The 144179-nt window shown below is 38.2% G+C and overlaps 9 protein-coding genes and 2 long non-coding RNA genes across 18 annotated transcripts; 5 read left to right on the top strand and 6 right to left on the bottom strand.

The window, feature by feature from the left end:
- The first annotated feature begins 33828 nt into the window (after positions 1–33828).
- On the top strand, positions 33829–40397 carry LOC147506080 (multiple organellar RNA editing factor 2, chloroplastic-like). Of its 3 annotated transcripts, XM_086558387.1 has the most exons (5): positions 33829–34278; positions 34995–35092; positions 35174–35239; positions 36814–36861; positions 40015–40397. In XM_086558387.1, exons 1-5 carry the CDS (start codon positions 33845–33847, stop codon positions 40161–40163), a joined length of 795 nt encoding a protein of 264 aa, XP_086414513.1. In that variant the 5' UTR covers positions 33829–33844; the 3' UTR covers positions 40164–40397. The 3 variants fall into 3 exon arrangements, with proteins under 3 accessions (XP_086414513.1, XP_086414515.1, XP_086414514.1); XM_086558389.1 differs by lacking the exons at positions 36814–36861; positions 40015–40397 and adding an exon at positions 39544–39833 and having other exon boundaries at positions 33831–34278; XM_086558388.1 differs by lacking the exon at positions 36814–36861 and having other exon boundaries at positions 33834–34278.
- Positions 40398–40512: 115 nt separating this feature from the next.
- On the top strand, positions 40513–43360 carry LOC147506079 (multiple organellar RNA editing factor 2, chloroplastic-like). Its single transcript, XM_086558390.1, has 4 exons — positions 40513–41027; positions 41502–41599; positions 41667–41732; positions 42999–43360. The coding sequence occupies exons 1-4, from the start codon at positions 40621–40623 to the stop codon at positions 43142–43144; spliced, it is 717 nt and encodes a 238-aa protein (XP_086414516.1). The 5' UTR covers positions 40513–40620; the 3' UTR covers positions 43145–43360.
- Positions 43361–48366: 5006 nt separating this feature from the next.
- LOC147506078 (uncharacterized) lies at positions 48367–49648 on the bottom strand. Its single transcript, XR_015220733.1, has 3 exons — positions 49401–49648; positions 49042–49221; positions 48367–48958 (listed from the first exon to the last, which is right to left on the bottom strand). It is a non-coding gene; the product is annotated as an uncharacterized LOC147506078 (long non-coding RNA).
- A 1626-nt stretch (positions 49649–51274) lies between these two features.
- On the bottom strand, positions 51275–53934 carry LOC147506077 (F-box/LRR-repeat protein At4g14103-like). Its single transcript, XM_086604209.1, has 5 exons — positions 52974–53934; positions 52542–52727; positions 52024–52248; positions 51789–51923; positions 51275–51637 (listed from the first exon to the last, which is right to left on the bottom strand). The coding sequence occupies exons 1-5, from the start codon at positions 53832–53834 to the stop codon at positions 51545–51547; spliced, it is 1500 nt and encodes a 499-aa protein (XP_086460335.1). The 5' UTR covers positions 53835–53934; the 3' UTR covers positions 51275–51544.
- Positions 53935–54391: 457 nt separating this feature from the next.
- Positions 54392–59576, bottom strand: LOC147506076 (F-box/LRR-repeat protein At3g26922-like). 4 transcript variants are annotated; one of them, XM_086558383.1, is made up of 5 exons: positions 58426–59576; positions 58011–58202; positions 56137–56361; positions 55089–55181; positions 54392–54925 (listed from the first exon to the last, which is right to left on the bottom strand). In XM_086558383.1, exons 1-5 carry the CDS (start codon positions 59338–59340, stop codon positions 54830–54832), a joined length of 1521 nt encoding a protein of 506 aa, XP_086414509.1. In that variant the 5' UTR covers positions 59341–59576; the 3' UTR covers positions 54392–54829. The 4 variants fall into 4 exon arrangements, with proteins under 4 accessions (XP_086414509.1, XP_086414510.1, XP_086414511.1 ...); XM_086558384.1 differs by having other exon boundaries at positions 55095–55181; XM_086558385.1 differs by lacking the exon at positions 56137–56361.
- Positions 59577–59722: 146 nt separating this feature from the next.
- Positions 59723–66996, bottom strand: LOC147506075 (exocyst complex component EXO84B-like). The gene is made up of 8 exons (XM_086558382.1): positions 66927–66996; positions 66202–66561; positions 66030–66127; positions 64451–65492; positions 63108–63602; positions 62384–62572; positions 61165–61301; positions 59723–60804 (listed from the first exon to the last, which is right to left on the bottom strand). Exons 2-8 carry the CDS (start codon positions 66334–66336, stop codon positions 60258–60260), a joined length of 2643 nt encoding a protein of 880 aa, XP_086414508.1. The 5' UTR covers positions 66337–66561; positions 66927–66996; the 3' UTR covers positions 59723–60257.
- Positions 66997–93258: 26262 nt separating this feature from the next.
- Positions 93259–94200, top strand: LOC147506074 (uncharacterized). The gene has a single exon (XM_086605692.1). The coding sequence runs from the start codon at positions 93259–93261 to the stop codon at positions 94198–94200; it is 942 nt and encodes a 313-aa protein (XP_086461818.1).
- Positions 94201–96234: 2034 nt separating this feature from the next.
- Positions 96235–96678, top strand: LOC147506073 (uncharacterized). Its single transcript, XM_086605691.1, has one exon. It carries the CDS (start codon positions 96235–96237, stop codon positions 96676–96678), a length of 444 nt encoding a protein of 147 aa, XP_086461817.1.
- A 15727-nt stretch (positions 96679–112405) lies between these two features.
- On the top strand, positions 112406–116384 carry LOC147506072 (alpha-terpineol synthase, chloroplastic-like). Its single transcript, XM_086558381.1, has 7 exons — positions 112406–112698; positions 113006–113267; positions 113850–114222; positions 114305–114523; positions 114610–114748; positions 114873–115121; positions 115200–116384. The coding sequence occupies exons 1-7, from the start codon at positions 112480–112482 to the stop codon at positions 115542–115544; spliced, it is 1806 nt and encodes a 601-aa protein (XP_086414507.1). The 5' UTR covers positions 112406–112479; the 3' UTR covers positions 115545–116384.
- A 175-nt stretch (positions 116385–116559) lies between these two features.
- On the bottom strand, positions 116560–117800 carry LOC147506071 (peptidyl-prolyl cis-trans isomerase FKBP12-like). Its single transcript, XM_086604208.1, has 3 exons — positions 117642–117800; positions 117486–117565; positions 116560–117151 (listed from the first exon to the last, which is right to left on the bottom strand). Exons 1-3 carry the CDS (start codon positions 117729–117731, stop codon positions 116758–116760), a joined length of 564 nt encoding a protein of 187 aa, XP_086460334.1. The 5' UTR covers positions 117732–117800; the 3' UTR covers positions 116560–116757.
- Positions 117801–139376: 21576 nt separating this feature from the next.
- On the bottom strand, positions 139377–143561 carry LOC147506070 (uncharacterized). 3 transcript variants are annotated; one of them, XR_015220731.1, is made up of 5 exons: positions 143223–143561; positions 143006–143142; positions 142309–142917; positions 140190–140272; positions 139377–140114 (listed from the first exon to the last, which is right to left on the bottom strand). It is a non-coding gene; the product is annotated as an uncharacterized LOC147506070 (long non-coding RNA). The 3 variants fall into 3 exon arrangements; XR_015220732.1 differs by lacking the exons at positions 139377–140114; positions 140190–140272 and having other exon boundaries at positions 141479–142618; positions 142782–142917; XR_015220730.1 differs by lacking the exons at positions 139377–140114; positions 140190–140272 and having other exon boundaries at positions 141481–142917.
- Between the last annotated feature and the right edge of the window lie 618 nt (positions 143562–144179).

Below are 144179 nucleotides of genomic sequence, written 5' to 3'. Positions count from 1 at the left end.
AGCTTTCAACACGTGTCACACAACTGGTTTTGTTTGAATAAGTTTGGAAAATGTGCGGGAACTGTTGGATCTGATCCATTGGCCCAAATCGCAGCGATTTGTGGGCGAGGTTATTATTGTGTTTTGTGGAGAAAGCAAAATGTTTTGACTTTTTCGAGGTTTGTGCAGCTGAAGTGTTTAGGTTCTGGCGTGCTTTCATTTCTTCACTCTATCAACACAAAAGAATTAAAAAAAAAAAGCAGAGAGAAAAGAAAACCAAAATCTTTCCGACTTTTCATCTTTAGGTGCGTCTCTTTCAATCTAAAAAATTTGATCTTTTGTTTTCTTTTTGCTTTTGTCATATCGATTACTAGTGACAGTTTGAGTGGAGAAGTTGAGTTGGATCAGTGGAGAGAGAGAACTATGAGTGATGAAGATGGTGGTGTTAGGGCTCGTAGTGGAGGTGAAGCGTCATCGTCTTCCTCATTGGAAACGATGGTTAAGGAGGTGGTACCTAGGTCGGTAGATTGTACTGCTGCTTTGAGGGAGGAGTTTGGTTGGGTGGACTCCAATCTGACTATATACGACCTGAGTGGAGAGAGTAATGTGTTTGGATTGGATTACGTTCCTCGGGATAGGGCTATTGTGGTTTGTTATGGTCAATTGAAGGCTAAAATGAGGTTGCCGTTCTCTCGTCTTACTGTGGAGGTTTTGAACTTTTGTGGAAAGGCTCCTTGTCAGTTTGTGGGGAATAGTTTGAGGTTTTTTCATGTGTTGGATTTGTTGAATGAGAGGGGTTACAACATCTATTTCTCAGATGTGCTTGAGCATTTTCCTGTGAAGAGGTTGTCTGCTATGAATTTTAGCTTGCAGGTGGTGAAGGGGAAATCCGCTGTGATTGTGGGCTTGAGTAAAGAAGATTAGGAGCGTAGGCCTTTACTGGTTGTAGGTAATTACAGTTCTTCTGACTGGGAGTTGGATAATCGTACTATAAAGTTGGATGGTAAGTCGTTATGTTATAGGTCATAGTGTATGTATGGTAGTTGATATTTTGAACGTTCTGACCACTTTATTTTGTTTTTGCAAAGGTTTCTATTTGTGGGCGTACGAGTACCGGGGCTATAGAAAAGTTTGCTTGTTTGAGTTGGGAGGAGAAACGATCTGTCTTGGGAGAGGTTGCGCATTACTTCAAGAAGTGTGAAGGTGAGAAAATCAACCGGAAGAAAGTTGAGCAGAAGAAAAGGGCCCAAAAGTTAGTCTTTGACATCTCTGATTCTAGCTCGGATACTGAGATGGAAAGAAAAGATCAAAGGAGGGTGCTTGTTTCTGGAGTGAGAATGGTTGGAGGAGGCTCTGGTAGCCATCCTTTGTCTAGACGACCTGAGGGGGGTGAAGGTGATAGGGCGGGTCGTGGAGGTAAGAGTGTTGGGGGAGGTGGTGATGCTCCCACTCCTTTTCGTAGGCCTCAGCTGAAAAGGCGAGCTGAGGTCGGTGAGTCTGAGGGGGCGAAGAGGACCTGAACTGAGTCTGAGGAATGACCTGTTGTAGTGGAAGGTCATTCTTCATTAGGTCGAGCTCCTTTGAAAAGGATGAACTTGAAGGAGCTGACGGTGGATGTGGGGGTGACTGATGCTAGGGGCAAGAAGAAGGCTAGTGAGACTGAGTCAACTGCCCAAAAGTGTAAGAGGTCTGGGAATGCGGTCCTAGGTGACAAGGCTGGTGATTCTGACGTTCTGGATAGAATGGTCACCTACTACAACCACGTGAGTGGGTTGTCACGGCTAGCAAAGAATAGGGACTGTAGTTTCAAGTCTTTACAGGTTGCGAATGGGCTCCTGGAGAGTATTACCCTGGATGGAGATAGGCATCAGCTGGAGACTGGGAAGGACTTGGAGGCAAACCTAAAAGACATGGATCGCTCGCTGTGCTTTATAAGTGTCCTTCCGATCTGAGTTTTTGTTTTATGCTTTGTGATGTTGACTCCTGACTTACTTTGATGGTTTGTCAGGTTCTGGCTATGTACAGGAAGCTGAAAGAGATGGAAACTATCTTCGACCTGTACAAGAAGGAGTTGGAGGTTGCCAAGGAGGCTTATGACAAGCTGTTGGCTGTGCAAGAGGTTAAACGGGCAGAGGTGGTGGGACTGAGGGCTCAGGTCGGGGATTTGGCTAGGAAGGTGGCCTTGTTGCAGCCGTCTCTTGATGCTTCAAGGGTGGAGGTAAAGCATTGGGTTGTTGAGAGCAAACAATTGCAGGCTGTTATTGAGCGAGCTCAGAATGAATATAACGACCTAGTCGATCTGGTAGAGAGTGGGAATGTCTACGTTCTGGTGGATTATTATATGGAACTAGAACATAAGTACAAAACCCTCAAAAGGTCTGTTGAAAGTGGGGTTGCATCAGTAACTATAGAAAATGTTGTTGTAGATGCTAGTAAACGATCTGATCTACCAACTATCCTAGGTGTTGCTCCAGCTGCTCAGCCCACTGAAGATGCTGCCACTGAAGTGCTGAATGCAAGCGGTGATCTGATTAGTAGCTCTGTTGGTGAAGAGGGCTACCAATTGGACCCCTTGAATGTGGAGAATCTGCCCCGTGTCAACTAGTTGTGCTCTTCTTGTAATTTTGCTTGATGATGGATGAAGTTTTTAAACTATATTTTATTTTGTTGTTGATACTGATAACTTCTATTTTTGATGGGGATGCTGAGGTCGTTTTCCCATGATAAGTTGGGGACCTCTAGTATCTAACCGAAATTGTATTAAGTAAAAATATTTAAATTACTTACTTGTGTTGAAATGAGATTGTCTGTGAATTTTGTATGAATGTGATTGTTTCTCCTGTTTTTTGTTTTGTTATTTGACGCCATGTGCTGCATAGTAGTAGACTCGACGATCTGTCGTACTTTGGTAGGTCGTAAGTGTTTGTGTACGATCTGATAGATGCACATAGTTAGCACCTAGGTTTCTTCGTGTCCTTAGGTGTGTGTATTGATTGAGTGGTTCCTTTTGGGGGAACTTCTTATTGATTTTTTTTACTGATAATTAGCCTTTGAGTGGTAATTATAGTTGAGCCAAACTTAACCATTTCAAAGGCCTTAAGTTGACTTGTGGTCCTTTTAGAGGTACCTTAGATTGTATTTGACTAATAATTAGCCTTTGTGTGGAAATTACAGTTGCATCGTTCTTAACCTTGGCATTGGTGTTAAGTTGATTTGCGGTTCTTTTGGGGGACTGTGGATTGAATTTGATTGATAATTAACCATTCCATGGTAATTATAATTGAGTCGTGTTTAACCCTGGCGTTGGTGCTAAGTCGATTGCTTTGATATCCCAGATTGGGCAGCGAGTGCAAGATGCGTGGTACTCATGTAATGCAAGGATAACATTTATACGCGAAATGCTGATGAAATTTTATTCATATTGATTGATACATCTGGAGAAAAAAAATTATTGGTAAAAGCGCTTGAGTAGAGCTATATTCCAAGGTCGGGGAAGCACATCACCGAGTTGAGTTTTGATCCAGTAAGCTCCATTTCCAACGACATCAACTTTGTGAACTATGTATGGGCCTTCCCAAGTTAGGTCAAGCTTGGCTGGTGCTAAGGTCTTTTTGAGGACTAGGTCGCCAGCTTGGAAAGATCTTGGGATGACCTTCTTGTTGTAAGATCGTTGGATGGTTTGGTGATACCGAGCTAAGGATATTGCAGCAATTTCCCTTCGCTCCTCTAGGAGGTTGACTTCTTTGGCTAAGATGTTGTCATTTTCTCCTGATTCGACGATGTCAGAACGTGTGGTTGTGATTGTAAATTTTGATGGTATGACTGTTTCTGTTCCGAAGCAAAGTGTGAAAGGAGACTCGTTGGTACTGGCTCGGGCTGTTGTTCTATATGCCCATAAGATGTTCTCAAGTTGTTCTGGCCATTGGCTTTTCTCGCTCTCTAACTTTTTTTGGATATTTTCTTTGATAGATTTATTTGTGACCTCTGCTTGGCCATTGCTTTGTGCGTATCTAGGTATAGAAAATGATTAAGTGATGCGCCACTTTTGTAAGAATGCTTTGACTTGTGTGCCAACAAATTGGGTTCTGTTGTCCATGATGAGGGTGTGGGGTAGAACAAATCTTGTGATGATATTGGTCCATATGAAGTTGATGACGTTGATTTCCTTGACTTGAACAAGTGGGATTGCCTCCACCCATTTGGTAAAGTAATCTGTGGCTACAAGAACGTATTTGAGTCCTGTTTTCTTTTGTGGGATAAATGGTCTCATTATGTCTAGCCCCCACATATAAAAAGGTCATGGGCTGGCTATGTTGATAAACTCCCGTGCTGGACTTAGGTGGTTGTGACCAAATATTTGACATTGGTGGCATTTGAGAACATATTTCTTTGCCTCAATGTGCATGCCTGACCAATAATACCCTTGGGCAATTACTTTATGAGTTAGAGATCTTACTCCTGCATGGTTGCCACATTCGCCTTTGTGAATTTCGTCGAAGATAAGTTGGCCTTCACGTGGAGTTATACACCTTAGGTGGGGTCCTCTTATGGATTTACGGAACAATCGTCCGTTGATCATGGTGTATATGGGAGCTTGAAATTGTATGACACAAGCATTCCTTGCCTCTGCTGGGAGCTCGCCATGTAAGATAAATTTCATAAATGAGCATATCTAAGATTAAGTGATCTCTTCTTTGGATGAGGGTTGGAAGTCTGTGAGGATGTTGACCCTTTCTTATTGGTATGCGGGCCTCTCTAGGATGTCAATGTAAATTGTGCTGGGACATGCATATTAGTTTTTTAGGCTAAGAAAGCCAGACTGTCTGCATGTCTATTATCCTCTCGGGGAATGTGTTCCAAGGAGAATGTTATGAACGAGCTGATGATATCATTGACGACCTGAGCGTACTTGGCTAAGTTTGCTCCATTTGTCACATACTCTTTAGTGATCTGTTTGACGATTAGTTGTGAGTCACTTTAAGCTTTAAGCTTTCGGACTTGTAGTTGTTGTGCCATGCAGAGGCCCTGTGACTAACGCTTCATATTCAACTTCGTTGTTGGATGTTGCAAAATCAATTTTGATTGACTTTTGTAGCTAGGTTCCTGCTTGTGAAGTTAACACAACCCCCAGTCCACTACCACTGTTGTTGCAAGCTCCATCTACGTAGAGGTGTCATGTGTCTAGGGTGGTTGGTTGATGGAGTGAAGTAATGGGCTCCGGTTCCGAGTTTATATCTTCGACAGGGAAGTTAACAAGGAAGTTGGCAATGACCTGACCTTTGCGAGACGTTCTGGGAAAAAATTTGATGTGATGTTCTCCGAGTTCTTCAGCCCATTTGGCCATACAGGCTGTTTTGTTGTTAGAACTCAAGATCTGCTTGATGGCTACATCTGTTATGACCTTGATGCTGTGAGCCTGGAACTATGGTCGAAACTTGCGAGCAGAGTATAACAAAGATAATATTATTTTCTCAATTAGAGAGTAATGCTTTTCTGAATCTGCTAATGTCTTGCTGGTGAAATAGATTGGTTTTTCGATTCCTTCACTTTCGCGAAAGAGGACCGAGCTGATGGCAAAATCAGTAGTCGCAAAGTAAATCCCCAGTGTTTCTCCTTCATTTGGTTTAGACAGGACGGGCGGAGTTGATAGGTAAGCCTTCAGGTCGTTGAAAGCTTTGTGGCATTCGTCTGTCCATGTGAATATTGCACCCTTCTTTAGTATTTGTAAGAACGGTCTGCATTTGTCAGATGCACGTGAGATGAATCTGTTGAGGGCTGAAACCATGCCAGATAGCTTGTGAATTTGTTGTTTGGAAGTTGGCTCTAGCATTTCAAGGAGAGCTTGTATTTGTTCCGGGTTTGCTTCAATACGTCTTGTTGAAACGAGATATCCTAAGAATTTTCCTGAGGCTACCCCAAATACACACTTTGCTGGGTTGAGCTTCATCTTGTTTTGGCACAATCTTTCAAAGGTTTCTTGTAGGTGAGAAATGTGATCGCCTGCCTTTGTGCTTTTGACTACCATGTCGTCTATGTAGACTTCCATAGTGTCACCCAGCAAGTCTTTGAATATTTTTGTAACAAGTCTCTGGTAGGTCACACCAGCGTTCTTCAAGCAAAAGGGTAGGACATTGTAGCAAAACGTTCCTTGTTCGGTTATGAAGGATGTTTTTTCCTGGTCTTCTTCTGCAAGTGGTATCTGATTGTATCCACTATATGTGTCACACCCCGAATTTCGACAGAATTCGGAAAAAACATTATTTGTTCCCCGACTCTTCGATCTCCGAGGTGTGACGCACTCTCCACTTCCAAAAGCCCATAAACAGTTTAAAATATGCGGATAATTAAAACCAATAAAAATTTTAACTTAAACAAAGTCCTCTTCATTATAAAACAATTTACAAATGAAAGATGCAAATAATATTATCTCATTTTGAAAATCTATATCACCTCGAGGAAAACAAAACACAAGGATCGATGCAATGCTAACGAAACCACAAGCAAAGAACCAATCTTCTTCATCACTAAACTGTCAAGACTTATCAACTATGTTCATTTAATGAACACGCCCGATAAAGCAAACATGCAAATCGGGTCAAGATTATAAACAATCTTTGGTGTGAGTAGCCCTAAAACAACATATACTTATACAAATATAAACACCATCCATAAGGCGGTTAGTTCCTCTACCGAAGCGCTTAACTTTAACTTTCAACGACAAATACAACATCCTAAAGAATAATAATTAAAGGCAGGTAGTTCCTCCATCGAGGCCTTTAACTTCCCACTAACCACACAACAAACTATACACATGATAAATAAGGCATGTAGTTCCTCCATCGAGGCGCCTTAGGTTCAACTAAACAAATAACCAACCAAATATATTATATACGTACCTCATTTCATGCTCAATCACAGAGTGGGTCGTCTCTGCCCAAGTAATTAGTTTGACCCACCCTTCTGCAAAACCATATATAATCATCTATCTACAGATACATCATTAACAAATATATTAATTAAGGTTTTCTTTGCGTGTCCCTAAAATCACGCCAGATCTATGTCTTACCTAGTTTCCTGGCTACCCAATAATCGCAAACCCAGCGCGCGAACATGTACATCCACATGCCTCCCTTACATAATGAGCCACTCCGCGGCGAATCCACCACGAAAGCGGGATGCCGCGACACCGTAAAATCCTCACACGGAAGCCAAATCTATGTAGTTTAATTGCCGCCACTATTCGCATAAAATATTATGCATCATCGCTCTATTTTGCGAACGGAATAATCAATTAACTATTCGCCACGCCCGGGGAGGTCGCCGAAGGCCATTCAAATTTTAAGCGAAACGCGGAAGAAGGGCCGAAGGCCATTCAGCTTAACTGAAACGCCAGAAGGGCAAATCACATGAGTTGTGGTAGTCAGGTTCTAGGATTTTCGTTACGTAATTTATTCAGGTGTCATACATCTATGACTCATAAACATTTCTACTATATCACGTGCTGGTCAATTACCTTATTGCACTAAGCCACAATCTCTAGAAATATCTCAATATATCTCATAACCATATTTCATACTTTCACGCGCTAATATCTTATCAGACTACACCACACCCAGGCTGGCAAATATTCACCAATGCTATATTAGCATCTCACATATAAAATAATGGAGTGTATATACATTTCTCCAAGATATTGCATTAATATAAATATCCCAACATATGATATCATGTCATAATGCTTCAACGTATCACATACATTTTTTATATAGCGATTAGAATATAATGTCTCCTAACATCTCAATATCATCACGTGTCAAAAAAAATACACAACATCAAGGTCAAATCTTTTTAGATAATGACCACCAAATATATACTAGCTTTCCACAAGATTTTATTACTATATGTGTCCATATAATATACACATAAAACGTAGTACAATTAAACAGTCCATAGTCCAAGCCCAATATATATATATGCTTTACACACTACTCACGTCAAATCTAAATTAGATAATGACACACAAAGTTATACAATATGGACAATATTTTATTACTATATATATCCATATAAACAAACATATGAAAAACTGGAAAAGTCAACATTTCACAGTCAAAGTCAACGGTCAAAGTCAACAGCCAACGGTCAAAGGTCAACACCTCGTGGTCAAGGTCAAACTCAACATGTCCTAGTCAAAGTCAACATGTCCTAGTCAAAGTCAAACTGTCCTGGTCAAAGTCAAAGTCAACATGTCATGGTCAAAGTCAAACTGTCCTGGTCAAAGTCAACATGTCATGGTCAAAATCAAACTGTCCTAGTCAAAGTCAAAGTCAACATGTCATGGTCAAAGTCAAACTGTCATGGTCAAAGTCAACATGTCATGGTCAAAGGTCAAAGTCAACCGTCAAAGTCAAATTGGCGTTTCCGTGTTTGACAGGTTCAGAGTCATAGCCATGGTTCATATGGCAAGGTGCAGAAATTATGACCACGGTCTGGTTTGGACCTAATCGCCAAGCCCAAACCTTAGAACCCGAAAGTCTAAAAGTCCACTTATTTATTTTACCTGACCCAATTGGATCTATTTTAAGTCCTATGGACTGGCCCAAGCAATATTAGAAACGGGCCCAAAAACAGTTAAGGGGTTCGGTCTAAAAATACAAATGAAACGGGCCATAGACTAATATTAGAACTGGTCCCAAAACTTAAGTTAAACTGGTCCAAAAATACAAAGGATTAATCCGGCCCAAAACAACTTAAAAGGAAATGGGCCCAACACACTTAAAATGAAATGGCCCCAAAGACTTAAAAGAAAAATGGCCCATCCCAACTAAAATAGAATCCGGCCCAACATACAAATAACATTTTGGCCCAACCAAATAGGCCCAAGCCCAAGAGAAAGATCAGGTCGTCTTCCCCCTTCTCTCACCATTTCGCAGCCAAGGTCCGGCCACCGCTACCACCCACCGGCACTCCAACCTAACCCAAAACGGTTCGGTTTTGAACCCCCATAAAAACCCCATCTTCCCATACCCACAAAAATCGATTTCCCTCACCTCCAAAACTCGACCCCAGGCCAGCCATTGTTTTTCCCACGACTTTCCCGACCCACTCTCCAACCAACAAGCCAACATTCATCCCTAACTCCTCCGACATCAACCCACAACCCATCAAACCGACAAATTCCAACTAATCAAAACTACCAAAAGTTCAAACCACCACAGTATGATAGGGGACGCCATTAACGCCTCCTTTAAAGCTTCACTGCCCCGACATCACGCAAACATCAGCCCAACAACCTAACATTCATCCCCTTACTACCACCCCTCTTCAATCAACAACAAAACAACAAAAAAAAACAATTAAAATAAACTTTTATCGTTTTACTCGTCGCCATTAACAACTTTGTTTCGAAGCTTCCCGGTACCATCTCCAGCGCTCACACCCTCTACACTAGCTACCCCATCACCAACCACACTTTAATCAATCTACTTCAACGACACAGTATAACCAACAATATACCGGACAATTGTTTGTTTGGGCTCGCACCGACGTTAACGAGCCCAATCAAATCTTCAACAGTTCAATGTCGATTCCGAGTTCTAACCACTAACGACAGTTTAACAAAATTTAACAACGACAATTTACTGTTTAACAAGGACAGGACAAAAATTAATAACCGAATAATTAACATGTTTCGTGAAATTGAAAACTAATCTACTCACCTTAATGAACAGCTCGACAAAATCCTCATAGTCCGAGCCGTCGCGCTCCACCCTCCAGAAATCCAGCTTTCATGCTCTGCCTCCATTTTTAATATATTCTATTCTCCAGGAACCCTATTTTCTAGAAAAATGTGTTTATATACTTGGGTCCGAAACCCAAGCCCAACACAGACTCGGGCCCAAAACCAGGCCCACATGTCTCGAGTCCAATCCGACGAATTTTGAAAATAATTAATTAAATTAATTAATAAATAATTAAATATGTCTTTTAAAAATACGGGCGTTACAATATGCGTCTATAAATGATAAAAGTTCATGACCGCAAGTTTGATCTACCAGTATGTCAATCCTGGATAAGGGGGAAGCTATCCTTTGGGCAATGCTTGTTGACGTTGGTGAAGTCTATGCAGAGTCGTACCTGGCCATTTTTCTTAGGAACGGCTACAATGTTAGCTAACTAGGTCGGGTACTCGACCTCTCTGATGAATCCAACATTTTTGAGCTTTTCTATCTCTTCATTGATGGTTTTTTGAAATTTGGTGCTAGTTTCTTAGGTCGTTGTTTGATTGGCTTTATAGTTGGATCTACATTTAATTTATGGCAAACGACCTGAAGGTCGATTCCTGGCATATCGATATACGACTAAGCAAAAACATCTTTATTGAGAGATAGAAAATTGACAAGTTGCTCCTAGAGCTTGCGGTCTAAATCAACCCCTACATAAACAAATTTGGGGTCATCATTTGTGCCAAAATTGACTTTCTCTCCAGGTTCGATTTGTGCTTGTTTTTCCTTAAGTTTGTCTGTTGCTGATGCTGGAGGGCTGGAAGTTTGAGAATCTTGCAGCTTTGGGATGTCTTTCGTCTGGACAACCTGAGTTTTGGCCTTGGTTGTTTCACTTACTTGATTGCATCGATGGGCTTCTAGTTGGTTGCTTTTGAGCTCCATGATGCCTCGGGGTCTGAGGAACCGCAGGACTTGGTGTTAGGTTGATGAAACTGCTTGGATCTTGTGAATCCACCTGCGTCCTAAGATGGCAGTGTATGATGACCTGGCATTAATCACACTGAAACGTGTTGAGGTATTGACCATGTCCTCTTTTTCTCTAATGGAGACTGGTAAGATGAAGTCTCCAATGGCATCTGTGCGGTCTCCATTGAACTTGTAGAGTGGTGCATTTGACTCTATCATCGCCGAGTCTGGCAAGCGTATATCCTTGTATGTTTGGTAGAAGAGGATGTCGCAGGAGCTGCCTGGATCGATTAGGACCCTCTTGAATGTCCATCCGTTGATTTTGACGTGCACTACCAGAGCATCATTATGAGGTAGGCACACCTTGTCGAGATCTTCCTCGGTGAATGATATCGAGGTCGTAGATTGAGCGCTGGCAGGAATGATCACTTCGGCTTTGTGGGATAGGTGGTAGATTTCTTGTAGTGCTCCTATGCGCCTACACTTTTAACGACTGGAGGTCTCGTTGCTAGAGGTGTCTATAATTATATGGATTATTTTTTTCTCATCGTGGTCAGAGGAGTGTTGTCTTCTGTTGTGCCTCAACCGACCTGGAGATTTAGATCATCGAGTTGTTCTGCTTCTGCTCCTTTGATAAATGTAAAAACTTAGTTTTACTCCTGCTTAACTAATTAAACTTAAACAGAAGTAAAGCTATGTAATTTACTCTAAACTATCAAAGTTATCTACTCTCTTGAATCATGCAATAAATGGAGTAGAGAATTCGTTCCACTCCTAGTCCTTTAAACGTAAGTTTCCGCTAGTTTAATCGATACTAACAAAACAGAATGAGAGTAATGAATTGAATTACACTAATATGGCAATTGGACTTAAATAAGATGTTTAACTTATACTATGATAATAGACTATTGAAATGTGAATATGGAGAAGGGATTAGGGAGATTTGAATCCACTTAATGTATTCCTAATATGTTAGTGTAGATTATTGCAGTCCTAATCAAATAAGATTAAGTGTTGATCCCTAATTACTCATGGCAATCTCTGCCAACTAATAATTAGCATGTGAGGAAGTCCAACTCATTCTCATGGCGAATCAACTGTCCTTCTAGAAAAAAACTCTTAACAAGCAATAATTCTAACGAACATATCAAGTCTTCATCAAGCTTCATCAAACCCCTCTAATGGAGGTTTAGCTAGATGTTATTAGACTATCATAAACAGATATATAAGGAGACATAATGAAGAACAATAATGTACTTTTATTAATCTAATGAATACTGAAGAACAATAATTAACTAAGGTTTAAACTAATAACTAAGTCTAAATTCTAATTATCCATCTCTAATTAATTATATCTATCTAAGTCTAAGTATATCAAGAGTTATGCCTTCATCCTCTTTATATAAGAGATGCTAGGTCTACATTTTCGTGCATGGGCTTCGGAGCCATGTTTTGGGCCCTTAAATCAAGCCCAAAACCTAACTACATAAGTCCAAAAAGGGTTTCTCTATTAGAAATTACTACAACAATATTTTCGTCCACTTATGCTCTTCTGATTGGGTCGAGGCCTAGCTCTTTAGAAAGCTCTTTCCGAGCCGGTCGTTTTGACATATAATAGGCCCAATTCCGAGGTCTGGGTCCAACGATACTGCCTACAGAAGTTCTGTTGACTTTTCTGCTCTATTTTTGCCCGCATTGACTTTGACTTTTCAGCTTTTACCAGGCTTTAAAAAGGTTTTTTCTCCTTGAATCTTGGCCTTTAATCATAGAACTTTTTAGCAACCAACCTTTGCTCCTTTATCTCATAAAAGTGACATGTTTCTTCACATATTTGACTCCAATGCCTGAAATACATAAACACACATAAACAGTACTAACTCATATTTATTATACACATAATTGGTTTGAATGTAATGATATTAAGGGGTTAAAACTACAGTTTTAGGCTCTTATCATCCTTCTGTGAGCAGGTCGCTCATGACTACGGCTCCTGCTTTTGTTGCGGTTGGCATTCAGTTTATGCCTGAGATCGGTTTCTGGCAAGAACTCTTTCAGTTTTCCCTCTTCGACTAAGTATTGGAGATAGTGCTTGAGGTTCCAACATTCATCGGTGTCATGGTGGTGGAGTTTGTGGAAGTGGTAGTATGGATATAACACCCCGTGTTTTATTTCGTTTATTTTTCTAATAATAATAATAATGGATAATAGAAAAAAAATAAAAATAGGATAAGTGTTAGTGGAAATAGGAGACGTGGGTTTATGGGATAAACCTTCTTCCCTATTTCGGGGGTTTTGTTTTTTAATAAAGAAGAGAACAGAATAGAGTTTTCTCCACGAGAGTTTCGGGGGAAAAACACAAATGAGAGTTTACACGTAAAAACGGGATCTTCTTTGAAGGAAGGAAAGGAAGGTTTTTCTGGTAGGCCGGTTGATAATCGAGGCGTTGCGGTGAGTAGCTATTTTTGCTATTTCACCAATTTATTGTTTTCGCGGTACCGGCCGATTATCGTTAAAAAGTTTTTGCTCATATTTTCGTTTATTATTCTCGTTATTAGCATTCGTCCGGCCGTTGTTAACTTTGGTTAAACAGATTTTGGAAACTCTGTTGGGATTCGAGGAGATCGACATTGAAATGTCGAAGGTTCGAGAAACAGAATGCGCAAGCCCCACAAAGAAGATGTCGGCTTGGGTTTTCGTTTAAACTCGTTTGGTTGTGGTTTTGGAAACTCGAACTTAAGTTTATTCAAGCTCGGCGGGTCAATGGCGCCGCCTGACCAAAGGAACGGAATCGCCTTGTTCATATTTGTTTACGCTTATGTTTTTTTTGTGATGTTAAACCGCTGTATGTTGTTATGGGATTGATTGATGGAGGTTGGGATATCGATTTGGGCTTGTTGGTTTACTCCGGTTGTTGAAGCTTCAAGCGCTCATCAATGGCTACGACCGAAATCGCCCGATAGATTATGTGAAACTTTGGTTAATTTGGTTTTATTGATGCTAGAATGATGATTGATGTTTGGGGAGTAAAGGTTTGATGGTTGGGTCGATGTATATGGAGAAGGGGACGATTGAAGCTTTTCTGACCATTAATGGTCGTAGATCGCGATTTTCAAAGTAAAGAGAAAAATCGCGAAATTGTGTTGGTATGGTGTTGAGGGTTTCAAGGAACCCAACCGTTGGCTCAAATTGGGTGGCGAAAGTGATGGCCGATGGTGGTCGTGGTGGTGGAGGTGCCGTGAGGGAGGAAGGAGATGAATGATCAAGCGTTTTGTTTGTAGTTGGGCTTGGGCGAACTTCGATTATGGGCTTTAGTTTAGATTTTCAAATTTGGTTTTTTGTATTAGACTTTGGGCTTTAGGCTGTGGGCTTTTGGGGTTAGATAAGTTTGGATTTGGTTGGATCTGTTGACTGGACTTGGCAGGAGTTGACTTTGACTAGAGTTGACTTTGACCGAGTTGACTTTTGACTATGGTTGACTTTGACAAGTTAACTCAATTTTGACCTTTTAACTCGGATTATGATTTGGGTTATTGGGATAGGTGCTTGACTTTAGGTTAAGACATATATATATATACGTGTGTATGTGTATTAACTACTATGTGTTTTTACAGTATTTTATGATATGCAACGCTATGACACTTAGACATCAATCTAATTAATAACGCGTAAACCAAAAATACATTTATCAAGATACTCATTCGTTCTTTGAAATAATATATGCTATAAGGTTCAATAAGGCGTAAGCCAATTTACCACCTCTTTTAGAACTCTCTACGCCACAAGTTTTAGAATTGAGTTTTATGACTGTTGATGTCATATATTAGGTGGGCATTTATTGAATGTGCCATAAATGGCCCGTTAGCGTTATATAGGGGTATTCATTGAATGTGTCATGAATGACCCGGGTATTCATTGAATGTGCCATGAATGATCAGATTCTTTGGACTGCCCTAGAGAGGAACTAAGGTATTCGCCTTGCGGGTTAGTGGTATTAATTTGATTTTGTTAGGTGATTTGGGTTTTCTTTTGAATACCTAATATAATATCTACATATGATATATAGAAGTTCTAACTTTCTTTTGCAGGAGGGTAGGACTTAATAACATTTTTGTGCAGGGACGCGGTCCTACCCTTATACAGCAGTGGATATCGGTACGTTTTAATTCCGGTATTTAGATATTAAAACGAGGTATTAGAATGAGTTAAGATAATATAAGTTTTGCTTGGGAAGAAACTATGTCGGTTGAAATGACAGAACTACCTGTCTTCCAAGCTGAGAATGATTAAGTTATGGGAAAATATAACGTGATTGTTTGGATAATTAAAGTATGATAATGTTTTTATGTGGTTAGTCTACTCATACCAGAAATTCCATTTTGTCAACCCATGTTTGCTTTGTTTTGGTAACGTGGGTGTGTTCTTGGGAACATAGGTGGAAGGAAGTGGAACTGCGGCGTTTGATTTGGAGTTGACCTGGAGCAGTCCGTTAGTTTTGTTAGGTCTGTTTCTTTTGGAAGTATGTAATAACATAGTTTTCTTTTCATATGACATGAAAATACGATGTTGAGGACCTATTATTCTTAGAATGTTATATTGATGATTTTTTATGGAAGATAGATTTTTTTTATAAAGTAATAAAGAGAATTTTGGAGATTGAATTTGTGGTTAAGATTCTTTATGATGTGAGTTTTAGATTTTGACATGTGTTGTATCCACCCCGTCATAGCCTGGGTTTTTAGACAAGTGAACCAAGTGATGTTTGAGATATTTATATTTCAAATATTCATTTTTTTTAATTGTTTAGAAATTTGGGCTGTGACAATGGACGTCCTGATATGGCGATCACCTTGTTGATGTTTGGTTTGAAGTAAGGTGTTATATATATCTTCTTCAGGATATGGCTTGGCATATTGGAGAAGTTAGAGAATTCTCTCTTGGTGTACGATGGCTTATGGGAGTTGGTGCCCTTATTGTTGCTTGAGTACTGGTTGCTTTCTTTGGGTCCCCGTTTGTCATTGACTACGAGGACTTCTTTGCCTTTGCGCTGGGCCATCCATTCTTCGTACTTCATGTACTTGTCGACTCTGTAGTACAGGTCGTCTAGGGGTTCTAGCTTATTGCACATGAGAGACCCTGCTAGGTCGGAGTCGTCTAGGATGGCGTTGGTGAATGTAGAGGTTGCAAAACTATCCTTGAGGCCTGGTTCCATTGATAGGAGTTCCTTTTTAAAACGTCCTAGGAAAGCGCAGATAGTCTCGTCGTATGCTTGCTTAAGCTGGAACAGCGAGTCTAGGTCGGCTTGTTTCTTCTTGTTGTGGATGAACTCTGCTGCGAACGTCTCGGCCAGCTTGTCGAAGTTGTTGATTGAATCAGGAGTTAGCGTGTAGAACCAGTCTAAAGCTCCGTCCTTCAAGCTGGCTGGAAAGAGTTTGCACTTTAGGTAGTCATAGTCCAGAGCGCTGTAGAGCACTAGGATTTGGCTGAAGTGAGCTATGTGCTGGCCTAGACATGAGCTATCTTGCCGCAAATGGGAACTTTACCGGATAAAGTCGGGAGGTCGCTTGTCCCTGACTTCTGTGGTGAATGGTGACGCTTTGTATGACTGGAGCATCTTTTGTACTATCCGGATCGCATCTTTGGATTTTTAAACGACTTCTCCAACCGGGCTTAAGTCCTCCAGTCGTTGATTGGTGGTTGTAGTGAGGGCTGTGACTGCATTATTTTCAATTACGTCAGGAGCCAGGTTATTGGTGTTGGAGGTGGTTTGCTCGCACATAGCTTGGTTCTCTTGCTGGAGTGTGGTAAATGATTCGTGGAGAAACTTGACTTGATCTACTAGAGCTTGTAGTTGTGCTTCTATGGTAGTTTTCTAACCAACTTTGTGGGCTTGAGAAATGTGGTGTTTTTCTCAAGGGAACGAACCGGCAGACGACGCCAATGTAGAGGTGTGGATTTGTATCTACGACCTGATGGTGAGGTTGATAAGGAATGGCTTCACTCTTTCTTGGGGTTAAGAGTTGCCTACGTATCAAGTTTCTTCGGTCAACTTGAATCAAGCCTTACGTAGTTCATCTCTCTCTACTTATAGATGTTTGAGCTGACTTTCCTTATTTGCTCCAGGCCATTGTCAAGTGTAGATCCATATTTTATGCTATCTTGATGATTTGTCATTACTTCTGATGTTACAAAGTAAATGTCTTCTTGATTGGTGCGTTGACTAAGCTTCAGGATTGTGGTAGATCATTTGCTTCAATATATGGTTGTGTTTGATATTTGGGATGACTCGAACTGGTCGTTGTTATGTCCCCGGGTGGCATGGTAATGAAATGCGGAAGATAATGACTGGGGGGTGTGGACACGCAGTCAGAGTGATATGTTTGATAACGGAGGGTATTTATACCACCCTATAGTAAGATATATTTATGTAGAATTGTGATTAATAAAAGAAAACCAAGAAATAATTCAAAGGGAAAGTACACATAACATTTTATATTTTATTCCTTGAAAATTGAAAGATCATATAAATAAGGATCAAGACATATATATTTTCCTATTTTTTTTTAGTCTTAAATGTACCTATTTTTCTATAGATTGTGTGAATCAAAGATCATATGAGTCAAAACTTGGCTAGCCTAAATTATGACCGCCTTGTTTTTTATTAATAGCTTTCTCAACACTAAATTATGACAGTATTCTTGTTAGTAATTCGATACATGCATATCTTTTAGAAGCAATATCAAAATGGCCGGCCAAAAGAAAATACATGGTGATAATCTTGGCGACAAAAAAATACTGCCAAATATTGTTCATATATATACTAGTTAATGTATGTGCCTTTGGGACGGATTTCATAAAATTATTGTGATATTTTATTATAGAGAAATAATAATTTGCATTAACATCCTCAAAATAATTGTTATAGTTGTTTTTATTTGTATATGTTCTAGTAAAGTGTGGGATAGGATTATGTTTTAGTAAAATTTATAGGTGTATTAGACTACATATTATCTATGCCAAAAAATATTAAAAAAAAAAAAAAAAAAAAAAAAAAAAAAAAAAAAAAAAAAAAAACATTGATGTTAATATCGAAAAAAAAAAAGTTTAATATGTAGGGAAAAACATGGTGTTAATATGCTCAATATTAAGTCGATGTGCATCCAATTATAAAATTACACTTGTATTATTTGTAATGAAAAACATATTTTGAAATGTAGGAAAAGAATTTAAGGAATGGATGGTTGACAACATGCCTCTAAAATGCACTCTATGTTCTCAAGAAAATTTAGAGACGTTGTATTAGTTTGCCTTGGAATATTTTGGCATATATCTTTTATCATAAAAGAAAAAGTTTAATATGTTAGTATATAATTGTGACTCTGGCAATAGACACTATCTAATAAAATTTATTATGTACAATATAAACATTTTTGCCTACCTTACTATACAAATATTCAGCACCTTTAGAAAATGTAACAATTGAATATTTGAGAAAAAAAAAAAAATACATTCAACTGAGCATATTATATGTTTCATATTATTGTATAATTACAAAGGATATACTTATTGATTCTCTTTAAAAAAATAGTAATAAAATTTAAAAAAAAAATTTTTTTAATTTTAAAAATAAACTCAAACATCAAGTTGTCATTGTTGTGCAGAAATGTCAAGATGTGTGCATTGGGTCTTCTTCCATGAAAATCAGTCACACCTATGCAAGTGTTTATACAAAAAAGAACTACATATCAGAAACCAATAATAAAAGAGTACTACTTCGGTGTGCGAGATGTATCGTGCGCAGGAAGTGAGGGCCGTTGATCAGTACTTCTTGACACAATACACACGCACCCCCCTTGTGATGAGTGGCCGAGATGTGAGGGCATAGCCTACATCTCGCGCACAGTAGATTTAGCCATAATAAAATACTCTAAACCTCTAAATTATATAGAAAAGAAGATGTTTCCCTATAGCATACTCATAAGAAAAGTAAGAAGGTCATTTTGTTCCTTCCATTCCACATCACGCTATGATAACACAACAATAGACATAATACCAATGTCATGGAATACATGTTCGTTGTCTATATTTGACCCATCACCCTTACATACAATCATCTCCTTCTCATAACTTCAAATGGCTTAATGGTGGTTTTGGTATTAACCAAACTTGTTTCCAACTGAAATCTAGCAACGAAATGAAATTCGGATAAATAGAATTCTAGCACAAATGTGATAGTAGACATTTATACAACACAAATATTGGAATTAAATAGTACATTGATTGTTTTCAACTTTCTTTAACCACCCTAAATAGAGAAAGATTTAATTTCCCTAACAATGGTCACGACTTCAATCTCATATACATGAGAGAGGAAAAGTGTTGGTGCTAACCTAATTGTAGCTCCCCATTCTATACCACACAAAAAATCATATCCATACATATCAAACATAACAAATACACAGCAAGCAACACTTAGCTTGCTGGCCATACATAATTAAGGATGGAAGAAGCCTTTTCTAATATTGCATAACAAAATAAAAAGGCTAATGTTACCACAATGATAGGTGGCATCAAAGAGAACCCCACCTTAACCCAACTTCATAAATACTTAATCAAATGCACTGACAAATATATGGAGAAGCAAAACCTACGTGCATTAAATCCCCGTTTTATATATACACAACAAATCATATCCATGCATTCCTTACAATGAAATACACAACAATCTGTTGGGATAATTAAATCAATGACCTAATATTCCCTCAAAGGTTGTCAACCAATCTAGTCTACATAGCAGTGATATGGTCTTTAATTATTTGCATATCTATCACTACATTTGAGTAATATATGTAAAACTTTATTCTGGAACACTTGCTTTCATTGTTTCTAATTTGTGAACAAAGACAAACTTTAGTGACTTGTGAGCCTTGAGCAGAAAGATTAACCTAAAGCAACACAATTAATTAAAGTACACACTGACCTCAATTCCTTGAGTATTTGTATTTTCAAAAATATGCCCTCCGACACTTTGAGTACCTTGTTCTTCGAAGGGAGAACTCTATCAAATTGCAAACAACCTCATTATGTTACTAACTCAAACATTTTGACATACACTATTTGATCTCATTAGGTTGCTTTTAATTCATTAACTTGAATCTATACTCATATCAAGTAGTTAGCTCTAAAATGAACAATTTGAGATCTAACCCAAACCCACTTCATCCCACTTTAAAAAGTTCTAGGATGTCATACCAAATCTAAGTACTACAAACAACATGATTAAATGAAGCATAATGGAAAAAATATATATGGAACAAATACCTTGGCTTCCTCAGCCCTTTGTGCGTGAAGCAACGAACTCTCGCCACCTTTCCTGATGCAATTCTATGTTGTATGTTTTTCCATGCATGGTGACTATACATTCAAAACCAAAGCTTTAAAAATAGTAAACGCATCTATAAACAAACGATAGTCTAATACAACCCACTCCATTAATTTAATGAAATGGTAGAAAAGTATTTTAGAATGCAAAATCGCACCATTTAGAAAAGAACAATTAATAATCATATCTCTATTAGTAGAGTATACTATAATTAACATGGACATTTAAATTGAACCAACCTTTTTTCTACCATCAAATACCCTTAATAAAATATTTAAATCAATTATTCAATGCCTTTAAGAAGGACTACTTTGTCATTTCAAAATTTAATACCTTCTATACCCTTAAGATTACATAGTCACTTAAGGATGTATGTGTAAATTCAAGTTGGAAATCAAATATACGCCCTTATTCAATTGTTCGCGGCTTCCCTTCAGTAATTGCCCCAAATAAATACCTTTTATTCCAAAATTAAATTCAAGAAACCAACCGGCTATTTTCTTCTTCTCTTCTTTTTTTTCTCTCCCAAATCTCCATAATTTGCTCTCCCTCAAACTGAAATCCACAAAAAAAAAAAAAAAACCCGATTGTCTCTTCATCACGGGCTATACTTAACAAAAACAAATTCGGTTTCAAAAGTTAATTTCTCATCTTAATTGAGTATGATTGTCTTAAGCTTTTATTGTTACTAAAGTGCATAATAAATTAATCTCGCTATGCCGAGGATCGCCATTCTCAAGATTTCAAATTTCATAGCAGAGGAAACAAAAGATTTGTCAAATAAAGGTCGGATTGAAAGATGCCGAGGCTTTGGCATAATAATCGATGATCTTACCCTTTTTGTTTTGTTGTTAATATTTTTTCTTTCTTTCTTCGCCTCGATAGATTCTAAGCTTTGTGAAATTGTTGATGATTTGCAAAATGGACCTTGAAGCTAGGAGTTTGCAAAAAAAAATGTGAAGGTTATGCCACTAGCAAAGTTAAGGGAATATAAATCTGATCTAAACAATTTGAAAATTGAAGTTAAAAGGATGACATCAAATTAATTTCAATCAAAACGGACTGGCCGGGTAAGAAGATGGTATGTCTAGACCAACATCTCGGCCATCGATTATATTCTTATTGCTTCTATATTTGGGAATACTTACGCCCCTAGACAGGGAGGTCTATAAATACAAGTGTTAGCATTGATATTTTCCCAATATTATCCCCGGGTTTTATGAGAAGGTTGGCCTGCAGTTAGTCTTAATTTCAAAATCTTTTACTTATATTCATATCATATTTTGTGGCTTTTCGTTTCTGGTTCTTTGCTCTTCTCATCGCTGGTTTATTAAAAGCCGGGTATAAGCAATTGAATAATTGGAGTAGTATGTGCTTTTGTTAGCTTTGATGCATTTATTGTGATTCACTTCATGGAAGGCTTGGACAGAGAACTTTAGTTACCCCGATCTTGGGGAGCGTTTATCTTAGCATCTCTCTCACACCCAAAAATGAAAAAATGAATCGATTGCTAGAGATTGAGTTAACAAAGTGGGACACCTAGACTGGTTTTTTTTTTTACTACTAATGATATTGTAGATGTTTTCTACAAAGGTTGCAGCCCGTGAGAGGAGATTTGGTGGTGCCTCGCAGCAAAATTAAAGCAATCCAGTGAAAGAATCAAGGAGAGTAGGCCAACCATGTTGGACATCAGAGTAATCTTCTGCTTTCAGTCCTTCAAGATCTCGCCAAGACAACCAATCTCTTCTAAATACCCGTGAAGTTGTATGTATTTTCTTGCCACTTTGTTGTCCATGATCGTTGAAATTTCAGTCCCAGTTATGTGTTTTTCTTTTGGCAGAAATTGGTGGGTGTAGTGAGAAGTTCATTACTTGGAAGTCAGGCTTGAATTACAACAAGGAAGGTGAATTTGGCTTTGAATCTAATGGTAATTTGTTTTATAACTCAAAGTTGATTCATTTTTAGTCTCATTTATTGGAAATGTTATTCTATCTTGAAAAAGAAACTTATTCATAAAAAAAACGAGGCCTTATGTTCCTGGAGGTTCACATGTACGCTATTCGAATTCAAACTTTCACTAATTGTATGGTAGTTATAGCTAGCTAGGTTGCAATTTGATAATATTGTTTGGTTCCAGATAAATCATTTTGTTTACACATATTATAATTTGCGTCTAATCAAATTGCAAGTCCTCCAAGAGTTCACATATGCAAATTAGGAGGTGATAATTATTCGAATGTTATTAGTTACTACAGTTCACCATTGGTTCACATGGAAACTCAAAAACTTAGATCTTAACGTCTGTTTAAAAGCCGAAAGAACAAGACCCCTATAGTTAACATTGTCAAAATTACCTCCATCATCATCATTTAAACATTTGATATTTTCGAATTTCAGAATATTTCATATATCTAATTGCAATTTTACTCCAAATCCCTTATTACTGTAAACTTGAAATCTAATAATCTTCAATGATTGCAAAACAAGATAACTCTATAAAGGTGTTCATCATATTGGTTCTTTTATTCGAGGATTAATCCATCCATTTTTACGTTAATCGAACAAAGCGTGCTACTCGACTATTGAACTAAAATGCCCCTAAAACACATACAAATTGGTCAATGCACTATCTAAGATAATGAAGGAAACAACAACATAAGATTGAGATTTGGTATAAAAGCCAAGCTATCTCAACCTCTGAACTTCTATATGCAAGATGACAATCTTCGCTTAATGCTAAAATGCTAACTATGATCATCGTGATGCTAACTGCAGAACCTAAAGGATGAAGTGGGCTACTCCAAAGAGAGGAGTTTGGATGGCCTCTAATGCTCTATAAGAGGACGATCTTAAGAGAGTTAGAGCTGATGGTAATCTGAGTTCATTCCTAACTAATCTTTAGTTTGAAGTTTTCCATGCAGTTTCGGTGTTTAGTTGTAGGATTTTAAGTAACTCTAACAGTCTAAAATAGTTCAATAGGATTGATAGGTTTGTCGGTATATCTTAGATCAAATTTTAAAAGGATTATGACATGTAATCAGAATATACCTTGGAGTACTCATAAATTGGATGAACTTTAGTGACAGATTAGATGTGGACATGTTTTAATCCCTCTTTCTTCATATCTCTTTATATAAAACTAAATAAGATCTTCCTCAATCTAATTTTGTTTTTAAATTTGGTTCGTTGGCTTTTAAGTTTATTTCTTTTGGACTGCATGCGGTACCTCAATTTATAAATAATATTGTGAGTTGTAGGGATCTCTTCTCTTCGTAAATTGAGTCAAATGGACGGCAAAGATCCAACACAGAATCGCTAGGAAGGTTTGTTTCATTTTCGCAACTTCTGAATTTCATTACAAAGGAAATGCAAAGGAAATGACACATTTTTCTGTTTGCTTCAAAATGCAAAGGTCAAAGCGTGGGAAGTTTATACTTCGGGATAGAAGACACATATTTGGATAGATCTACAAAGGAATCTAAGAATGCTGCCCCCTACAACATCTTTCATGGCTTGGCCTTGATTGGGATTGGGATGAAGGTCGATTTTTAATCAAATTTTCCTAATTTATTGTTGAGTGTGGTAGATCATCAAATTTACCCCCGCTATACAGGTCCCGGTATTGGTGGAGATTATGGTCCATATCGACAGCTTTGGTCTCAACTCTTTATACAACCATTATGCCAAGAAGCTTTTGGATTCCGGTCATGTTTATTGTTGTTTTTGTTCATATGAGGTATTTCATCTTTCTATCTATTTCTATTTCTATCCCGCTTTTATCCCCAAATCTCTCAAGGCTTTCGATGACCTTTCAAATAATAGACTTATTCCATATGTATCTATATAAAGCGGTGATAGCCAATTTCTTTTCTTCCGTGATAAAGAAATATATATTCAATGATAGCTAAATTAGAGTGTTTGTGCCCTGATCAACATTGATCCCGAATCTTTGAAGCCCAAGTTACCAAGTAAGAAAGATCTAAAGCCTTATCCTTCCACATGCTATCTTGAATATAAAGGTCATAAGGGCCTTTGTCATGTCAATTTCCATTCAAGTGTTAGGCCAATGGCCAGCCTATGGTAAGGAAAGCTATACTTTAGTTTTTCTCTTCATTTGGTTTTTCATGTCATAAATTACACATTCGCCTCAACTGATTAAGGTTCGAGTGATGGAACCGTTTCTCTGCATGGGAGGTTGAAACCGGTCGATGTGTTAGAATTTGGAAAGTTGGTGAAGCTGTCCACTATGTTGCCTCGAACCCAATATTGGAGCTAAGAATCTTGGCAGCCTCTATGTGAGTCCGTTTGTCGTTTCTACTTTTAGCTTACTAACTGTGATTTGGTACTACTTGAGGAACATCACTCTTAGCTTATCTTAACTTTTTGGGGGCACGATGTGCTTATTCCGAACTTTGGACTTGGTAATGATGAAGAATAGGAACAGATTAAAACTTTTACATATTGAGGCTCCTCAACCACTTGATGAATCGGGTTGAGTGCATACCATGGCTTCAAGTTGAGAGAGGAAAGTTTACTAAATCCCCTATATTTCCCCTTTTTCGATGTAAGTACTTATTTTATTATTTAGCTTGGTTTCCTTTTCATGATATTGAGTTCATTTGTATGTTCTTAGAGAATCTCTCATCAAGGTCCCCGAACGCCTATTCTCCCATTTTATAAGCCTGTCGATTATGTAGAAGTTCTAGCTCAAATTCATGAAGAACTTGAGTCTTACCCTCACGAGAGGTCGAACCTTTACTTGCTACAGTTCCAAGTCTTTAGAGGGCTTGAAGAAGTCAAACTTCTGAGAGGAGTCTCCTTCTAGCTTGGCAGAAAGCAAGCACAATTCATGAGAAAATTGTTTTGGGGGTGGGTTAAAGCACGAGAAGCTAGGTGAGGAGCTAATATCTGAGTAGCTTGCTTCTTGTGGTAAATGTCAGGAGTTTGGGCCAATAGGCACCTGCCTCATAGCTTCCCACTGGTATGGATTTTAATTCCCCGAAATATATGGGATAAATGAGAAGCGAAAGTGTCTCGAATCGTCTTCTTTCAAATTGAAGATGAGAGAATAACCCGCGGACCCATGAGTAAGATTGTCGCCTGTCACCTGCATTTAATTCATTGCTTAATGGGGATTTTCTTGAATCACTTCAAGAAGACAGATATTTCCAAAATGGCATTTCTCCATCGGGTATGAGGGCAATCGTGGATTTTAGTGAATTTAGAGTCTAAATGAAATTTGTCCCGATCTTTTTGGAATTATTGATATTTTCCAATAAAATTTGTTAAAGGCTCAAAGATGCCTCGTACGGGACACTTTCATCTTTTGTTACTTCAAGAGAAGAAGTAGTGGACCTTATGGAATATGCTCTTGCAGAAAACTCCAATGCCGCTTCATGTCCGCAAGTGTTCCTTCATGATCTTCCCAATTGTTTGAGTGATGATGGTAGTTAGGATATTCGAGAGACGCTTAATAGACAACATAGAGCAATCATGGTTGGGTTTGCTTCATTCTCGCTTATACCGTTTGCTAAGTGAGGTTGCCATGGCCCGGAGATCCCTCGCTCGAGATATTGCTTACTTCTTGGAACAGCTTAGTTGAATCTTCACCGCTGGTAGGCGAGAGGCAGATTGTCTTTTCATCGGCTAGGATCGCCCAGCCTTCCGAGGAAACAAATACGACGGCTAAATGATTATTTGAGGCTGGCCGGTCGCCAGTGCCATGTTTATTCTGTTGCTAGCTTGGCTAGACTGGATTTCATCAAGGGATGGAAACAACGGTCTTGTGACAAACTTAGCTCGTGATTTCCTCCTTTAACCCTCTTGGATGGATGTATCGGGAGAGAGAGCACTATACCGTAGAAGAAGAAGTGTGATAATCTTGACAAGGCAACAGAATTGGATCCAACATTTAACTACCTGTACATGTATCGGGCCGCATGCCTAATGAGGAAGCAAAGTGTTGAAGTCGCTCCGCAGAAATAAACCGTGTTCTTGGTTTCAAGCTTGCATTGGAATGCTTGGAACTCCGGTTTTGTTTATATCCGCACTAGAGGACTACCGAGTTGCCTTATCGCGATGTTCGTGCAATTCTTACATTGTAAGTATAGGATGTTTGAAGGAGTGGCTGCTACCCAACTATGTACACTTATGCATGAATACCAAGTTGTATGTAGGCTATCATAGGGGAGACTTTGTTGGATAACAAGGTATTAAAATATTGGTTTCGAGCCAAAGGAACGAACAACCGCAGCTTGAATTGATCGAATATGGTCAAGTTTGGGTTGTAAAAGGGTGATTGTGGAGAGTCAATGTGGAAAATGCGTCTTTGAGAAACCAGTTGATATAGCCGTGGCAACGAAAAAGGATGAAAAACAAGAAATAGAGATCAGTGAAATGAGAACAAGACGGCGATTGACCGTAAGACATTGCCACGCGGTAGTAGTAGGAACCCAAAGTAGTGTACTTATAAAGTATTAGGAAATGTTTTCGCAAATCTTGGTTTTAAAGATGTTACTTCATTTGGATTGAGGACGGATAATATTTAAAGTTCTATTGTAATTATAAATTTATTACATGTCACTTTAATTATTATGTTATAACTTTAAAGTTCTATTATAATTGTCATAATGTTATGTCATAATTTTATGAGTCCTGTTACATTTATAATAACCTTCAAAATGTAACTTAATAGAACTCATAAATTGTCCTGTTAACATAATTAACCTAGATAACTCAAGTGAATAAGGTTATTTTGATGTCATAATTCCTATTGTCTTAGTCGCTTCTGTTGTATCACGGTGCATTTTGAAGATGAATTTAAATGGTTAGTGTTCTTGTTATCTTGACCGTTTAGACCTCACACTTCCATCAGAATTTGAATTATATGATAGCAAAGATCATATACCTCATTGCTTAGATATTACTTGTTTATTGAGAATTCATATTTAAATTGATTGACATCCGATATAAATGGTTAGACATGTATTGCTTTTTTGAGTTACTCTTTTTATGAGAGCATGTAAGACATAACCATCAAAAAGAAAAAAACAAAAAAAGACCATGTATATTTAATGCTAATGTTTCTTCTATATACACTTATACTTTTAAATGTATTAACACTCTTGGTAGCTTATACTCTTTGTTCGGGCACTATTATAATCTATTATAAGCTATTGTGTTATTTTGGACCTTTAATTTAGACAAAATCAGCAAAAGCAAATATTGAAATAGTAGAATACTGCAAAAAGATGATTTCTAATACAACCTTTGATGTTTTGTGGGTTCTTTAAAGTTATGTACAAAGTTATGCAGTTGCTCTAAAGGATCGGCTACTCCTTTAGGACTGATTATCTTTTAGTTATTATATTTTCTCATTCCCTAATGATAATGGTGGGAGTAGTTATTGTATCTTTCTTATTCAAATTCAAATAAAGCAATTATTCTAGCTTAGACACAAATTTACAATAAATAATTGCATTTTTTTTTTTTCTCTCCGTTTAATACTTTCCACTATTCAAATTTGTAAAATTATTGTAGTTCTCACTTTGTAAACAAGTGATCATACATTCATACAATTTTATATAATTATGTTCACATACTCTTGAATATGCTATATTTGTCATCCACGTGCAGGCACGTGCTTTTTGGCTAGTACAATGTAATCTACTAACTGCTACCTTAGGTATATGAAAGACCTTTAATTCAGTTTGGGTTTAGCCTTTGTTTTTCATTTCTAAGGGATAACTAAGTAAATAACCCTCTAGAGATAGAATGAGAAATGTGAAACATAGAGTTTATACAATAAAGTTCCATTAAAAAATATTGTAGTTAGGGTTTAACAGATAAATAGTTACTATGATTTTATTATATAAATAGTAAGTAGAGAGAAACTCGATGATCAAATAGAGAACTAAAACCCGTTCCCTAGATCTATATAGGGGAGAAGAAGTTGATACTCGTTGTTAAAGAGAACACACTTGCTGAAAATATGTTGTCCTAGTTTTAAACAAAAATGGATGCTAAGAAAACCAATATATCATATAACAACGAACCATTATCACAATAGAATACTATCATCAATATTCATGCATGCCATCACAATCCATAAATTAAAATTGATAACACATATAATAGTATTGAGCATTGTAGTTTCAAATTACAATGTAAACTAAACAAACTTACCCTGTGCAAATGGTTGCCATCTTCTCTAATCAAAATTTCAGAGTGACGACGCTGGCTTGCGCACTACTACTCCCTATATTAAAAAAAAAAACACCAAACTCAAGAAAAATTCCAAAGACATGAGACTACTGGAAATAAGATATTTATTTAGAGAACAATGATCTTCAAGTTCAATACAAATGTTCATTCAGATCGATATGTTAAAGTGGAACTCACTACATTGTATATACTCATATTTCTAGATCAATTAACATGGTTTAATTCATTTCATACACCTGAATAGTCTAAATATGTTCAATCAAGCATAAACCTTGATCTAAAATTGAAGCTTAACACACATCTCACATTAAACTAAAACCAAGTCAACCTAAACCATGCAAATTCAAAATAGACCTTAAAAAATAAAGGAAAAATTAAAAACTAAACAATAAGCACTCCTTAAAAATAGAAAAAGGTGAAACTGTACAAAACAAATTGAAAACTTAGTATAAAGAAAAGGGGGTAGAAGATTATGTTAGAAGACCATACCTTTGTGATGCTAGTGAGAGCTGGGAAGTTGTGGGGTGCAACCACTCCCGAGCCACTCCCAAAACGAACAAAGCCATATCTAATTCTACAAGTTGAATTAAGGGCGGATATTTTGTAGATATGATCTCTCCACCATGAATAACATGCCCACCAAATTTGGGCTCATTCAAATATGTTTAATCTAATCAAATGTTATTATGAAATCAGAAAATTCTAGACCGTTAGTTAAATGTTCAAAATTGAACACTAGTTTTCGCAAAGTTGGACATATCTAAATAGGATGAAATTTTGTGGGCATGCTATCCATTGTGAGAAGATCATATCCACAAAAAATGGAGTCTTAATTCAATGTGTAAGTCGATGGAGTGGCTTTAATGGGAGTGGCTCTATCCCTCCCTATATATATAGGCAATTCAAGTACTAAAAAGCAAGTACATAATCTCCCCATGGCTTCAAAATTGTATAAAAGGTGTTCCTGTTCAGAAAAGAATAGGAAAAAAAAGTACAAAATTATAATATCAAATAATGTATTTTTGTGTGCTAGCTTAGCTAGGACGACAAAAAAAAAAAGTTTGCAATTGAACCATACCCTACAATCCTCAAAAGACATAATTGTTATTGCGATTAGTGACTATTTTATCTGGAACTAATGATTGCAAGAAAAATAATTTGATATTAATAGAAAAAACAAACCAAAAAGAAATATCCCCTGTGATTGCAACAACGAAAATAAATTTGATCTGCAAGATACAAATTTGTTCTAAGCAATAAGCAATGAAAATTACCCCAACTCAAAGGGAGTTGAATGGGCACTTGAATCCTCCATTCCTCATAACTCACTTTGAAGAATTTATTAGCCATTTGCAAATAAGCCTTATTTTTCTAACTCAATCTATTTTTTTTTCATACAACTTTTGATTACTGTGTTAGTGTCAATTTCTTTCAAATGGTTTGAATGAGGTGTGAAGATGCTAGCTAAGGAAAACATAAGTAAAATCAAAACAATACAAAACAAATTATAAATTACTTACATGAGATTGACGGTGACAGTCGAATTGAGGGAGAACACGAGAGTTTCACTACTTTGAAAGTTTGCGGGTCTCTTTGAAGCTGCGATGAGGTTTTATTAATTTATTGGTTGGTGAGAATAGGCGGATGATCGAAGGGTTTGGGTTTTTGTAACTCGAGAACTAGAACCCTTGATTTATACACCGTTAGATGAAATCCCAGCCATGGGTCATAAAACAACCTTGTTTTGTTAAGTTGATAGGCTAACGAATCTTTGAAGTATTAGTTGGGTTGTCAGGAGGGTATTGGCTTATAGATTGAGCGTGATCCACAAACGATAATGTATTTTTGAATGAAGAACAACCAATATAAAGTTAAACAAATTATAGCTTAATTTATATGAAATTCGGGCTGAAACATTACTTGAGGAGCGCATTCTAGATTGATTGACAAACATGTTTTAAATGAGGTCACTAACTCGGGCAACTCAAATGTTGGCGGGTTTGAATCTCAAACCTCTGTTATTGTCACCCAAAGATTTTACCAACTAAACTAATTGACACAGAAAAAAAAATTAGAAAATCGGAAATAGTAAAGAAGTGAAGAAGAGACATAAGAAATTAAGACGAAATAAGAACGATAAGAAAGATGAATCTCGGCATCAATTGAAATTTCAACACTACAAAAATACAAAATTTCGCATATTACCAACCGGCATTATCAACTAATTCATTAATTCTCGCCTGAAATATCTCCTATGAAAAAAAACGATATATATTCCCCAATCCTAAAACCCTCACTCTCACTCTCTTAATTTTTTTCTCCTTCCTTAAACCCTCAACCATGGCAGCCAGTGGCGGAGCCAGGGGGGGCCCAGCATACACCCTGGCGTACCCTCACTTTGACCCAAGCCAAAAAAAAATTTATCAGCTATGGCAACTGCCGCAAGTGCTAAGTGGTATAAGTAAAAGACAAAAAAAAAAAGAAAAGTATGCATGTAGAAATTAGAAAGGAAACAAAAGGATATCTTTGTGGTCATGATGTCATGTGTACAATGTACAAATAGATTCGGTTAAAAGGATGTGCTGAAATTTGGTTACAATTTGATTCGGTTAAATTTGGTTAAAGCAAATAGTACTAAAAAGCAAATAGAAAACCAATAGTACTTGTATTCCGTGTGTTCCTCTTTTTATCTCAGATTTATCCACCCATATATAAACCCAAATAGAAACCATCTTGTATCTATTAAAAAAAAAATAGAAAAAAAAAAAACTCCCTCACCTATTCTAATTCTCTTCTCCTCCATTCTCTATTACCATATATTAAAATTTAAGTCTTCTACTTTTCTACCCAAACAAACAACTTTACACCTACCGGTTTTGTGGAGATAACTAGGTAACTCTTATATTATTTAATTTTTTTAAACGGTGTTTTTGTAATCGATTCCTAAACCATATTATTTAGATTTTTATATGTTTGTGATTATTATTTTATTTTGTGAACATTATTGGTGGTTTATTTTAATTTGTGCAATTTCAATTAAATTGATTGGTGGTTTATTTTAATTGTTTAAATAGCTATGCTAAAGTATTTGATCAAAGAAAAGTCGTTTTCGCTCAACCAACTAGTAACGTGATCATGTTGTTAGTGTTGAAGTAGGATCCTCTTCAAATTGAGGTCACCAAGAAACCGAGGATGGTGGTGTTGAACAACCTACGCCAAAGCGGGTTCAACATGGAAATCGTGAAGAACTTGACTTGTCTAGTCTTCGGGAGAACGGATTGAGGAACAAGATTTTGATTATCATCCTAAATGGAATCGATTGAGAATAACATATTTGCTTTAGGGCCCTAATCATACTTTTCCTCCAAGGACAATAGGCAAGAGGAACCGCCACTTTGGAAAGAGTGGTATGGAGAGTTTAGTTGGTTGGAATATAGTATTCACAAAGATGCCGCGTTTTGTCACTATTGTTATCTCTTTAAATCCGGGGCACAAGGAGGCGGAGATGTTTTTTCTTACAAAGGGGTTTACTAATTGGGAAAGGAAAACCAAATTAAAAAAGAGCATGTTGGAGGACCAAATAGTGCTCATAATATTGCTTCTGAGTAAAAAGGGCATTGCTAAATCAAGAGCAAAGATATCAAACATTTCTTGAGAGACAATCGACCAAGTTCGGCGGATTACCGAATACATCTAACCGCAATAACCGATTGTATTAGGTTTCTTTTGAGACAAGGTTTAGCTTTCCGTGGCCATGATGAATCGAGGAGTCGATCAAGAAAGGTAATTTTCTTGAACTTATAACGATTTTTGAAAGATCATAACGAAGTCATTAAGAATGTTCTTGATAATGCTTCTAAAATCGAAAATTGAACCGATATACAAAAAGAGATTGTGAATGCAAATTTCTTTGTGGAAACTACAAATGTTATTTTAAAGGATTATGGAAATTCATTGTTTGCTATTTTAGTCGATGAAGCACGCGTGATATATCAATTAAAGAGCAAATGGCGCTTGTTTTATGTTATGTCGACAAGAAAGGTATGGATTGAGAGATTTTTGGAGTTGTGCATGTTAAGGAAACTAGTGCAAGAACACTTAAAAAGGCAATTGATGAGTTGTGTTCTAAGCATGGGTTAAGCATTTGCGTGGACAAGGGTATGATGGGGCCAAAGAATATGCAAGGTGATTTGAATGGCCTAAAAACACTTATAATGAAAGAGAATGAGTGAAGATTTTATGTTCATTGTTTCGTTTCATCGCCTTCCGGTTAGCCCTTGTGGTTGCAAAGAACCATGAGTCAATTGCTAACCTTTTTAGTGTTTCTCTAATGTGGTAAAACCTGTTGGAGCATCATGTAAGCGGACGAGATATGTTACGATGAAGCAATGAAGACTAGAGCCATGACTTTACAAAGCGGAGAAATTTCAAGTGGTAAAGGGTTGAATCAAGAGACTAGTCTTAAACGATCCGGGTGACACTTTCGATGGGCTCACACTATTATACACTTCTTGGCATGATAAACAGTTATGGTTCAAGAATGTGCTTGATAATATAGCGGAAGATGGTTTTTTCGGAACAAAGAGGTGAGGGCTTACGGATTATTGAGTTTAGTGCGGATCTTTTGAATTTATCTTAAATTTGCATTTGATGAAAGCGATATTAGGAATTAGCAATGATTTGTCAAAGGCTTTTGTGGAAGACCAAGACATTGTCAATGCTATGGCTCTTGTTAAAATAACAAAGAGAAGAGATGAGAGATGATGGGTGGGATAGTCTCCGATTGAAGTTTCTTCACTATGTGCCAAACATGATGTGGTTGTTCCAAATATGGAAAGAGGTATGTGGCTCGAGGGAGGTCTCGACGAAGAGCGGAAGGAAGCACCAATTTACATTACTATCGTGTTGGATTATTATTCTATCAATCAGATTGATTTGCAACTTCAAAGAGTTAAACGACCCGGTTTAATGAAGCAAACACGTAATTACTTCTTTGCATGGCATGTCTTGATCCTTGTGAGTCAACGCTTTCGATAAGCAAAAATTGATCCATTTTGCTTCGATTTTATCCCGATGATTTTTTGAGATAGATCGGATGGAAAACCTTGAGAATTATATATTGATGATGCGTTAGATAAAGTTTGGTAAAGAAAATCGAGATTAGCCAAAAAATAATGGTTGAGACAAAGAAAGATACACCCACTTGTGTATTTGTTGATTAAGTTGGCGATTTTACTTGTTAAGAACAATAGGGCAGCTATGAATATCATGAATCGTCTCTTAATCGGATGACGGATGAATGGTTGAATGATTGTTTAATAACATACATTGAAAAAAAGTTTTTTGAAAGCATTGAAAGTTGATCTCGCAACGCCCAAAAGATGAAGAACCTATGAATAAGTATTTGTTTAGATTGAATTATTTTTTTTATTTTTTTTAAATTTTTTTATATTACATTTATTGCAATTATTTTATATGATTTTTTTATGTTCGAAATATACTTGTTTTGTGATCGGGTTTGAATTTTTAGTTAAAAAAAAATTAGTGTGGTTATTTTTTTTATGCTTGGTTTATGAGTGGCTCACTCTCACTTACATTCCTGGCTCCGCCACTGATGGCAGCCACCACCTTTGCGCGAAACCTTCTCTCCAAACCCACACGCTTTCTTCCCACTCGTTTTGTCTCCTCCCTTTCAATCTCAAAACCCCCAACAACTTCTTCACTTCGAAGACAACCCTCATTTCTTTCCCATGCACGAGTTTTGAGTCCTTTAATGACTTGTCAGACACGTAACCGAGTTCACCGACCAGGTGGTGACTCATCATACTCACCTTTGAACTCTGGGTCTAATTTTAGTGATAGGCCACCGACTGAAATGGCACCGTTGTTTCCGGGTTGTGATTATGAACATTGGCTTATTGTTATGGATAAACCTGGTGGTGAGGGTGCTAATAAACAGCAGATGATTGATTGTTATGTTGAAACACTTGCTAGAGTTCTTGGAAGGTATAATTTTTAAAGTTTGGGTATTGTTTATTTTGGCTTGTTTTGTCGATTATTTGTTTGTTGTATAGTGTGATACTGTGATGTTTGAGGGGTGTTTGTGGCTGTTGTTTCATTTGGCTTAGTTTAGATTTATAGCTTGTTATATATCTGTTTGATGCTTGGGGAATTGTACTTGGGATTGAAATGAGGAAACAAAAGGGTTTTTTTTAGTTGGATTGGTCTTTTTGCAAATTAGTAGTTCCTTTTATGTACTCAATTCCTTTTGGATGGTAAAGTAGTTCTCTTGGGGGTCCATTATATTTTCTTAAGAAACGTCAAATGTACAATTGCTTTTTCATTGGTTATCTATCTGTTTGATCCTTGGGGAATTGTATTTGGAATTGAACGAGGGTTTATTATGATAATGAGACAAGTTGTGTTACTTTTTTCTAGACAGGAATTCATATTTGGTTTTTGTAACTATGGATTTAGTTGGATTGGTCATTCAGTAGTTACTTTGTTTAGTTGTTATGCTTAGTAGTTCTATATGGGATCCAAATGGGGGACTACACTTTCTATAACAATTGCCCAGAATTCGAGTTTACATTTTATTTGCATGCTAAAAGCATCAAGTTATTTCATTCCGATTTATTCCATAATCATTGTCATACGATTTCCACCGTTTCTTATGTTTCATTTGTACCATTTAGATCCTGACATTTCTTTTTCTGTTTCAGTGTAGAAGAAGCAAAGAGAAAAATTTACAATGTTTCTTGTGAGAGGTACTTTGGCTTTGGATGTGAAATTGACGAAGAGACATCACATAAGCTTGAAGGTTGGTATCTTCTTAATTCAAGTGTTTAGTTGTTGAACTGTTATTGAAGTCCTGCTATAGACACTCACTCTTATTCTACAGGTTTGCCAGATGTTCTGTTTGTGCTCCCAGATTCATATGTTGACACTGAAAATAAGGATTACGGAGGTAATCTTTTATTCTCATTTACTTTTTTGATACCTAAAGATGTATTTTGTTTATAATTATGTTTTGATATCGGTTTTCGAATGTGATTCCATTCCTTTTTCATTTTGCTCTTATTTGTGAATGCTAGTTGTTTTGATGACTAAGACCTATTCTAGTTGCGCTTCCAGGGGTTTTATGATTCATGGTTTACTTACGTAGGATATCCTGGGAACCTTAGGCAACAGTTCTTCCGAACCAATTGTTATACTCTTAATATTCTCTGTAAAACAATTAGGCGATGTAGCCCACAATAGACGTTTTTGGTGGATAACATTCATTGTGGGCTTATTAAGGCAATCTAGACAGGAAATGCATTTAAAAGTTCTTGGACCACTGGTGGACTCTGTTTAAAATTCACCTGTCACTGTTTTGCCTTTTCCCCCTTAGCCGGGTTTTATATTGTCAAGTGTATGTACCTCCACATTCGTACCCCGGCTAACGGATGTCATGGGGGACATAGTCTTAATGTAGTCTTAATTATAAGTCCATGCGTGTCACCAATTCAGCTCGTTAGTCTTGATCACATGTTTAAGTGCCCAATCCCGGTGACGTACTGATTGTAATCACAACTTTAACTAGTTAGTATTGGTCACCTAGATGGCTCACAGGCTCAGTTGGCCACCTGGACGGCTCAGTTGGCTACTTGGATGGCTCACGTTTTCAAGTGGTTACCTGGACGGCTTACAAGTTCAGTGACCATATGGACCAGTCACATGTTCAATGGGCCAGTCTTATCCAGTAAGAGTCCTTGTGCACCAAGAACTCTTATTTTCTACATCTATAAATACCACTTCTCTTTTTCAAAGAACTACGTTTTGGAGACTTGATTCCAAGAACATATTCTGGATACGTAGGCAATCATTAAAGGCACAGTCTCACTCTTTTCACAACATCCTCTCTTGCAGATTCAATAGTGTGTCTGGGTAGATTCTTACCCAAACAGTCAAGTAAGAAGCATATTTTATTGCATCTATTTTAATTTTGAAAGCATGTACAATGTGCCGTTGGCAGAAGTAAGCAGATTGTTGTGTACCATGAGGGTAGGTGATTGGCATATGTTCCTGCATGTATTTTCATTTTGTTACTGGGAAACTCAAGTTTGAAAAGTATCTAGTACTTGGTGCCTATAGCTTTCGGAATTATATGGAACTTGTCTAAGCACCTCATTTATTATTGATGAAATTTGCTTATATGGGAGTAGTTTGTCTTGTTTTTGAATGTGAGTGTAACGTCTATAAAATTGTACGTATTGCGTGGCCCCTGATAGCACATGTTCCTGGTAGTTATAAAATGTACGTTTGTTACTTGCTTGATTTGGGTTGGTACTTTGCGCCAATGAATATTTTTTAAAAAAATATTAGTACATAACACTGTGAGATCAAGAAAATTGTTTGGTTACGCAATATGGCGTCATCACATCCTTATTTAAGTAATGGTGTTGAATGTCTTTAATGTTCAACCATTTTTAACTTTCCTATAGAATTTTTTTCATTTTATTATTATAATTATTTGTGAATATGTTGCTTGTACCTCAGGAACTATTATGTATCTCAGGAGCACCTTGTGCCCTCATTTTGATTCAAGTAGGTAATCATTGACCTCACCGTTGTGCTGAAAAAAAAAATTGTTTTGAATGACAAACAATGAATTTTGTGGGAATATGATGCATAGAGTCATAGGGTGCTCGGGGCGAATCACTCCATCTTGACAAAGCAGCGGAAGCCTTTGAAGCATTTTACTGCATTGAATGCTAAATTGCTAATGGACATGTATCAAACTTCTTGCTTAGCTTCCCATATTTGATGGAGCTGTGGATCACATAACTAGGTAGATAACTAGATATCTAGTTTAATTCTGTTATGAAATTTAAACTGAAGTGGCAGTCCATCTTGGCAAAGCAGAGCAGCCTTCAAAGGCAGTTGCCTAGCTTTGAATGCTAATGGACTAATATCAAACTCCTCAGTTAACTGTTCTCAGCTACTTTTACCAAGTGGAGTTGACGATCAGTGGAGGTGGAACATTTATATTTACCCTACTACTTTCCTAACTAAGTCCTCTTTTGTATGACCATATCAATTCTTATTATGTCTCATAAAAGAAATAAATAAACTTGAATTTGTAATGTTTAAATTATTGGATTGAAGTAAAACATCAAGCTCATGAGTAGTATCTTTGTTCATCTTGGAAAAGTGGGGAGACCTTTGAAAGTAGTGTCTAGCTACACACATCTGCTTTAGGCATCTGTTTTAGAACTGGGAACCTGTTGAGTTGATTAAAACTGGGAACCTATAATGAGGAACCTCTTCATCCAATAAATTAGTGGGAAATTAAGATTTTCATTTTTGTGTTGAGAAAAATAAAACCGATAAGCTGTACTATATGAATTTCGGGCTATAAAAAATTGTAGTCTGCAAACCTTCAACTTTATACCTAATTTAGTGTTGACACTACAACATATGTTAACCTTTCTAATTTCGTTTCATGGTTTTTTTTACTATATATTAAATTCGAATGTCTCACCTATTTTTTCTCTATATAAAAGTTGAAAACAGAAGTGATTTGTTAAAATAGAGATGAAAGAGCTTGAAAAGATAATCACACAAGAGAACACATGAGAGCAGTTAACAATGATATGACTTCTAGTTTGTTTATATGATCTAACAACTATATATTGATGTATACTAACTTCTAGTAGAAGGGTTACAAATAAAATTAAAAACAATTCCAGCTTAAAGGATATGACGTTCATGTGAACAATGTTAGAGCGTCTTGCAGACGCATCTAATTCTGTCTCCTTCAGGACACCCACTGCAGCACTTGTTCTCCGGGTTCGTGAAACTTAGATCTAGCTTTGAATTCCTCTTCTAAATGTTCTCGGCGAAGTTTTCAGCATGCAAATAACTATTTCGGAACTTCTCTATGCATCTGATTCTTTATGGTTGAAATTTGCACAGAGTAGAGTGGTTTAGGTTGTAACATCTATCTTTAGTAGTAGCTTGTCCCTTGATATCACATGTTCTTGGTAGTTATAAAATCCTAGGGGCACTTGTTAGCTTTGTTACTCACTTGATTTGGTTTGGCAATTTGCGCTGTTGATTTGTAATTTAGGATATGCTATTTTATACTAGAACATAACAATGTAACATGATGCAAAATCGTATGATGATGCAATATGATGTGATCCTACGGTGCTGAGCATAAGGGCCGTCGAATGTCTTTAATATGAAACTATTTTAAATTTTCTTATAGAAATGTTTCATTTTTTTTTCTTTTTTAGGGAGATTTATGTTGCTTGTACCTCAGGTTCTATTTTGTAGTGTCTCAGGAGTACCTTGTGCCGTCTTTTTAGTTTCGTTTGGTAATCGTGTACTACGCCATTTTACTGAAAAGATAAAAATCATTTTGGCTCGCAAAAAATGACTATTATGGGCATAAGATCCCGAAAGTCATAATAGGGTGCTCAGGGGGCGATCACTCCATTCTGGCAATGCAGCGGAAGCCTTTGAAGTGTTTTCTTGCTTTGAATTCTTATAAGCTTATATTAAACTTCTTACTTAACTATTCAAAGTGTTTCATTATTGATGGAGCTCTGGATCATTTTTCATATCTAAGGAGATATGGAGTTTATTTTAAGTTTGAAATTCAAACTGAAGTGGCAGCCCATGTTGGTAAAGCAGAACAGCCGTTGTCTAGCTTTGAATGCTAATGGACTAACATCAAGCACCTGTCGTAACTGTTCTCAGCTACTTTTACTCAGTGGGGATGGAACATTATCTTTTCCCTCATGCTTTACTGACTTATATCATTTAAATTATGTCCATGTCAGCACCTGATTTTAGCTGATAAAGATATGAACAATCTGAATTAAATTAGAGGAGTAAGTTATTACTAGTATATCCTTTGATCCATCTTGGAAAAGTGGGGCAGCCATTGGAGGCAGTGTCTTGCTACACAAGGTGGTGCAACTGCTTCAGATCCTTAATTACTGCAATTCCAACTGGGAGTCTAGGGGAACCTTTCATCTAATATTGAGGACTAGTTATTACTGAGAAACTAACATATACTTGTCTTCTATTAAAGCTAACAAGTATGTATAGATGTATACTTATTACTGATTATAGTAGAGGTATAAATTAAAAAAACAATCATTCCAGCTTAAAGGATATAGCACTGGTGAACGATACTAGAATGGCTCTTATACACTTCTGACCCTGTGACCTTTTCAAGTGAAACTGAGATCTACCTCTGAACTCTTCTTCTAACAGTTCACAGCTAGTTCTACTCATTGAGGATTTGGTGGAGACTGGAGAGTGGAGCATCCTCCCAGTCCGTGATAAACCGTGGATCTATAATATACTGTGTAACATTGCATCATATAATCATAACTTTTACAACATGTCTCAATTTCAGCCGTCTAATAATACAGCATATGTTGGTTTTTGAAATTGTTGCATGTTTTCCAGATGTTTTAGTCAGCATAATTTCCAGTGGGTGTTAGACTTTTGGCTACAATCCTTGTTGCGCTATTTCTCAAATTTGATGTCATATTTACTCTTATGGCGTGCTTTAAAAACTGTGTTTCTGGCAGTTCTGTATGATTTGAAACTGCAGAAATTATGATCTTTTCTCTGATATTTTGTTTCTGACGTTCCCATTCTATAATGATGATTCAAATGCATTTTAAGACTTGCAACATTTACCATTCTGGATCTAAAAGGTTTCTCCATATTCTACAGCTGAATTGTATGTCAATGGAGAAATTGTGCAAAGATCACCCGAGAGACAAAGGCGGGTGGAGCCTGTGCCTTCGAATAGAACTGACAGACCCAGATACAATGACAGAACTCGCTATGTGAGGCGCAGAGAGAACCAGCAGCAGCGGTGAAGCATTTTCAGTTCTTGCTGTATAGTTTGTCGATGGAACATGGAAGGAGTTGGAACTATTTTCCTAGTATTTTCTTAGCGTATAACTTGGTTTGTGTTGGTTATTCTTGCCTTTGATAGTGCATTTTGGACGTGAGTACGTAGTACATTCATTCAAGGAGGCTTTTATCACAAATTGTAACTCTGTACTGACTGTTTTGTTATTTGGAACTAGAAATGTTGATCCGTTTCTGCTTGTGCAAATTGCAAAATGCACCTTCACTCCTTAATTTGACACGTCATCCAAAATTCAAGATATCATCAACATTTCATCCTTATCCAATACCGATATATATCAACAATCTCGAAATATCGTGGCATATTAACCTTTTTCATTTCTCACTCTTCACTTCTTATTTCTTAAACCCTAACCCTAATCCAAAATCACCCCAATCCTCATTTCTCCATCACCAACAACAATGGCAACAACAATACTCGCCCGAACCATTCTAGCCAAACCCACAACCCGTTTCCTCACCACCCGTTTCCTCTCCACATCATCAATCTCAAAACCCCTCATTTGGAACCAAAGAAAACCTTCACTTCTTCTTTCACACTCACTCCGTGTCTTAAACCCATCGATTACCACTCGTTTTAACACTCAGATACGTAACCGAGTTCACCGATCAGGTGGTGACTCATCATACTCGCCTTTGAACTCTGGGTCCAATTTTAGTGATAGGCCACCGACTGAAATGGCACCGTTGTTTCCTGGTTGTGATTATGAGCATTGGCTTATTGTTATGGATAAACCAGGTGGTGAGGGTGCTAATAAACAACAGATGATTGATTGTTATGTTGAAACACTTGCTAGAGTTCTTGGAAGGTATTATAAAGACTGATTTTTTTTTTTTTTTTGGTTTTGGTATGTTGGGTATTGTTTGATTTGGCTTGTTTTGTAGGTTTATAACTCTTTGTCATTATATTGTTAGGATAATTTAACATTCCTTTTGTTTAGTGAGTAAATAATGTATAAGAAATGTTAAAGTAGGTTCATTTAACTTTTTGTAGGGATATAGGGTATGTTGTGGGGTTATCTACCTTTGTAACACATTCTGAGAATGTATAGGCATTTTATTGAGAAAAACATTTGTGTGTTTGGGCCCTTTTGTCAGTATTAAAATGGTAATCCATTTGCTTGTCAGGGTATATACTAAAAAAAATTAAAAAAACAATTGCGCAGCATTCAGTTCGTGGAAATTGTATTTTTTATATTGCATATATACAGTCTACACACTGTCATGTTTTATTTTTTGCCAGTTAAATTCTGAAATTGTGTGTGTGTGTGTTTTTGCTTCAGTGTGGAAGAGGCCAAGAAAAAAATTTACAATGTTTCATGTGAGAGGTACTTTGGTTTTGGCTGTGAAATTGACGAAGAGACTTCAAATAAGCTTGAAGGTTGGTGTTTTTATTGTTGAACTGTTGGAAGGCTTTCTGCTGTAGATGCTTATAGTTTTCTTTACAGGCCTGCCAGGTGTTCTTTTCGTGCTTCCTGATTCATACGTGGATGCTGAAAATAAGGACTATGGAGGTATGTATTTAGTTATCTGCTGATCACTTGTTGGGTGTGTTTCCTTTTCTTGTTCATCTCTCCTTTCTTTGTGAATTAGTTATCTTTTCATGACTAGTGTGGTAGTGCCTCAAGGACTCCTTCCCTCATTCTAATATGACTAGGTACTCATTGACTTGAACTGCTTTATCTAAAATACAGGACAGACAACTAAAAATGTTTTTATCACGAACAATAATCTTTACCGCTATACAATGCACATGATAGAGTGCTCTGGGTATGATTAGTCCATCTTGGCAAGGCAGTGGAAGCCTGTCAAGGCAGTGTCCTGCTTTAAATGCTAATGGACTTAAATCAAACTTCTTACTCAACTAGTCTGAGCTTCTCATACTTGATGGAGCTGTGGATCGCTTAACATGACAAAGAATACATGTAGTTTGCTTTTAGTAGTTTTTGTTATAAAGTTTATTTTGAATTCTCAGTCCATCTTGGCAAAGCAGAACAGCCTTCAAAGGCAGTTGTCTAGCTTTGAATGCTAATGGATTGACATCAAGTGCCTCTCCCAACTAATCTTAGCAACTTTTACTGTGGTGTTGAAGATCAGTGGGGATGGAACATGTGTTTTTTTCCCTCATGTTTTATTGACTTAATGCATTTAAGTTATGACCATATCAACACCTGAATTTAGCTGAAAAAAAAATTGAACGATCTGAAGTAAAGTAGAGCTTTAGGTTCATAATGAGTATACTCTTTTTCGCACTGCCTTTGAAGGCATGTCTAACTACGCAAGGTGGCACAACTGCTTAAGATCCTTGATTCTGCGATTCCAACTAGGAACCTCCGCAAACCTTGTTGCTATGGGAACCTTACATCTAACGTTGAGGATTAGTTGATATGGAGCATTCATTTTTCGTGGTTTGGTCCTTGTCTCCATCATGAATTCTGGGTCCAGAATGTGACTAAACTGCATCAGTTGGTCAAACTTTTCTGCCTAATTAACAATCATGGAAAATTCTTGCGTGTTACCCAAGTTTATAGTCAGCATATTTTCACATGATATGATGGTCTTGGGTAAAATCCTTATTTCTTTATGTTTTGTAGTACTTGGTACCATTATATTTATTATTTAAATTTGATGTATAAACATGCTTGCTTTCTTTTCTTTTTGTATTGAAATTGTTAAAAATGTGATTCTTTTCTTTATTGATTTTATAATGTGTCCATTGTATGTCTTGATGATTCAAGACACATTTTAAGACCTGAAACTCTGATCATCTTGGTTTACAGCTGAGTTGTATGTCAATGGAGAGATAGTTCAAAGATCACCCGAAAGACAGAGGCGAGTGGAACCTGTGCCCCAGAGAGCACAAGACAGGCCCAGGTACAATGACAGAACTCGATATGTGAGGCGCAGAGAGAACCAGCAGCGGTGAAAGGGTGAAAGAGAGAATGAGAAGCGGTGAAATGTTTTCAGTTCTAGCTGTATAGGTTGCCTATGGAAGGCTTGCAACTTTTGCCCTGAGTACTAGGGTACTAAAGTTGAACTTGGTTTGTGTTATTAATCCTTGCATTTGCGAGTACGTGTTAGACTTGAATTTTAAGAGCATCTAGGATGTGTTATGCAGAAGTTAATGATGTTTCCTAATTAATTCCATCTCTTGCTTTATTGTTTATGGCCCATCTCGCCCAATATTCTTTCAACTAAATAATGATTGTTCTCCAGAGTTTCAACTAAATTTTTATTTATCTTTGTGCTAAAAAGAGGAAAAAGAAAAACCATTATCTTTGCAATCAAAGTATTAATAAATAAATTATTTGAAGGATCTGTTGTTTTCTGAATGTTTACAAAATCCTAATCAATTCAGGAATTGGCGTAGAGTGCTACATAAGCTTCATAAAGAAAAAGGTTCATTAGAATGAGGTTTGAGACCAACAGACTACCTGGAATTCGTTCACCTCAAATTAGACTTACCTGGAATTCGTTCACCTCAAATCGTTGGTTAGGAGAAATGTGCGCAGTATATGGTCAAATCATGCCTGCATTTTAAATCTTTTCGTATTTCATTTGGATTTGTCTTATTGTTTTAATTCATCATTTCAGTAGGAGAAAACCTAATTGCCCTTTCTTCATTTTTACTTCTTACAAGGCAGAATACGAATAGAGAATCTGCTCTTTATTCACTTATTGTTGTGTAGTTATCGTCTAGGAATAACTTCCATCACTAGGAAATCGAGAGCATGTCCCTTTGCTTTGTTCATTGAAATTTGAAGTGCCTTCTACCAAGCAATTCGAAATTCGCAACCATTGGAGTTAAAAAGCCATTGAATACTATATCTCTACCTGCATTAAGTGAGTCTTTCTTTATATTTTCTTCCAAATTCATAAGCTACCATAACTCAGATAACTAAACAAGAAAGATGGCTGATATGATTCTTCAAGTAGTTGTGTGTCTCCATTGCTTGGACTAGTTTTTGACAATCTCAGTTCTCTAATCCAAAAGGAGTTTCATCTGCTGCGGGGCGTAAATAAGGACTTGGAGAAACTTTTGGGCACCTTTAGGACCATACAAGGTTTCCTTGCGGATGCAGAGGTGAAGCAAATCAAGGATAAGCCAACTAGTGATTGATGAGATTGGCTAAGTAAGCTCAAGGATATGCCGCTTTCGATGCAGATGACATCTTGGACGAATGTGCAACTGCAGCTCTACGAATAGAGTTGGATATCGGTCAAAGGAGTTGCGCCAAACAAGTAAGTGATTCTATCTCAACTTGCTTTAATTTCAAATAAATGTTGTTTCGTCATAAGATGGGCAAAAGAATCAAAGATATTAGAGAGAAGTTTGATGACATTGCTGTTGAAAGAACCAAGTTTCATTTGGAAACACGTGCTGTGGAAAGTGGAGTTGAAGAAATGGTTCGTGACCGTGAAACTAGCTCCAGTTTAGCTGAACCACAAGTTTATGGGAGAGATGGTGAGAAAGAGAGTATTATAAACTCTTTGTTGAGCAATGTGGGTGCTCAAAAAGAGCTTTCCATATATCTTATACTTGGCATTGGTGGCATTGGAAAAACTACTCTTGTTCAGCTAGTATATAACAATGAGATGGTAGCTAAGCAATTTGACACCAGATTTTGGGTTTCTGTTTCTGAAGATTTTGGTGTCAAACGGCTTACGCGAATGATGATAGAATCTATATTAAGAAAACCGTGTGATCTTGTAGATCTGGATTCTATGCAAGGCCAACTCAAAGATTTGTTGAGTGGGAATTGAAGAAGTTTTTACTCGTACTGGATGACATTTGGAATGAAGATCAAGAGAAGTGGGACAAAGTGAAATATCTACTGAAGTGTGGAGGCAGAGGAAGTTCAATCATTGTAACCACTCGTCAAGTAGGTGTGGCATTAATTGTGGGGCACATGCTGAATACAAGTTAACACCCTATCAGAGGAAGTGTGCTGGTCTTTGTTTAAGGGATTTGCTTTCACCGTGGAGAACGAAAAGAAAGAAAATTTGGTAAAGATTGGAAAAGAAATTGTGAAAAATGTGGAGGTGTGCCTCTAGCTGAGAAGTCTATAGGAGCCTTATTGCACTACAAAAGAGAGAATCAGTGGGAATCTGTGAGGAACAGTGAAATTTGGGAGCTAGGCAAAGACGGTGCCATTTTGCCTGCCTTGAGATTGAGCTATAACCATTTGCCCTCACGTTTGAGGCAATGTTTTGCTTATCGCTCCATATTTCGTAAAATTTTTAATATGGAGGCAGAAAAGTTGTTCCAGTTATGGAGCAAATGGTCTTATCCAATCCGTTGGAACAATGGAGTTTGAAGATATTGGTGAGGAGATCATGGATGAATTACTTCGGAGGTCCTTTTTTCTTGACATAGGGGTAGATGATATAAATGGAAATATAACGTGTAGTATGCACGACATCATGCAAGATCTTGCATCTTCTGTTACAGAGAATGACTGCCGTGTTGTAAAGATTGGTAAGGTCGGTACGACCCCTAAAAGCGTCCGGCATTTAATGTACAGTTTAGAGTCTTCAACTCCACAAAATGTTTCTTGAGACTCTATCTGCATTCTGCCCCTTGTTGCGTACCTTAGTGGCTGCCTATCCTTATACTGAACCTCCTCAAATAAAATTTATTAATCTCAATCTCTTACGACTTACGAGCATTAGATTTGAGTGGAACTAAAATTACCAACTTGTCAGATTCAATAGGAAGTATGAAACATTTGAGGTATCTCAACTTCTCTAGCACTGACATTAAATTCTTGCCTGAGCCCATTTGTAGCCAGAGAAATTTGCAGACGTTGAAGCTAAGACAATGTTATCAGCTTCAGATGTTGCCCAAATACATGAAAATACTGAACAGCCTCAGACACCTGGATATATGGGCATGTTACAACTTAACTCAAATGCCAACTGGAATGGGACAACTAATATGCCTCCGAACATTGAGCTTCTTCATTGTGGCGCCAGAGAGCGGATGGTATATCAAACAACTGCAAGGATTAAACCATGTTAGAGGAGATCTAGAAATAAAAGGGCTTCAGCATGTGAGAAATGCAGAGGATGCTAAAGATGCTAATCTGATAGGAAAGCGAAATCTTTGCTCATTAGTGTTGTCCTGGTCAGCTGGTGATGGTAATGGTGAGATGCAAGAAAAGAACAATGAGGGGGTGTTAGAAGGACTTGAACCTTTTCCAAGTTTAGATAGGTTGTCCATACTCCATAGAAGGGTAGGTACAAGGGACTGGCCTTTCCAAGTTGGACAGCGTTTCTCCCTAATTTAATCCAGATCAAACTTTCGATTGTAAGAGATGTGAATATCTTCCCTCACTGGGCCAACTACTCCTTAAAGATCTTTACATAAATGGAAGTGACTCTGTGAAATGCATTGGCGATGAGTTTTACGGTAAAGGAAGTGTCAGAGGATTCCCTTCACTTGAACAGCTCCAGATGTGGAGCATGAGCAATTTGGTAGAATGGTTTTAACCTAGAGAGGAAGGAACAGAAGTGTTCCCTTGCCTTAGAGAGCTGAGCATTTTTTACTGCAAAAGTTGACGACTTTTCCATTCCCACCTTCTGTGAAAAATATTAGTCTCACTGGATGCAACAATGTGATTCTAAGATGACTAACACGTCTCCCTTCTTGTCTTTCTCCCCTCGAAATGAATTTATTTGATAAGGTGGTATCTTTTCCAGAGGGGGATGATCACACCCTTCACTGCTTTGGAACATTTCATACTATGGTATTGCCCCAGCCTTGAGACTTTACCTATGGTGATGGAAAATTGCACAATGCTAAAAGTTTTGGTTATTGGTTATTGTCCGAAGCTGATTGTCCTTCCAGGACTCCAAAGGCTTACTTCTCTTATACACTTGAGAGTTGAAGATTGCGGAGGTTTAAAGTTCTTGCCAGAAATAGGAGTCGATGGTTTGAAGAGCTCTCTTTTATATTTGACATTACATTCGTGTGGTAACCTAATTTCTCTGCCCAAGAACCTGCGACTTTTGTCATCCTTGGAGAAGATAGTTATTGGTGGATGTCCAAAGATGGAATTGCCAGCAGAAGCCTTCTAACACCTCACTGTGCTTCAGAGCCTACGAATATCATCTTTGCCCAAATTAACTTCTTTGCCAAGTGGGATAGGGCACATCACCACACTTCAGAGTCTGGAAATTTCATACTGCAAGAATCTAAGATTGTTGCCAGAAAGAATGCTGGCTCTTCAAATTCTTGAAGTCCAAAGCTGTCATCCTGATCTACATAGACAATATGAGAAGGGGAAGGGCGAGGATTGGCACAATATTTCTCACATTCCAAATGTTTCCATCTAGCGGTCCTTTGAAGAACCTCAGATCATAGCTGCTGCTGCTGGTCTTCGTCTTTCTACACCAACAAGAACAACCACCTTAATTCAAGTTTTTCCCGCTTTCTATTAATCTGTCTTTATTATTATTATTTTCTTAACCAGGTACTTGCATGCACTACAGACTTTTGTTCTTTTTAAATGTAATGCGGATGCTTTTTTGTGGAAATTAAGGGTGTGTTTGTTAAATTTTAACTCATGGAAAGGAAAGGAAATAAAATGGGTGTTTCCATCATAACAAACACACCCTAATATGTTCTTGTAATGTTATCTACAAACACGCTAGCTAACAATTTTTTTTTTGTTGACTTAAATTTAACAGGCCCTCCGCCCTAGATGTGCAAGGGAAGAGAAGAAATTGTTTTCTTATGAATAATTCTTTTTTTATTTTGCTGACTTACATGAAAAACTTGTGATCTTGTGCACCCCTCTGACCCTCTCTGTGTTCTTTTCCGTTTGTGTAAAAGTGTAATAATACAGGACATTTCTGAATTACAGAGGCCACTGTTTTTATATTACTTTTCTGTTATGTCAAATCCATATCCTTTTAAGTTTTCCTTCTCTAGCTGTGATAGTGTGATCTATCTTGAGGGGCGACCCTGAGTTATTAAGGGCCCTAGCCAAGCACTTAATGTGAGGCCTCCTACCTTTGAGATCTAACAAAAAACCCATATAGAGAGTTGATTAAAATGAGTTGAATTGATATGTTGGAGAAGAAGAAAGTGCCTTTGTGCAATACGCTTCCTGTCTTGTAAGCAAACTGGTGGTTTTCTTAGTAGGCAGTGAGAAAACACAAAACGTGTAGTAATAATTGTCACTGAATTCAATGCCTTAGGTATGAACAAAAAAATTGAGGCCCCAGCTGCCCACCTCTCTCGGCTACCCTCAGAGCCGCCCCTGCCTCTAAAGACAATGCAAGAAGCCATGTAGACTTATATCTTTGGACTTCCTGGACTAAGTGAATACCATCATCGATCAACCATCAGTAATGGTTTTTTTCTAATGCACGGTTAAGGGCTAAAACCTCCACCATTATACTAAATATATGTAAAGGACAATTCCAAATAAGTGCAAATTCTGACACTATACAAGTATAGAACATATAATAAAACAAAATGGAATCGTTATTTCACACCAGCCAAATTTAAGACTTTTCTCCCAGCCCAATTTGGATTTTGGGGTACTATATGACATTTATTAGCAGCCCATATGGCATCCCATTGGACTTGCTCTAAGCCAATCCTGGGACGGATATCCTTTGGGATTGCGCTTTCAGCCATCTTTGCATCTAATAGAGCCTTCTGCAAGGGCTGCTACGATTTCGACAGAACAGTAGTACTTCGACCTTCACTCAATAATTTTACTTGTTCCTGTCAACAATCAGCAGTGAAATCATTGATGCGAACGATGGTTTCTTGATATATATATTTTATGAGAATGTTTGGTTAAATACCTTAGTCCATGTCTTGTCAAAGGCAAGAGTTTCTAGATTACGAAAGCTCTCTAACAACATAGCTATTGTGCTGATATCACCTTTCAATTCTGTTTGCCAATCGGTCAACTTCAAGCACTTTACATTGTGGAATTCTATTGGATCCAGGTTCCAACAACTTTCCATCAGTTCTGGCCAAATCTATGGCCAGAGGAAAAGAAAAAGAAAAAGAGAGATTAGGATAGTCAAATTGAGTACCACTCTTTACAATGTTTTGAAGTGAAATAGAATGTCGATAACAAATAAACAAATAACCAATTGACGTTTGTTATATGCATTTAACATGTAGAATGTAATTGAAGTATAGACCCGAAGCATACCTGAAAATATCGTGTAGATAGTGTCAACGACTCCGCATTACAAACTGAAATTCTTTTAAGAATCTTTTGCAAACTCACTACTTCCTTTATTCTTATTGTGATTTTATCTTGGCATTGTACTGAATCAGTTATAATTTCTGCCGTAACCAGCGAAGAAAAATTGTCCACAAAAGAGACCACACGCACTTCTCCTTCGAGCTTGAGTGATATGAGATACGGGGCACATATCTTGATTACTGCATTACGAGTAAATTTTACGGAAAAGTACTTCATTCGAGGGGCGTTTATAGTAAGAGTATCATTACAAGAGCAGTCTTGTAAAACAAAGTTTTCCACAACTGGCAAATCCAAGAGGAACTCTTTATCCATGTGATTGATATATTTGCAAAAGTGAACTTTTAACAGTTTCAAAGTCTTAACTTGACCAACCAATGAAGTAAGCTCTAGCTGTATCTCTTGAAGATGAAGCTCTTGAACATGCCGTGATAATGCATACTTGATCCATTTATTAGATTGGGAAAATGAATGATTATTAAAATACACCCAATCACGAAGACTAAACTTTTTTATACCATAGGCTTCATGGAGACAAAAAACTTCATCCACAAATTTCACGAATCTTCTAGCTTTTTCATCGCTTAAATATAGAAATGGACCTTGCCAGAGATAAAAATCAAAGTTTAGACTGGTAACGAAACGCCATCGGTGTCTCCAACTTTTGGAAAAAATACATGTTTTCACTACATATTTCATGTCAAGAAAAGAAAGGATGTGACCAAGTAATTCTTCTGGTAAAGTACTTATCCTATCTGCATCACCAGTTCCTCTCATATTTACTGGATCAAATGAATTCAACTCTGTTCACCTCTTCTCAAGTATAAAATCTTCTCTCTTTTTCCTTGTTGGCTCAGTATGATAACTTTCAGTCGTACATGGAAGCACCCAAGTTCTATTTAACGTGGTTGAGTACTGTTAGGAAAGCCAGTCCATGATAAGTAGTACAGTAGTAGAAGGAAACTATGAATAATAGAAGTAGTTTACTAATTACCTTTTTGGAATTTTTAGGTTAGGTCTACCTTTTTTACTATACTGTATCAGGTTTGGAATAAGATATAAAACCAAGTACGTTTTCCACATTTGGTAAATCCAAGGAGCTCTTTTCCTATGTACGATATCAACTGCTAACAGCTTTTAAAATTAGCCAAGTAATAAAGTAGGTGTGCTAGTTTAAGATGAAGCTCTTGATCCATTTATCGACTTGGCCGGTCAGGTGTAATTTCATATTGATGCAAACCACGAAGACTGATTTTGTGAATACCAGTGCAGGGATAAAGATCTCCGATCTGTCAACAAATTCGATAAATCGTTTGACCATCACTTGGAAGAGCACATAGACTAGTAATGGAATGCCATGGTTGTCTCCAACTTTTAGTAAAAATACAAGTTTGCACTGCGTCTTTCATGTTGAGAAAAGAAAGGATGTGACAGTAATATTTCTGATAGAGTACTGATGCTAACTGCATCCCCTGTGGTAGTCATTTTTTCTAAATGTATACTGCTTGGGTACAAGCTCTTAAACTCAGTAAACCCCAAAATAGTATTCATGGACTCGGCATTAATTTGTTTAGTTTAAGTGTGATTATGATTTTCAACCAGAGTGTGATCAGAGTAGTTCTTCTGGTGGAGCACTGTGTTTGCCGGCTTTATGATCAGCTAGTGCCGATTTCACGAAAAAGTTTCAAGAAGCTTGCACTTTATGGTTCCAGTTATACTGCAGGGCAAGAAAACAAAGGAGGAAAAAATTTCATGAAACTCTTGAGAACTTCATAAAATAATATTGCCAGCTGAGCTACAAGGAAGCCTTGCAGGCTACTGAGTTTCTGTCTTGATGAACTTAAACGAAGAAGTACTTAGTAGACCCTCAAGCTTGCTGAAGCATTCCAATGCATTGGCATATGCATTAAAATGGTAGGTAAAGCCCTCTGAAAATCATGAACACAGGTGGTACACTTCAGGGTACACAAGGTGGGTGGGCAGCTGCTCTAAATAATTGCAGTTTATGTTTGCTTTTTTCCTTTTCTTTCTTCTCTTCTTCTTTTGGGTCTGCTTCACACTCCTCGTCCTCTTCATTGCACCATCTTTCATCAGTGTCCTTTGTTAGACCAACGTGAATTAGGGACGTAGGCCTGTACCTTTGCTGTGGCTGACAAATTATGTTGTCTTCTCACGTCAGCGTCCTGAACAAAGTCCAAACCATCATCATTTACCAATAATTGCTTTTTTCTAAAGTCCGCGCCATTTTATTAATAAATGAAAACAAAGTCAAGGTAAGAAAAAAGTGATAGTAAATGATGGATTCAGCTGCTAAAAGCTAAAGGTTAAGCTGACCAGAGGACTACGGTTGTTCTTTCGCGGTTGTCCTTTTGTCATGTCTGCAACTAATAGAGCCTTCTGTAAGCACTTCTTTTGCCACTTCGACCGAACAGGTGAACAGCCGTCTTTAGTCAATAACTCCATTTGTTTCTGTCAACACTCATTAGCGAAATCAATGAGACGAATCATACATTAATGTACCACTTTATAAGATGTAAGGAAATCAGTATTTGAGTATTTGGTTAAATACCTTAGTCCATGTCCTGTCAGAGCTAAGAATGCCTAAATAATGAAAGCTCTTTAATAACTTCGCCACTCCGCTAATATCACATTTCATTCTCATATGCAAATTGCTGAACTTCAGGTACTTTACATTGTGAGTTTTACATGGATCCTGGTTGAAGAGTTCCATTTCTAGTTCTGGCCAAATCTTTGGCAGAAAAACGAAAAACAAATCCAAGTTGTTCATGACCTCCTAAGATCCAAGTTGTACGTGAATTAGTTCAATATGCAAGATTTACATATTTAACCAGGAACAGTAACAAAACCAATTTTACTCAGAAATTTTCAGCCAATTAAAGAAGCTATGTAGGCCGACTGGCCAGATCATACATAAGAACAATACAAATAAGAACAGAAATCAGTTGTCCATTTCGTATCAATGACACCAATAATGGCTTCAGGAATTAGTATATCATGCCATATGGTACCATACTTATTCCCTGTAATGAAAGTTATAGTAGAGTATATATATATTGAGTAAAATACCTCAGTCAATGTCTTGTCAAAGGCAAGAGTTTCTAGATTAGGGAAGCTCTCTAACAACTTAGCCGCTGCACCAATAACGCCTTCTGTTTCCCTACCCCATTTGCTCAACTTCAGGTACTTTACATTGCCAAAATTAACTTCATTCTGATTCCAAATGTCCAGTACCATCTCTGGCCAAAACTTTTGCTGGGAAAAAAATACACAATCAAAATGAACACTCTTTGTTACAGAATGCAAGAAAATAAAGTACTTTATAACAGTATGAAATAAAATGAAATTTGGTAAACCTACATTAATGGTTGTAGATTACAACTGTTTTTAGTAAATATGATATATAAAAAGGCGCTTGACCTCGTAAAGTTGCAAGTTTAGTAAATATTCATTTACATGTGGTCGTGTGGAATGTTCGACAGCAAAAGACTGAAAGCATACCGGAAAACAGTGTGTTGACAATGTCAATGACTTCGCATTTGAAAGCGAAATTCCTTGTAGAATCTCCTTCACATGCTGTACTTTCTCTATCATAATGACTAGGTAGTCACTTTGGCTTAAACCAACATCAAGTTCTGCTGTAACCAGAGAAGACAAGTTGTCCAGAAAAGAGACTGCACGCGATAATTCTTGTTTGAGCTTGAGGGATATGAGATTCGGTGCACGTATCTTGATTGCTGGAACAGCAATATTTTTCATTGACAAGTATTTAACTTGAGGAGCACTAATAACTAGAATTTCAGTGAGGAAAGAACTGCAGTGATGTAAAACCAAGTTTTCCACAACTGGCAAATCGAACAGGACCTCTTTATCACCATGTACCATACCAACTTCTAACAGTTTTAAGGTCTTAACCTGGCCGAGTAATAAAGTAGGAAGTAGTGTTATTCCTTTAAGATGAAGCTCTTGAACATGTTGTGATACTACTGCAGACGTGATCCATTTATTGACTTGGTCAGGCACGAACGTAAATGAATAAAATCCTGGACAATAACTGTTAAAACTAAATTTGTTACCAGAGCAGAGATCAATAGCTTTGTCAACAAATTTGATAAATAGAATATTCTTTTCAGAGCATCTTTGTTGATAACTCAAAGACCACACGTATTCGCCATCTGCTCGAGGACATTGCCAGAGACTTATGTCGAAATTTAGACTAGTAACGGAACGCCATCCGAATCTCCAACTTTTAGAAAGAATACATGTTTGCACTGAATGTTTCATGTCGAGAAAAGAAAGGATGTGACCTAGTAATTCTTCTGGTAGAGTACTGATCCTATCTGCATCCCTAGTGGTAGCCATCTTTTCTGGATATATGGATGATTCAACCAGGATGTAACAGAGCAATTCCTATGCTGCACTCTTCTTGGAATATAAATTCGATTCTTCGTTTTTTTTTTTTCTTTTTTCTGGTATTTCTTGATTGGATTGAAACTTTAAGTTTCATATAAGAAAGCACCCAAGTCATACTAACGTAGTTGAGCAGTGCTAGGATACTTAACGTAGTTGAGCAGTGTTAGGAAAGCAGCTCCATGATGATTGATGAGTGATATACTAGTACTAGGAATTTTTAGATAGCATGATATTACGCCTGTGGTCCAAAAGAATCGCCCTTACTAGGTTTTGGAGGTTTTATCCAAAAGCTAAATAATCCTTGAGGGCAACCGGCTTGACCCAGAGAAGAGCATTGAGAAATATTTCTGTAAACAAAGGTTGGAATGTTGGATGCACTGCATGTTTAATAACCTGTGTATTTTGTTGGTACATTGCCCCAAACAGTATTTGCTCGTTGGACATTAGACAGACGTTCCTTTAATTTTAGCCCTAGGGAATGTTGTAATTGACGTTTTTTCAAGAAGTGATGAACAAACTAGGATATTGCTCATTTGCTTAATTATCAGGTACCATACAACAAATTTCATGAAGCACGCACGCCACTTTATGGTTCCAGTTACGAGGAGAAAACTTGTGATAAAACTCGTGAGAACAATTTTCAGAGTCTTACTGGATATGCATAAAGGAAAATATTGCCAATGGAGCTACAAGGAAGCTTTGCAGGCTACAGGGTCTGTCTTAACCCCCTCAAGTTTTTAACACTGTTACCCACTTGTTGCCCATTATGCAATAAAAATATATAATGGTAGGTGTTTCAGCCTCTGAAAAACCTATCTATATACAAAATTGCAGTTTTTGTTTTTGGTTTTTTTTTTCTTTTGTGCTTTTTACTTTTCATCCTTCTCTTCTTCTTTGGAATCTGCTTCACCCTCCAGATCCCTCTTCATGTTTTGCTCCATCCTTTATTGATGTCCTTTGTTAGAACAACGCGAATTAGGGATGTAGGCCTGCACCTTTCTCGTGGCTGCCAAATTATGTTGTCTTCTCACTTCAGCTTCCTGAACGAAGTCCAAATCATCATCATTTACCAATAATGGCTTTTTCTTAAGGCAAGGTTTGGGGCTAAAGGCCCCGCCATTTCATTAATAAATGAAAACAATGTTAAGGTAAGAGAAAAATGGAAGTAAATGCTAGATTCAACTGCTAAAAGTTAAAGGTTACGCGGACCCGGAAACGGTTGTTCCTTTGTGATTGTCTTTTTGTCTCGTTCGCAACTAATAGAGCCTTCTGCTGCAAGCGCTTCTCCATTTGTTCCTGTCAAGAGTCATTAGCGAAATCATTGACATGAATATGAATAGAAGTAATGTATCATGGTAATGTTGGGAGATTTCACTAGAAAGTCACACCTCAATCTAGTTACTTTCTATCACAAATGGATTTTAACTTGGAGTTCACACCAAAGAAATCACCCATCCAAGTCTTTTGGTAGTTATCACAACAAACTCAACATGCAAAGCTACTAATTTATCATCACAATCATAGCAAACAATAAATATGGAAGTAAATAATGTAAAGAGACACAAAAATTTAAGGTGGTTCGGTAAATGTTACCTACATCCACACAAGAGCCGAATTTCCTTTATAACAAATATTGGAGAGTTTACAAGAGATATCAAGAATCAAGAACAAGAAGCCTCACTCAAACCCTAGCTTCAATAGAGCTCCCACAATACCCAAGAAATGAATTTCTCAAAAGTTGTCTCAAAACTCTATTATATTTCCTTTATATAGGTATACATAGAAAAAGGTGAGAAAATGGGCTTTGGGCCTAAATATCGCAACTCTGTCAAAATTTCAGCAGGCATGAGCAAAGTCCTGTCAAGATGCCTCGATTTTAATGTATCATGGTCAATGCTACTAATTTATCATCACAATCGAGAAAATTAATCAAAGAGACACAAAAATTTATAGTGGTTCAAATGTCACTAAGGCATGGTCGAGCGCATGGTTCACTCTCTTCTTCGCTGACTTCCAGCAAGTTGAGCGTAGGGTGTGCCTTGGTCGTGGCCAACTTCCAATAGCTTCAACGCGTGGGCTACATTGGGCAAAAACAGTCAAGAACAAAGCCTGGGCGCCTCTTCGCGGTCTAACCTCCAATAGCAAAAATGTGAAGGCGACATGATCGGACACCGGAGCAAAGCTCGACCGTTCCATAAACCCAACAGGTAAAAATGTATGGAAATCAATGTTCGAGTATTTGGTTAAATACCTTAGTCCATGTCTTGTCAGAGCTGAGAATGTCTAATCTTTGGAAGCTCTTTAATAATTTTGCCAATCCGCTAATATCACATTCCACCCTCATGTGCAAATTGCTGAACTTCAGGTACTTTACATTGTGAGTTTTACGTGATTCCTGGTTGAAGATTTCCAGTACTAATTCTGGCGAAATCTTTGGCAGAAACACAAAAAACAAATCCAAATTGTTCATGACCTCCTAAGATCCAAATTGTACGTGAATTAGCTCAATATGCAGGATTTACATATATAATCAAGAACAACAACATAACCATTTTTACTCAATACTTTCAGCAAATGAAAGAAAGCTAAGTAGGCAGAGAAATCCTACAAAAGACACATAAGAACAATAAAACAGGGATGGAGACAGGAGGGGGCAGTTGCCCCCCTTCAAACATTTAGAAAAAAACCATCAAATTATACTACAACCAATACTAAAATTCATGAAACTATAAGACTTCGCCCCTCCATTTTTTTTTAAAGAAAATGTACTCCCCCCCCTATAGTTTCGTGGCTCCGCCCTGAATACAAATAAGATCGTAAATCAGTTGTTCATTTCGACAAACATCAATGAAATCATTTAATGGCTTCGGCTGAGTGTATAACAACTGTAGAGGGAGTGGAACTGCCAATCTCCTAAAGGCTGGAGACAATTGCGAGTGGAATCTGATTCCTCTGTTGTCGCTGCCTTAAACTCCTTGACCATGCCTTGGGAGCTTCTCAACAGATGGAAATGGTGCTTAAAGGAATCTCAGTCAGTGGTACTAACTCACATTTAAAGGGAAGTGAATCTGGCAGCTGAATGCAGTGGCCCTGCTAGACTTGGCAACAATGAGACTATTTCTTGTACTGGTAAACCCCCAATGGCTTAGGAAATGGTGTTGGGAGATTTCCACTGGGTGGTCACACCTCAACCTAGGTACTTTCAAGTTTCATCCCAAATGACTCCAATTGGAGCTCTCACCAATGAAGTCACCTACCACAAGAATCTTGGTAATTAACACAACAAACTCTATAGAGCAAAACTAACAAGCTAGCAATAAGGAAGAGTAAATACAAAGAGACATACAACATTTAACAAGGTTCGGTATCTTACCTACATTCACACGAGCCAATTTTTCCACTAGAATAGGATTGGAGATTACGAGTATAAGAGATTTATCTTGAAATCAAAAACAAGAAGCAACCTCACTCAAACCCTAGTTCAATAGAGCTTCCACAATTCCTATGAAATGAATCTCTCGAAGTTGTCTCTCAACCCTAACTAAGTTCCTTTATCCACATAAGGGGGATAAAAATTCATGAGAAAATGGACTTGGGGCTGAAATTTCAGAACCTTTCGTCAAGACGGATCTCAGTCGGTTCTCCTAGGCCGTCCAAACTTATTGAAGTTGGTCACACCAGGCCTTACTCGAAACAGGAAGGAAGAAACAATGCACAAAGGTGGGACGGTGCTAACAGAGTGACAGGCATTCCAAGAGTAGGAAAGTTGGCACAACCAAGCCAACCATGCATGCTTCACAATGTCAATACCTTGGTGCCATCCAAATAAACAAGCCAACCTCGGTACCGCTGAAACGTCCCATGTTGGTGGGTCACCGGAGCAAAGCTCGACAGTTCACCATGCTAACAAATGGGACGAACCATATATATCTTAGAGGTTCATAAGTATCCTATGCGGCAGTGTATAATGGCTTAGAGAACTTGTAATTCTTTTTTATTTTTTCTCTTTTTATATTCTCAACTTACCAAGCAAAAAAATATTATGGCTTCAAGAATTAATGCATCATGGTACAAGGTACCATACTCCAAGTAATGAAAGTTGTAGTAGAGTATAGGGTAAAATACCTTAGTCAATGTCTTGTCAAAGGCAATAGTTTCTAGTTTACTGAAGCTCTCTAACAACTTAACCACTGCCCCGATATCACCTTTTGTTTTCTTATCCCAATTGGTCAACTTCAGGTACTTCACGTTGTGAAACTTAACTTCATATTCAAACTGCTTCCAAATGTCCGGTACCATCTCTGGCCAAAACTTTTTCTGGAAAAAAAAACAATCAAAATGAGTACCATTTGTTACATAATGCAAAAAAAAATGTATTGGCATATTTATAACAGTTTGAAATAAATTGAAATTTACTCGACTTAACATTAATGGTTGTAGATTACAACAATTTTTCAGTAAATATGATAAAAAAAAAGCGAAGTTGCAAAGTTAAATATGCACCTATCGAAAGTCTGATAAAAAAAGAGTGAAAGCATACCGGAAAACATTGTGTTGATACTATCAATGACTTTGCATTTGAAAGCGAAATTCCTTTTAGAATCTCCTTCAAATGCTGTAATTTCTCTATTTGTTTTATTATGCAGTCACTTTGTCTTAAATCAGCTTCAAGTTTTGCTGTAACTAGGGAAGAGAAATTTTCCAGAAAAGAGACTGCATGCAACTCTCCTTTGAGCTTGAGGGATATGAGATTTGGCGCACTTATCTTGATTGCCGGAACACCAGCAATAGTTTCCATTGACAAGTATTTAACTTGAGGAGCACATATAACAAGATTTTCACTACGGGAACAAGTGCAGTCATGTAAAATCAAGTTTTCCACAACCGGCAAATGGAACAGCAGCTCTTTATCATTGTGTAGCAGATCAACTTCTGACAGTTTTAAAGTCTTAACCTGGCCCAGTGATAAACTAGGAAGTAGGTTTATCCGTTTAAGATGAAGCTCTTCAACGTGTTGTGATACTGCAGACGTGATCCATTTATTGACTTGGTAAGGAGCAATGCTATCTGAATATAAACCGTTAAAACTGAATATGTGTAAAGCAGAGCTCAGATAAAGAGCTCTGTCAACAAATCTGATAAATCTTTTACTTTCTTCAAAGCTCATAAGTTTCTCATCATTAAAACCACAAGAGTTTTCGCCATTACAAAACAACTGAATGGACCCTTTACTTTGGCGCAAATATTCTGGGTATGGCCAGAGACTGAAATCGAAAAATTGTTTCCAGAGATTCATGTCAAAATTTAGACTAGTGACGGAACGCCATCCGAATCTCCAACTTTTGGAAAGAATACATGTTTGCACTGAATGTTTCATGTCGAGAAAAGAGAGGATATGACCTAGTAATTCTTCTGGTAGAGTACTGACCCTATCTGCATCCCCAGTGGCAGTCATCTTCTCTGGATGAATGATTCAACCAGGATGTCACAGAGTAGAGAACTCTGGTAGAGAACTGTGCTGCCCTCTTGAAATATAAAATCTTTTCTTTGTTTCTTCGTTGGTTTGGAATGTTTTAAGTTTCATACTTTGACATGGTTGGGTAGTGTTCCATGATTAGTAGAATACTAGTAGTAGTAGGAAACTATGAACAAAAATTGTAGGCTACTAGGGTTTTTGCCCATTTTGAAATATAGTATATTACGCTTATTAGATTTGGTCCAAAAGCTAAAAAATTCATTGAGGGCTTGGCCCAGAGAATAGCTTTGAGATGTATTTCGGTTAAGAGTTAAGACTTAAGACTTAAGAGTTAAGACTAAGGTTGGATGCGGCATTGAAGTGTGCTTAACTGCAACTGGATTGATAAGTGAGCGGCTAAACGCATAGCTTTAGAGGTGTGACAAAAACACAATAAAGGGTCCGTACCAATTAACTTTCAGCACATTTTTTTTCTTGTTCTGAAGCTCATGGAAGATTATACATGGATTGCAAAGAAAGTAGAGAAAATTGGACGCTAAGATAAACCCTTTTTGCTGCTATAGACTACCTGGGGCAATTATGTTGGCTTCAGTGAACAGAATTATCAAATGTTGGGTCTGCTGGTCTGGAAAATATCAGCGGACTCCTGGAAAGAGATATCACAGTGGCCTGGTTTTTATTCGGAATCCAGAGCAATACGGGCAGACGTTTCTAATACTGGTGATTCTGTTCCACCGTCCATATTACTTGCCAGTTCATCAGCTGAACCTATTGACTCGCCACAAGAACTTCTGAAATCATCCTCAACAAGAAGTCTTTCCTCATCCTCATTTTCATCAGAAGCCGCTATAGCAATACCCACAGGGGACTCAAGAGCTGACTCTTGTCTTTTTCCTCTATCTTCTAACATCATTGATTGCACCATTATCGGCATTAGTAGCCTCAGTTCCTTCTTCTGACTGTCCAATATTTTCTACAAGAGTACTTGGAGAGGACTCTAGAGCTGACTCTTCTCTGTTTCCAATATTTTCTCCAATCGTGATTGCACCATTATCGGCATTCGTAATTTCAGTTCTTTCTTCGGGTACGAACCTATCAGTAGAACTTAAAGCATCCTCATCATCCAACATGTTCTCCTCATAACGGAGACATAAAGGTTCTTGACCAGTCGTGTCCTCGGAACTTTGTATCTCTTTGACCACAGCTACTGCAGCATCAGCTGCGTTTGATGTGAGTCCATCATCCAACTCTGTAGAATCCTCCAAGAGATTCTTGACATTTTCAACAGAATCGGCTCCAAACACATCTTGGTGAGTGCTGGGATCCTCTTCAGAAGTGCTCATATCTTCTTCATTGTGAAGTAAATCTGATTTCTCATTCTCTAGTAGCTTTTGAATAGATTCAGTTGCGGCATTGGTGGCCCACCCATCACAAAGAACATCTCTACAAAAAGAAAACGGAGATTTTACAATTGAAAGTTTGAAACATGATTATGTTCTTTAACTCCAATAACTTGTGCATGTAACAAAGTCAAGGAAGTCGTTCCACATATTCCTGGTCATTTTCCTCAATTCCCATGAAATGATGGAAGGTCTAGGTTGTCAACAATAGGAAAGTGTTCGATGGCTTCAAAGTTGACCATTTAAAAGATATGTATGAATTCATTGAGAGATTGAAATACATAGAATTAATTAATTAAAAAAATATATACATTAGCAGTTTAGCAAATTGTGAGTTGCAATAGACTAGCTTTTTAGAATAAAACGACAACAATAAATATAATAATAATGAAAGAAGGCTAACCTGTGGGTTTCAACTCCTGCAGAAAGAAATACGGATTCCATGCGTGATATGAGGGCTGATGATGCATCGGACAGATTACTAGAGTAGTAACCTCCGAACCTCGTAATTTCGACCAGAAATTGCATATCTAAAACAAACTGCTCCACAAGGTGAAGCAGGTAGACAACACAAATAAGAAAAAACATGGCATGTGAAGAAAAAAATGCAGGCAACAAATAAGTAGAAAACAGAAAGTTTTCATGGGTTACAAACTTCATCACGTAGACATGTATTAAGTTTATTAACCTTTTGCTCCATCTTTGATATACTTAATTCTGTGCATAGGCCTCGAGGCTGTAATATGGTTTAACACAATGTGGCTACTACTAGATCATCTTACAATGCATTGGTTGTTCTATAATAGCCCCCATTTGATTTATTTTAAGTCAAGTTCTAATATATATTTGTTTTCCCATACCAAAAAATTGCAGGCCATGCTATACCAAAAAAGAACCATCGTACTTTAAAAAAAAAAAGGGAGTCGAAAGAAGGGGAGGGGAATGTATCTTAGACAGATATGATGCAGTGGTGTTTGAAACAGCTTTTCTGAAGCATGCCCAAAATTCTATTTGGCCTCTCAAACTATGGTCATAGCCAATTTGTGTTATTGACTGATCTGGGACTTCCTTTTGTAACTTATCTAGGCTGAAATAAGCAAGTTTTACATGCATGAAAACAGCCAGAGTGTATCAACAAGTCTGACACGACACACGCACCCCTGAATAAGCTGGCACAATTTAAGCAAGAAGCAAAATTGAAAAAAAAAAAAAATGAAATATTTCTGATGAGGCTAGAAAGTCAGTTGAGTCTTAGCATCACACACTGTATGCATTGCCATGTAACCAAGCGTACCAATTTATAGGTGCGTACAAAGTACTTGTATATGTCTAAATCTAAATGCAAGCATCCAGGCACCAGCAGTGAGATTCACCACCCCCGGAAAATGAAAGAAAAAAGGTCAAGATTATGTGAAATCAGGTAAACATTTACCTTACCAGTTAAAAGTAATGGAAATGTGAGCGATGCAGTAAAGCAAACATACAGCTTAACGCGGGCAGTAAAATAAAGCAGACACCCAGATTAGCAAAAGCAATACAGCAAAGCAAACATACAGCTGACAAGCTCGGAAAAACTATAGTTACTATTGAAAAATTCCCCAACATTTAATGAAAATCCATACCTGCTCAAAACCGTAAGAGTGTTCAAAAGTTGAATTCTCTTCAATAGTTGTCCAGAAATCTTGGTTATTTTCAAGCCAGACAAAAAAGGTTTCCATTAGTTTTCTCAGAAACTCCTTCATTGACCAATCAACCTCGTTAAAAATGTATTTACCAACTTCCTCTAATTGTCTCAATTGTAGAAACAGTTCCTGATCAAGGATCATAGGGATATTGTGTGAGTAAACTCTCCAAAGGAACGAAGATGACTTATAAAGATTGGGTCAGCCATAATTACATCTTCGCATTATAAACGATAATTTTCTACAACTATTTCCTTTAAGGGAGTAAGAGATGGTATATATAGTTTAAAAGGGAGCACTGATATTGCATAAGAAAGTAATTTCTATGAAAATTTTGGACAAAGTGAAATGTAATATGACTGCCTTACTCAACAGTCCACTCAACACCCCGCATGTAACCACTAATTGACGAGTAGTTCATAACAGTTACCAGAATACATATTTGAATTATTCTCCTCTATTATTGATTTGTTATGGTACCATCTTGCTATGAGGACTTTCCAAATAAATCGATGATAAAAAATTTCTGGTTTTGTTTATATCAGAGGCACTACTATTACCCTGAATTAGAAAGGACATACGTTTCAGAAACGGAGTTGGTTTTGTCAACAAGTATTATGCAGTGTCACATTTATCAGAATTTAACAGTAAAAGCAAGGCAAACCTGAAATGTAATAGAGGGCATCAAATCATAGGAAGCGTCAGAGTCACCATGGTCACCACAGTAAGTTTCTGCACCAAATACTGATTCTCCTTTTGGAAAAGTAACTTTATATATAGTTTGCTGATAGAAAACATTTTTGAGCTGATCGGCAGCATCTTGAATTGAGAAAATCCAATTGTCAAGTTCTTTATAAAGCAAAACCATTTCAATGTCTGTTAACAGCTGACCATCAGAAACTTTGAAGCCCTTGAATATGTTTCTGGCGATGTTAGAAACTATTTGTACTAGTGCTGATGAATTGGCCAAAACTGAAAGCTGCTGAGAATGTGTCTCTGCCAATACAATTCTAGAACCAATTCTATCCGAAACATCAGCTTTAGAAGAGATGGCCCTTTCAAGACTGTAAATGTACTCTTTAAAGAGTTGCAAAAGTCCATCAAGGATCAAATTTTCCATTTGAAGGATGACTAATGGAGAGATTTCTTTCATGGTAGCCTGATACATCTCAGAAACAAATTTCAGGTTGATTTGGTTACCCATACTCATTTACAAAAGTAAAATGTGATAAAGGGACCAACTATGAAAGGAATGAAAAACTTCAGCAAAAGAACATGATATGGGCTAAAAGCATCAACTCTTCAAGACTATTCTCAACTCCCCTGCCTCAAAACAACGATGTTTAAGTTGGTATTATATGAGAGCATTCAATGCATTATACAAACTTCTGCAGACACTTAATGAGTGTTACAGTATTCTGACAGCCATGAATGAAAAACCAAACCCAGCAAGAAGGTCACTTAATAATTAACTGGCCAACTTAGGCTACATTCGTCTCATAGTACATTGTGTTGCGTGTGTGTGTGTGTGTGTGTGTGTGTGTGTGTGTGTGAGTGTGAGAGAGAGAGAGAGTTGTGCTCATACGATTCAGCAGGAGAAACGAACCTACGCCTAGTGAATCCAAGATCATTAAATCTAACTAAAATTAGCAAACAGCTGACGATTTGAACAGGATCATATATATTCAGTTAAACTGAAATTTGCAATTGCTTGAATTTTGAACTCCTAATGGTTTTACTTAAACGCTAGATCAAGAAGCTGGTATTTATATCTTCACAAAACTAATCCACAAGACATTCATATGGAATTGCCAACAAAGTGAACTATGTCTCTTCCTTTCTGCAGATGAACTTATGAGCACATCCATATACTTGCAACGTGTCAACAAGTATATGTAATAACTAAGCTTTCAAGCAATCTGCCTCTTAAAATAATATCGTTTGGTCTCTCTAACAAACTTAGCAAATTTTTTTTTTTTTTTTTTTTTTAAATAAATAAATAAATACCTGTAACAGTGTAACAAGCTTCCTTCCACTGTTAGTGAGAAGACAGTATTCCATTTTGTCGCCAATGACCATAGGAGAGGCTTCTTCCTTCAGGATTCCCGGAATAAGATATTTACCCAGCACCCAGGTATCAGTTGCTGTGAATACACCAATGACTTTCTTATAATGGTCTATATGCATCATCAATACTTCTTCCACACAGGGATGGATTAGCTTGGCCAAAAATGGGCACAACACTATGCTCTGAGTCTCTAAAATAGAACAAAATGAAATAGCATATTGCACAGCTTCTACAGCAGTAGACAGTCCACCGTTTACTTCCGAGATAGATTTAACATATTTATGAAAGTAGCTTACAAACACTTCTGTTTCTTCACGGGCCCATTGAATCATTTCTGACGCATATGGAGATTTCTCTCCATACAAGATAACAAAACTCCTTGCTGCTTGAGAAATTGTAGAAAATACAAGCTTTGCCAGTTCCCGTATGTATGACCTATGTATAAAAGACTTCGAGAACTGCAGATCGTTGACACCCTTTTCAAGACGTGAATGATAAAACTTAAGCATTAGTTGAGTCGCGCGTTGACTAAATCCAAGTCTGCAGAGTCCAGAAAGTGCCCTTTGAAACTCTGCCGCAGCCACTCTCGGATGATCAGCTACTCCGGCTAATCGATCTGCAAGTATGGATTTCCTTTCTGCTATTGCAGAGTCATAAGCCTCCATAAGCTGTGCTGGAGGACTTTCATCCCTATATATCATCTTCAAAGTTATATCCTCCAAGTCAAGAATGGCCAGTGCTTCATTTAACCTATGTTCTGACAGAAGAATATCCAGTGTATCTGAAACTTCCTCGGTGTGACCCTCTAATTTGTGCCAAGGAGATTGATCACCGTCTAAAGATTCTCCAATAATTAAGTCCCTAGACAGCACTTCCGGGTACACACAATCCATAAGGTCTTTTACAAGCCCTCTTTGGGTTGAAACGTGTTGTTTTAATTGCATCAGTTCATTTCCTATACCTCCTACTTGTTCAAATATTCTGCAGATGGAAACAATACAAAAACTCAGTTTACATTACTGGAAGTAAACAACTAAAGATGAGAAAGGAACAGAAACACAGCAATGCCACGTTGAGGGCTAAGAATAACCATGCCACATCCCCTACACTATATCTTCTAGGATCAGCTCAACTACTCATATTGTAATTTAATATATTATAAATAAACTCGATTTCCACCAAATTTGCACAAACCACCCTAGTCCATCCTCTTAAATGTATCTATTACTCCCTCCTTGATCAACCTATTACTTTCGTCTCAACAACTAACACTAAATCAACCAATAAAAGATATACTAAAGCACCCCAAGTTTGAGCACATCTCCATTAAGTTGTATCATTAAACAATTGGACACGGCCACATGGTTTAGAGATCTGTAATGCTATTTGTTCTCATTAGTTTCAACCATAAAACATTGATCATGCATACAACAAAACTAGACTCTAGTTTCCTTTATGTAAATAGTGCATTGGAATTTGGAAATACTAGTTTTAAGCCACCAAAAGAAACATACATACCCTAGAAAGGCTGCATAGTTCAAATAAACACTGCTATGAAATTCATCATCTGATGCTTTCTTTAATTCAAGAAGCTCCGAACAAAGCCGCTTTATTCCCTAAACATCAAACCACAACTCAATTTCCAACCATTATAACAATACTTATTTGAATTCACCAAAAGAAAACCAACCTTTGCAGTCAAAGACTCAATCTTTGACTCATCATCATCATCAACAACAACAACACTTGAAACTGAAGATGAATCGTCTGAACTACTATTAAGATCAGTAGAATCACGAAAACGGAATCTAGTTGAAGAATCCATGAAATGGTGTTGTGTAAAAAGTTGAGTTTTAATTGTTTGGGGCGACTTGAAAATGGATTTGAACAAATGGGTCGGAGTTTTTGGAGCATTTGATCGTCGTTTTCTGCCATTGTTTTGATGCTGAAATTTTTTTTGCCTTGGTTTCTTCTTCAGACAAAAAAAGAAGCAATTGTGAGAGAATATATACAGTTTTGAGGAATAGGAAAAAAGGTTTTGAATTTTTTACTAGATAACTGCAAGGCAGTGGGGCGTGAGCGGAGGTGGAGAAGAGAGGGAGAGATGAGTTTGTGGTGGGGAGAGAGAGAGAGTTGGGTTTGGTTGAGAAGGAAGGAGGGGAGAGGAAGACTGAAGGAGGGAGATTGAGGCTGTGTAAATCACTCTTAGATTGTGAGTAGATTGTGATAACAGTTTGGAGGAGAGATTGGGAGAGGTTGTAGGCGAAGACAGGAGAAAATGAGAGAGAGGGGTACGGTCAGACACAAAGTAATGGTTATTTGGGGGTACAGACAGACACCTGGGAGAGTGACACGTATGAAGTGGTTTTTTGTGAGAGTGTTGAATAGTGACCTCAAGAGTTCGCTCACGCTCACGGATTAATAACGGTCTAATTTTGATTGTATGTTCTCACTGACCCAGCCCAATATTACGTGTGTCTCCCTCAAAGGTGAACTCCGCTGCTCGCATTTCTGTTTCAACGGGCTGGTTGGCTCTGAACCTTCTAACTGATGCACCAATGATCTCCTGCCCATCCAATCGACATCAAAATGTATTACAATACAACCATTAGGGATAATTCAACCATTAGGGATAATTCTTAGGGTGTAATGAAACTTCTCCGAATGCATCAAATTTTAGTTTCAATCCAAGAAGAGTTTTGGAGTTTTCTTGACGAGTATAATTTTTTTTGTTAAAGGGAAGTATTAAAATTGGGCGTCCATTTTGGTGTTTTTTTATCCTAACATCTCTCTCTTAAGAACGCGCCCCACCTACAACTTTTTTTTTTCACACGTCTTTTTTTCGTTTTTCCAATTTTGCCCTCGCCAAACACTATTATTACAACCCATGCACCTATGCCATCTGAAATTTCGGACAAATTTTCACACTATGCCCGACAATTCCATCCGAAATTTCGTCAATTTCATTAGAAATTCCGGACAAATTTTCAGATTTTTTTTTATCCCGACAAATTTAACATATTTAGTCTAAATTAGTAGGTTAGTAACATAGTTAGCAATTCGTAATACGGCAAAAATTTCATACGGAAAATATTCGAATAAAATCGAGCTTGATAAGAATTCGTTTTTTCAATTCGGATTAAAAAAAACGGAAACGACAAAAGTTTGGGTTCGTAAGTAATTCAAGTATAATACGAAGCTAAAAATAAAAAAATACGATAAAACTTGACAACATACTCAGCAAACTTATAGTGAAAATACGAATAATTTGCAAATTAATGATTTATTGCCGAATTAACGAATTATTCTGTATCATTGATAAATACGACATTTTTAAACGTTTTCCAAATTAAACGAATAATTCGCCGAATTGCTAACTATGCTTAGTGGGACCTCTTTACATCTAGAGCAACAAATTGGGTCGGGGATTCAAATTTGAATTTTGGAATCGGGGTTAGTTTTTTATTAACCCAATTGATTTCGGTTTCGGATAGATAACATTAAATAAGTGTGAAAAACAATAAGCATATCGTGTGTACCAAAATAGGTTTCACGCTCATCAAGTGTGCCCATAATGCTAGTGTGAATAACAAACATTCACCAATAACAATAAATATCATAAATTGGTAATTTACATTTTTTTTTAAGTGGGGACATTTATTTTTAAAACTGACGTGTTATCATGATATTCATAACTCAGGACTCACCCGAGTTTGGAAGTTTGAGAACTCACCCAAACTTGCATAACTTGCAGGTATTGTAGTTTCACAACACTAAAATCTAGATATCACACCATCCATCAGCTCAGACACCATCAGACCAAATCACCCACCTTTAAATATCCCCAACATTTTATCAAACTTTACTCACCCAAACCTGCTTTATAGCTTTCTATTATGTCTCTCCCCTCTTCTTCTCCTTCTATGCCAAATGTGTCTTCTACCTCTCTTGTGCAATTTGGTGTGACAACGGGGGTTCTTTCATATTTTTTTTCTCCACTGAAGCAGATAACTTCCCGTGTTCCCTCAAAAGTTATTGTTTTGTGGTTATGGGTTTTGGTAAAGTTATCTACGTTGTCCTCTCGTTACCAGCATGGGAAACTCCTATATTTCTCTTATGAATGAGAAATAAGAATTCTTATTTCTGTAAAGGTTCTAATTGGGCAAACCTTTACATAAATTTGGAAATTTGGAGAGAATGATGTTGTGACTGAGTTTGAAGGATCGAATTGCCTGCGTATCCAGTTCTCCGGTGAACTGGAATAAAGTCAGACATAGTTCATATTGGAATTGAGTGATTGAATTAGAGATGGAGAGAATGTGAGCATGGAGCTCGCCCTTTTGTTTGGTCACCACCTTGTCTTTATATATTCCGATCTTTGGTGCTCCATTAATTGCTTAATGAATGAGATCATTGATGATCTTTAGTGCTCATGTGTAATCGAAGGCAACTTGTCTCTTGGGTTGCCTGGTTGACCACGAACTAAGTGTAACATAATGATTTTATCAGCTATGGCTATGGCCGCTCGTTCTAGCGTGCTGGAGATGGTGACTCTAGTTCATTTAGTACGAGCCAATTGTCTTTGGTGATGGACACGTCTGTTGACTAGTAGCCTACAACATTACATCGACCTGGCTGGGGTCTTGGTATAATCGACCTGGTGAGTTGTGTTAGACATGTGTATAATATACATTGGTTGTGTATATTAGTCTGATCCCTCACACAGCCCCCTCTCATTAGGTTGTTCTTGTTTTGTATGACAATCTAATGAGAGATTAATTCCACACGTGGGAAGCACACTGGGTAATGACTGAAGATGCAAGTGATGTTGTTTTGACAAGTACTAAATTGATCCTAGAAGTGTAGGTCCTCAATTAGTAAGAAGATTGTAGCTCAAGAGAGCGTTCTGATTTCTGCATTGAGTTGATCATAGAAGTGTAGGTCCTCAACTTAGTGAGAAAGTTGTAACTCAAGGGAGCCTTGGAGCTCGAGTGAGCACTAGAGCTCAAGTGAGCGTTCTGTACGTTGTTGATCCTAGAAATGTAGGTTATCAATTAGCGAGAAGTGTGGGCTATGTAGCCTTTGAGCTCGAGTGAGCATTTTGCTCTTAGAGAGCGTTATGCACTGAATTGATCTTAGAAGTGTAGGTCCTCAATTAGCAAGAAGTGGTGGGCTATGTAGCTTTTGAGCTCGAGTGAGCGTTCTGCTCTTAGAGAGCGTTCTGCCTGAATTGATCCTAGAAGTGTAGGTCCTCAATTAGCGAGAAGTGGTGGGTTATGTAGCCTTTGAGCTTGAGTGAGCATTTTGATTTGGAGATGCAATTGATAGCTAGCCTTGAATTGGCATGACTATAGTTGAATCGAACTTTATCCTTATTAGCAGGCCGATCGAGTTGATTGGTGGATAGCTAGCCTTTTGGGGTCATTACTATGGTTGATAGTTAACTTTGAATTGGCGTGATTGTAGCTAGCCCCAGTTTTGGAGCTTGATTGACCTGTAAAAAATACGAGCTAGCACCAAAGAGTTAGTACGAACTAACAGTAGTAATTTTGGAGATGCATGGATCATAATAACAGAATTGAACATGTTTAGATGGCAATAATAAGCCCAAGTCCGGAGATGGTTGTGGCTAGCCCCCAGTTTGCATTGGAGCTTTATTGACCTGCACGTACTAGATCGAACTAATATCCAAAAGGAATTAGAGCAAAAGAAATGGTAATTTGGAGATAAAGTGAGCATTGAGCTCAAATCGTCTACGGATTTGAGCTAGACCCCTGAGTTCGGAGTTGGTTGTAGCTTACCCCAGCTTGGAGTGTAATCGAGCAAAAGAAATGGTAATTTGGAGATAAAGTGTGCATTGAGCTCAAATCGTTTGCAGATTTGAGCTAGACCCCTAAGTTCGGAGTTGGTTGTAGCTTACCCCAGCTTGGAGTGTAATCGACCTGCAGTAAGTCGAGCTGTGGAGATAGAAATTAGTAGTATATTCAAGTTCGACAGTTTTAGTCAAACACTTACATATTGGGGAGGGGTCAATATGTGGATGACGGACAAGGGGACACTAAAAATGCCAAATGTCAAATGCCAGATGGCAATATGAGTCACTGAAAAATGTAAGCAATTATATGGTCGAGTCAATTCATAATGAATCTATTGGCAGATGGCTGTAGGTTGTAGCAGATGGCTGTAACCAATCCCAGTTCGGTGATATTTGTTGCTAGCCCTGGATTGACATTGGGCGAGCTATGTGCACGACCTGCTAGGAGTTTCTCCTGAAGTCATGGCATTTGAGCTCGAGTTGACTCGATGACTTGTTGGAGCTGTATTGTCCTGTAATAAATCAATTTGCTAGAAAGCTAGAATGAGCCTCCGCTTTTCAATCCAAGCAAGCTGATTAAGAATTTGATCGACCTCATGTAATTAAGGTGCAACCTGGGTGACAATTTTCAACTGGAATTGGAGCTTTAGCCCACAACATTAGGTGCCAATATCACATATCACAGTCAAAACAATAAATTGAAACTAGTCTATGTATGTCTGAAACGAGTCGGACTTCTTGGTCCGGTATAGTCTGTTTACAAACTTGTTGACATCAAATTTTGCAATCAGGTTTAACTGCAAGAAATTGGCGGTAATAGCTATGCTTCAATAGTCATGAGAAATCAATTGAAAGGATTTGCTTTTAATTTACGGTGTGCTAGAGAAAGAGGATATCACAAATTCCATATGGTAACGGGCGCGTCTAAGATTAATTCTCAACAGGATGTATAAGTCTAGCATGCATGTCATAAAGAACTATGCAAAAAGTCTGAAGTATGTAACTGATACTAGTGTCAACCCTTGTCATGAATATTGATTGTATAATTATTAACTGATATAAGGTTGCAGTTGATGACATGCAAGTAATCGAGTCGTTGAAAATGAGACCGATATCTGATTCCTTATTTGTAAGGTGTTTGTGAAGTGTGAAACAATCAATCATGCAAAGATGCAAAGTGGTACGTTTGATTCTATACTATTAATTGATGAATTCGGAAGGATTATTTTATAACCAGAAGTTAGGTCGTTCAACTGATCAAGGCCTTGAGACCTGAAGAGGTCGTTAACCTTATTAGGTCCTTCAGTAAAGCAAGGAATACCAAAGCTTTCAGGTGACGTTATGTTCAGGTATTCTTGGCTTCTTGCGATCTGATTTTCTTCTAGAATGTGTTCCAACAAGAAATGAAAGCATCCAAGACGGCGCCAATGTAAAAGTTCTAATTGGGAGAACCTTATGTGTGTAGTAACGTTGAGAAATCATTATAATGACAATTTTTTTTGTATGATCGGGTATTTAGCTGGTCTGTTGAATGGCACGGTAAGAAAGCAATAGTATGCATGTGCTCTTTCTGTAACGTAGCCATTGTCTGTGCCATATGAAAAGTCTGATATGACTATGAAGTAAGCACGTCCCACTATATTGTAATAAGCTAATATTATCCATTTTAAGATAAATTTGCTAAGGAAATAAAATTCAAAATGAAATATGGTTCAAGCTAGAATTATTAAGCTTGATTGGCAACTTATCTGTACGAGAATTATTGAGTTTGATTGGTAACTCATATGTACGACATGACTTTTCGTTTTCAACTCTCTTCTCGAATGCAATGAAACACCACATACTTTGAGTTCGTCCATAACTTTTCTGATAACCATGCTTCGTGGGTTTGAGAATAACAAGTGAAAAATGTAGTTTTCTCAAGAACTTTGACTCGCAAACGGCGCCAATGTAAATGTTCTAATTGGGCAAACCTTATGTTTGTAGGAAATTTGGGGAGAATGATGTTGTGACTGAGTTTGAAGGATCGAACTGCCTACGTATCCACTTCTCTAGTGAACTGGAATCAAGTCAGACGTAGTTCATATTGGAATTGAATGATTGAATTAGAGATAGAGAGAATGTGTGCATGGAGCTCTCCCTTTTGTTTGGTCACCACCTTGTCTTTATATTTTCTGATCTTTAGTTCTCCATTAATTGCCTAATGAATGAGATCCACCTTTGGTGCTCCATTCATTGATGATATTTAGTGTTCATGTGTAACCAAAGGCAATTTGTCTTTGGGGTTGCCTGGTTGACCACGAACTAAGTATAACATAACGATTTTATCAGCTATCTCTGGTCTCTCATTCTAGCATGATGGAGATGGTGACTCTAGTTCATTTAGTACGAGCTAATTGTCTTTGGCGATGGACACATCTGTTGACGAGTGGCCTACAACATTACATCGACCTGGTTGAGGTCTTAGTATAATCGACCTGGTGAGTTGTGCTGGACATGTGTATAATATACATTGGTTGTGTATATTAGTCCCTCACAGATTCCCCCTACTAGATGGGGAATTCGGGTCTCCCCTCCCCCTACACACAAAAATACACACGGTCAATCCAATTTGATTTTTTTTTTAGGGCCAAATGAGGGCCGGGTCGAGCCCAATAGAATTATAATTTATTAGTTTACTTATTTATTTATTTTTTTGTGATTTTTTATTTATTTTTATCATACATTGATTATGTATATCTATTTTAACTAAGTATACAAAACTAATTCTTATGCTTTTAGAAAAAGAGAAATAGAGATGGTGGAAGAGATGATACTCTTAAAACATTTACATTTTTCATACTTAACTATGTTGTTAGGTTGGATTTGTTTTTATGTATTACTTATATACCTTTCCTTCAACCAATTACAAAAAACACATATTATGTTCTAATCTATTCCCTATTGAAAACTAATTTAGTTAAATTTTTTTTATACAACTTAGGTAATTAAAGTATAATACATTACTAAATCTACAATGCGCAGAGCTTCAAATGCATCCCAATGCGCACATATCTAGACCACACATCTGTCATCTTCTAGCATAAAGATGATAAAATTTACAAATGGTGAAACCGGCATAAAACTGATGAAATTTTGTTTAGGTTTCCCATTATTCTGTAACAAGAAACTCATGCCCAGACTCCTCTCCCCAGTCTCTCTTTTCGATAACTCTCTCCTCCGTCTCTCTTTACTTACTGACAAATAGGCTTGCTTGCATTTTCCTTTTCTTGGTACTATCCAATCTAACGAAGATAATATTGAACTTATAACCTAAACGGTTAAACACAAATACACACAAAGCTTACCTTTGAGGCCTTCAGCACGCTAGCTTTGGATTTTCTGTGGATGGAAGGATTATGACATCCTATGGCAAAAAATGTACTAACTGCTCTTCCTCATACTGCAAGGAGGTATATCTGTTACTTGAACCCTAGTTGAAATAATAGTTGAGACTTATATTATCAAGTGTTGCAAGTTATTATTTTTCTCTTGTATGATGTTAATTACTATCAGAAAATTATTACTTGCCCTTTGTAAGAGGTTTAACAATATGTTTATCATGTTACATTCAATGTTTAAACAATTGTTGATGTTGAACCCCAAATTGTCTACTATCTCTGAACGAGAATGTTTTAAGGCAGGGTAGTCCTGTTCAAAAGTTCAAGGAAGCGATGCCTCTTTTTACATTTTAGCGTGTTATTTTCCCACATTCAGTTTTTTAGAGCGCCATACAGAGAACTGCCTGTTTGTCAAGTTATTTCCTACTGATTTGGTGGGAACATAACAGAGTTCCTTCAAGACTTTGAATTCCATTACTTACTTTGAAATAAAGCTCGGATAAACTAAAGCTCTTGGAATACATGAGCAATCTAATTACCTGAGCAGTGAGCGCATACAAGCATACCTTGATGAAGTCTGTTTTCACCTGCTGCAATATTATAGCCTATATCTATCTTGAACCTTTTTAAAGTGAATCTCCTACCTTTTCCCTTATCAAATCACCTTTAAATTGATTTTCTTGTACCCTTTGTATGTATATCAGATCAATACGACTTTTGATATCTGGGTTCTCGCCCTTGTTTCAGCTTCTAGTATATCCTGCTTGCTCTTTGTACTAAATTAGATCATTGTAAGTTGGTTGGATATAAGAGACATAGAAGACAGAATATAAGCAGTCAAGGTGCTTTGATTTCTCTGAACTTGTTACTCATCATATGGTGAATGTTTGTCTTTGTCAATGGATCCATAAGCTCAAAAGGGTAAGAGCGCTCATTATTTGAGAGGCTGATTGATAAGCACCCAAAACTGTAATATTAAACCCCGAGAGACATAGCATTTTGGTCGATTATGTGTTTAATAATCATGTAATAATTATATTTTCGTACTTTTGCAGGATTCCGCAATTAAAATAATAGTGATAAAACATGCATCGGCAATGCGGGAATACGGGGAATAATTGAAGTTTCACTCAACCCCCGCGGAAGCCCAACAAAGCCCCGACTAGAGCGAAGTTTCCAAAAGAACGAATCGGTCGCGGAGCGGGTTCACATATAAAGAAGACAAACTTCGAAGCTCAAATCGGATAAATCTAGATGCCGACGTTGGCTAGTGAAGCTGCCAAATATCGAGAATCTGGGAATATTTGGAATTCCCACTCAATCCTGTAAAAGCCCAACAAAGCGACTAGAGCGAAGTTTCCAAAAGAACAAAACCGATTGTAGAACGGGCCCACATATAAAGAAGCGAGGAAACTTCCAAGCTCAAATCGGATAAATCTAGGTGCCGACGTTGGCTAGTTTGCCATAGCGACGGGCGACGAACTTCGCAAGAAGGACAAAAGTCGTAAAAAACGCCAAAATTGGCGCCGCCACTGGACACACTAAGTGGACCCACTCTGCGGGCCCAGAAGGCATGACGAGTCAGCATAGGCAGGTGGCAAAGGATGGTTTCAATTTAGTGCCACCTTGCAATGAGGAAGACACGTACCAATTCAATGTTTGAATTGAATTGGGCTAAAGTACAAAACCAAAACATAAAAGGACAAAACAAATGATAATAAAACAAAACTTTATAAAAACCGAAGTTTTGATCCTAACAAACTGAATTGGGCTAAAAAACAAACCTGATTAGAAATTAAGATTTCACGTGAAGGGTCCCTAGCCTATATATATGTGAGGGGGGTCTTCATATATCTTCCTTCACATATTAATGCTTTAGCTACGCCTAGTTAGATTTTCTTCTTCAGTACTTACATTTTGCAATTTCCAATTCAGCAGCTTAATACTGTAAGTCATTTTACCCTTAATAACAGTCATTTCTTTTCTAGTTTAATTTTTGTCCTGCATTTATTTACTTAATGTATACAGCAAGTTTTATTATTCCTTCTATGATAATGAGCTAATCCCCCCCCCCTCAGGGGGAGGTTATGCTGCTCGTGTGAAAATCCGGATTGACTCGTTAATATTCTAGAATCACTACTTAGGAATTAGGTATAGAATTAACATCCGGTCCCAAAATGACTGAGACTGTACAAAGTTGGACTGCTGATGCTCCAGAACAGCGCGTAGCGACCTAAAATGTCTGTAGCGCGATTTCTCTAGTGTCGCATGACTTCCCAGATCCGGTGATGTGAAATCGAGCCAGGAGCTGAAATAATATACCAGAGATGAGGTATTATTGAAACTCCTTATGCTAGTGAAATGCGACCTAGAGATGTGGGCATGCACTAGGGATCAATAGTCGACGTCGTCTCCGAAACGAGACGAATTAGAGATGTAGTGATTCGGTAATAAAAACTGTTGAAAATGATTCTTGCATGAGCATGATTAACTCTCTCCCTGTTTCTCCATCTTTGTTTACCTACATATAATCGCCGTAATAATTTACATTATTTGCATTACCGTTATTTTAATTAAACCAACTAAAAAGAAATCTAAAAATCCTACTCACCAAAAGTTGTAATTCCAGTTGTGAACCTATCCGAGCCCTAAGGTTTGGACGATCCCTTACTCGAGTTATCCTACCAAACCCACGTGAGTAAGGTAACTTGACTAAAACGTACGACTATACGGACGTTGGACTTTGGACTTCGGACTTGGACTGTGGACCTCGGACTTTGGACTGTGGACCTCGGATTTAAGAAAATAAGTAACTGAAAACCAATAAACGCGTGTAAATTGTGTTTTATCAAATGGCGCCGCTGCACGCCGAAGGACTCTGGACTTAACGTAATAACTGGAATACATTCATAAAAACCCCCTCCCCTACCTCCTCATCTTTTTAATTTTCATTTATGTTACAATACTAACGAGTTACGGAACAGTTTACCTTAACTTTTTCCACTAACAAATATCTGTGAACCAAGTTTGTTTATTTTCATTAGCACAGTCTAAGTACTCGTAGGAATTTGAAGTATCTTGAGCGGACAAAAGAGTCTCGGGACGAGACTGAATTAGTAGCACGCGAGACTAACCTGGAGTATCAACACTCCGGTTTTCAGGTACATGCCACTTTTCTTTTCAGTACTCTTTTGGGCTCTTTGGTCCTGTTTTACTAGTAAGCATAAGTTCGGGAGTAGTCGATCGCTATACGAGGAATCGCGGGACGCTAGGTTTCAAACTCTTAAACTCCTCAAACTTTGTCGAGGATATTATTTGCTATAACCTGTTTTACCTCGTATATTTGTATGTTGGCATGAGAACTCTGTGCATGTAAAGGTGGTTGTCATCACATATTCACGTAACACAATTAATATGATTCGAATATATTTTGATCGATATATGTGTAGCGCCAAACCACCTGCTTAGAATATTTTTGTATGTGTATGTTACATCAATTCACGTACGCGGTATTCAATTGCATGAGTTCGTTCTCGATATTCCCCTAGCTCACGTATAACTTACACATAGTTGCACGTATAGGTAATATAGATTTGCATGGGTAGACTTTCTGCGTAAACTAGTATATGTTAGTTAGTTTCTATTTTGGCATCTATCGTCTTTAATTGCATATTTCGTAATCACGTCTCCATAATACACTAATTACGTAAATTAAAATAATATAAAAAAATAAAAAATAAATAAAAAAATAAAAAATAAAAAAAATCATAGTAATTAAAAATTTCATCTAAATCATCTTAATAACACCCCGCATAATACACTATCATAAATCATCATCCTATTCCATCAGTGCCTAGGAAACTTGGAAAAAAATTGAGGTTGCCTAATTAAGGAACGTGCTAGCACGAACAACCTCCCTCAATTCTCTCGGTGACTGGCTCTTTGGAATATTCACACGCTATCCTAGCTTCCCCGCCGAAGTTAGCAACATTTCGTGGAAAGCGTGCTTCAACTCCCTCCTTCCTAACTTCTAAAACCTCCGGTCATTATTCGTTTCCTTATGAGCACTAAATTAAAATTTATATTTGTATGAGACTACGGTCCGGTAAACATAAGGAATTAGAACTTACATATCATCGTCGAAAATACAAGAAACAACTGTTTATGTTATCTCCTAGGCATAGTTCCTCCTCCAGTAAATCAACCTCGTCAAACATCTCCGTTTCCATTATCTCCTTTAATTATGGTGAAGAAAATCTCACGGTCGAGAAACCCCCTTTCGGATTTCTATATCGCCTTACGGGGAAGGACACGCTTCTCGCATTAAACTCGATCGCGATTGTAGGTGATTTTCGTATTTCGCCAAACATTTTCGGTTTGTTACTGTTTACCATGGTTTAGACCATGAAAAACCCAGACAATCATCTTCGTCGGATGCAACAAGTAGTCACCACTTTCCGCCATCCGACCGTTACCAACGAACAAGTCTTGCTTAGGTTGTTTCCCTTCACCTTAGCCGATAAAGCTTCGGTTTGGCTCGCCCGGACAAGCGCCCGCAATCCATTGACACATGGGCCAAACTTGTTCAAGCATTCATGATAAAGTTCTATACTCGAAGAAGAAAATTGTAGAAATGCTTCAAAAGATTCAATTCTTTTCGCCAAAGACACCCCGTGAATCCTTTTGAGTGTGGGAGCAGATTTACTGATCTACTTCTCGAATGTCCCCATCATCAACTCGACACCGTTGTATTAGTCCGTTCATTCTTTAATGGTCTCTCTGACCATCAAAAGGAAACATTAGATACCATGAACGGCGGTTGTTTCATGGACAAGGGCGCTACTGAAGCATACACTTTTCTTGAGAAACATGCCTCACGAAGCACCCATTGGGGAAACACTGATTCTTCTAGATCTTCTAAAGACACTCCTACCAAAGTTACGTCTATGTTCGAGGTCAAACCCGATCCGGAATTAAAAACTCTAATCGAGTCCCTAAACAAAAAGGTCGATGCTCTTTCGGTATAAGTAAATGAACAAAAACCCAAACAGGTCATGGCTGCCAACGCTTCCCCATGCCCTCTTTGCTTAAGTCTTGAGCACGCCGATTCTTATTGTCCTTTGGTATACGAGTGTCTTCCCCAACCTTCTGAGAGGCTTGTGCTTTCAACATCCCTAATGCACCTTGGCGACAACATCCGAATTTAGCTTGGGCACCCCCTGTCCAACAACAAGCTCCTTCAGGTGGCAACAACGTTCTCATGCGACCACCACCCAGCGAACTACAATTCCTATCGTCAAGGAAATCCTCCACAATTTCAGCAAGGGCAAAGTAATTTTCCCAACAACGCAAATATGGGGTACCAAAACAACCGCAACCTTGTTCCCGCTAACCAAGGATATGGCTACCGAAATCAACCCGTGAATAATAACCGTGAACTAGTTCATGTTGCTCCTTTGGTACAATCCACAGCCGATAAAACGGCTGAAACTTTCCTGACATACATGAATCAACAGAATCAAATCCTAGCTTCTATCCGGCGGTCTCTTCTTCAACCGTTAGCTCGGGGATAAAAGTCAAAAGGGCGTGTTCCCTAGCCAAGCAGTTCCAAACCCTAAGCCTACAAACACTGCCTTTGAACTCAACAATGCACCAGGACTTAGTAATCCAAGCCAGGGTGAGGTAAATGCCATCACCACTCTTCGTTTTGGCCGAACCATCGACAATAATATATCATTATGCCGACAAAGGAATCGACGGAAGTCACGACCGACGCCCTTCCAACTCCTACTCGCAACCTATAATGGGACGAAGTTGTACCTTCAAAATCTACACCCTACGCCCCTAGGAAAAGATACCACCCGATCCTTATACGCGATTCCGTCCAAAAGCTCCGTTCCCTGCTTGGTAAAGAACAAACATGATGAACATTTTGATGAGATCCGTGAAACCTTCAAAAATTTGACCATAAACTTACCTTTCCTAGAGATGCGCTAAAGCATTTGCCCAAGCATGCCAAGTTTTTGAAGGACATGTACACCACCAAACGACGCATTTAATGTACCTCAACAAGCATTCCTCATCGAAAGCATTTCCCTCGATTACCACTACCAATGGTGTGGTAAAAGTACAAGGACCTGTTCGACCAACTGTATTCATACCATGCATCATTAATAAGTATACCGCCATCGCACATTTATACCTAGGTGCCGGTGTTAACCTACTTCCTACTACTTATTTAAGCGGTTAGGTCTTCAAGAATTGAAACCTACTAATATGACTCTGCAACGCTTCGGATCGCTCCATCAAGTACCCAAAAGGCATAGTAGAGAACGTTATAGTAAAGGTCCAAGATTTTTACTACCCGGTTGATTTTGTTATTCTAGATAATCGAAGTAGCCTGTGACTCCATCCCTATCATCTTGGGGACGCCCTTTCCTTGAATCGCCAACGCCTCTCATAAATTGTCCGGACGGTTCAATGACATTGTCTTTTCGAGAACCTTTCGTCGAACTCAACGTGTTCAAATTAATGAAACAGTTTCCCGATCCTATAATGGAGGGCGAGATTAGCTTGGTTGATAGTCTGGAACATGATTATTTCACAAACTCTTTTCCCCCAGACGAGATACACCAATTTCTTTCTTTTGATAATCCAGAGTTTGACGATGACTCGTACATAAGGGATGTCCATGCATTATTAGAGTCAGTACCACTATTTGACCCTAATGCTTCGGTGCAAACTAATTCAGAGGAACCGGATTCGCTCTTTTCCATTGAAGAGATGATCCCTCATGAATCCTTGATCCCCAATTCTCCAACTCCGGATTTAAAACCTCTACCCCCTGATTTGAAGTACGTGCATCTCGATCCCGATGGTAGTCACCCTATAATAATTTCTGCTCACTTGACTACAGACGAAGAGACACGTTTGCTTCATGTTATTCGTGAACACCGCTCCGATATCGGATGGTCCTTAGATGATATCAAGGGAATAGACCCTAGCATATGCACGCATCGTATACATCTTGATGACGGCACAAAGACATCACGAGAACTACAACGCCGCCTTAATCCCGCCATGAAAGAAGTAGTGAGAGAGAAAGTTTTACGTTTACTTGATGCGGGTATCATATACCCTATCTCAGATAGTGACTGGGTTAGTCCTGTCCACGTTGTTCCTAAAAAGTCCTGCATTCAAGTTGTGCAAAATGAAAATGGTGAGTGCATCTCCACTCGCATTCCTTTGAAATGGAGAATTTGCATTGACTATCGCAAACTTAATGCGTAACCCGTAAAGATCACTTCCTCTCCCATTCATTGACCGGATGCTAGAGCGTTTAGCGGTCATGCTTACTACTGTTTTCTTGATGGCTATTTGGATACTTCCAAATTATCATCGATCCCACCGATCAAGAAAAGACAACTTTCACGTGTCCCTTTGGAACCTTTGCATCGCATCGAATGCCTTTTGGTCTTTGTAGTGTCGAGGCACTTTCCAACGCTGCATGCTTCACATTTTTAGTGATATGGTGGAACGTTATATGGAAGTCTTCATGGACGACTTTTCCATTTACGGAAATTCCTTTAACGAATCGTTTATCCAACCTTTCTAAAAATTATTAGCGGCGTTGCGAAGAGAAAAATCTGGTACTCAATTGGGAGAAGTGTCATTTCATGGTTACCAAGGGACTTGTTCTAGGTCATATTGTTTCAAAAGGCGGGATAAAGGTTGATAAAACTAAAATTGTTAAAATTTCTTCGCTACCTTCCTAATGCGGTTTCGTGATATTCGTGCCTTTTAGGCCACGGCTCGGGTTTCTGGGGAGATTCATTTAGGATTTTTCTAAAGTTGCTCGACCTTAACCAATCTCCGCTTAAGGATGCAGTATTCGACTTCAATTTCAATTGCAAACAAGCTTTTGATACTCTAAAACCGCTCGACTACCGCTCCTATCATTCAACCCCGATTGGTCTCAACCATTCGAATCGATGTGTGGCGCTAGCGACTTTGCTATTGGTGCCGTGCTAGGCCAACGACGTGACGACAAACCCATTGTCATTTTACTACTTAGTAAAACTCTTAACGACGCTCAACGTAATTATACCACAACCGGAGAAAGAGTTCCTAGCTGTTGTCTATGCTTTGGATAAGTTTCGCCCCTACCTAGTTGGAACATCGACCATTGTATATACTGACCATGCAGCAATTCGGTACTTACTCGCGAAAAAGGACGCAAAACAACGATTGTTCCGCTGAATCCTTCTCTTACAAGAATTCACCCTGGAAATCAAAGACAAGAAAGGAACCGAAATGTTGTAGCTGACCATTTATCAAGGCTGGTTAGTGACATCGATAGTGATTCTGAAGCTATCAGTGATTCCTTCCCGGACGAATACTTGTACTCTATTTTCCCATCTCCATGGTACGCGAATATCGTTAACTACCTAGTTACTGAGGAACTCCCCTCCTTTTGGTCACATCCTGATCATAAAAAGTTCTTATCCACTGTAAAATATTATTTCTGGGATGAACCCTACCTCTTTAAGTATTGTTTAGACCAACTCATTCGTCGCTGCATTCCCGACTGGGAACACACCGACGTATTATCCTTTTGACATGAACAATCTTGCGGAGGTCATTTCAGTGGAAAGAAAATTGCGACCAAGGTGTTACAATGTGGTTTTTACTGGCCCACCCTTTGCGATGCACACGAACATTGCATAGCTTGCATTCGTCGCGACACCTAGGTCGAATTACCAAATGAAATATGATGCCCCTAAATCCTATCTTGATTGTGGAAAATTTTGATGTTTGGGGCATTGATTTTATGGGACCCTTCCCTATTTCTCAAGGTTTTCTATACATTTTAGTCGCCGTAGACTATGTGTCCAAATGGATTGAGGCACTCGCATGTCGCTCAAATGACCATAAGACTGTCGTGAGATTTGTAAAAGAAAATATTTTCTCTCGTTTTGGTGTTCCCAAAGCTATCATCACTGATGGGGGTACACATTTTTATAACAAAATTTTTGAGTTTTTAATGAAGAAATATGGAGTTACTCACAAGGTTGCTACTCCATACCACCCACAAACGAGTGGCCAAGTGGAAGTCTCCAATGAGAGATAAAGTCTATTCGAGAGAAAATTGTCAACCCCTCAAGGAAGGATCGGGTCTCTCCGGCTTTATCATGCCTTGTGGGCATACCGAACAGCATTTAAGACACCTATAGGGATGTCTCCTTACCGCATTGTTTTTGGAAAACCTTGTCATCTGCCAGTTAAACTTGAGCATCGTGCCTTTTGGGCCATCAAAAGCCTCAATTACAATATCATCGAGGCAGGCGAGAAGTTTAAAACCTGTAATTAAATGAGTGGAGGAGATTCGAGTGATGCTTTATGATCTCGAAATCCTACAAAGCTAATATGAAAAGAGTGCACGACAAGCACATTTTGCGTAAGGATTTCAAAATTGGCCAAAAAGTTTTACTGTACAACTCAAGATTACACATCTTTCCTGGTAAATTGAAAACACGATGGTCTGGTCCTTTCATTGTGTCAACTGTGAAACATTATGGGGCAATCTCTTTGCTTAATCCAAAAAGATAACAGTGAATTTCAAGTCAATGGGCAACGCCTAAAACATTACCCGCAATTACGCTCACGGATGTTGAGCGGACTCTTCTTCGTAATCCAAGATATACCGACTAGATGATGTTTCGTTTGGTACTTTCGATCTTGTTTCTATAGAGGGTACGCCATTTTGGTAGCCAGGCCATCTTCTATCTTATGATCTCCAAAGTTCTTTAAAGTGTGTGGTTGCAAGTTACTGGAACCTTAGTCCACGAAAACTCTTTTTTTCAGAAGTATATAAATGTCTTATGCAACACGAGCAAACGTACCTTTCGGTAAACGATGGGTACCTAAAATTTCACCTCCTTCCTTCTCTTCCCTTTTCTACTCTCTACCTCGTGAACTTTAGCTAATCATTTGGTGTAAGTCTCACTCATCACGAATAGGGAATGGTCATAGTTCTTTTGCTCGTAAGCGGCGACGCTTGAAGGATGGGCTGGTGTATGCATTGCCAAACACCCTTCTGTCTAGGCCCGGACTTCCTATCCGATACTAGCCAGTTTAAGGTATACTTTTGTCTAACACCAGCTGCTCAGAATAATCTTCGTCGCCGCGCCGTTTCTCCCACAGGTTGGGATTCGTCTTGAGAATCTGACGTTAAAAGACTCGATTCGTCTTGAGGATCTGACGCTAAAAGACTCACATTGTACATATGTTTATTTTGTTACCTTTTCCCTTTGCATTAAGTTTTGCACATGAGATTCGTGTCAAACCTCAGATGTTGCATACTTGGAACACAAACGAGCAATGGATTCCACTAGACCAACCCTTGAATTGGTTACTTTGAGTCCCTTGGGGCGGTTTGAGGATAGCCGTATGTAAAAAGGGCAATTTTATTAGATCAGAAGCGGCGCCAGATCCGGGATGGTACCGTCCTGCCCTTAACCCCATAATACATAGAGGTGAAACCACAGTCTGGCTGGATTGGGTTCGCTCCAGAGCCGACATGACAGTTGCCTATGATTTAAGATGGTGACTCCCCTAGACATCTAGTGTTTTTCACGTATATCTCCCTTGTATGTAAATAAAACCTTTACACTCTCCTTTTCTAGTTAAAAAAAAAAAAATTATGACTTTCAAGAATGACTCATACAATTGGATAGAATTTTTCATGCCGATCGTTTCGATATCTCATTCGTCCAATTCGGAGTCCAAACGAGTCGTGGGTACACATTTAGATTTTTAGGTTTAAATCAGGCTTTAGGCTTGATTTGGGCTTCGAGAAATTTTTTGGCCTAACCAAAATATCGATTTCTCGGTCCATTTAAACCCAAAAAACCCGATAACACGCGTCACAAATACACGATTTGTCTTCCTAAAAAACCGGATCTTGCCCCCTCTCGAATTAGTCTCGCACGAGACAGGCCCACACTAAAACCAGGTCTCGCGCGAGACCCTCACAGCTCCGATCAAGATTTCCTTCCGTCAGATCATCCCAATTCTCCCTCTCATCAGTAATCAATAGCCATCCTCTCTCTACGACTAGCAATGGCCGGAAACAGGCAGATTTGTGTTGAAATTTTTTTTGGGAATTTGTTTGAAAACGGGATGTTTGCTCCATTCTTTGATCACGAAATTCACTCTAGAGGATGGGAGAGTTTGTTATATGCCAATGGAGGGCTTTATTCCAAGGATTTGGTGATGAAATTCTACGACAATGGAAGCTTTAATGGCGACCATTTTTGGGTCACCGAGGGTGTCGCGCCGCAAGTCACACCGTGTGTTGCTCTCGGGATCACGGGCATTCCACCGGTCGATTAACGTCATCGATTCGGCAGAGAGCAGTCCGTGTACCCACGGACTTATGACCTAATGTTCGACACGCTAATCGAGGGAGAGTACAACATCGACGGGAAATGCGCGTATCGGTATTTCGATCGCGACGGAACCAGCTAGCGGTGACTCAATGGTTGGATCAACGTCATTGGCACCTCGAAGCCTTCCGACATCAACAAGACCTTCCTCCACCTTCTCTGGATCCTCCAGGAGCGAAAGGGTAACTTCTGCATCGTTACCTTTCTTTTTGATATTATCACACATGCCACTCTTATGTCAGCCCCCCTTGTCGTTCTAGTAACGCAAGTCATGATTAATCTGGGTTTTCTGTCTGCCACCCCACTACTCCCTATACCACAATATGAGAATATGCTTGTCTTCAAGAAATGCATACAGGACCTAGGGCTGCCGAGCACGCTAGCGTAGGATCCTCTCACCCACCATACTTTGATGAGACTGCCATGAGTAAGATCACCCAACCCACAACACCTAGGGCTGCCGAGCACGCTAGCGTAGGATCCTCTCACCCACCATACTTTGATGAGACTGCCATGAGTAAGATCACCCAACCCATAGAGGCCCTACGTGCGCGTGAGCGGTGGTCTGAGAGACATGTACACTTTCGCCCGGTATTGATGAGGCGTACCTTTGGGCGAAGTTAAGGGCAGATATGACCACTCGCCACGAAGTCGATGATGCACGCAAAGATGGGCTTAATTCCAGCAGGAAATGAGAGCCTCCATGACTGCATTTCAGGACAATATGCTTACTCGCGAAACCGGTTTATTGAATGTTCATGGCGAGCGATCATCGATTTCGTGCTCAAGTGATGGATACTCTTGGTGATATCGGGGGAGCAGTTAGCCTCCACGAGCTCAGATCTTGCGACGACGTCGCGGGACTCCCGGTTCTTCTTCGCGCGCCCCGAGGATTCTCGCTACAAAGACCGAGGATCATCAGTAGCTAGATTTATTTTTTCCGGTCTTGTATAATATTTATATCAGATATTTTATTTACGTGTTTGCATTTTCTAGCTTAATAGTAGATGGTTCCTAAATATTTCTATCTTGATATATTAGCTATATCTAATATTATAGTATATAGGTAGGAACATATATTGGTAATAATAAATTATATACATATATATAAATATATTTCACATGTCATACTTAAACAACAAATTTTAACGTAACTAACACGTTCAGAAACCGATAATGAAAACGCATAAAAAAATGGTCAGAAAACGGTCATGAACCACATCTAAAAAACGGTCAGAAAATGGTCATGACCACATCTAGAAAACGGTCAGAAAACGGTCATGACCACATCTAGAAAACGGTCAGAAAACGGCAATTTTCTTTCTATAAATAAGTTCAACTCTTCCTCCATATTCACTCATTTCATATTCTTCCCTCTACACTTCTTATTCTAAAAACCGTTTTTGGATCACTCCAAGCTCAAGATTCATGGATGCACTAGAAAAGTTTGAGCAGCAGCAGATTGAATATGCTACTCAAGTCTTCATGCTCGGTTGTTTTATTATAGTCATGTTGTTAATGTGGCATATAGTTCTATCTAACATTTAGGTTTGTATTTAAGTCATCGTATCATTGTGTTGTCTTTCCATACCGTTGTACGTTCTTACATCTTATTGTAATTGTATACCTACATTTTCCTTGTCCTTCTACTTACGTTTTTCAAAAAAAAAAAAAACAACAACAACAACAACAAAGGTGGCACTCTTTGTCACATGCCCCATTCTTTTCATCCACACTTCATCCACTTTTGCGCATATCTTAGAAGATACACGTGGTCTAACTACCCTGTGACACCTCGAAACGTATCTTTTACATTTCGGATGGGTGCCTATTTATAACAAGGATAGACACATCAAAAATTTAACTTCCCTTTTTCAAAACTAATTTTCCACCACTCCATCTTTAATGGCCCTCACTCGAAGTTTCGTGCCTGAGCAAAATTTTATGGAAAATTTCCAAAATGGTCTTTTTCATCCCTTTTTTGACACTGAAATATTACGTCGAGGATGGTACCCTCTTTTACACCATAAGCAAACATTTTATTCCAGAAAATTGGTCTTGTTATTTTATAAAAGCGGTTATTTCCAAAACGGAAAATTTTTTGTCGTGCTAACGGATGCGAGCATCAATTGACTATGGAAATCATCTCTGAGGTACTTCAAATTCCTATTACAAACCAAAGAGTACACCTTCAGGATTCACCTTTCGATAATATCCGGCATTTGATGTTTGCAACTATCCTTCACGGCGAATACAACCGGAAAAACCGTATTGTTTATCAGCGATCTTTGCAAAAGAACCAATTATATGTGATCCAATAGGTAGCTCACAATGTCATCGGCACGTCCAAGACTTCAGAAATAACCAAACCCCTCCTCCATTTACTCTGGGTGTTGCAGACTAACTGCAATGATTTTTACATTATTAAATTTCTCTGGAATGCGATCGCACGTGCCAGGAAAAAGGCAGCCCCTTTACCAACCATTGTGACACTTATCATGATACATTGGGGTTTTTCTAGTACTTCTCCTCATACACCTCTTCGAACAGCTAACATTCTTACCATTCACTCAGTATGTAGGAACGGATTCTGGAACCCCGACATTGCAAAGAACCATGTCAGTGCAGGAACCAACGAAGATTGTTCCACCGACAACATCTTTCATGAAAATGCATTATGCAACGTATTTAATCCCATGGAAGGGCTTCGCTTAATTCAACAAGGACTGATGACATTATTCAAACGTTAGAACATTATTATCACCAGCCTTCTTGAATTTCAGGACCTGCGGACAATAAACGAAGAGGAACAAGCACAATTCTTGCACAGCCACAACCAATTCTTGGCAAATCACACTCTCATAATGGAGAACCACACGAGATTTACGCATTGAAAGCAAAATGTTGCAACAGGCTGTTGCACGGATTGACGGCATAGAAAATCTTATAAACGGATCCCTCCCACAAAAGGATCCTCGCCGTTACTTGGGCCAATGAAACCATTTAAATTTTGCAATTTTGCTATTTTATATTAGTTATCATTTTCTTTTTAAGTTTTTAATTTTCGTATGGTAATTTGTTTTTACTTAATTATTCTCATCATACTCTAATATTTGTTTATCCTTGTCTAAACAGGTCACATTTTTTTCACACAATGGAAGCTCCAAAGATGATTCCGGAACAATCTTTCCATTCATTGCTGAATTCTCCGGCATATGGACATCTTTTCAGAGACTACATAACTTAAGTTGGTTGGAACTCTCTCATTCTACACCCGGAGCAGACATACTCCCTAGGTTTGGCAGTTTATTTTTATGATAACATGGAAGATCTACCACGGTATCGGGGTTTCCCTTTGAATGGGTTTACACTCACGTATTGGTGACACGACATGCTTTTATGAGCCAACGGTGGCTATGGCTCTAGACCTTCCTCCTCTTCAGCCCGATCTCCCATTCAATACATGATAGAGAATGACCTTAATGACTATTCTAGGAAGATTTTGCTGCCGGTATGGCGATGGCCTTGCCCACGTCAAAGAACGTTTGTCGCGGCCGATGGCGAAATTCACTATTCCACTAGCCGATATATGACCATGAATGTTGGAACCGCCATGTTATTTATTCTTTCGAACATCATGGGAGATTGACATTTTTCCACGGCATCAAAGTCGGATGTAAGACATTCCATGCATTGGCCAAAGAACACACCACCTTCGACATTCTGAGAACTAGTAATTGAGAATCTTAAGAAGGCTCGATCTTTTTCGGCAACACTATATCACCCCGCCGATTTATAGCATGCGGGATAGTGAGGACGTACTTCCTCGAAGTTTGCAGCCACCTTTTCAGGATTTGGGTAAAGGTCGACTCTATGTGTCCAACAAACAAGATAATTCGTTCTTTTGCGATTTGGACATGGACACATACGCAAGGTATCTTAAGAAAGTTCGTTCTTTCCCTAATGATGATAAAATGATAGCTCATCTAGACAATGCAAAGAAGAGGAAGTGGAGTGAAGTCTGGAAAGCTATGATAGATTGGCGGGATGCGAAGGAATGACATTTCTACAGGGACGAGGCAAGGATGGACTATCCCCCAGTTCAAGGTTGGGGCAATGTGAGTTGATGCATGTACATATTTGTTTTACGTTTTGATGTGAAATAAATAAATAACCTAACGGTGTGCTACTCTAACAGTGTGCTTCTACTTTTATAATGTATAATATATAGTGTGTTACAATAAATTTCTGTGGAAGATGTCAGCCTTATTTTTGCTCAAAGCCTCTCAGGTATACTCTTTCTTCCTCTTAACACTTTGAGGACACAGTGTCCGACTGTTTGGGGGTGGTGAGAACCTTTTGCAAAAATTAGGCATGCATAGTTGTATATAGTTTACTTAATGTCTAAATAAACGTATTTAGTAACAAATTCTCGTTTCTCTTTCTATGATGAAAAATATTTAGAAATCTCACCCTAGCATCAGAATTAGGACTTGTTCTTAGAAACTTAATTTAATACGTATGCAATAGGTTTTACATCTTTTCATGAGCATTCATGCACCGACTATCATTAAATGTACACAGTGAGAAGTAAGTTACGGGACCCGCGGTTAGACAACTTAGTTTCCATATCCTGTAAGAATCTAACCAAAAGCCTCAAAATGTGTGATATATCAGTAATGACACAGAGGAATAGTTCTTCCGAATAGAGAAGTTCACACGTCTACTTACTTGATCACTACCCAAATCCTATGCGAAAATTTAGGCCTTCTTTGGATCGATATAGCCAAAAAAATTCACACCTGTAAAAAAAAAATTTACCGCTAGTTGCCCCATTGAACCTTTCATTAATCCTTTCTACTTCACCAAAAAAATCATTACCCATCTATTAACCAAAAAAAATAAATAAATAAAAAATAAATAAATAATAATAATAATAAGCCTACCTAGATGATGAGTATGAGAAATAGGATGAAGTGCAGAAAAATGAAGAGAAAAACCTTGTCACAAATCAAAATCAGTTACCTGTTTCAAAAGAAAAGAAAAAGAAAATAGAAATATGTTTCCAAAAATCAAAAGAAATATCAAGGTTAGAATTCCCCCCCAAAGATCAAATCAAAAGGGAATACAAAAGCTTGAAAAATCCAAGTATGGAAACCATGTTAGAAGCAGGAAAGAAAAAAGGATTTCTCTAGTATAAATATCTCGAAGACCTTATTCTCTCATACTTATCATTTTTGAATTTTCCATTCCAGTTTCTTTTACACTACCACCTAAGCCCCATAACACCTAATAAGACCTCTAGCTCAATTAGGAATAGGATAGTATGATAATAAGTAGTAGTTATGACTTCTCGACCTCGGCTCCTCTGACTGTCATTGAGTATGTGAGGAAACGTGTGCCCACTGCACACTGGAGATAGCAAAGCTTGAGTGGAAAAATAAGAGAGAAATTGTGTTTCGACACATACCTGTGAGAACCTACTTAAGGACGCTATCCAAAGGATCCAGAAACGGCCCTGCTCGTACATTTCATTATTAGATCACTGCATGCATGCTCATACGTAGATGTTTCGATTATTGTATGTATATTAACTTGAATTTCGAAAGAATAAAATCCTTGTTCCCCTGCTAGTGAGATGTCTAGATACCTGAGATTAATTAAGGAAACAAGCCTTTGTTAACATACAATTGATCTAGTATGGTTTTGAAGTTAAGGCGCCTCAGTGGAGGAACTAAATGTCTTATTATTATTGAACTAGAAGCTAAGGTGCCTCAGTGGAGGAACTACCTGCCTTAATTATTGTATTTAAGAATGTTGTATTAGTCGTTGGAAGTTAAGGCACCTCGGTAGAGGAACTAACTGCCTTATGGATTGTGTGTGTGTATATATATATATATATATATATATATATATATATATATATATATATATATATATATATTGTACTTGAGGGCTACTCATACCAGCATTGTTTATAATGCTAACCCGATTTGCATGTTTGCTTATTGGGTGTGTTCATTAAATGGACCCAGTTGATAAGTCTTTACAGGATTAGTGTTGAAGAAGGTGGATTGATGCTTGTGGTTTGCGTTAGCGTCTCATTTCAGGATATGTTTTGTTTTCTCTTGAGGTGCAATAGATTTTAATTGAGATAATGTTGTTTTGTATTTTCAGTTGTAATTATAATTAAAGAGTTGTTGAAAGAAAATTTGTAACTTAATTATATTTGTAAATTTTTGAAATGAAGAGGACTTTTGTTTATTTAAAATTTTTATTGGTTTCAAATTATTAGAATAATTAAATAGATTATGAGTTTTTGGAAGTGGAGAGTGCATCACACCTTGAAAATCGAAGAGTCGGGAACAAATATTGTTTTTTCGATTTTGTCAAAATTTAGGGTGTGACAATATCCTCTTCAGTCCAAATCTAAGCGCATTCAAGTAGGCAATCTATCACATGAAGTCACTCATAATTTCAATATTCTATTAAAACAGACCGTAGCATATCCAGGAAAAGGAATTCATAGCAAGATGATATAAGTATAATACATGGGATTGGTATTCGTATTAAATTAAGTCTTTTACCAACTCTTCCCAATTGAAAAAATCAAATAAATTGAAAAGGAGTGGTAATCTATGTTCTTCCAGAACCTCTATGTTCTAAATACGATTTTGACATTTGAAAACCTTGTTAACAGCACTGGATTATTCGGAATTGCTATTTATGTCTTAAGATCGTAGCAAGCTATTCCACACCACCTATGCTGACTATTTCATTAGTATCTGTAGTGGCAGGATGTAGCACCGGGATATCAATGGTGAGATGGGCCAGGTCAGCATAGCACATAAGTCCGAGATCCACCGGATCGGGGTGACAGCGTGTGGTCGCGGTACGGAAACCCTACACATGGAGCTAAGAGGACCACGAGATGGAGGGACAGGTGGAGGGCCATGATGGATGAAAAGAAAGGTATAAAGAGTAATAGTGGGGGAGAGGAAAAGAGGCGGATCCATTAACCTAAGAAAAGAAAAGACTTAGGAGAGCAAAGGAGAGTGAGAGGGCTGAGAAGGAAAATAGTGCTTAAGGGCTAGGGAATAGTGCTCGTAAGAGAAATAAGGTTGTAACATTTGGCGCCGTCTGTGGGGAACACAAAGTAGAAATGGCACCAAAGAAGGCGGTTGGTCGTAGGCTCCGAAAGATAATGGTCCCGCAACAGGATGCCGGCGGTGGTAGAAGAAGGGGGAAGGACGAGGAGGAGGGAAGAAGCGAAAAGAAGAAGCGTGGCTTATCGCGGGGAAGAGATTGAAAGGCTGAGGGAGGAAAATGAGGAGCTGAGACGAGAGAAGGAGAGGGTGGAGGAGGAGACCGAGGAAGAAACAGGGGAGGAAGCAGAGAATGAAAAGGCGGAGGGCGAAGAGGAACAAGGACCGACCCTAGTGGATAATCCGGTGACGGGTTAACGGTTGAACAAGTACAACAAATGATTAACGTTGACCGAAAGTGGCTTAATCTTCAACAAACAAGGGTCCAAGCGGCGCGGCGATCAAGTGGTGGCGGGCTGAACCGAACCCGCTTGCGCAGATGCGATATGGACTTCGAGGTACCAAAGCGCTTTAATCGGCCGAGATTCGTGAGATATGATGGAACGGGTGACCCGGCAGATCACATCCATCATTTTAGGAAGAGATGCCTCTTTGGCAAGAGGCGAGGTATGATGTTCTGCGGTGCATGATGTTCCCGCGATCTTAAGGGTGGGGCTTCCGACCGGTACTATCGGGTTGCCAAGAAAGAGCATAACCAATTTCCAAGAGTTAGAGCTGGCGTTTGTTGACCACTTTATACATCAGAAGAGGAGGGTTGTGGACATCGCGACCCTATTTAACGTTAGACAGAGATCCGCGGAATCGGTCAGAGAGTACCTATGTCGCTTCAAGGCAGAGACCCTAAAGGTAGAGAATTTGGATGAGAGGACAGCGGTAATAGCATTCGAAAGGGGGCTGCGACCTGGAACGGCAGTTCATCATTCCGTGGCGAAGAACGAGATAGCAACATTGCACGAGTTGTATCCGTGGGTAGAGAAGTATATAAGATATGAAGACACCATGCAGAAGGAGTCGAAGAAAGGAACCAAGACAGTATCGGCGGTAGAGAAAAGGGGTGAACGCAGAAAGACCGAGGGAAGTGGCCGAGGCGGGGAAAGGTACCGCGGAAAGTCCTCAAGGCCGGAAAGAGGAAGAGAGATAGCGCGGAGAGAGCAAAGGGAGCGGAAGCCATACCGCGAGGTGGAACATGTCCCGTTGGCGAAACCGTTAAGTGAGATACTACTGCTGATTAAAAATGTGCAAGGATATGAAGGGCCGCGAACCATTCCGGCCGAAATGCCCAACAAGCCATACTGTGAGTATCACCAAGTGCGCAATCACGAAACCAATGATTGTTATGCCTTGAAATGGTTAGTCCAGAGATTAATAGAGAAGGGGATGCTGAGGGAATTCGTTGGGGAAACTCCAGACCGGGAGCCTGGGCCTGCCGCGGGACGAATATTGGGAACCAAAAATGTTATCTTCAGTGGAGAAGCGTTGAGTCACAATGCCCACCGGGATAAGGTCAGGAGGACAGCGAGTATTCAGCAGGTCAATGAGTCCCACAGAGGGCAGAGATACAGAGCAGATTTAATGAGCGGGGAGGAGAAAATTACGTTCTCCAAGGCAAACCTCCGAGGCATGGATACGCCACACGAGGATGCGTTGGTTATTACAGTGGCGATGGGCAATTATGTGGTCAAAAAGGTCCTGATAGACTGTGGTAGCGCCGTGGATTTGCTATTCAGAGGAGCTCTTGAGGAGATGGGGATCAACCTGGGGCAACTGAGACCTCCGCGGACAAATTTGTATGGATTCAATGGAAGTGTGACAGAGCCTATGGGGGAACTTCTGCTGCCAGTAACAACGGGGCCCGTGACAGTGTTCTCAAGGTTCATGGTGGTCGACTCTAATTCCCAATACAACGATCATCCCCGGGGAGGAGATGGATACATGAGATGAGGGCGGTGCCGCCGACTTACTATCAAGTTATCCGATTCCCTACCCCAACGGAACATATGAGGTCCGCGGAGATCGGGTGGCATCAAGAACGATCACCGAATACAATCAAAAGGATGTCCCGCGGACGGTAAGAAGAGGAGTCGACGAGCTCTAGGAAGAGGCGGCGTAAGCAATTCTGATCTTGGGGCGTGGAGGAGGGAGAGGAGGTCGCGGAGGATCCCAAGACTTTAGGCGAGATAGAGATAGTAAACTTGGGGAGGGGCGAAGAGGAGAAGTTAACATCGATAGGGTCGAAGTCTTACGTAAGAATGGAAGGATAGGTTGGTCCAATGCTTGGTGAATAACAGACGCCTTTGCGTGGGGATAGAGGATGTCACTGGGTTAGATCCGAGTTCGCGTGTCATCGCCGCGCATGATGAGGAGGACGCGGGCCGGTGAGACGTAAGATGAGAAGCGTGAGACCCAAATATGCAGAAGGAATCCGAGAAGAGGTTGCGAGGCTAAAGGGTGCGGGGATAATAAGAGAGGTGGAGTTCACAGACTGGTTGTCCATCGTGGTCGCGGTCCCGAAGAAAAATGGAAAGGTCCGGATGTGTGGGGACTTCACGGACGTAAATTTAGAGTGTCCGAAGGACAGTTATCCGATGTCGCGAGTGGATGAGTTGGTAGATAGGACGGCGGGGTTCAGCTTCTTTTCATTTATGGATGCGTCTATGGGGTACAATCAGGTGGCAATGTATGGACCTGATCAGGAAAAAACTGCCTTCGTAGTGGAAGGGGCACATACTGCTATACTAGAATGCCATTTGGATTAAAAAATGTAGGAGCCACCTTCCAGCGCTTGGGAGAGAAGATGTTCGAGGGCAAGATCCGAAAAGGCATTGAGATATACATCGATGATATGGTGGAGAAGAGTATGTCAGAACAGGAGCACTTGGAAGGGTTGGAGGAGACATTTCAGATACTGCGAACACACAATTTGAAACTCAATCCCGAGAAGTGCACATTTGGAGTCACCACAGGGAAATTTCTCGGGTATATTGTGACACAGCGAGGAATAGAGGACAACCCATAGCAAATAAGATCGTTGGTGGAGATGCCATCGCCAAAGACAGTGAAGGAGGTGCAGCGGTTGGCTGGAAGGGTCGCGGCTCTCAACAGGTTCATCTCGAAATCATCCGACAAATGTAGGCCACTGTACAGACTATTGAGAAACACCACAGATTTCACATGGACGGCAGAATGTGAACAGGCATTCCAGGGGCTTAAAAGGTATTTAGAGGGGCACGTATTTGTTGTCGCGACCCGAAGAGGGAGAAAAATTGTATTTGTACCTTGGGGTCACAGATTATGCAATCAGCTCGGTCCTCGTTCGAGTAGTGGATAAGATAGAAAGGCCAGTATACTTTCAGAGTAAGACGTTGTTGGATGCAGAAACCAGATACAGTCGGGTGGAGAAGTACGCCCTCACCTTGATATTTTCGGCTCTGAAGCTGAAGCCCTATTTTGAAGCCCACGCAGTGATCGTGGTCACGAACTTGCCTCTTAAGCAGGCTTTGAGAGCAGAGAAGTCGGGAAGAATGTTGAAATGGGCCGTGATGCTAAGTTCGTATGACATCCAATATCAGGTTAGGACAGCGGAGAAGGCTCAGGCAGTGGCGGAGTTCTTGGCAGAGTTCCCCGCAGAGGATCCTACATGGGGGGAGGAGATGGTTTTGGAACCGGAGAGGGAAGAGGAACTGGATAGCTTGAACCCATGGGACGAACGAAACGGTTGGAGAGTGTTTGCTGATGGGTCAAGAACGGATCTTGGCGATGGAATTGGTGTAGTATTGGTCACGCCGCATAACAACATGTGCCAGAGTCGACAATGAAATTGGGTTTCGCAGCATCCAACAACGAAGCGGAGTATGAGGCGGTAATCGCCGGCATGAGAATGGCAGAAGGCCTGGGGGTGAAGGAGCTCACTGTATACTCGACTCCAATTTGGTAGTGTGCCAGGCAAATGGAGGGTTCGCGGCGAGATGCCCCAGGATGGCAAGATATTTGGGAGTCCTGCGAAGCTGGGAGTCGAAGTTCGCACAAATCCGCTTTGTACATTTGAACCGAGGGGAGAATCGCCACGCAGATGCTCTGGCTTATGTAGCTGCGGCCATGCCAGGGTCCGAGGAAAGGACCCTCGAAGTGAGGAAGTGGGACAAGCCGAGTATCGAGGAAGCATTGGGAGTGATGAATACCGCGGAGGGTGACGAAGGATGGGTGATGCCAATCAAGCAGTTTTTGACAGGGGGTGAGGGGATTTGTTCCAGAGAAAGACAAAGGTTGGAACAGACATCACGAAGATACACGTTGGTGGGAGGGGAATTATATTGGAGGAATTTCAATGGACCGTTGTTAAGATGCTTGGGGCCGAAACTGGCTCAAGAGGTGCTCAGTGAGTTACACAAAGGGGATTGTGGGAGCCACTCGGCGGCGTAACAACAAGATTACCGTGATTGCTAACACAAGGCTACTTCTGGCCTCACATGAAAAGAAACGCCGTGGAATTCGCCAAAAAATGTGAGAAGTGTTAGAGGTTTTCTCAGTTGATATTGGCGCCAGCAGAGCCGCTGCACAGTGTGTCTAGCCCGTGGCCATTCGCGATGTGGGCCCTTGACATAGTGGGATCGCTGCCCATGGCTCGCGGTAAAAGGAGATTCTTATTGGCCGCGACAGATTATTTTACAAAGTGGATCGAAGTCGTACCATTGCAGTAGGTGAAAGAGGTGCAAGTGATCAAGTTCTTGTGGGAAAACATCATATGCCGTTTTGGGGTGCCCTATTCTATCATTGCGGATAATGGAACCCAGTTCACGGGATCAAGGGTTAAGAATTTTCTGCAAGCGTATCACATCAAACAGGGATTCTCGGCCCCCTACAACCCCGAGGGAAATGGACAAGCGGAGTCCTCTAACAAAACCATACTTAACAATCTCAAGAGGAAACTGGAGGGCCAGAAGGGGACCTGGGCCGACGAACTAAATCGGGTGCTTTGGGCCTATCGGACAACCCCACGAACCTCGACCAAGGAGACCCCTTTTGCATTGGCGTATGGAGTAGAGGCCGTGATACCGACAGAAATGGTGGCGGCAACCACTAGGACCGCGGCTGTCAAGGATGGGTCAAACTGGGGCATTCGGGCAGAGACATGAATCTAGCAGAAGAAAGGAGAGACACAGCACGCATCAAACTGGAAGAATATCACCGCCGCCTGCAAAGGCAGTACAACAAGAAACTGAGAGTGAGGAAATTTAAGGTGGGAGACAAGGTGCTTCGACGAGTGACCCCCAGCACCAAGAAAGCCAGCGAGGGGAAGTTGGGTCCGACATGGGAAGGGCCTTACGTGGTGGTCGAGGTGGGGGGAACATGCACCTACAGGTTACAAACTGTGGAGGGCACAGCGGTGGATAGGCCGTGGAATGTAAGGTTGCTGAAAAGATTTCATGAGTAAATGTAATGAGAGAAACTGAAAATGGCATGAGCTATTTGTACATATATAAAACCGTAGCACTTTTGAGTTAAGTATTATTGCATGAGTTTTCATTGCCCTTCAGAGTGAAGGGAAGGGAGGGGGTGAGCCCTCCAAGGACGAGAGGTCCAAACTTTAGTGGGGCAAAAAGAGTTGCCACACGAAGATGAGGTCCCACAGTGCCGGGGTGAGAGGAGTTGCCTCGGACCTATGTGAGATAGGGGCAAGCGGGCGAAGAGGCTTCAGCCGCGCCGAGCAGTGCCTACCGAGGAGGTAGAGAGTGGCGGAGGCCCGGGCGGCGTGGGGCAAGCAAATCAAATATTCCCAACCAATGGGGTAAATACACTAATAGGGGCGGTTATTCTTTGGATCCATATACGAGTAAGAGTATCAACAGAAACAATCCAGACAAACAAGCAAAACATAATATGAACATCCCAACTGGAGGGGGTGAAAATACCACAAAATGTAGCATAAAGAGTATGACAAAGTAGCATCAAAAGAAGCCTAGCCAGGGCATAAACAAGCTATTTTTAAGCCGCAGTACTTTCGCGGATCACGGACTCGGCGGCTTCTGCTATGATTTCATCCGCAGCCTCATCTATCGCCCCGGCTACCAACGCAGCGGCCTCTTGCCCTTCAAAAGTGGAGTCCGGAATTGGCACAGCGACCTCGGATAGTGGAGCAGCGACAGGGGCTTCAGGAAGGAGACGACCTTCTTTGGTGAGCCGGTCTAACTCCTCCTTGACCTTCTTGGCCACCCTCTTCTCGGCTTGGGCCCGAAAGCTATTCCGGAGCTCGTCCATATCGACCTCATGCTGGCTAAGGAGAGCCGATACCTCCTCCTGATGCTTTTGAGAGAGGGAGTCCAGAGCGGCGGCGTGCTTCTCTTGAAGGGTCTCGCGCTGATTACTCAAGCGGTCATTAACCTTGTCCATGTAAGCAAGGTGGGCGGCCTCTGCAGTTTTAAGCTTGTCCTGGGCCCTGAGCTTGTCCAGGTCCGCGGCTACATTCTTCGTTTCTAAATGGGCGACTTCCTTGTCCAACTCATCGATCCGTGCCCTGGCACCAAAGAGGCCGCGGATCATGAAGGAGATATCCAAACTCATCTGGAAAAGGGAATAGGACTTAGAATACTCAGAGAGAGGGAAGAAAGATACTCGAATGAAAAGAAAAGGTTACCTTCTCCCAGCCGGTGTAGAACGAAGTCCGGTGAGACTCAAAGGAGCCCCCCTCAGCGTACGTCATATCTTTGGGGAGATGAGACCCAAAGAACAGGGAGGAAGCCACTGCCGGATTTTCCAAGGCAGAGTCATTGACAGTTAGAATGCAGTTGCGAAGTTTGAAAGCGGGGCAAAACAGAGGAACGGGTCCAGCGGCCCCCTTATCAGTCCGGGGTGCTACCTCTTTCCCGGGCCGCTGTTCCGCATGGGGAGGCGTGGTAGGTGGAGATGTGTTCTTAGCTGGGGGACCCTCTTCAGGAGCTGAGGGTCGTGGACATTTGGAGGCTGGGGGAGGAGAGGAATGAGCAGCGGCGAGGGGGGCAGCAATGGGGACGACATCCTCATCTGAGTCATTGTCGAAGAGTTTGCGTTTGTTAACACCCATGTTTGAAGTTTGAGAAGTGGTGGAAGGGGAATGATAGGATGAGTATTGATCTTCCCAAGTAGTCAGGGATCGGTAGGGAGTAGGGGCTGCGGGGGGAGAAGTGGTCTTCTTGAGAAAAACGTGCTTGGGGACGGAGTGGGGGTTTCGTGGTATGGCGCTTTCCCTTAGGAGGTGGGGTGTCACGTGGCTTTCTTTCTTTGGGGGGAGGAGGACGGAAAAATGGGGAGCAGTATTTTCCTATGGATTTCAATTCAGGATCGGACAGTAGGGGAGTAGCGGTTGCAGGGTCAATCCCAAGTATCACGGCTTGAGCAGGTCCCAGGTCGCGAATCTTTTGGAAAGTGGTCGAGGAAATGTGGTCGTAAGGTCGCGACTTTGAGTCGAGGTGCCAACCTGAAAAAGAGAGCCGTCAAGTTAGATGAGAAACCAACAGATATACATCAATGGGTGTAGATAAAGAGAGAGACTCACCACTAGGAAGAAAATCCAAGTGGTTAAGATTCAGTTCGGATGGAAGATCCGCGGAGAGGAAATTGCCTGAGATGTAAAGAGGGTAGTGATGCCACAATTTGTCTGAGGAAGTTACACGAAGAATAAAATGCTGCTTTCTAGGGCGGACACAAAAGGAGTGATAGCCGACACTGACATCCTTGGTGCTCTTTTTGATGAAGAAGTGAGCGGTCATGTCACGAACCGTTATCTTGGGTACTTCGGAACGGTTGTAGTGGTTCGCGGCATACATGACCCTCCAGAAATTGCCAATGCCTTGGCAAGGGGGGATGTTAAAGTGATTACACACCTCGACATCAAGACGGGTGAAGGGCAAACGCAGGCCGGCAACAATCTGTCCTACCGTGGCCACGAGGCACCCCGGCCTGTAGGGAACTAGATGCGGGAAATGAGTTAGGTCAGGCACATGCTCTAAGATGACGTCAGCGGGTATCTCGTAAGCCGCTTTAACAGCCTCAAGGTTAGGTCTACGGCTGCGTGGTGGGGGCGGCGGGAGGGCAAAAGCTTGCCCAGAGATTGAAGGGGCCTCGGTCTGGTCGGGGAGAGGTGGGGAAGCACGGCTACGTGACTGGGAAGAGGGAGAAGTGGCAGATCTCGGAGCCGACATCGTGGTCGGAGTGGAAGACACACAGCCACAACAAGGCGAAGAAGGAAGGGGAGATGAACAGATTCTAATACCAAGGACAAAGGAGAAATGCGCAATATAGCAATTAAACGGAGCTAGAGAGAAGAGGAGACCAACCTGAGGTAAAAGGAAAGCAGCCAGAGCAAGAATTTCCGCAGAAGAAACCGGAGAAGACGACCGTGAAAGCGACCGGTGCTGGGAAACAAGAAGAAAGGTAGATGGAGAGGTTGAGAGGAACTGAAAGGCAAAAGAAAAGCTAGGTGAGAAAGGAAAAATTGAGCGGGCTTTTTATAAGAGGAGGTGGTAAAAAAGTAATTTGAGGGGAGCTGAAATCGAGGGGACATCAAAAGGAACCAGACAGTGAAGGACGCGTGGATGCGCAAGAAACGAGGGGGCGCCAGTTGTACTCACGTGGAAACTCGTGAATCCAGCGGTGAAAAGAAGACAGAAGGCTACGGTTGGAAGGTTTAAAGTGGAGAACTCTCGACTCCCCGACCGAGATACTATCGCGGACTCGAGAGGGGGCATATGTAGTGGCAGGATGTAGCACCGGGATATCAATGGTGAGATGGGCCGGGTCAGCATAGCACATAAGTCCGCGATCCACCGGATCGGGGTGACAGCGTGTGGTCGCGGTACGGAAACCCTACACATGGAGCTAAGAGGACCGCGAGATGGAGGGACAGGTGGAGGGCCATGATGGATGAAAAGAAAGGTATAAAGAGTAATAGTGGGGGAGAGAAAAAGAGGCGGATCCATTAACCTAAGAAAAGAAAAGACTTAGGAGAGCAAAGGAGAGTGAAAGGGCTGAGAAGGAGAATAGTGCTTAAGGGCTAGGGAATAGTGCCCGTAAGAGAAATAAGGTTGTAACAGTATCCAATTATTTCAAACTGAGAAATGACATCAACACCTAGAATTAGCCAGCAGGTGGGACCAGAACTTGATACACCTAGATAAATGTCTGTCCTATTTAAATATCTTAGCATCCCAAACAGTCTTTCAACAAGTTTTCCTGGAATAGGAGCATAAACTGAAAGTGTGGCACCTAAGTGTTGTACCTACACAGGCTGGATCTGAAGAGTTCTCACATTTTTAGACTGCTTTATAGTGCAAGTGATTCCACTTTCAATGGAAGAACAAAACCAGTTTCCCTTCCATAGAGGAAAAAGAACTTGGGACTAGAATTTCTGACGTCTCGTTGGCGTAGGTCATCCCTCCAGCCTCTCAGCCCATACTGTGTGCCGCGGTCTTGGGCTTGGTGATGGAACCTTGTTCACTTTGGCTTCTAAATGTTCTTGATTTCCTAATAATTGCATACTATAAGAAACGCCGATAAAAAATGCAAACTTTGAACTGGAACCATAAGCATATCAATGCCCACTCAAGTTTTCACAAAAAAGAAGTTTATGTTGTTCAATTTTTCAACGCGTTTCTTAACTAACTTTGACCCCAACTCACTTTTTTCTCAATTTTTCATTGTATGCTATATTTTTTTCATCTGCTCAACAAAAGAGTTATCAATATTTTACCCCCTTAGCAAGACTCTGAAGTAGGTAGCACTCCAACAGAATGGGTTACTAAAGTCAAAATTACAATTTCACCTATATATAAATATCATTTTAAGTTAAGAAAATAATAAAGTGAGATTAGGATTGGAAACAGATAGTACATATACCTAGGAATAGTCCAGGCCACCATAGATGTCTCCAACAAGCATGTCTACTTCCCTATTGTCTCCCCGTTGACTCAACTCCAGCAATTCATTAAAGTTAGAACAAGAAATGGATGTGAAGATCTTAGAGAAAAGTCTTCTTTAACTTATCAAAGAAAGTAAATAAATCTAGAACTGCATTTAAAGAAGAAAATTGAAAAAATAAAATAAAAATAAATTGAGAGTTTAAAGGAACCAATAAGAGAAGTACCTCTTGCATTTCGTTAAAAGCCTCCCTAGTCCCAACATTTGTTCCATTGATTCTCTCATAGTTTTCATCTCCATCCACCTAAAAAGCAGCTCAAGGTTGACAAGTAGACTATGTCTCTTGGATTATAGATCAAACCGTGATAACGATGTGCATTGTACCTTGATAATACTGACACCGGAGCCAATATTGACAAGGAGATAAGGAAATAAATCATTTTGATCAATCTGAACAAATTTTTTCTGACCCTCCACATGTGTGAAAGCTTCATGACAGATCACCTACTCCACAATGAAGAGAAAACTTCAATGTAGGTAATGAGTATCACGGAAAAAAAATAATATATAAATAGAAAAGTAAACCTTTAAGACAATTTTTTTTTCCAGCCTATATGGTAACGACAACAACATAAATTACTGCTCAGACAAAAGAAGCCAGACACTTTACAAAACATTTTATTGCTTCTTCTATTTATGTAATCACCAGCAATTTGGATTCCTTTGACATAAGGATTAGATTAGAAAATTTTGCTCTGGAGAAGAAGAAGTTGCTTTCTAAAGCCTAAAGGAAGGAGAATCACTCTTGTCAAAAGTACGCTCTAGTCTTCTCACCTACAATCACTATACATCTTCTCGGTTCCATACTGTTGGCAAATGGTTTACAAGTATCTTAAGAAAATAATGTACCTTGTAATCTTGTACGGAATAGGTATAGACAAAATTTATTGTTTAACAACATTGGTTCCAAATTACAAAATTGAAGTGCAAATTTCAATTCATAGAAAGGAATCATTTATACACAAATATCTACCTTTATCAGTAAAGCACCACAAACTACCCCATCCCACAATAACCAAAACCACAATCAATAAAAGGAACTAGTGTTCATAACCTGCAAAGATTACAAACAACCCCATTAAAAGCAGACAATAACCAGTAAAAGGACGGCCATCAACAGCTTGTCGTTGGTGCATATAAAATAATCAAAATGAAGAGATTGTAAAATACCTTAATTTCAATTTCAGGGCTTTAAGGAAACCCCATTGAACAGACTATATATGATGATAACTTTCTCATCCAATTTGTCTTGAATTCCTTGCCTACTTAGTATAGACCATTTCATAATCATAATAACACTATTAAGAATAAGCGGAATAAGAATTAATTGGCAAAGGTGCTTGTTCAGAAAAAGGCAAGGCTAAAGTAGTAGAATAGTCTTGTAGATCACTTCATGGTTCAAGGATGGGGACAAAAATATTCAAAAAGCATGTTGAAAAAGGCATTAAGCGTGAATCATCTAAGCGGAATGAAACTTATCAACTATAGTGTATATGTTCTTAAGTAGAAAGCACACACTGAAAACCCTTTGATAAACACGACAAGACCATTATTAAAAATCATTATCAACCTTTTCAATCATAGCAGACTCTCCAAAGAGTTGCTCTCGAGAATTTGAAAATGTTTCCATAAGTACTACTGCACTTTTTTGTTGAGCTATTTAGCAATATAGTAAAGGTTCAATGTCCCCGAAGCTTTTCACTTCACCAAAAAAAAACAAAATGAACAGGGAATAAACCAACCCATATCTGAAGATGGATTTCACTTAAAAAAAAACAAGGAAAACTATTAAATTAATAAATAAATTCATTTGATATTTTATTAGACAACCAAATCCCAAACCAACGAAATAATTAAATTCCAATATTACAATTTCCACACAAAACATAATTTCACCAAATTCATCAGGAAGACAATTAAATAAACCTAATTTGGAGCACAATGAAAACAAAAAAATTCGAAAATTCACTAGCTAGGGTTTGGGTAGAAGAGAAAGAAAACAGATCAAGAGATTGAGAGAGAAATCGTACCTGGTTCATTTCCATCTTCGTTCGCGAGGGTTTGACAGAGGATGGAGGCTTAAACACTTGAGAGAGACGAGCATGGGAAATCATCGGGCAAAAGTGCAAAACTATTTTATTTAATTGTATTATTTTCCGTTAGTTCCATGTATACCCCATCTGGATGTTTTTTTTAGTTGTTTCCTAACGGACATAATTGTCACCAAACATTAAAACTATTTTGTAATAATAATTGGGGAAAAAAATGGAATTATACTAACGGATACCAGAGAACCTAACAGTTATGTCCGTTAGAAAGGTACTAACGGATATATGTGTTACAAATGAAAATTTTGCTTCATTAGAAAATGGCCCTTATGGTGTGAAGTCATCTCCATCTCTACCACCATGTGAAAAGGTATTTTTTGCATCCACTCTTGAAGTTTGTGATTGTATAATACATTATATTCTACTCCCCAGAAAGAGGAAATCATCGGGCAAAAGTGCAAAACTGTTTTATTTAATTGTATTATTTTCCGTTAGTTCCATGCATACCCCATCTGGATGTTTTTTTTAGTTGTTTCCTAACGGACATAATTGTCACCAAACATTAAAACTATTTTGTAATAATAATTGGGAAAAAAATGGAATTATACTAACGGATACCAGAGAACCTAACAGTTATGTCCGTTAGAAAGCTACTAACGGATATATGTGTTACAAATGAAAATTTTGCTTCATTAGAAAATGGCCCTTATGGTGTGAAGTCATCTCCATCTCTACCACCATGTGAAAAGGTATTTTTTGCATCCACTCTTGAAGTTTGTGATTGTATAATACATTATATTCTACTCCCCAGAAAGATGAAGTTCAAGTGCTTACAATTGTTCTAGTATCAAATCAAATTGTGGAGAATGAACAATAGATATTTATTTTAATTTGGGGATGAGAAAAATATTCAAGAGAAGATTAATGTTGCGAAAGTTTTAGGAGAAGATGTTGATTTGCATGAGATAATATTACTTGTTGCTAAAGAGGTTGTCAATGTTTCTTATCTTGAGCACGAACTCGAAGACGAGTTAATTGTTAAAGAGGAGGAAAATATGGTATGTCTCCATTTTCCAAAGAAATTTATTTTTAAAGTCAGATACGTGAAGTTTTCTAAAAAATTGATTGATGTTCGTGTTTGCATCAAGAATTTTGTGTCGGATTGTCAAAAGAAAAGATGGAATAATCGAGCTATTGTGTCTACTTTGCCTTGCTCCAATCGAAGAATTGTCAACAAGCCATCACGCCAACAAGTTTATGCCTGAAATTGCTTCCTTTTATGCAAAAGCCAACAAGCCATCACACCAACGAGTTTATGGCTCCAGAACCCTAAGATTTATGGTGTCAAGAATGGTTAGTTTTAGCGTGTTGAATTACTATTTTATTTGGCAGTGGGTGGTGATCTCCATATGCACCAAACTAAATTATCAGGAAAGTAAAACTAAAAAACGGAAAAGCAAAAAGAAGAAGAAGGGCTATTTAGCTTTTGGGCCACTTTTTAATTGGATAATTTGCAGTTTGTCACCAGTTGATCGTTTATTTGCATTTGGGCCAAAATTTACGATTGCTCATCTATATTTTATATATTGACAGTTTGACACATTTACCCTTAGGACCAAACCATAATTTACAGTTAAAGTTTGGGGGCCAAATCCTAATTTTGATATAAGACTTGGGCATTTAATAAAGGGCCTAAATTTGTTCTAATTCTGATTGTATGCTTTAATTATGATGCATCTTTCATGTAATTGGTAGTTGACCGTACCCTAAATACAATAACCAACTCTAAATTGACATAAAATTAGCCGCTAATTGGGGTGTACAATTTTTTGTTCTTGGTACCATTAAACAATAATTTTAGCTGCTAATATTATTTCCTTGTTACGCCTATAGACTCACCCTTAAAAAAATTATATTATATATTATACCACTCTATTCTTCCATCTCTCCCATTAGCATAAGCTCACCACTGTCTCCTTGAAAGTAAAAACTCTCTAATTGGATAAATTAGTCACTCAAATATTCACTCTCTTTTACCAATCTTTATTATATTCCAGTTTATACCTAATGATAGCGATTGAATCAACAATAAATTGTTTAACACCATGACTAACACTGGTAATAAATTGTATGAGGTGTTTTGCAAACGGTCATTTTTATATAGATGTAAGAATCTTGTTTAAATTTAGGCTTGAGATATATAGTCCAATTTGAACAATACCTCACAATTATTTTAGTATAAAAGTTAATGAAGATCAAACACCTTCTAACCTCTAAGTATAGCAATTAAATTATTACAACCCCAAACGTACGTGTTCATAATAATATTCGTGAAGTTTCATTTTGCTCCTACCACAAAAAAAATATGTTTAATAATCGAGACTATTTAATTCGTACAATTATGCAAAAAATAATAATATGCATTTTGTTTTGCTTCCGCCTATCACTTTTCGGTCGTATTTGCATGTCTATGTTAATTACCTTGGCTTAGGTGCTGGATGTAAGTTGGTTAAGTTGTGGTCGCAAAAAGATTCTTATATGGTCATTGAATCAAATCTTAGATCTTGTCAAGTGTCTGATAATTATTTGGAATTTTTAGCATTTGGTCATATTGTTAATAGTAATATTTGTGTTTGGTCCACAAATAAGTCATGTGTATGGCATGTGCAGGGCATTTTAGCCATTTCTAGAAAATTATAGATAGAATATATAAGACGGTTAACGCAGTCAACCGTCAATTTTGGCCCAAACGCAAATAAAAGATCAATTGGTGACCAACTGCAAATTATCTAATTAAAAAGTGGTCCAAAAGCTAAATAGCCCAAAAAATAAACACAATTTCCCCTGGATTTATGGACCTTTAATGCTTTTCTGTTACTTGTTCTTTTAAATGGTGTGGAACGTCTATATATAACGTAAGCATGGCCTAACAAAATCTTTGATGCCCTGATGAGGTGTTGGGTTAGAGTGCTAATATATGAGCATGCAGAGTTATGTTTAGAGCGTCAGAAGTATGGTTGTCTTTTGTGTGTGTGTTTGTATTAGTGTGCTCACAATACCCTTTTCTGGCAGAAGAAGCAGCCCCAGAGACCGTGGCCGAAAGACAGAATATGGTCTTTTAAGAGTACCCCTCAAGTTTTTGGTAGTCCGATGCTAGATGTCGTTATGAATAAATCTTCCCAAGACAAGGAGATGGTGCTTTGGTTGAAAAATATACCTACAATATTTCAGGCCATGTAGGACAGATCGATGACCCGTCTGGTTTGTGAGAGGCTACAGGGATGCTACTAATTGACCTAGCCATTTTGTTTTGAAATGATTATTCTATTTATGTTACAACTATCCGTTGTATTATGGGAGTTGGTAATCATTTCAAAACATCACCCCTTGTGCTCCTCTTCATTCAAATGTACAATTCTAGTTCTCTCTGTAATTTGTATTTATTATTTAGAAGCAATGGTTCTTTGATCAAGTAAATAAAAGGTAGCTTAATGATAGTCAACCCATTTTGTCTTAGTTTTCTATTTTTTTTTGTTCTAATTAGAATATTCGTTTATATAATAAATTCAGAGGCAGTTTTCAATTGCCAATTTTGAGCCAGACTTATAATGCTAATTGTTTTTTCAGCGAAGTTGGTCTGTTATAGAACAGTATCGTAATATGCTTGTATTTGTATGTATTAAAACTTTGTAGTTGAAATTACTTTCTATTTAGTGCTGATTGTTTTATTGAAGTAGATGGCTTGAAAGCAAATGATATAGCTTCTAATGGGGTTGCTGAAAGAAGAAATATAACCTTATTGGATATGGTTCGGTCCATGATGAGTTGTTATTCAACTCTACCTATATCTTTTTGGGGATACGCCTAAGAAACAACGATATATATTTTGAACTTGGTTCTTTCTAAGTCAGTTCCTAAAACTCCTAGGGAGTTATGGTCTGGACGAAAGCCTAGTTTACACCACATACATGTATGGGGTTGTTCTGCGCATGTACTAAAAGGAAACAGACAAGTTAGAATCAAGAACTGAAGTATGTATGTTTATTGGGTATCCAAAAGAAACTTGAGGTGGTTTATTTTATAATCCAAGAGAACAAACAGTGTTTGTGAGTACAAATGTTAAGTGTCTCGAGGAAGATTATATTGTGAAACTAAAACCTTGTAGTGAAATGGTCATTAAAAAAATGACGGCAGATATTCCTGGTAATGTTCAATCTGAAGTAACTCCTACATTAGATGAAAACCTTCCAAATGAAGTTCCGAGTTTACCTGAACCTACTCCAATACTTCATCATAGTCGGAGGGCAATTAGACCTCCAGAAAAGTTAACCCTTTTAGGGGAAACTTTCTCTATTATATCAGATAATCAGGATGTAGATCCTATGAACTATACATAGTTGAAGCAATTTCTGACATTGATTTGAGAAAATGGCTTGAAGCAATGAGATCGGAAATGGAGTCCATGTATTCCAACAATATATGGGAACTAGCTTGTTGATCCACTGCCAAATATTAAACCTATTAAGAATAAGTGGTTATTCAAAAGGAAAATAGGAGCCGATAGAAAGGTAGAGACTTTTAAAACGAGACTGGTGGAGAAAATATTTACTCAAAAAGAGGGTATCAATTTTGAGAATTTTTTTCGCTAGTAGCCATGAAAAGTCCATTAGAGTCCTTCTAGTGATTGCTGCTCATTATGACTATGTGATTTGGCAAATGGCTGCAGAGACCGCGTTTTAGAACTTGGAGGCTTTACAGTACCTACAAGTTGAAAAAGTCTGTTTATGGACTTAAACAAGCTTCAAGGAGTTGGAATGTAAACTTTGATCAAACAATCAAATCGTTTAGTTTTGACTAATGTGAGGAAGAACCTTGTGTTTTACAAAAAGGTTGAAGGTAAGATGACTATGTTTTTGATCTCATATGTATATGATACACTATTCATTAGGAATGAAACAGTCTATGAGGACCAAACACTATATATTATTATATGTTTATACAAACCTTTATATAGATAATATGGGTCTTAGAATAGTTGTTAAATGGCTTTGAAGGTTAGTGAGAGATTGTTGGGATATTTGGCCTTTACAAAACTAATAAATATTTATTGTTTATACATGATGATTAAATACACAAATATTATTATTATACATATGGGTGAATTAATATCATATGATGAAATCATAAGTTCCATAGGTAATAGAATTAGAACAATCAAACATATGAATAGTCATATGCGGGAGATTTGATTGTATCTATTTGCTCACAGTTAGGGGTGAAGTCGGATGCTTCACTTATACGACTGTAATATACATAACTGCTATATGATAGGATGATGATATCTCAATCATTTGAGTATGACTCTAAGTATGTATATTGGTGCAGTTACATGACTGACACTGAGGGATCAAAGTGATAACACATTATAAATTCAATTCACTATTAAGGTTAGTATGCAAATCTCACTCTACCAATTATTCCCTAGACTTGAGAAATTGTGAAAATTCATTGTGTCTCAAATTTATTAATTTGAGACGTTAAAAACTAATGTATATTCATAGACTAGACTTAACGTTTTGGGTAATAAATGTAGGATGTCTTGAATCACGTATTCTAATAAAGGATCCACCACTCTACTGAGTTATGTATTAGAAAATTGTGACATAACTAATTGAGCTCAAACTCGGCCGGTATAAGAAATAGTTTCTTAATGCTTAATTAATGTTGAATGTCACATTGGGTCAATTAGACATGGGTGTGACAGTGAAGAACATATTCCCAATTGTTTAATTGTGAATACAAGTGAGGTGGAAGGACTTAAATTTAAATAATGGTAGAAAAAGACTTTCTTGTAAGTTCCATGGGCTTTATTGTAAATATGGATTTGTTAATAGTCACTTTCCATATTAAAGATATATATATATTAAAAGTGTTTTAGTATATCAAGTATGACAATGAATTGTGCTATTTGAGATAATGCTTGGAATCCTAAATGGATCACACTACACACACCTACGTATTTTCAAAATTTCTCTATATAAGAAAATGACTTTTTGGTGAAAGGGACTTTTAGTCTTTCCAGAAAAACTACAACTAAACGTAGGAGATAAACAAAAGTGTTTTGTGGTGAATACTACTAGAAAGCTGAAGACTTACTTTTTGGATTCAGTTTTGAAAAATTTTTCTTTATTGTTTTTTTCCAATTTCAGCTTTGAAGATATTTATCTTTTAATTCATTTTTTATCAAGAGTAGATTAGCATGTTAAAAAAAGAATTAAACTTGAAGATATTTATCTATTACGTCTGTTTTTTTTGGATGGTTTTAGTGGTAAAATAAGATTGATACGTGGTTGGATATCAGAGAGTGTCAACAGCTTCCGTGTGCAACAAATTCACGCTTTGCTAACAAAGTCACAAATAGGTATTCATGATCCTCGTGTTTAAATGACCAATGGGTCATTCCGAGTTCAGACACATGTCACCATCTGTGTGGTTTAACTTGTCTCAATAACGTGACAGGAAGTCCAAATCGAATACTACATTATGCAAAGGATAGAACTAAAACGCATGGCCCAGCACAAAAAAAAACGTCCGAAGTCGACTGTGATTGGTTGGTAGAAATAAAATAACAAGTTAAACTCTCTCTCTCTCTCCTCTCTCTACACCAGCCAATCACAGCCGACTTCGGATGGTTTTTTTGTGCTGGGTCATGTGGTGTAGTCGCCCCCTTACGCAAGGGGGGGTGGGGTGGGAACCTCGTACTATTAAATTATTAATCAAGTTCAATAGTTTAACTTTTTTTTTTTTTTCCAAATGGAGCATTGAATTCTTCTTAGTACTTGCTTTAGATTGGGTTATCTGCCAGCCAGTTTAAGTGGTAGATCGCCAAGGATCTAAATGTTGTCATATTTATGACTGGTTGCGAACTTCCTAGCTAGACTTGACCAAAAAAACAATTTCGTCCCAATATTTTAAAAACCGAACTGGTAATAAATACTTTGTCCTAATGGGTTGAAATGGTCTATCATGATTGATACTTATTTAGCAAAAATTTTAATAAATTTTATAATTATAAAAAAGAAATGAATAAATATATGTTTCAATTCAGTATTAATTGGTATTATAAATCAAAATAGAAATATTCTACAAGAAACATATAATAGCAAGTTGAGGACTACTTTGTTTAGGTGCTAAGTACTTAGGTTCAACCCCTACCACTAACAATTTTTCAAGAAAAACAAATTATACTTTGGTGGTCCAGTTTTCCTTAGTTTAAAATCGAACCGGTTTACCGGTAATTCCAGTTTTCACCACCGAACCGAATATTTACCGATTTCTATCGGATTCCGGTTCAACCACCGGTCCAGTTCGGTTTTCTAAACACTACTTGTCCCCCAATTCCAAAACCTTCTGTAAAAAAAAGATCGAATTTTTTTGTGTATCCTAATGTGATTTGTATGAATGGTGGAGAATTAATGTGTAGAATCAATCGTAGTTGTGTAATCTACGATGACACCTGATCGTGAGACATGAAAAAGAAGAGATTTAGTAACTATGAATTTATTTCTCGTGTTTTTTGGCTGGAATTTTTATTTTTCAGTTAAGTGTATATATAAGTAGACCTTCTATGAAGTTCTGAACTTCTGATACATGAAATTTGTATCATAATTAGTTGAAGTTCATTAAAGACTCAAATGTCTCAATTCTTCGTTGCCCACACTAACGGTTCAACCCCGGTTTAGCTTAGACGGAGGGTCCAACAAAAAGTTCCAGTTTTTACCATACCGAACCAAAAATTTACGGGTTCCTGTCAACCCCGGTTCAACCACGGGTCCTGTCCGGTTTTCTAAACACTGCTTCTCCCCGAATTTCACAATAGTCAGTACTCAGTACAGCAATCCGGTCTTCGGAAAAAAAATATCGAAGATTTTGGTGTATCCTAACGTGATATCCTAACGTGATTTCCATGGCGATTTCCATGAATGCTACACATCGTCATTGTGTAGTGTACGATAACACGTAATTGTGAGCAGAATGGTCAACTAACCATGAATTTATTTCTCACGTTTTGTCTTTGCTTGAATTTTTATTTCTCACGTTGATGGAATACTACTGATATTTCTTCTTCGTAAGTGTATATATAAGTAGACCTTCTATGAAGTTCTGATACATCAAATATATAAGTGTATATATAATAATTAGTTGAAGTTCATTGAAGACTAAAATGTCTCAATTCTTCGTCGCCCACACTAACAGTTCTACTCTGTTGCCACCAAGTAACAGTATCAATCAAAGGTATATTACCAGTGATCGGGTGACTTGCCATGTTCAAAGTAGTAATGATAGCAGTACAGAAAAAACTAATCAACTCAAACAATCAGGGAAATACCAAAAGAACATTTGGCATCCTGATTTGCTCGAGTCATTGCAGACTGATTATAAGGTGACTATTACTTACTCTCCGTTTGTATCATTTGGCATCCTGATTTACTTACTCTCCGTTTGTATCATTGTTCTCAATATGTGGTGACATATACTTGAGACATTATACTGTTATGTGTTCTGTTCAATTGGCATTTTAATTACTTGCACCTGCTAAACAGGAAGATGTTTTGTTATAATTTGATTCACAAGTTGGTGTAAACTTTGAGTACGTTATCCTAGTTTAGTCGTAATGACCAATTCAAACATAAGGAATATATATTCCAAAGTTTAAGATGATGACAGGAAAACTTTTTTCAACTTTGTAGGAGAAGGCATGCGCTAGACGAGTTGAAAAGCTCAAAGAAGAGGTGAAAGACATGCTTATTGATGGCACAGTGGGTTCATTAACTAAATTGGAACTGATCGATGACTTGAACAGGCTTGGGGTTGGATACCACTTTGAAAAAGATATTAACAAAATACTGGACACCCTAAGGATCAACAAAGATGCATGTCCTAAAGATGATTTACATTCCACGGCCCTGTATTTCAAACTCCTCCGACAACATGGTTTTAAGGTCTCAGAAGGTAAAACGTTGCTTCACACGTTAACTGATGTACAGCATAGAGTCTATGGTTATTGTCTAATTGTTTTTAGTAAATCCAAATTTACTAAAAACAAGTTATTTTCGTTTTTATTATTTAAGTACAATTTAAAAGTGTTTAGAAGTCTAGTTTGTGAGTTCTAGTAGTCTTAGAAGGTTACTATTATGATATAGATAGATTAGGAAAGTGTTTCTTAGTGTTTTGGTACATAGGTTTCTAAGATGATTTGATGAAGTTCTCTACATAAAGAGTAATAAAGTCTTCAATATTATCAATAAATTTATGTTTTAATTTATTTTTTTAATGTTCTAATGAACTTTTAATATCGCTTCGGCTACGTCATTAACTGTAATAGCCAACCATATATAACTAGATAGATAGAGAGAGAACTTTCATGCGGTATCTTAAAACATAATCTCATTCTTTTCTTTGTACGTTATTGAACACCTAAGCATTTCCCAATGTTGCGCAGTCTGTGGTTCTTTTCCTCGGAGAACTCAGAGCACATTGGTTTCACTCTCATGTTAACCTTTTTACCCTTACTTTATTTCATGTCAATGGTAGATGCGTTTAATGACTTCAAGGACAAGACTGGAAGTTTCAATCTGTGCTTGTGTCAAGATGTTAAGGGAATGCTGACTTTATATGAAGCTTCTCACCTTTGTTTGGAAGGTGAGAAGATCTTATATGAAGCCAAAGAGTTCACAGCTAAACATTTAAAGCTTCTAAATGGTAAAATAGATCGAAGCCTTGCCGAAGAAGTGACTCATTCTTTGGAGCTTCCCTTGCACTGGAGGATGCCAAGGTTAGAGTCTAGATACTACATTGATGCATATCAAAGCAAAGAGGGAATGAATCCAGTCCTGCTTGAACTTGCTAAGTTGGATTTTAATATGTTGCAATCCATACACCAAAAAGAGCTAAAAAATATGTCTAGGTAAGAATTACTGGAGCACTCTTGTCATTGGTATTTATGTCTGGAGTAGATCATATACTTTACTCGTTTTGTTGTCTATCAGGTGGTGGAAACATCTTGGTTTATCCAACAAACTGAGCTTTGCAAGGGATCGATTGGTAGAGGGTTTCTTATGGTCTGTTGGACTTGCTTATGAACCTCAGTACCTATGCTGTAGGGAATGGATAACTAAAGTTGTTTGTTTCATATTAACGCTAGATGATCTTTATGATAATTATGGTTCATTGGAAGAACTTAAACTTTTTACTGCTGCCGTAGAAAGGTTGGCGTCTACATAATATTGCGGAGGCTCATATCTAAATCAAGAGATTAGGCTTAATTGGTATCTGACTGAAAAGCTTCCTTCAGGTGGGATCTCGCCGCATTGGCACAACTTCCAGACTATATGATAACATGTTTCTTGGCTCTTTTCAACACAACAAACGACATCGTCTATACAAAATACAAGGCACGCGGGTTTAACATCTTACCACAGTTGAAGAAAGCGGTATTGCATCAGTTTAATCTACTTTTTAATTTTTATTTTTTTCATTTTAAATTTGTAATCCGTCTCTAGCTGAATTTATTGAGCACCAAAAAAGAAGTACAGCTGAATTTATTCCTTTTTTCAGTGGGCAGAGTTTTGTAAAGCAATGTTGGTGGAGGCAGAATGGAGTTATATGAGATACATACCATCGCTCAGCGAATACTTGGAAAATGCATGGGTTTCATCTTCCACAACCGTAGGTCTAGTCCATGCATTTTTTGGAACAGAGCAACTCATAACAAATGACATATTAGAATGCTTAGACAGAAATTCAGATCTCATATATTACTCTTCCATGATTTTCCGGCTTTGCAATGACCTAGCAACTTCATCAGTAAGTAGACTATACGGTTTTGGAATGTTTGTTGACTTTTCCGCTTCTAACCTCTTTGAAAAATGATATTTGATTTAGGCGGAACTGGAGAGTGGTGATGAACTATCAGCAATCCAATGTTACATGCACGAGGCAAATACTTCGGAGCATGTTGCTCGTGACAAAATTAAAGGTCTAATCTCAGATGTGTGGAAGAAACTAAACAAATCGATCTATGATTCACCTTTCAAAAGTTCATTTGTTAATATTGCTATTAATCATGCAAGGGCTGCTCATACCTTTTATCAGAACGGAGATGGAGTTAGTGTTCAAGACCATGAAGCCAAGAAGCGTGTCACAGGACTATTAATTGAAGCTATTACTATCCAGAATAAGGAATCTTCGGAGTCTCTTGAACTTAAGTATACAGCAAATAGTAATTAATTAATCATCTCGTGACACGCGAATCCAATTAATCAATTACTTAGAAATAAATACTAAGTAATTATTAATACGGTTTTCAATTACTTGGAATAGTAATTAAACGCGAATCCAAAGTAATAAATACGGTTTTGGAATAGTAATTAATCAATTCTTTCATGAGCATCAAACGCGAATCCAAAAAGTTGAGCTCTACCCAGCAGCTTACCAACATGGACACCAAGTTCTTCTAGCAATTTATCAGTGAGCAACGCTTAGAAAGAACGCAATATCCTGCTCTCCTTCAGACTCCGGCCAAGCGCACAAGGCAGTGTGGGGAAATGAGTAGTCCTTAAGACACAAAGTTTTAGCATATGCCAGCTTGTTGATTGCATTGCTTAGAAAGCTTCAACACCTACGTTAATGCATTATTATTCAAGTGAACTCCTATAGTGTATTATGCAATATGCATGCAGCATCTAGGTTATATGTGTCCAACACAACTCATCACATAACTATATCAAGACCTCTGTTAGGTCTCTTATATCAAAATCTCAGCCAGGTCTTGTAACGCTCACAGATGGAAAGACAGCCGTTACAATAATTCTGTAAAGCACTAATTTATCCTCCATTTAAGCTCATTCAAGTCTCACATTAAAAGTCATGTGCTATAAATCACAAGTGAATTTACCAAGGAAAGGGGAGAAGAATCCTAGACATCTTCTCCATTATCATCTTCTTCATTCTCCATCTACCATTTTATTACACAATTTCAGTGAGGAACTACGTCTGACTTGATTCAATTTCATCAGAGAACTTAATACGTAGGCAGCTCGTGCTAATCCGAGCTCAATCAAAACAATATTTTCCACCATTTTTCCCTATTCCGTCATATTTGTAAGGTTCTACACAAAACAAGCCTTTACATTTATGTTCCAGTTTCTGTGTCTTCTTAATGCTTTCATTTCTGAATTAAGAACTAATAATAATCTAGCTATTCGATCGAATCCAATTGTGACAAATGAATGAAAAATTGATCTCCTCTTAAAAGCAAAACATTTTTTTTTCAAGCATAACATCATTGTGATACATAGTTTGCAGTCAGATAACTTGTCCAATTCACCATTACAACTCCAGAGCAACACTCGGGAAACTAATGCATAAGGTAAAAACCCTGAGGAGCATCAAATTACTAGTATGATACACATTTCTAGATGGTCCAACTTTAGCAATATAGTCATGGTGCATTACCCAAGCTGGAAATAAATTGTTGTATTCCCCAAGTTTTATTCCACCGTGCGCTCAGGACTTCAATATCAAACACCAAAACAGAGTTGGGTTGTATTCCCCAAGCTGGAAATCCACTAGCACCATATGCATAGTCAGGGGAGCACTGAAGACGAGCAACTTCTCCAATTTGCATACCCAAGACACCTTCATCCCATCCTTTGATTACTTCACCGTGGCCTACTTTAAATGTGAATGGCTCCTGCCCTGGATCTTTTGTGCTCCAAAAAATTTCCCCAAGATCACCATTTTTACCAAATCCAGTACAGTGGACAGTGACACTCTGACCAGGAACGGGTTTTGGACCATTTCCAGCCTTCAGAACTTGTTTTTTCACTCCCATTCTTACTTAACAAAAAAAAACCAACACCATAAAACATTTATTTCGCACCGAAAAACAATAAATAAAGTAAATAATAAAAATATCCAACTTTGTAATGAAAAATGCAGAAACTAGTCTTTGCAATCAAACTATTCTAAGTAGCAACTGCTACCAATTTTCATAATCTAAATATCTAATTAGTCCTATTCAAACCACGAAAAAATAATTATTGTTTCGAAAATAATACTATATAACAACTGTTTATGCATGGAATTGCATATCAACACTTATTAAGATCCAACTCAATTACTAAGTCCTAGCATAAGAATTTTGATGAGAAAAAACAAATTACGTACTTCCCACTGGCATTGGTATTTAATGGTACATCTCGTTCACTCGGGTTCTTCGTACATTTCACATACTTTAGCGTTGCAACCTACAATTATTTAACAGTAAGAATATCAAAAAACAAAAACAGATTATTGGCAAGTAAGTAATCGAACAGGTTTCACCTTTGCTAGTGGAGAAAAGGTGAACTCTTTTTGGGTCTGCAGAAGTTTGCATTTGCTAGATGAAGCAAAGTGTAAACCAAGTTGGTTCATTTTTCGATTTCGAGGAGAAACGGAAACGTAGAGTCTGCAGATAAGCTATGCTGCCGTGGCATTATTGGAAGGGTAAAGTAGAGATTTGCAAGAGGGGGAAATTTGTGTTTCAATTTTCATGAGACCAGTAGGGCATCTCCAGTGGGCCAGAAAAATTTGTTGTGCACTCGCGAGCTAGAATTGGCCACAAAAATTTGTGCCCAGCACTTGACACTTCGACAGTAACTTGTTTTCGAAATCTCAAGGGTATAAAACATCAAATATTTTTGCTGACAAATAGCAAGGTATTTAGTAGACTAGTTCTGCTAATGACATGCATTGCACCCAAATTGAAATTTGTGTTAGTGATTACATTTAACGAAATTGTTTGCTAACAATCTCTTTATTTAAATTTTACCAAACAAATTTTTTTATATCCAAAATCAATTAGAACTCATATGTTATTTGTCATATAAGGGCATCTTCAATGGAGGGTGTAAATTGTTTAAAGTGTAAAATTTATACTTTAAATGTCAAAGACATGTTTCCAATGGGGGGTGTAAATCCGAGGTGATAAGCTAATAGCTAATAGAGGGGGTGGGGAATTTTTCATCCGGCTATTAGTTAATAAATATCTCGGGCGTTACTTGAAGTAACGTCCCAATTAAAAAGAAATTCGGACGTCACTTAAACTCACGTTTTTTTTTTTCAGAATTGAAACATTTGCGACGGGTAAAGACCGTCATTTATTGGTTGGCCCAGTTTTAATAAACTACAGACGTTACTCAAAGTGATGTGCGTTTTATTTTATTTTTTGGTTAAACCCCTTGCGACGGACTTTGACCGTCGGTTTTTCTCAATTTTTTAATTTTACAAACTCTTAAACTTTGTTGCATTGGATACCATTTTAGATGTGGAAACTATTAATGTGTAAGAGGGGCCATAAAATCCTAGTGGCACCTATGTGGAGGTGTATATATACACTATCCATTGGCGATGCCCTAATGGATTATCATAATGGTTGACACTAGACCAGATTGTGTTCCTAGAATATAAAACCAACTCATGATCTAAGGGGTTGTTTGGCAACTATTATGAAAATCCATTATATGAAAAATAATGCATTATGAGTTCCATAATTGATTTTGGATATAAAAAAAAATTCTTTGGTAAAAATTTTAGAAACCATTATCTCATTCTCAAAATGAGATCATCCATTAAAACATAAACAAACAAAAAAATAGCTTAAAGAATGAGAACAAAAATTATGGAGCCTTCCTTTTGAAATGAGTTGCCAAATTTTGATTCTTTTTAGTTTTTGGTAATTTCTCTTTCTATTTTTGGTTTGGTCATTAAATCAATATTTTATATGTATTTGGTTGTTTGGTATTAGTTCTTCCATAAATATTTATCTAAAAACTATTTGTGTTAGAATTGATTTTAGAAACATAATTATTTCTACTTAAAATGGTTTGATTAAGGAAATCTAGGTTGTAATAATCACATGGGTACAGGCTTATAGTATTTCCGGCACTTCATATTCAAAAACACCATTGGGTTGTGTAAGAGATCCTACACAACGACTCCACCGGCTCGACTCCAAACATACGAACACTCGTCATGCTCAATGACTCGCGCATTCGTCAAAGTATCAATGTTTTTTTGACAACCCGCTCACCAACAATTTCATAAATCAAGTATCAAAAGGCAATCTCACCAACACTCATCATAAATCAAGGTACAGGAAGATCGACAACCCCTCACCAACAATTTCATAAATCAAGTATCAAAAGGCAATCTCACCAACACTCATCATAAATCAAGGTACATGAAGATTGACAACCCCCTCACCAACAATTTCAGCATGTTTAGACGCTATAGTCTCCTCAGCCAGCCCAGTATGACCCACATCAAGAACCAGAGTCACACCTTGACCACTCGAACTTGCCACAAGACTCTGATTTTCCCCAGCCTCCGTTTATCACAACTTTTCCTTTACGATCACCAGGCAGCACAACATTCCTCGATGACACTTCTTGACCAGCTAGGTCACACTACACCATAACAGAAGATTTGTAACGGATATACATCCGTTACAAAAAATATTAGTAACGGTTATCTTGCGTTGACACAAAAGTGTGACAAATATTAGTAACGGATATTAGTAACAGTTATATCCGTTACAAAATTTACTGACGGTTATTAAGTGTTACTGAAATTAATTTCAGTAACGGATATCAAACGTTACAATGTATTAGTAACACTTACTAATTTGTTTCCAACTAATTAATTGTTGACAATTATCCATTTCTAACGGATATATATCCGTTACTAATAGTTTGTTGTATTAAAAAAATAATTGGATTTTGTGGGCTTTTGTTTCGATCGGGCACCCACAATACAACTGTACCTGTTCACTCCATTACATATCAACCAAATTCTTCTATTCATCCATTCTAACAAAATCTACCACCACACCACTTAAACATAACACAATCCACAATCAGTACTATACAACTAAAAAAATAATAATTTTATTAATCTTATAATAATAGAAAAACACAAAGTACAAAGTTCCTTTAAGGTATACAGATACTCTAAACTAGAAATTTTCCACCCAAAATACATTAGAAATGACCCAAGAATCAAGTAAGAAAGAGCCAATGCTTCAAGGGTCAGTTCAACGTTATCAACACGCTCCATCAAAAGTTCAAAATATCTGCAAATATCAATAAAGAAATATATTTTCATCTTACATACACTACAAGAAAGCATACATTTAGCCACGGCCCAAGTCCGTGGGTAAAGCTCTTTTGCTACGGATATTGACTGACGCAAGACCGTGGGGTTTCAACCTGTCGCTAAAGGTTTAGCTACAACATAAGACCGTGGGTACATGCGACGGTCCACCCGACAGCTCAAGCCGTTGTAACTTGCCACCGATAAGGTCCGGTGGGAATAGCGTAGTAGATTTGCTAGTGCTAATGGTCGCGGGAACAAATATCGTCATAATTTCTCAAAGGCAACCGTGGCATAAGCCATTGCTAGTTCAAATTTTACAAGGGATAAAAGCCGTGGCATAGGCCGCAGCAAAACTTGCTTTGCTACGCACCTTTTAGTCCTATAGCTACGGATATTGGCCGTGGCTAAAACATTTTAGATTTAAAAAAAAAATAAAAAATATATAATTATTGTTTTATCCTATGTCCACTTTTGTTTTTCAATCCAACTAATAATTCATCCATCCTAATAATAATACCACAAGGAAGACACATATTCCCAATCAGTATTCCTTTATCGAAAAACAGTTTGATAAAGAGATTAATATTCATACAAAAAAAAAAAAAAAAAAAAATTGTAGCATTTACTATCCAAGCTCAATATAAATATGAATTTCCAAATATTTCCCAATAAAAATTCACCTCGTGCATGTTTCTCCGTTACGTTTTATCATTGCCATGCACTCGAATACTTTCGGAAATGATTTGAAGTCCTAGCTTTTTAGAACTCTAGCCTTAACCTTTTCATGAGCATCCACCGAAACTTTAATAAACTTTAATAAACCTTAGCCTTAAACAATTGTATTCTCCTAAAAAAGGAAAGAGCACACAATTAGAGATTACTTGTGTAACTGAATGAAGAAATTTTTTACATTGAATTCACCAAGCAACATATATAAAAAAACAACATATAAAAAGTTGACTTGGCAAAGATTGAAAAGTTGGTAAAGGAGCAGAGAAACGGTATGCTTAAGATCAATGTACAGGTAACTTACAGGAGGGCGATGGAGTTGATGATAAATGTACTGCATTAATCGGCGAGCACATACACCTCTCATAGGGGCGCTTAACTTTAGATACAGATTGCAGACCTTGTTGTTGCATTTGCTGCCTCAGTTGTTGCTGCTGCTGTTGCAATTGCACTCGCTGCATATATAGATTGCAAAAATCTCTTTGCGGTCTTTGTTGATGCCATCTTGTAAAAGTCTCTCTGCTGCTGAATTAAGGCTTGAATTTGGGGATTGTGTCCTTGTAATTGGATGGGTTCTCGTCTCAAGCAGACTCTTGCATGACCTCTTCTTTGGATGCAAACTCAGTTCTATTAATCAATAAATTTCACTTATAACAAAAACAAGTTCTATTGATAATCAAAGAAACAAAAAGCGTTCGAGATGCTGCTTGTAGAATTTAGACAAACTGGATGTTTGGATTGTCAATTTCATAAAATCCAAAGGGCATTTCGTTAGGCAATAGTAATGAGAAAATACATTCTTGGGCTTTAATAATAATAATAATAATAATAAACAGCTACCGATCCTTAAGTTTCGAGGAAGATGTGGAATGGTTTCACAGAACTGTGTCCTAAGAGGCTCAGACCAGGAAGTCCTACCTTTTCCCACAACGGTCGCAAGGTTGAGAGAATTTTTAATATGAGCTTAACAGCACAACAATTAATCAGAACACTATGTAGGTGTTCTGATTAAGTCGAAATGATAGGTGTGAGCAGGACCACAGATAAGTCACCAACTTTGCATTAATTTAATCTTGCTAATCAAACTTCCCTACATGATGTTAACCAATTAATACTACAACAAAATGGAAAAGACACCCAACTAGGATCCCATGCATGTGGTGGTCAAGTGTGACTACAATCATAGGCAAGAACTGCCATTCTGCCAAAAGGACCACTAGATTCTTAATTAGTAATCAATAACAAAAATAACTGCCAGGATTAAGGATGCATGGTACAACTTACATACCCATTAAGATCTTTTCAAGTCCACACAAAAATCAACTTTAAGATGACCAACAAAGGGCCAAAACCACGAGTGGCATCATTATTGTCACAGCTCATTAACATAACAGCCAGTGTACAGCCATGGAAACAACCACAGCATGACACAATAATAGCTTACACAATTGACAATTGAGTTATAAAGGTCACTCGGCTTCGCTTATTCAGAAACTAATAAAACTTAACTAAGTAAAGAGCTCGATCAAGCACCAAAGTAATCAGTCAGTGACCTAAACTAAAACATTTGTGATACTAAAATAAGAATGACTCCTTCAAGACAGATGGGGAAATCTACTTAATCTAGAAATAAGAATGGTACCTTCAAGACAGATGGGGAAATCCTCTTCTTATGTTACGGACAATGACTCACTCAACTTCGAGGGTTCAACTTCTTCCTCTGACGATGGAAGCACATAATCCACTTGACCTTTGCAATTTGACTCCTTAAGTTCATCACCTGAAGCAGGAGTTCAAACCACACAACCACTAATTATCCCTTCCATAGACAGTTAAATCATCGACATTGTCATGTGAAAGGATCCCAACAACTTACTAACCAAGCTAGCCATGTGAGAGAAGCTTAGCGGTTTCGAGGACTAGTTGCAGAGGGCACCGACAATGAAATAGTTTCCTTAGCACCTGTTCTTTCCTCTGCAATCACAGGATTTTCGTCAACCCTTGAGTTCAAAGTCCCTGGGTTCATTTTCTGTTCTTCCCTTGTGTAGGTGAAGATCTTATAACCATGCTCTGAGAATTCCCTGTAGACAAATAATGGGAGAGATTTCAACGAACGCCAAGATCATGATCTACTAAACGAAAACCGGAAGTAAGAATTCTTGTTATTTACATTTTGTAAAAAGCGGCGCGGCAGTTTCTCTCTCAAGCTCCCTCTTTCTTTTTGGCTTCAAGCTGCAGCCCTCGCATCACCTGCCTCCGAAAGCATTTTTGCGGCTTTGGCCTCTGCAACAACCGAGCTTTTCTCGATCTCATAAAACACATGACTTATAATTAATCACCATTAACCCCAAGATGTCAAGTAAATAAGTAAACAACCTTTAAGAAATCAAAGTTTCCATGCAACCGGGTTAGAAGTCCAAACCTTCCCTTTGTTTCCTTTCAAGCTCCCTCGCGCCCGCGGTTTCTCGGGATCTCCCTTTTCCTACATAATAGCATTGGACAGCAATTTTATTTGTCTTTTTGCAGTAAGCCAACCCACTTTATCGCTTTTATAGAAGTCTCAAGCAAACCATTAGCCCCGCCGGACAAGTGGGCGAAGCGGAAGAACACCCACCCCGAGTCTGTCTCTATATATACTGGGACTGGTGGATAGCTTCAAAAAGGAAGTCACAGAGTCATATAAGTTTTTCTTAGATATACAACTTAACGAAATGGCGAAACTCACGTCCACATTCTCCCTTTCTTTATCTTTATCCCCCTTTTCTTAATCTAAAAAAGTTTTCATTATATGTTATTTGAAAAGATAATTATGTTTGTTGACACAGTGTGTAAGAGGAATGAAGCTCCCATCTAAATCAATTCGGGAACAAAAATGCGCTTTACGAATTCACTAGTTAATTTTCTTGAACTGTAGAAATGACTAACAAAGTTCAGTTAATAAAATCCAACAGAAAAATACATGTCATACGTACTGGTACCCACTAGTTAGAAGGATAATAGTAACATGTACCATCTACCTACAATATCACCAGCCCAAGAGTTTGATTTTGTGTATAGTCATACGTCTTTATAAAAAAAAACGCAACTTTTAATAAACTAAAAACTTAAAAAAGATACCTTTAAGCTTTACTTTGGTGTTTGATGAGAGAGATGGCGAGAGAACCGATAATAGTGATGAACTGTAAGGGAAGAAGATGAGAGAGATGGTGAGAGAGGCCGTGGAAGTTTTTTTTTTTTGCTACAAAGGCGGTGGAAGCTAGAGGTGGTAGAGATTAGTTCCAACTTCTCTGTGGGTATCTAATTTTTGTGGGAGAGAAATTAGTTCCAACCGACCAATACGACAAGCAGGCCTGATTTCAACCTCAACTCCATCATAACGTGGCATTCAGACTGACATTTACTTCAAAACTATAGACGAATAACTGTAGCATAAATGGAAAGTTAACAAGTAAGTGCTAGTACGATTGGATACATGATAATACCTCTCAACCATCAATATGTAATCAGACCCGGCATCCTTGCACGGCTCTCCGGACTGAATATAGGCCAAGACAGATCTTTGCAAGGTCAAAACGAATGACAACATTGCATTGCACGATATCCGTGCCTTCTTTTGCAACACTCATAGCTACAAGTAAAGTCACCTGTAATCCCCACAATGGCTTAAAGAGGAAAAATCCCTTTAGTAATGGAAGAAAAAAGTAGTATTTTATTACAAAATTAAGGAAACCATCGCTTCTAAAACTCACGGCGTCCATCGCGAAATTTGGCTAATGAGTCCCGCATTTGGGATGCCCGCATTTTCGACTATTGTTGTGTCCAATTAAACTCACACACTTGATGAAATTCAAAGGCGGAAGGCTCCTCAGAAAACCTCGCTTAATAGACGTAAATAAATCGTGGTATGAAAACTTGTAGCGGGGAGGATTCCAAGGAAACAAGAATAATAAATTAGAACTGGTGAAATTTCACAAGTCAGAAGTGAAATTTTTTTACCTTCGGAAGAACCAGAGCAGCAACTACTCTCTCCACAAAGACAATTGCACGGAAATCTTCCATTTGTTGATACTTGAGAAGTATTTTTATCAATGACTGCACTTTCGGGGTCACCTTTCCATCAGCTACAGCTGCTCCTACTACCACATCCACATGCTCTCCACTAGAAACAACTATGTAAAGCAAAAGCATGTCAAAATATGAAGAACAAAAAAGATCAGATCACCCATGACAATTATACATATTAGGGGAATAACGATCTAATAATGTTTAAGTCGAGACATGAGAACAGCTACCAAGTGAGATTCTTTGATTGTAAGGCTGCTTAGTGCAAAGCAATTAGTAAAAACAGTCTAGCAAATCATTAATTAGTTGAGTGTAAACTATACATGATTCACAAGCCTTTTATACCTCGTATTATATGTATCACTAGAATATCCTCACTATTCACTGTGATAACGAAATCAAATCAACACTACAACAAAATAGAAGGGGAGAAACAACACTAAAAGTTGCATCAAGCATCAACAAACAACACCCCATAACTTAATTACTAGTAGACAAAATCTTGTTTTCAAATTTGGTTCATCAAGTAATCTTATAATGCAGTTAAACACCAATTACAAACTTATTTTTTCAATTCTGGACAATATACAATTTGCAGGACGATTTGAGAAATGAATAACATGGACTTGTGTCATTACCAGATTGAACTGGAGCATGCACCATAACCAATACAAACTATATTAGTAAATATAAATAAGGACCGGCAAGCAAGCCTCACCGCGGATCGCCGTAGCTCGCCTCCTCAATCTCATCAACAACACCATCCCTTTGATCAATGCCATTGTCCACTTCTATATGATTCACGTCTTTACCGAGGCGGCTCCCTCGGACAACCGGCATTGTAGTAAAGATACAACTTTCTTTAAGTATGATTCACGAAACTTGGCATCAAGTTTGGTAGTTTGCCCTTTCATCGTTTTGTAAGGCTACTAAAATGAGTGTGCAACCTAGCACACACACACACACAGAATCTTAAATTACTCTTAGAATAGTTCATACTAAGACATTTAACAATAAAGAATCAAGTGTCCTTAGGATACCGATAAGATAATTAATTCATGACCCAGTTCACTTAAAGCATAGTTTATATGGCTCGGTTTTGAATTAGATTAGCAGCTCGTCTTTTCTGTTCTTTCCGAAACACCATAAACAAGGCGTAGCTCTTCTTTAGATCCAGCATCTCTAGCCCCCATAAATTGCCATTTACTTCTTCTAGAACTCAATTGTGCAGCTTCTTCAACTTCCTTTTCCATTTGTTTTAACTGTTCGTGCAGGGACCACAAACTACGCTAGTTCGTTAGGTATAATGTGTTTCGGTCAGCTTTAAAGGCCAAACTAACCCAGTCGCTTTTTGCATGAGCCCTGTGGAGTCAAGTTACGAAGGTCTTGACCCAAATAACGTCAATAGACCAAGAGTTGAGAAAGGCCTCGTTCCAGCAAGTGGATGGTGCTTGCTGCCTGAAGCGGTGTATCACCTTTCCTTTTAGGCCAACAGAGCTTTGAGAATGTCGTGAGTGGTTGGCTCAGCGGAACCAGACGGTTCAAGGGGAACTCTCTTGCGGGATGGAATGAAGTTCAACAAAATGACCTCCTAAGACAAAAACAAAGATGATGTCGAGTCTAGAACAAAAATATTCCCCTCCCCCTCTTTTTTGGGCTAAACCTTGAGTCGATGGTATTTAAGGAACTTAATTTTCCAAGGTGGATTGGTGTTCACTAAAGACCATATGATTAAGCCTAGCGGTCTAGAGGTAAGAGTAGTCCAATAAAAAAGGGTCGAACAACTTCTTCTATTGAATAGGAATCGGTTCTGGACTAAAGCCCTAATGACCTATTGATCGGAAAGGAAGTTCCAATGAAAAAGTTTTCAAGGGTTATAAATTAGCGATTGATAGACCGGAGTGGTTTCTATAATAATAATATAAGCCCTCGATTGAGTCACCGGGGAGCGGGGAAGGCCTTCATGGAGGTTATCGAGGAGTAGTTCTAGGTTTTTTCGGGTTGACATTCGAATGCAAGATGTGAATCGAACTCCCTTACCGCTCGAGGAGGGTGAATCAATAGGAATAGGCGAGAGAATGCCCAATAGGGTCTTTGGCTGTTTTATCATCTGTTTTATCATCTATCAGTTACTCTGCTTCGGTAATTCAGTGTTTAGCGAGGACGATTTGGGCTCCCTGGGATGGCTAACGATATTCAGATCCTTCTCAAAAATGAAAACAAAGGCCAAGGCACCTCTATGGTCCTAAGTGATGCATCACGCAATTTGAGTGAAATATTTCTCCAATTTAAGCATTGCTGCCGACATATTAGTAGGACGGGTTATGCAAACTTCAAGGCAGAAGAATGTCTTTGAAACATCATATATCTCACCTCGGACTCGAGCTAGTTTTGTAATTGCAGCAAAGTTTTCTGGAAACTAGATCACCTTCGATCTGAACTGTGCTACCACCTACTCGGACAACCAAAGTCCTCAAGACGTCCTCCTTTCACTAGCTAACTTTACCGAAATTTTTTTTTCTCAATGTGCGAAGAAACCAAGCCCGCTAAAAACTGCACACATTTATCATTCTAACGCTCGGAAATATATAAAAAGTTGGACCATTTTCAAGAAAGATAGTGACTTCGTTGAAGTCATCTCGACGACTAGCATTTCATCCACGAGAAATAGAGAAACCAGATGCTAAGGAAAATAGATTAAAAGTCGACGAGTATGAAGTTAAGATAGTTTCATGCATATAATTAAATTCAAGAAGCAATATGTATAATCAAATTAAAGAAACAAATAGAAAACAAATTGACTATCGATCATAAGTTCTATAAAGAAGGCATACAACAATCGACCGAAATTTGGTTGAGCGGCCAGGAGGAGAATCCGGTCTAATCTCTCGTAAAAACCCACGACGGAGTCATAAGGAAAATACCAGTTGGACCATCGGTAAAGCCATTGGCTAACGCCCGCCTACATACGAATAGAAAGGCAAGCCATCTTCCTAGTCTTGTCGACCCCGAGGCATTGCGTTATCCAATTGAAGTTCTATGGGTTCGATGATCACTTATGATATTCCCTAGGTGCAAATTCATCAAACATTGCAAGTTAAATTTCCATTAGTACAAGTCTTATTTAACCGACCTCCAAGGGGATTCACGGACCACGAATATATATGTTTGCATTCTTAAATTTCACTGAATCTCGGATAAAGATCAAAGAGAACACTTCGAGATTATCCTCGCCATAATCTTGCAAATGAGTACTAAGAAGCAAGGAAATAGCATAACAAGTAGGTTCTCGCAAGCCACTTCAAATCAAACAAAACCTACTCATCAGTTTCACTTGACGTAAATTCAATTAACTTTCGAATATATATTCTATGAAAAGAGCAATAACATAAATCACAAAGCACATCATAAGCAAATCACGAGTCCGTAAAGGTGCAAAGTGTCAGAATACCTGAATCACGAGCAACATAGCAACACAAGAAGAGATAAGTTCGAGGGGATTTGCACCGCAACACTCGCTTTCGAAGTATTTTGTTGGATTTGGAGGAGTTGGCATCATCGACTCCAATGTGCAGGAATTTGTGGATTCATGATTAGCCAAATTGCCAAGACTGGATCGGAAGAGGTAAAAGATCGCCCAGCCAGATATGCGAGAATCGGTTCCAAAATGCCGATTATTTGAGAATCTAAAGCCTCTCCCACTCTTGTAAACGATCTTCCCCAACTTTCAAAGAGGACACCACCTATAATTTCCATCAAAGCAAAGTTATAATTACTCGCATTGAAGGAAATAAAAAGAGTGATCATGCAAGCATCTATTTAACTAAAATCCCAGGTTATATTAAAAAGAAAGATAAGCACATAGGGCCGAATAAGAGCTACAATGAAGAATCAATAAAACCAAAGATTTAAAAAAAAAGGCGATCCAGATTTCAGTACCTCCATTTTGCATCGACCATGGTCGGGCTTTCGGTCTTGAGGTTTCAAGAATTTCAACCACACGTTTAAATCGGACAACCGTAATGTAAGTGTCATCTACCAATACTAGTGTCCCTTTGTCTTTTTTTTTCTTTGCCCGCTTTTTAACTACTCACGGAGGACTTCATCATTCATATGTCTCAATTCCAAAACCAATGCTTCTGTAAAGTACTGTATGCATAACACCCGACTTTGAAGCTCATTTCCAATATTCTCGGGAGATTTCAATTCAAACCGCATCAATGCTTTCTTACGCCTACTCCTGAGTCTGGTTGGGAGACTAACTTGGTTTTACCGTAGCTATTTGACCAATGTGTTTAATTTTACTAATTGATTTCTTCTCTTCTTCAGAAGGGTCCTACAGAAGCTAGAGGTCAACATTAGATAGCAAATAAAAATTAAACAAGCAGAGTATTTCAATTGCATGGATAAGGTGCCATAAAAAATATATAACAAGTAGAGTTGCATGCATATTTAGTAACTGCAGATGATAGTAACAAACTAGAGGGATTTGACCAGATAGGAGTAATATATAATAGCAAAACCGTGTATAAATTATAATAAAATAGGGGTAGTTCAATTTCTTTGCCGAGTCCACTGCTCTGTGACTAAATATTACTTCATCTGCAAATCAACAAAGCTCGGGAGTATGTGGAAGTATAATGGTGTGATGAGTGTACAGGATTATTGCAAGCAAAATAAGTGATTATGGGATAGTGCAAAGAAAGGTGTGGCACTCATAGTAGTTTTGATGAAAACACGGAACACCGATTGGGCATCTCAATAGGCACATACAACCACTACATAAGTAAACAACCACCTTCTTCCTTTATAATTTATATACTTAAGGGGCACTAATGCACTATCAATGTAGATGTACTTACAAGTGACTGGCCTGCAGAAAATTCCCATCTCCACATCACGATTGGTTGGAATTTTCTGGATTCCAAGAAGAACCTCCGAAAACTAAACCTCTCAAAGCTACGAAAAATTCTCACCTTCAATAAACTATCAAGAGATTCAGTGTTCGTTGGAAGAAAAAAAATGGATAATTATCAAAGTAACAAGGCTACGCAATACTTACCAAACACTTGAATTGTAGACACTATCTTATTCAACTCGGGAACTAAATCTGCATATTCTTATGCTTCAAGGGACAAGTGAGGTTGCTTTCACTTCATAACCTGCAAAAACCAATCAGTTCCACCTTTTCCCTCCTCCTTTATCTGGGCTTGGGACCAGCAACACAAATATCTAGTTTGCATTGGCGGAGCTAAAAAGGGGTTAGATTAGTACAAAGAATCCCGCCACCTGAAAAAGTAAACAAACAACCACACAATTGCAAGTGCCACATATAGCATAACCAAAATATCTATAAAACAAGCTCATCCAACATATAACACAACCAAAATATCCATAAAACAAAATAACACATCGGAAATATCCATAACAAAACAACATTATCCGAAAGCAAAGTAACATGTCCAAAATCCTAACTTGACTAATACAAAATAAAATACTTCCAAGTCCAAGATGAAAATGACACTATGTATCTACTAAAAAGGGGAAATGGCCTTTAACAACGAGGGGGGAAACTGCAGAAATTCCTTAGGCCAAATAACATGTCCCCTGCCCAACTTGACCAAGGGTACGAAAGTGATTATAGGGCTCAGGCAATTCGCAAGAACCTACAGTAATCGCCTCAATGTAAACCAAGAATTTTCCATCCCCCAAAGTTCTATTTCCAATCTTAAATGTTGGATCAACTTTTTTTCACCCTCCCGGATGCAACCTTTCTCAAGGGCCAAAAGGCTCTCACATTGACTTCAAACATTCATGTAATCAGGTCCCTTCAAAAATAGATAAAAAAAAAATAAAATAAAATAACATTAGTTAAAATTTCAAATACACAAACCATTAAATTTTACTATTACTATGAGAATAAAATAAAGTCATACGTATTCGTACCTGAGAGAATATATCATGTGATCCAGAAGAAGAGGGTCCAACAGGGAATTACATGTGGGTGGCATCCGCGGACAAGATTCGCGCGACCGTTTCATTAATCGATTTACTTTTCCATCAAATGAGTCCTTCAAACTCATCAATTTTCTTTTCAAACTGATTTTTTAACTCCTCAGTGACCTTAATCTGTTTCTGATATATCTTCCTATAAGGAGCCGAATGCTTAAATGAAGACTTAGAGACACCAGAACCCATGACCCGCATGCACCCTCTTGAGTCTTTACCAACAACCTTTGTACTTGGAGATTTTAATTCGAGGAATAAAAATAAAATTGAGCAAAGTATAAATTCATACCTCTGTCACAACATCATTGTCGCATGCTTCAAAGTCGGAGTTGGAGGTCGTGATCGAGTTCAAAGGGGAACGTTGAGAAATCTTATCCTATTCAATGGAAAACATAAAAAAAATCTAAAATCATATAGATAACACAGATGTATCATCACTTTGACTAAGCATACACTTTTAAATAGTATATATATATATAATATGATGCATTGACTAATGCATCTAAGCATCCAAGAAAAAAACATATAAAATAAAGACTTTCTTGCCAAACTCGTGGTTGGGGTGTACCCGTTTTTTAAGTGTGTGCATTTCTCACATTACATATCACCCGATCAACTTCTTCCATCGACACACCTTGTTTCTTTGCAATTTTACGGCGATAAACTTGTCTTTGGTGTCCTCCCCCCAGTTTGGTTCAATTTGCATTGCACGGTTCTGAATATTTTTCGCACTTAATGCCTACATAACATACACAAATTAAGTTACAATTTGCTTTGTATCTTATAAGCTAGTAAAGACGATGCATGCATATCGATAGTATATCGTTAGAATGTCTAAGACAAGATTACCTTAAATTCATCTGAATGACAATGATTCACAAAAGCTTTCCAATCCTCCAAAGGGATTCCGCCGGGTGCCTTCATTTTCACAATTTCTGGATCCTTACCAAACATACATATTTTTTTTCAGTTCACCCTTGTGGCTCCTCCATGCGGCCATGATTTTATCCCGAACATACTTACAGTCTACCCCCTTGTCTTCGTCACCATTAACAAATACAAAAGTATCATTCAAGCTTTTAATGATTCTGTTATAGTGAGTTCCTTTACTAAGTTTCATCATAGTTGGCCAATCCTTATAGAAGCATGGGATCTCACGGTCCCCAAAGGCGAAAGCGGCTTCACTAGATAGCTCACGACACCTTCTTCGTGAAAATCAGTGGTTATAGATATTAAGCCAAAGTTCAATTCTTTGCCCCTCTTCCAAATGATCGGATATAGGTAGAGTAGGACCTCTAGTGTTATCTCGGCCGTCGATGAAGTAGTAGCTTGACTCCACCCGATAATGCAAAACCGATGATGTTATACAAGGATGAAATGGAAATAATTAACTTAATCAGATAATCATGAATTATTAACTAATTACCGGTGTTAGTGTTGGGGAGTCCTCTAGTGGGTGAGCTGAATATGGGGATGTGCTAGTAGCCATAGTACAAAGCGATAACTAAACTCGCAAATTAAACAAGCACTTGCATATACAGTTAAGTTAATAATCAATACAATAAAGATCAATGTACAAATAACAAAAATGAATTCAGAAATTAGTCAAAATGTGAAACACTAATTTTAAAAGCGTGAACCACTAATTTAAATATGAATTCAAAAAAAAAAAAAAAAACACAAAAACAGGTTTAAATATGTAATTTCGGAACAAAAGACTTCATATAACATCTCATTTCTTTCTAGGTCTTTTTTCTGGGTTGATAACCTCAACAAAGCCGGCAACCATATTCTCTTCATTAAAGATCAACTCATCCTCCATAACGTTCGGAATGATAGGCCTCATGAATCGATTCATCCACAACTATATTTTTCGACACTACTCTTGTTGAGTCCATATCGAGAATAAACCTTTCTTGGAACCTCAATAACCACATGCCAATCAAGATTGATTTGGGTCTTTAGAGTAAAAGACCTGGGATACATGCTCAGTAAGAATGAATGGCTCGTCATTCATTTGAGATGAACCAAGCATATTGGATAGATTGACCAACAACAGTTTTGACTCGTTATCCACCTTTACACCGTTTGGGAGCTTAACCCAATCGCACTTGAATAACACTGGTTTGTAATCAGTATTTGGGTACTCCAATTGAACAATTTTCCTAAGAACACCATAGTATTCAGCAGATGCTTCTATAGGATTTTTATCCTTAGCACTCGAGCGAAAGGTAGTTGGGCACTTGGTACAAACTCCAATTGTTTTGGTTTCTTCTAGTCAACTCATAATCTTTGGTGACAAATAAAAACCATTGACTGCATACTTCTCATATGTTATAGCAAAGCGTCTTTGGTCCCCTTGCTATTTCTATAAGCTCGTCATCTTCGGGTTTTGAACATCAAGTTGTCTCCTTAACCATGGCATGAACTCGTCTTTTCGTGTACTTTGAATTGGCGGACTTTCTTCTGTGTTTCTCTTGCGGACCTCGAGGAAGTTATTGTACTCTCTCGTTCAATATCATTAATAAAAGCACAATAAATAATATAAAAATGTCACTTTGGTAATTGGAAAATACATACACGTAAACTACAATAGACTTACTTCTCCCACATTTCATACTTTGGATGACTTTTCAATATCCACTTACGTGCTTGCTCCCACTCAACACCCTCTAAAAGGTAACGCGTTTACTTGGACCAAGAGGACCTACTTCATCAACTTCATCGAAAGCAAACCGGGGAGGCATTGTTACCTCAAAACCCTCGGTGCACTCTTCTAGCTTTTGAAGGAGGCCACCCCTCCTTCATATCCTCCACAAGATATCATGGTCTCCTCCTTCAAGTATATTTCGGCAATGCAACCTTCTGGGCGTGCTTTATTCGTAACATAATCCTTGTACTGCTTCATTAACCTTTAAATAACAAAACTTAAATAGAAAGTACGAGAAATAAAACCAAATAATCATGTAAAAAGTTTTTGATCTAAGTATACCTTTCAAAGACATACATCCATCGATAGAACACTGGTCCTAACACGCGGGCCTCATAGGCTAAATGAATGGGAAGATGCATCATTATGACAAAAAGCGACGGAGGATACATCTTCTCAAGCTCACATAAGGTTCTGGCCATGCCCATCTCAAGTATAACCAAAGAATCAACATCAATTCTCCTTGAGCATAAAGCACGGAAAAAAGTACAAAAACTCAATATAACAGCCCGGGCCTCCTTCCGATCTTTATATGCGTGTTGGATCAATACAGGAAGCAGATGTTGCATTAGAATGTGATAGTCATGAGACTTCATCCCTTTGAGTTCCATGGACCCCTCCTTGACAATAATCCTCCAATTGCTACTAAAACCAACAGGTACGCGCATGTTTCTTAAGGTGGTAAAAAACAAAGACTTCTCGGCAGGTGTAAGACAAAACACTCCACGCTTTTTATGATTATTGTCTGTCACCCAATACTTCTTCTTTATCCCCAAAAGTTTCAAGTCTTTGCGTGCATTGAGATCATCTTTAGTTTTTAGGTGTCCAACATCAAAGCAATAAGAATTTCACACGTTCTTCTCGGTGTGCATCACATCAATGTTATGAGGAACGGGGAGTTCTTCCCAATATGGAAGAAGTTTAGAAAATATTGATTTGCTTGAGAAAACTAGAAATCCACATCTTCCCCATCCACATCTTCTTCATCCTCGAGTCACCACCTCCCGTTTCCTTTTCTTGCACTTTCCCCATTTAACTTTGAGATTCTCGAAGTTAACTCTTTAACCTTCTCCCCGGACAAACGGGGGTTATGACTGAGTTCTTCTTCCTTGTTGAAAGTAGATTCTCTCATATCAAGTCTATTTGGATCTAATTGAGGCAAAAATCGCTCTATGACCAAGATAAACATTTTTCTCCCATGAACAAGTCTCACAGTAGATGTATTTAGACCACAAGGGGGACATGCATATCTCCCCTTAGTCCTACATCCAGAGATGTTCCCAAAAGCTGGGAAGTCGTGAATTGTCCATAAGAGAACTGCACGCATATTGAACACATCACCCCTATTAGCATCTTTGACTAGCACTCCTTTATCCCACAAGGATTGCAATTCATGGACCAACGGCTGTAAATAAATATCTATATCATTCCCAGGTTGTCGTCGTCCCTCAATGAGCAGTGCTAGCATAGTGAATTGCGGTTTCATACATAGCCAGGGAGGGAGGTTATATGTGACACACATCACTGGCCAAGAACTATACGATGTGCTTTGCATTCCAAAGGGGTTGAACCCATCAGTGGCAAGGCCCAATCGAACATTACGTGGCTCGGAAGAAAAACTTGGGTATGTCCTATCAATGTGTTTCCAAGATGATGAGTCAACTGGGTGACCCAACTCACCATCCCCCAATCTATTTGTAGAATGCCAACACATAGCTTTAGCTACCCAACCGACACCGTACATTCTCTTCAACCTATCCCCAATTGGAAAGTACCGCAACTGCTTCGCAGGTAGTCTTACACGGTTTTTTCTCTCCTCAATTGTTGCAATTTTATATCTCAACACCTTACAAGTAGGACATTCTTGCAACAATTCATTTTTCTTCCCCCAATATAAAATACAATCATTTGGGCATGCATCGATCTTCTCATAAGTTAGCCCCAACTCTTTAACTAATTTTTCAGATCGATACGTGTCTTTCGGAACTTTATTATCCGCCGGTAACGCTGCCTTAAGTAACTGAAGCAACTCGGTAAAACTTATGTCAGACCACCCACGTGTAACTTTGATTCGAAACAGCTTTATGACAAACCTTAAGACAGTGAAATTCTTGCAACCAGGGTATAAAGCACTCATGGCCTCTTCAAAGTTCTTATCTGACAATATCGATTCAGCATCATCAATGCCCGGTGCCTCTCCATTATCAACTCCGAGACCTCCAAGAAATGAATCTAACTCTTCACCACCAAATTCTTCAACCACGGTAGTAAATGCATCATTTATATTCATCTCATGCAAATTAGAGTTCCCATGGGACTCCACATTCGGATCATGTCTTTCTTCACCATGAAATATCCAGTTTAAATATGTTGGGTCGAACCGGTTTTTATAAATGTGATACCTCACGAAGTTCGGTAGGTTTTGCTTTCCCTCCATTTTACACACACGACAAGGACACGGCATTAAGAGCTTATTACGGTAGTTTTTACCACAAAATCCATAAAATAGTTTACCCCATTTATAAAGCGGGTGTCATGGCGATCTAAATTCACCCAACTACTTCTATCATTTGGAGAAAACCCTCCATGATGTATCTACAAATAAACAAGAATCACACAAGTTCAAACTATATACAAACTAAATAGCATGATTCATTCATGAATACACTTATCCCAAGCCTCATCTCAAGCAAAAATGTCTTACCAAATTAACAAAATCTCTAAACATGAATTATTTTCTTGGACATAAATCTATATTTAAAACCTAAGCAATAATTGTAATGAAAAAGAAAAATATTTGTAAAATGATAAAGCAAAGGAGACAATAACAAAACAAATTAAAAATCAATGTAAATCCATTTTTTTTAAAGGAATATGTGTGCAATATATATGCTCCAACTAAAGAAAACTAAAACTCACCATCTAGGGAGGTCACATTGATTGAAAACAAATATATATTAAGAGAGCATATCCAAATGAGCTATATTGAAATTAAATAAATCCATTTTACATAGTTGTTTTATTCACACATACAACCAATAACAAAATACATTTAAGAATTTGACAACTCACCTCGTAGTAAGTAAAACACCTACAAGAGAACCCTATGAGCACCGAGAAGGTCACCTTCTTGAGCTGAAAAAGCGTAACAAATAAATATGCTTCTAGCAATATATTTCAAAGCAACAAAGAATTTGTATTTTAATAGTTATATATTATGACTATACAGTTCAAAGTTCAAACCAAAAAAGTAAGTGGCAAACCAAGCAAAATTTGTGTTTTGGCACATACAAATTCACCAATGACAACAATACAAACACAATAAAAATATTGCCGATACTCCCAATTTCGAAAACACACAAATTGAACCTCCAATTGAATTCATAGTGAAACTCATCCCCTCAAACCCAGCAAATAATGTTTTGTAAAGCATATACAACTATTAAAAATTGATTTTTCCAAAATAGAAAAATAATAAAATTAAAGGATAATAGGTTAAAACCAAAGAGAAAGAACCAAGGATAATAGTTTGGCGATGGAAAATCCTATTTAAAGTTGAGATAGAAAATTAATGTTATTTAAAGTTCTAATAATAGTTTGTTGTGTTTTGGAAATGGCATCCTCCTTAGATATTTTATAATACTCAAGCGTAACTATCAACAAACACTTTGTCAGAACCTTCAGGGAGTATTAAAAATAGTCACATGTTAAAGATCAGCCATACCTCTTCAAGTGAAACCCGGACTATTGACCGGGTTTAAGCTTTCACATGAGCACCCAGTTGTAACACACTAACACTTAAAAGTTGAAGCTTCTTGTTGTCCATACAATATTATTTAATAAATGGAGAGGAGAAATACTAAAGATAGTATATGGATGGAACCGATATCCTAAGTTCCAGACTAGGTCGGCCACTCTTGGTCAATCTTCATTACCTCTTAAGGTGCTAAGGTGAGCATTACATAACAAAATAACTCTACAAAGTTCTGATACAAAAGAATCCCAGTTGGAATCTATATGGAAGCAAAATTATTAATTAAATTTCCACGAGAAAGAGGTTGGAGAGTGAATTTGATTTTGATTACCGTAGTTTGGCGATGAAGATGATCGAAGGTAATGAATACGAAGAGTTCGGTGCCTACTTAAACGTCTTTTGAATTGCCAAGAAGTCTGAAACAACAAAAAAAGGAACACCCATTACTCAATTTCCATCCAAAACAAAAAAAGAACCAACCTTTAATTAAACAAAAACTTAAAAAATAAAACTTTAAACAATATTACCTTTGATTTGAGAGAGAGATTGAGAGAGAGGTGATGGTGACGAGCTGTTTGAAAGGTGGTGTCCGGTGTGGTGGGACGAGAAGCCGATAATAAGAGAAGGTGAGAGAGCGGTGGAAGAGGTTTGTTTAGAGAAATTTATTGTTATCACGGGGTTTTTTTCCTTTTCTGATTTTTGTGGGAGAAGGAAATTTTAGAGCCTCTGGCGCCCAAACCTCTCCAAATCCAAACCTCTCCAAATAATTTTCCAGCTAACCCGTCGAATTATTACCGTGGGTTAAAATCCACGCCTATCACATACTATCCGACGGTTCAAACCTGTAGGAATACCAACGGCTATGACTGTGGAGAAACGTAGCCAAATAGTGTCACGTCGTCCTACAACTATTATAAGTATACCAACAGCTACCAACTGTAGGAAATGATTCTACAGCTTGGAGCCGTGGCAAATGTTCCGGGTCATCCGTGGCTAAAGGCCCATTTTCTTGTAGTGATAGTACAAGACTAGTATATCACCCATACAAAAGCATACTAATTATTAACATACCATTACTTTATCTAGATTAAATACTTCTCAAGAGTTACTTAACTCAAATTGAATTTGGAGACTCAATCAAAAATATGCAAAACAAAGAACAATCTTTTACATAAAAGGAGACCCTTAAGGATCTCTCACTTTAAGGAAGTAGGAAGATACATGCATAAAGACTTGGTGCTTCTCAAGAAAAAAACTCCCTAGGTTTCTACATTTTGAACAATGCCAAATTCATTCACAAGTTACAATTCATTCCAATAAAAATGTGAAGGTAAACTAATGAAACAAAATGAATTCAATTGATTCTCAATTTTAACTTTCTGTTGCAACAGACTAGTTCACATTCACAATCGGATTAACAAAAGAATAATAAAATGAAAAATGAACACACCTTATGTCCTTCAATCCTAAAATGAAAAAGCTAAACTCATTCCATTCGACTTAAGAAACTCCATATTAGCATCTGGATACGACCAAGCCCTGCTGGTGGATCTCTGAAATATGTTTATGGGCAGGTTAGGACAACAGTGAATAATCTATAAATGATAAAAACTTAGTGCTCAAAAGTAAGCACCTTAGCAACCAAAGCGTGAGTGAGTGCGAGTTCGCTAAAGCGTTTAAACTTAAAAATTCCCTTTATCCAAAGCACCCTAAAAGCGTGCCTTATGAAAAATTTAAAAACTTATATATACATTAAGAAAACATATACAAAAGAAGTAGTTTTCTTTTTTGCAAAAATTAAACTACGTATATTAAAGTGATAATGTTATTCAAATTATGTTTTCCCATGAATAAAGCCGTTTATTTGGCAAATAGTTACATATATGGGATATAAGCTTAAGGCTTTTAGCACAATAATTCGACCAAATTTAACAATCATGTCTTTAGAATCTAGGCCAAAGCATAGTCTATTATTCAACTCTAACCTTTACTAACAAATAATAATAATAATAAATAAATAAATTGATGACTTGTACAACAAAGTCATGCCTGTGGCTAATACTCTGAGAGTGGGACAACTAGAGAACGTATTGACATTTTTTTTTTAAAGCATGACCTAACACGTTTAAAAGCGCATTTTTTGTGAGACGTAGTAGTAAAAATGGGAAAGCGTGATTTCAGTGTGTGAGCACGCTACCTACACATGACGTTTTAGGTTGCTAAGGTCAGCTCCACCAGCCAAATAAATACCCATTACTACCCCCTAGGGTTTCGACTAAGAAACAGGAGATATAGAAATATACCTATGAGGTGGGAGTGCGGGCATCAGATATCTATATTTGGTCCCTAACAGGGTACGGATCATATGTTGCATGAGCAGGAGGTATCATATAGTTTTCTGCTACAAAAGACAAAGACATAATGAAATGCAAGACAAACAAAATCACAAGGGAATTAAAATCCTAATACCGACCTACTTAGAACATTGGAAGGTTCAAAACAGCACCACCATCCAAGAACGGCACTATGATGTGCATCACAATCCTCTATCTTTTCCTTTGTATTACATTCAAAAGAAATCATTAATCTTCTAGAATACTAAACCAAACATTAGCTAAAACGAATTTAAAATAAATCACAATGGTATACATTGAAGGAAACTACCTTAAAATCAATTGGCAAGTAGAGAAAATCATAAGTACCCTTATAGTTTTCATCAATTGCAGCCAACAACATCTTTGATGTGTATTTGGATCAAAGACAAAAGAGCAAACAAAAAAAGGAATTATGTTTTTGTCCCACAATTTCATTTCAACCACATGGTGATCAAATTTCATCATACTTGTTAAAAGTGTTTTTTATCATTAGAGTAGTACGAGTATCTTTCCTATTAACAATCTCATCCAAGTCACCCTAGTACCAGAACCTAACCCTAACTGGTCCCGCACCAAAACAGTTGGAGAAAGGTCATGCAGTGGGAACATTCACCTTATATGGGAGCTCCTAGAGAGTACACCCTATCTCATCATCCACTGCACATCCTTCGGTACAGATCTGTGTTGCATGGGTACGCTAAGACATGGCAGGACTGGGACACTCCGAAGACTCAGCAATTTCAGTTAAAATATGGAGTGTCCAACACAGGTATCAAGGTAATGGCTTCCATTTTGAAGTACCCGCACAACATAGGTACACATTCTCTTATATAGGAGTTTCTTGACATCAGTTCACACAGGCATAAGATGGATTACTCATACACCATAGTACAAAACAAAAATCGAATAATAAATAGCAAACCCACATAAGCATAACAATCAACGATATCAATATAGCAACACAATGAAGGAAGGAAACTATTCATAAAAGAATCATCACGAATAATACATTTCAAAGTAATAAACCATAGCAACAAATAGAGTTGAACAACTAACACACCAAAGTCGACATCATATAAAACCAAGTAAATAACAAAATGTACATATATGCATCACATGTCATATATATATATATATTCCAGCATGTATAACCAAAACTTAGACCTGAACTACACATAATTCATCACTTAATCAACATATTACCCTTAATCATGGGAATACAACAAGTTAATATGAAATATGGAATGCACCCAAATGTATATTGAATCACAAGTACTACACCCAAGTTAGAATCCAAGGCATACAAGTAGAGAAGACTTGCCTGAAAATCAGCAAAAACCATATATTTAGTGTCTCCAATGACTTGATCAAATTCCTCCAAGTTCCTCAAAAACTCGTCAGTTATCGTCCATGTGTCAAACCCTCCAATGAACTGAATTTCTAGAGCTTTTCACTTGAAACCATATATTAAGTTTTATGCCATCTAACAACCTATCGAATCTAGTTTATAGGGAAACAAACGGCATGCCAAACCTATCACTAAGGAGAAAACTATAATTGTTTCCGTAGCAGGTGCTAAAACTGTTCAAAAACTAGGTTCTCTATTTTATTTCTTCTTTCTGGTATACTGAATATGAATATGAATATGAATTATAAATTATTGGGAGACAAAAGGAACCGCAAGAAATAATCGATTGATGAAGATATAACTCTATTCACTAGGCTTGTGTTCACCACCTGCTCAAGCACTGCCCCACTATTGGCGTCCTTATCCCGAAAGAGAAAGAGAGTAGAATCTAGGGGCTTCTACCTACTAGTTCTATCCTTTTGATCAACTTACAAACCGACTAATTGGGTAGTACCATAGTCCAAATGGGCTCCCTACTAATAAAATCCATTCAACTGTCCTCAAAGTCCAAAGCCCACTTGCTAGCCATCAAGCCCAAAAATGGGGTTTTACACTTACTTTTTCAGGAAAAAGAGTGTAAACATTATGCGGAGAGAGTAAATGTTGTTTCAATTGTAACTTTTTCTATGCCATAAAAAGGGTCTACCTAACAGGAAATCTAAATAACTAACAAACTCAGTGGAGATGGACTCCAAGATTTGCCACAACCACCTTCCAACTGGCCGCATAATTAAGCAAGAGTATGTAAGATTGCACAAGGTGTAACTTCCGTTTAATGACCAAAATAGCATGAATAAAACTCACCATACCTTAGAAGTACATCTTGAATGAACATCTCTAGAATAAGGAGTTGGACACTTAGACGGAAAATTTGAAGCCCAACTCTGCCTCCATCAGTTTTTGGTGTTAAATAAGAATTACTTTGCTGAACCATATCACCTGGTCAACATATTGATGACTTCAGGGTAAGTTCCGGAATATATTTCTTCAATAGAAAAGCATTAGTAGGTAGGGGAGTTGATTCCTCTCTACTTTGGGAAGCAACACCTACCTCTGATGTTCGAGTACCCATGTAAGCTCTTGCAATATCTTTGGTGAAGCATCAACTAGATCTAGTGACTACAAAATCAGGAAAAAAATATAATCATAAGAAAAATAACAAGAACAAATGCTTCTAAGTATCAGGTTTGACATGTATGAACATTGAACAGACAGGGAAAGTGGACATGCAGAAGAAATGCCTAAGTATGGAACATTGTACCATGAGTGAGGCCTTACTTACAGTTGATCGAGGAAAAAGTTTTGGAATTTCTCCTGTAACTCTATTTTAGTGGACTGCTTTTTTAGCATCACCAGGTCTATTTTTCTGGCTCAATGAAGCATCAATAGCTTCTACGCCTTTGGTAGTATCCAGATTTCTAATCACACAATCATCGGCATCAGACTAAACAACAACATACAATATAAAAGGATAAACAATGAATAAATATGTGAAACCAAAACAACCTTCTTTAACCTTTCTGTAGAAGTTGCAGCTTGATTCCTCACATCTTCAACATTGAAAAAGATCAACAGTTGCATTGGCGGCTTCTTATTGTTGAACTCATCCACAACTGAGAGCCTGAGATAATATAATTTGCCACCTGTATATATGTTCAAAGTCAGTCTCTTCATGTGTAAGTAATTAACCTATATATATAAATGATCTTTCACAATGTGTTACCATCAAAGGAGTGACAAGGTTGGATCGATAAGCAAGTGCAAAATCACATATCTTTCAGTAGATATATGGGGAGGAATCAGCATTCCAACTGGTAGCAGGATCATACGGGGGAAGGCACTTCAAGGTTATTTCAACACAAGTAGTAGGTGCACTGTTTTCTTCCATCAATACAACTCCAAGTTCGAGCTTTATATTGTCGTGAAAATGCTAATTGAATAAACTCATTGACATATACCGTTGAACCCAAGGAGTGAAATTGAGGATAAAAAGTAACCTTGAGGTGGGAACTCAGGTCAAAACATGGTTTTTTCTGAAATCACGGTATTCTGTAAAACCTGTTAAATAGAACCATTTTATATTTCAATTTCGCATTCTTAAAACTATAACATATATACAACCAGTTCCAGCAAACAAATGTTCAGAATGTCAAAAGACAAAGCTCAGTAAGCAGCTTTTTCATGTGGGACAGAATCAAAAACCCTATAAGTAGGGCTTAGACCAATTGAGCAAAAAGCTTTAGCGCATAACCCGTTTAAATGAGGAGCTGCAAATCAAACACCGATTCCAGAAAATATAAGCATGTAACATTCCAGCTCCGTCAATGTAACTCATACAATGCAAGGCAATTTATTGATACACATAATACAACATTAGATCATCAGATAAACTGAGTACATCATATAAAGATGCAACCTTTTGCCATGGTTGACAATTTATACTTATTTATTATTAACATACACCCTAATAATCCTATGTCTACACAAACCCAAAAGCTAATTCATTTTTTTCAAAAAATGGAAACACTAAAACACTCAAATAAAAGAGGATTCACTTAATAAAACGTTACCTTGCAGGCCAAAGAAGAAGCTTCCTTCAGTAGATTGATTAATTGATTGTGTAAATGTAAAACTCTAGCAAAAAAAAACCCTAGATTGAGCAGTTGACTTTGTAAACTGT

Source organism: Coptis chinensis, chromosome 4 (genome assembly GCF_015680905.1).
Source record: "Coptis chinensis isolate HL-2020 chromosome 4, ASM1568090v1, whole genome shotgun sequence".
In the NCBI taxonomy this organism is placed as follows: domain Eukaryota; kingdom Viridiplantae; phylum Streptophyta; class Magnoliopsida; order Ranunculales; family Ranunculaceae; genus Coptis; species Coptis chinensis.
The sequence above is the reverse complement of the archived record's forward strand: the minus strand, read 5'-3'. Positions and strand labels throughout refer to the sequence as shown.

Bases quoted from the DNA above. Each gene is read 5' to 3' on its own strand.
- LOC147506079 (XM_086558390.1), top strand. From the start codon at position 40,621: ATGGCAACAACAATACTCGCCCGAACCATTCTAGCCAAACCCACAACC. The intron at 41,028-41,501 runs GTATTATAAAGA...TTTTTGCTTCAG, and splicing joins CTTGCTAGAGTTCTTGGAAG to TGTGGAAGAGGCCAAGAAAA. The intron at 41,600-41,666 runs GTTGGTGTTTTT...TTTTCTTTACAG, and splicing joins GACTTCAAATAAGCTTGAAG to GCCTGCCAGGTGTTCTTTTC.
- LOC147506080 (XM_086558387.1), top strand. From the start codon at position 33,845: ATGAGTGGCTCACTCTCACTTACATTCCTGGCTCCGCCACTGATGGCA. The intron at 35,093-35,173 runs GTTGGTATCTTC...CTTATTCTACAG, and splicing joins GACATCACATAAGCTTGAAG to GTTTGCCAGATGTTCTGTTT. The intron at 36,862-40,014 runs GTAGGTAATCAT...CATATTCTACAG, and splicing joins GTGCCCTCATTTTGATTCAA to CTGAATTGTATGTCAATGGA.
- LOC147506075 (XM_086558382.1), bottom strand. From the start codon at position 66,336: ATGGATTCTTCAACTAGATTCCGTTTTCGTGATTCTACTGATCTTAAT. The intron at 63,603-64,450 runs GTATTTATTTAT...GAGATGTATCAG, and splicing joins AGCTTGTTACACTGTTACAG to GCTACCATGAAAGAAATCTC. The intron at 60,805-61,164 runs GTTAGCCTTCTT...TTCTTTTTGTAG, and splicing joins GCAGGAGTTGAAACCCACAG to AGATGTTCTTTGTGATGGGT.
- LOC147506074 (XM_086605692.1), top strand. From the start codon at position 93,259: ATGCAGAAGGAGTCGAAGAAAGGAACCAAGACAGTATCGGCGGTAGAG.
- LOC147506071 (XM_086604208.1), bottom strand. From the start codon at position 117,731: ATGAACCAACTTGGTTTACACTTTGCTTCATCTAGCAAATGCAAACTT. The intron at 117,566-117,641 runs GTGAAACCTGTT...AAATAATTGTAG, and splicing joins CCTTTTCTCCACTAGCAAAG to GTTGCAACGCTAAAGTATGT. The intron at 117,152-117,485 runs GTACGTAATTTG...TTGTTAAGTAAG, and splicing joins AATACCAATGCCAGTGGGAA to AATGGGAGTGAAAAAACAAG.
- LOC147506072 (XM_086558381.1), top strand. From the start codon at position 112,480: ATGTCTCAATTCTTCGTCGCCCACACTAACAGTTCTACTCTGTTGCCA. The intron at 114,524-114,609 runs GTTGGCGTCTAC...AGCTTCCTTCAG, and splicing joins TTTACTGCTGCCGTAGAAAG to GTGGGATCTCGCCGCATTGG. The intron at 114,749-114,872 runs GTATTGCATCAG...TCCTTTTTTCAG, and splicing joins TACCACAGTTGAAGAAAGCG to TGGGCAGAGTTTTGTAAAGC.
- LOC147506077 (XM_086604209.1), bottom strand. From the start codon at position 53,834: ATGGCTACCACTAGGGATGCAGATAGGATCAGTACTCTACCAGAAGAA. The intron at 52,249-52,541 runs GTATTTTACTCA...CTTGGATCTTAG, and splicing joins TTGACAAGACATTGACTGAG to GAGGTCATGAACAACTTGGA. The intron at 51,924-52,023 runs GTATTTAACCAA...GAGTGTTGACAG, and splicing joins CTGACAGGACATGGACTAAG to AAACAAATGGAGTTATTGAC.
- LOC147506076 (XM_086558383.1), bottom strand. From the start codon at position 59,340: ATGACTGCCACTGGGGATGCAGATAGGGTCAGTACTCTACCAGAAGAA. The intron at 58,203-58,425 runs GTATGCTTTCAC...TTTTTTTTCCAG, and splicing joins TATCAACACAATGTTTTCCG to AAAAAGTTTTGGCCAGAGAT. The intron at 54,926-55,088 runs GTAACCTTTAAC...GACTTCGTTCAG, and splicing joins ACAACCGTTTCCGGGTCCGC to GAAGCTGAAGTGAGAAGACA.
- LOC147506073 (XM_086605691.1), top strand. From the start codon at position 96,235: ATGGCAAGATATTTGGGAGTCCTGCGAAGCTGGGAGTCGAAGTTCGCA.